Here is a 107440-nt window from a genome sequence, read left to right as displayed (position 1 = left end):
GGATGGCGTTCCTGCCTTCCCTGCTGGCCAAGGCGCCTACAGGTAACGCAGTTACTGCTGTAGTTGCGGCTACCGTGGAAGTTCCATCGGGAGCGCAAATGCTCATTCCGCTACGTTACCGAAAACCGCTTCAAATGGGAAGGGGTGCGAAAGGCGTGCTGTTATCCCCATCGAATTCCGTATCGAAATCTTTTTCTTTGGCGGCGGCACAAACGATTGTGCGCCTGGGTCAGGCACCTTTCATGCAAGTCTTGAATGGGGGACCTGATCGCGTTGTTGTTCCGGAGGGATCGGTGCTGGCTCACGCCACTACCGATTTCGCCTCTTGTGAGAAACCGCCGCGCGTGCGGATGCCTGCTCATGGATCTTCGCATGATCGTTCACAAGAACGCTGGATCGCGGATTTATGCGGAGAGAATTCGTCCTTGTCTAATGAACAGAGGAACGCCTTGCGTTCGCTGTTGCTGCAGTACGCTGATGTGTTCAGCAGGAATGATTTGGACCTCGGACGCACATCGCTTTTGTCGCACCATATTGAAACCGGTGCATCGCCACCTGTCTGTATGCACCCTCACCGCATGAGCCCCGCGGAAAGGGAACACGTGCGTGGGGCGGTAGATGAATTACTGGCGGCGGATATTATCTCGCCATCCAATAGCCCTTGGGGCGCGCCTGTCATCTTGGTTAAGAAGAAAGATGGTAGTACGAGGTTTTGCGTTGATTTCCGCCGGTTGAATAAAATCTCGGTGGCAGACGCATACCCCTTACCGAGGATGGATGACTCATTGGATGCGTTATCGGGTGCTAAATTCTTTTCCACCCTTGACCTGTCCTCGGGCTTTTGGCAGCTTCCCCTCGATGACGAGTCAAAACCCAAAACGGCATTCCGCACACCGCAAGGCCTCTTTGAATTTAATCGGCTGCCGATGGGCCTGAACGCGGCCCCGGCCACGTTTCAGCGGCTAATGGAACTGGTGTTGGCGGGACTACAGTGGGAAACGTGCCTCATATATCTGGACGATATAATTGTCTTTAGCCGCACGTTCGAGGAACATCTCCAAAGACTTGAGACAGTTTTTCAAAGAATGCGTGCGGCTGACCTTAAGTTTAAACCGAGGAAGTGCCACCTCTTGCAACACTCCGTCCGTTACCTGGGTCATATTGTCAGCTCGGACGGTGTATCTACTGACCCTCTGAAAACAAAGTGTGTACGTGAGTGGCCCACACCCACTTCAGTGGGTGATGTTCGGCGGTTTATTGGATTCGCTTCCTATTATCGCCGCTTCGTTAAGAACTTTGCGACGTTGGCAAAACCATTACACAAAGGTTTAAATGGGGGGCGGAGGAAGAAAATTCCTTTAAGGCACTTCGGGAACACCTCGCCACGGCACCTACGTTAGATTACCCTGATTTTTCACAGCCATTCATCCTTGATACGGATGCTAGTGATATCGGCATAGGGGCCGTTTTGTCGCAGCGCAAAGACGGGGTTGAGAGGGTGGTGGCGTATGGCAGCAGGGTTCTGTCCCCTGCGGAAACGCGATATTGCGTGACAAGGCGGGAACTTTTGGCAATTGTTCATTTTGTTCGATTGTACCGACCGTACCTGTATGGACGGAAATTCTTAGTCCGCACTGATCATGCGGCTTTGCAATATTCCCTCAAATTAGATCAGCCGTCAGGCCAATTGGCCCGGTGGTTGGAATCGTTACAGGAATTCTCCTTCGATATAACGTACCGAAAGGGAGCCCGTCATGCGAATGCTGATGCGCTCTCAAGGCTGCCGCCCGCTCCTCCTTGCACTTGCCTGACGGGCACGCACCGCTGCGCCGTACCGCCCACGTCGCCCTGCCCGGTTATGGGGGCGATAGCGAATGAGGACGACGCAGGGGCGAAAGCGAAAGAGAAGGACCAGCAGGTGTCGGTGGACACCGATGACACCTTACGGTTGCCGCACGCGGTCTGGTTGCGCGAGCAGGAGGCCGACGCCTCGCTGTCTCCACTACGTAAATTGGTTGGGAAACAGAAATCGCGATTGGGAGGCTGGAAGTGGCAGATGTTTCGGGGTAAGTCGGGATTGCTAATGTGCACCGACGGGGTGTCTGACCGACCACGCTTGGTGGTGCCTACTTCGCTTCGCTACGACCTGCTCCGTGCTCTGCACGCTGACAAATTGATGCACCTCAGTGTCCAAAAGACTGTGGCCGCGATGCAAAAGGATTTTTTCTGGGCCGGTATGACGGCGGACATCAATGATTTTGTCCGCTCGTGCCATGACTGTGCGAAAAGGAAACCGCCTTGGAACCACTATGTACCACCGTTGCGTTCCATTGAAGTGTCCCGTATTAACGAATTAGTGGCTCTCGACATTCTGGGGCCGTTTCCCCCGTCGGCTAGGGGCAATAAATACCTTCTGGTCGGGGTGGAATATTTTTCTCGATGGCCGATGGCCTGGCCTCTGCCCGACCAAACGGCGGCGTCCATCACCGACGCTTTCTTGAACGGGTATGTCATGGACAAGGGGGCACCTGAAAGGCTGCTCACAGATCAAGGCCGGAATTTCTCCTCTAAATTGCTTAGGGAAGTTTGTGACGCGCTGGGTACAAAGAAAGTTCGCACTTCCCCATACCATCCACAAACAGATGGTATGGTGGAACGATTCAACCGTACCCTTTCCGCTATGCTTTGTCACACGGTCAGTGAAAAGCAAACCGATTGGGACTTGCACATACCAGGCGTCTTGGCGGCATACCGCATGGTTCCGCACACGTCCACGGGATACTCACCGTTTTTTTTAATGTATGGCCGTGAAAATGTTCCACCCATCGATGTGCAACAACCGTCCCGCTCCCTGCCTGACCACGTGCGTGACTCGCTTGAACGAGTAACGGCGGCGCGAGAGGCCGCCCGGTGTGCGACGGGCCGTGCTCAGGCAAGGAACGAACGGTACGCGCGTCGATCGCACACTCGCATGCCTTGGTCGGTGGGAGACCTGGCGTGGCTCCACTGCCCCCAAGTACCGGCGGGCACGTCCCCTAAACTGCACAGGCCATGGCGGGGGCCTGTGACGCTCGTAGATATTCGGAACTCGCAAAGTATCCGTGTTCAATACGGCAAACGTCGGTGGTACGTTCATTCCTCGCGACTTAAACCCTATGTTGATGCGCGCGTCGGTCCTTCATCCCCAATAGCTGACCTGCCGGGTTCTGCTGGGCCGACTACGCCGTGTGATACGCCCGTTGATCCCAGGGGGGATTGTGTTGTGCCTCCTGCAGATGAACAGGTTCTGAGGGCTGAGGAAGCCCCCGCTGCCCCCCCTCCAACGGGGCCCGCCCTGGACGCGACCGAGCACCAACAACCGACTTCTTCTTTGAGCCTGCCACCTCCTGTCCATCCGGAGGCAAAGCGACCTTGCGCTGGGAGCGGAGAGGGTCCCGCGTCGCGTACGCGGTCGAGATCTCTTCCGTTTCGTTAACGTCTGATCGTTTTGCTAATTCCCTGTCGTTACCGCGCTGCAGGGGCGCCCTAATGTATGTTGTGATTTTTTTTTATTATTATGGGTGACTGTTGAATGTTGTTAGGCGCGGAAACGCTGGTTCACCCTCAAATTGTTAAATGCACCTTGGTGCCCTAATAAGATTTTGCGGAATTGGTTCTTCACCCCTTTTCCAGCCGAGACGGCTAAATTTTTTTTCACCGGGGGGGGGGGGGGGGGGGTGATGTAATAACAGCCACAGAGGGTTCACGTGGGGATTGGCTTGCCGGTCCTGCTTGTAGCCAATAAGGGTTGAGATAGGGACCATGGCCCATGCGTCATCATGACAGGCCATCAGGGGGATGGGCTTAGCCATTCGGGGCCCCAGCTAATGGGGAGCCGGATGAGGGGCGTGGTCCCGGGATTGACAGGGAACCATCGAGAATGGTCGGAGCTGTCCATGGATGATTGGCTGGGGGAACCACGTGACGAAGGTGTTAAGAGCGAGGGGAGGAGAACGATCGTGAGCAGACTGGAGCAGGAGGAGAGCAGGGTCACGCGCGGACGGGGCCGGGGGTTGCCACGTGCGCGGCGGGGACTTAGTGGGTGGTCTGTCCTCTCTCCGTTGTCTGCTAGCAACGGAGAGTGAGTGAGCAAGGTGTATCGTGAAGTGAAAATAAAAAGGACCGATTCCGAAGCCGTCTCCTGAAGGATTATTACACATGGAAGATTTTGAAACAAAAGCAATAACTTCAAGCACACTAAAACCCTCTGCTTGGTATAGATATGTGGATGACACATTGGTGGTCTGGCCACACAGCAAAGATACACTTAACGAATATCTAAATCATCTCAACTCACAAAACCCATCCATCCAGTTCACCATGGAAGTGGAAGCTGACAGATCTCTACCATTTATGGATATTCTACTCAGACAGGGTGGAAATGGTAAAATAACACACGGCGTCTATCGAAAGAAAATGCACACTGACGCCTGTCTGAATGCACATCAACGCCTCTATATAAGGAACGAAACAGGTGGACTTCTCCACAAATCTAGCTGTCACCTGATGAAGCTAGTTGTAATTCCTGACGAATTGGCATGTTTTGTTTATGTGACAACCCTTACTAGTTGGCTGTATCGGGTGGTGGCGGGTTTAATGACACATTTATATATTTACGCGATCAAACCCAAAAAACTCTATTATGGCTTAATTCACAAAGCACTCTTTCAGCAATTGGCTAAAATATTTGACCAATAAACTTCAGCTTAAAATCCTTCTAGGACTTTGAGATCCTCACACACACACACGTGCAATCATGCCCCACTATCAGCCATGATTCTTGGCAAAAAAAACTTTTCAGAGCATAGGCTCTGTTATCCTTGGTTAAGTTCAAGGATATACATCACACAGCAAATTATTCTATACACATTTAACCACAGGTAAACTTTGCAGATAATATTATTAATCTTGTCTTATGTAGATTTATATAGCACCTTAGTCCAATGCACTTTACAATAATAATACAAACTGTACATCAGATGATAGTGGTTAAAATAAAGAGCGGAGTTATTAAAATGGGCGGTGTAGTTATGGTGACAGGAGGTCAAGTGGGAATGGTTAAGGAGGGGTTGGGGTCGTGATAGGGGTTGGGTAGTGATAGGGTTGGGGTTAGGGTATTGTTGGGGTAGTGACTAGGGGTCGGGGTAGTAATAGGGTTGGGGTTAGAATAGTGTTGGGGTAGTGACAGGGGTCGGGGTAGTGATAGGGTTGGACTAGTGATAGGGATTGGGTAGTGACAGGGGTCGGGGTAGTGATAGGGTTGAGCTAGTGATAGGGATTGGGTAGTGACAGGGGTTGGGGTAGTGATAGGGGTTGGGGAAGTAATAGGGATTGGGGAAGCGATAGGGGTTGGGGTAGTGATAGGGGTAGTGATAGGGGTTAGGTAGTGATAGGGTTTAGGGTAGTGATGGGTTGGGGTTAGGGTAGTGATGGGGGAGGGGTAGTGACAGGGGTAGGGGTAGTGGTTGGGGTCATGATAGGGGTAGTGATAGGGGTTGGGTAGTGATAGGGGTAATGGTGGTGGTAGGGGTTGGGGTAGTGAGTAGCAGTAGCTATAGGGTGGGCTAGGGGAGAAGAGATGGGGGTTGTTTTAAGGGAAGAATGGAAGCAGGAGCTTGATGTTGTAATGAAGATTGTTGCTCTGTCTGCTGCAATAGGAGTTGGTTCAGTGAAGGGAAGCGAGACGGGAGAAGAAGCAAGAGAGCGAGACTGGGCGCAGGGTAGAGGGAGGCACAGAGAGGGAAGGTCGAGACTTAGGAGCGTCAAGGTCGGATGGGACAGAGTAGCGAGAGGATGAGAGGTGGGGCAAAACCACAGCGGGTTTTATGGACCCATAGTGAGAAATGTAAACAGACAGCTATCATAGACAGTGAGCCAGCGGAGTTGGAAAAGTAGAGCAGTAGTGTAGGAATTATGGTTAAAGATGATCTGTGCATAGCATCCCGCCGAAACATCAACACAGTTAGGATAGGTTTTACCTTACTCACATACATATAAACATGTATAGCAGACTCTCGATTATCCGCGTGCGGTTTATCCCTTAAGCTCAAAAGAATAATCTAATAACTGTTATATATTATGCTTGGAAATGTGTATTACAAGTCACGTGCTTAAACCTAACAAATGTTTCTCCGGTTAATCCAAAATCCACGTGATTGCCTCTACAGTACAGTAGTTGCATATTTTTACAACAGTGGGTGGAGTTTGATTGATGTTGATTGGCATGGCTCTGCTGTCCACTTAGTGGGCCGAGTCTTCTGCTGGGCGGGAGCAGGCAAGTGTATCACTGAGCACGTGCATCAATCAGTCGATCGTTAGTATTCGTTCTCAAATGAAAGAGCAACAATCAAATCGGTAGTTGTGCTTTATTTTGAGTGACTTATCCGGTCATTTATTTTTGTGAGTTTTAATTTACAAAACTGTGCGACTTAAACATAATGTATTAGTGTTTTTGTAGCAGAGATCCATGGAAAATTTATATTTTTGGATTATCCGCAATTTTGAATTATCTGCGGCTGCCCTCCCCATCATTAGCGCAGATAATCGAGTCTACTGTACTCGTCCACAAACACGCAGGTGGATAATACATTTGTGAGGAGAGTAGCAATTTCTACCTGACTGTGACTTTCTTCCAAAGTTGTGCTGAAGTGAAAATATGGGCCCATTGTTTACAGACTAACGATGCAGAAAGTCTGTCTTCCAATGAGAGGAAGATGAAAATGTAGAGTAGGATATCACTCGGGAGCTCCATGCTTTGCTACCTGCAATGCACAACAAACATGGTTGCAAAATGTTAGAACTTGTTGAGGCAAAGAAACGCATTTTCACGAAAGTGCATTCTCTTTAAAGGGGCCATGCACATTTCACAACCTACACGCAACAATGCGGGACGAGGTGCACACACACACACAGCGTGTTCGTGGGTCTCTGTGCGCCCATGGGTGACTGTGGGTGTCTGTTCATCAGTGGGTCTCTGTGTGAGTTAGTGGGTCTCTGTGCGAGTTAGTGGGTCTTTGTGGGAGTCAGTGGGTCTCTGTGGGCGTCAGTGGGTCTCTATGTTAGTCATTGGGTCTGTGTTATTCAGGAGGTCTCTGTGTTAGTCAGTGGGTTTCTGTGTGAGTCAGTGGGTCTCTGTGTTAGTTAGTGGGTCTCTGTAAGTGGGTTTCTGTGTTACTCAGTGGGTCTCTGTCTTAGTCAGTGGGTCTCTGTGGGAGTCATCAGTGGGTCTATGTGTTACAACAGGGGGTCTCTGTGTGAGTTAGTGGGTCTCTGTGCGAGTCAGTGGGTCTCTGCGAGCCCGTGGGTATGCTAATCAGTGGGTCTTTGTGGGAGTCAGTGGGTCTCTGTGATTGTCAGTGGGTCTCTGTGCGAGTCAGTGGGTCTCTGTGTTACTCAGTGGGTCTCTGTGTTACTCAGTGGGTCTCTGTGTTAGTAGGTATTTGTGTTTGTCAGTGGGTATCTGTCTTAGTCGGTGGGTCTCTGTGTGAGTCAGTAGGTCTCTGTGTTAGTTAGTGGGTTTCTGTGTTAGTCGGTGGGTCTCTGTGTGAGTCAGTGGGTCTCTATGAGTCTGTGGGTCTCTGAGTTAGTGGGTTTATGTGCGAGTCAGTGGGTCTCTATGAGCACGTGGGTATCTGTGTTAGTCAGTGGGTCTGTGTGAGTCAGTGGGTCTCTCTGTCAGTGGGTGTCTGTGTTACTCAGTGGGTCTCTGTTAGTGGGTCTCTGTGTTTGTAAGTGGGTCTCTATGTTAGTCAGTGGGTCTCTGTGCGAGTTAGTGGGTCTCTGTGCGAGTCAGTGGGTTTCTGTGCGAGTCAGTGGGTCTGTGTGTTAGTCAGTGGGTCTCTGTGCGAGTCAGTGGATCTCTGTGTTAGTCAGTGGGTCTCTGTGTTAGTCCGCGGGTCTCTGTGTTAGTCCGCGGGTCTCTGTGTTAGTCAGTGGGTCTCTGACTCTCCGTGTTACTCAGTGGGTCTCTGTCTTAGTCAGTGGGTCTCTGTGTTATTCAGGAGGTCTCTGTCTTAGGCAGTGGGTCTCTGTGTTATTCAGGTCTCTGTGTTTGTCAGTGGGTCTCTGTGTTAGTAATTGGGTCTCTGTGTTAGTAATTGGGTCTCTCTGTGAGTCAGTGGGTCTCTGTTAGTAATTGGGTCTCTCTGTCAGTGGGTGTCTGTGTTACTCAGTGGGTCTCTGTTAGTGAGTCTCTGTGTTTGTAAGTGGGTCTCTATGTTAGTCAGTGGGTCTCTGTGCGAGTCAGTGGGTCTCTGTGTTTGTCAGTGGGTCTCTGTGTAAGTGGGTCTCTGTGTTTGTCAGTGGGTCTCTGACTCTCTGTTACTCAGTGGGTCTCTGTCTTAGTCAGTGGGTCTCTGTGTTATTCAGGTCTCTGTGTTTGTCAATGGGTCTCTGTGTTAGTAATTGGGTCTCTGTATTAGTAATTGGGTCTCTCTCTGAGTCAGTGGGTCTCTGTGTTAGTAATTGGGTCTCTATGTTAGTAGTTGGGTATCTCTGTGAGTCAGTGGGTCTCTCTGTCAGTGGGTGTCTGTGTTACTCAGTGGGTCTCTGTTAGTGGGTCTCTGTGTTTGTAAGTGGGTCTCTATGTTAGTCAGTGGGTCTCTGTGCGAGTCAGTGGGTCTCTGTGCGAGTCAGTGGGTCTGTGTTTGTCAGTGGTTTCTGTGTTAGTCCGCGGGTCTCTTTGTTAGTCCGCGGGTCTCTGTGTGAGTTAGTGGGTCTCTGTGCGAGTCAGTGGGTCTCTGTGTTATTCAGGTCTGTGTTTGTCAGTGGGTTTCTGTGTTAGTAATTGGGTCTCTGTGTTAGTAATTGGGTCTCTCTGTGAGTCAGTGGGTCTCTGTGTGAGTCAGTGGGTCTGTGTTTGTCACTGGGTCTCTGACTGTGTTACTCAGTGGGTATCTGCCTTAGTCAGTGGGTCTCTGTGTTATTCAGGAGGTCTCTGTCTTAGGCAGTGCGTGTCTGTGTTATTCAGGTCTCTGTGTTTGTCAGTGGATCTCTGTGTTAGTAATTGGGTCTGTGTTTGTCAGTGGGTCTCTGCGAGTCTTGGGTCTTTATATCTCATCGGATTCCTACGGTATAAACATTCTGATTCTCTGCACTGAACTATCGACAACTCCAGAGTGCTGCTGTTGGACCAGTGCATAGCGGCAGCAGCTCCTGGGGGTGCTTTTACCGGTCAGAAAGCCACCAAAATGTGACGTCCGTGTTAGTCTCGAAAGCTCCCCGCGTGAAAACTCGCCTCGCTCCGGCCTTCAACCTGCAGCTTCTGTTCATACCCTGGCGCATCTGGCGGCATCTATGCGTGACACGCGCGAACTTTACAAATGTTTAATGATTAACGTCTTTGTTGCGTATTGTCTTACCGGTAAAGCACACCACAAAAAAACGATTTAAATAAGAACTAAACGTACAGTCACTGCAATCATAAACCTCTGAACTGGCACCATCCGCCGAGCCCGCCCCTCGGTGACGTCACTTCCGACACGCCCCCGCACCCTCTTCCGGTCTCTTTGCAAGCATCGCCCCGTGGAGCGATGGTGCGTCGCTGCGAGGCTCCCGCCGGTCCCTCGCTCTCTCCTCGTGATCCGCGTCCATCCCGCGAGTCCGCGCGCCGGGCGGCAGCCGGCTGGGGCGAGAAGGCGGCAGGATGGGGTTGCGGGTGCGTGGGGAGGCCGATGGCGAGCCAGGCGAGTTCGACGCGCGCGCGCGATGATTTCTCCCCCTCGTCGGCGTGGTGTCGATGGGTTCGGCCATTGAGACCTAAACCCTGTCAGCGTAGACGTTCTCTGCTGAGGTTTCAAATGGATCTTAACTAAAGATGAACGTGTTTAACACCCGATATAATTGGTTAATCATGTTTGGTTACTAAGTTATATTTTTGCTGGTTTCTCTGTCCGCGTGGTCGCGTGAATTTTTCCTCCGGGCCCTCCGCTTCCCCCCCCCCTCTACATTCACAATCACGCGTTTAAGAGTATTTGGCTCCTGATATAAACCTCCGTCTGATAATAAGCCACTTTCGTCGAGCTTGTCGTTTGTGATAGCCAGGTCGCTTCCGATAAAAGAGTTGCATGGTTCAGTGGGGCCTTATCTGGTAAGATTTTAAAAAATTGTTTTAAGTGTCAATCAGAAGCAATACGACTTGGTGATGTAACCCACCGTTACCAGAACCCACCCAACGCTATTAGCAGCTGTTAAGGTGATGTACGTCTGTTTCGTGTTGGTCATTGCAGGAATTAGCCGCTTTGTGCCACCACGTGTCACCCAGTTCCCACGTTTGAAAGACAGCTCGAGTGAAAGTAAATTAATTGTTTTCTTTTTAACTTATTTGCTGTCACATTCTTACTCGAAAAATATATAATGATTATACGCTAAATTACCTCTTAATATGTGAACAGACAGGTTCTGTGTGCGGTGCTGTTGAAGTATTGCATCACTGGTTTGTGCTTTACTGGCAAACTACACAGATTAGGGCTGTAAGAAAGCCTGAGACACTCATTTTTTTTAAGTTGGTGATCTTACCCTGGGGCTCGGCTTTGAATGCATTTCTAGGCCACTGCGTCCCTTTAGTGGGTGTCACCCGCAGTCTGCTGGACATCCCCATTTCATCATCACCTCGTCTCCATGCACTTTGTGTCCTCTGCTATCGCAGATGTGTTACTGTTTTTAATCTGTTGGTGCACCGTTTTGGCTCTTGTTACAGCGAGATGATTGGCTGTGAAGCACAATGGGTCGTGATTACCAATCTCATGCCTTTCTGAGATCACTTTGCTGAAAATCAGAGGCTGTTTCTGAACCCATTACAAATTCTCCTTTTGTTAACGTTGCTTTTATAATACCGGTGTGCTGTACTCGTGACGAATTGGCATGTTCTGTTATGTGACAACCCTTACTAGTCGGGTGGTGGCAGGTTTAACGCATTTACGTGATCTAACCCAAAAACAACTATTATGATATTGGTCGCGAAAGCCTGCTACGTGTTAATCTGTCGTTGCTTTTGTGGCGTGTTGCCATGCAGTGTTGCTATTTACAGGCCTGCTTTGCTGAAGTTGTGAGATCACTGGGTGATGCTGGTTGTCATGTTGACTCAATACTTACAGGTCCTGATGGTTGCCTGCTGCTTCTGATGCGAAGTCTGTAGAGCTGGGTGGACGGGACTGGGTCGAGGTTCGTCTTCATCCAGTAAGTGGCATTCACCACACCGTCAAAGCTGCAAACCTGTGGTAGCGATTGTGCATGTTTAGACCCAGGGAACAGCAGGCAAAAACTCTTTGGCTAATGCGGCTCTGCTCCGAGGCTGGGTCCCTCAGTCATTGTCTGCGTAGAACTTGGTTCTGAGAGGGTGGATAGGAAATGAGGCCTCTTTCATTAATTGCAGTTGCAGAAGTCGGCGATTGTGTAGCATCGCTGTCAATGTGGGGGAGCGGTTGCGCAGTGGTTAGCGTGCTTCACTCCAAACCTAGCGTCCCGAGTTCAATTTCCGCTCATGGCCACCAACACCCGTTACGATTATCTGAACTGGTCCTGGGCTTCCTGTAGGTCGACTCGGCCTCAATTGAGACTTAAACTATTTATCAGGTAAGGCACACTGAGCTATCTTGCTCTTTCTTAGAAGTGACCTGGCCACAAATTATGGCACAATAGTGGCTTATCACGTTGACATTTCTAGCAGTCAAATATTCTTAAGCACACGTTTCTAAATATGAAGGGAAAAACTGGAGACACCGGAGAAAAATCCACATGACCGCACGGAGGACATGCAAACTCCAAATATACAACAGTCGGGGTCGGGATCGAACCCACTATCTCCTCTATACAAGGCGGGGTAGTTAACATCTCCTAGTCACCATGGTGCCCATAGCAATAGCGATAGAAGAGGGTTAAGGAAGCAACTGACCGCTTTTGAGGGAGTGACTTATATTTTACTAAATGCAACATTTTAAAGATATTGGCACCTGGATAACAGTAACCATTACAAGGCACAACTTGTTACTTGATGTGCAGTGGGTTATGATTACCAATCTCATGCCTTTCTGAGAACACTTTGCTGAAAATCAGAGGCTGTTTCTGAACCCATTATAATTCTGATTATGCTAATGTCTTTGTTCATGTGGCATTGTTCCAGGCTGTGTTGCTCATTACAGCCCTGCTCTGCTGGAGTTGTGAGACCACTGGGTGATGCTGTTTGTCATGTTGACTCAACACTTCCAGGTCCTGATGGTTGGCAGCTGTTTATGACGCTACATCTACAGAGCTGTGTGGACGAGACTGGGTCGAGGTTCGTCTTCATCCAGTAAGTTGCATTCACCGCACGCTCAAGGCTGCAAACCTGTGGTAGCGATTGTGCACATTTAGACCCAAAGAATAGCAGGCAACAACTCTTCGGAACGTCTGAATTCGACTTGGCTCTGTGAGGCTGGGTTCCTCAATAATTGTCTGTGCGGAACTTGGTTCCAAGAGGGGGTGAATAGAAATTGAGTCCTCTTGTCATTGGCAGCAGTTGCAGAAGTAGGTGATTGTGTGGCATCGCTGTCAATGTGGGTGAGTGGTGGCGCAGCAGTTAGCACACTGCCCTAAGAACCCAGCTATCCGAGTACAATTCCTGCTCAAGGCCACCAATACCGGTGAAAAATATTTGTACCGGTTCTGGGCTTCCTGTAGGTTGACTCGGCCTAAATTGAGAATTAAACTCTAAACTATTTTAATTTTATCAGGTAAGGCACGCTGAGCTATCTCGCTCTTTCTCAGAAGCGACCTGGCCACAAATGAAAGCTCAATAGTGGCTTATCACGTTGACATTTCTAGCAGTCAAATATTCTTAAACGCACGTTTCTAAATATGAAGGGAAAAACTGGAGACCCCGGAGAAAAATCCACATGACCATGCAGAGGACATGCAAACTCCAAATTTACAACAGTCAGGGTCGGGATGGAACACACTACCTCATGTTTTCAAGGCGGGGCAGTTAACATCTCCTAGCCACCATGGTGCCCATCGCAATAGCCATAGAAGAGAGGTAAAGAAACGACTGCCCGCTATTGAGGGAGTGACATAGAAGTTACTAAATGCAACATTTTAAAGATATTGGGACCTGGATACAGTAACCATCACAAGGCACAACTTGTTACCTGATGTGCAGTGGGTTATGATTACCAATCTCATGCCTTTCTGAGATCACTTTGCTGAAAATCAGAGGCTGTTTCTGAACCCATTATAAGTTCTGATTATGCTAACGTCGTTGTTCACGTGGCATGTGCCAGGCAGTGTTGCTCATTGCAACCTTGCTGTGCTGGAGTTGTGATATCACTGGGTGATGCTGTTTGTCATGTTGACTCAACACTTCCAGGTCCTAATGGCTGGCAGCTGCTTCTGATGCTAAATCTACTGAGCTGCGTGGAAGGGACTGGGTCGAGGTTCATCTTCAGTAAGTGGCGTTCACCACACGCTCAAAGCTGCAAACCTGTGGTCGCGATTGTGCACATTTAGACCCAGGGAACACCAGCCAACAACTCTGGCTCGTCTGAATGCGACTTGGCTCTGAGGCTGGCTTCCTCAATCATTGTTTTTAACTTGGTTCCAAGAGGGTGAATAGGAAATGAGGCCTCTTTCATTGGCGGCAGTTGCAGAAGTAGGTGATGGTGTGGCATCGCTGTCAATGTGGGTGAGCGGTGGCGCATCGGTTAGCACGCCGCCCTAAGAACCCAGCAAGCTACATGAGTACAATGCTCATGGCCATCAACACCAGTGACGATTATCTGAACCGGGCTTGGGCCTCTGCTTTGTCGTCTTGGCCTCAGTTGAGTACCTTGTACAGTGTGTAAACATTGCCCCTCGGGAGACAAAGGTGGCCTGGCATGGTGCTGGCCACCCACCTTCTCACATGTCGGCTCTCATAGGTGCTCGCTCACAGCACTTTTCCCAACGGTCTCTTGAGGCTATATGGGAAGTCTGTCTAAATACAACGTTTTGAAGATATTTCCAACCGAATACATTCTTTTTGTAAACAGGGTTGATGAGCACACTTGCTGAGAACAGTCCCAAAATCTAAAATGGCAAGTGACTGACAACGGCAGCATCAGAGTTTAAATCGGAGGTGCACTTCCGATTAGCACGGTTGGCTACGTGTAGTTTCAAAGAAGTTCAACATACATTGTAATCGATACTGGTCACCATCTTGAAGTGAGCAAGGTTTTACGCTCTTGGGTAAGTAGACGGGAGTGTATTCCAAAGTCAAGCGGAGCGAGGGAAGCAGTAGAAAAAGGCATTGTGGTGGTTGGTCTCAATATGATGAGACAATGCAGCCTGGTTGACAGTGCTCAACATCGGTAGAAGTAATAAACGCGTGAAGTTAACGGACGACTAACCATGGCAGTAGCGATAGAACAGTGATAAGGAAGCAACTGACTTGCTAGTCAGTGAGTGGCTTAGAAGTTACGAAATGCAACATTTTTTATCGTGGCCAGGCACTCGTTTCCTGAAGCACAGTGGGTTATGATTACCAATCTCATGCCTTTCTGAGATCACTTTGCTGAAAATCAGAGGCTGTTTCTGAACCCATTACCAGTCTGATTCTGCTAACGTCGCTGTTCATGTGGCATGGTGCCATGCAGTGTTGCTCATTACAGCCCTGCTCTGCTGCAGTTGTGATATCACTGGGTGACGCTGGTTGTCATGTTGACTCAACACTTCCAGGTCCTAAAGGTTGCCAGCTTCTCCTGACGCTAAATGTGCAGAGCTGTGTGGACGGGACTGGGTCGAGGTTCGTCTTCGTTCAGTAAGTGGCATTCCCCACATGCTCAAAGCTGTAAACCTGTGGTAGCGATTGTGCACATTGAGACCCAGGAAACAACTCTGTGGTCTGTTGTTTGAATGAGACTTGGCTGTGAGGCTGTGTTCCTCAATGATTGTCCTTGCTGAACTTGGTTCCGAGAGGGTGGATAGGAAATGAGGCCTCTTTCAATGGCGACAGTTCCAGAAGGAGGCGATTGTGTGGCATCGCTGTCAATGTGGGTGAGCGGTGGCGCAGCATTTAGCATGCCGCTCTAAGAACCCAGCTACCCGAGTACACTCAAGGCCACCAATGCCGGTGAAGATTATTTGTACCGGTTCTGGGCTTCCTGTAGGTCGAATCGGCCTCAATTGAGAATTAAACTCTAAACTATTTACATTTTATCAGGTAAGGCACACTGAGCTATAATAGCTCTTTCTTAGAAACGACCTGGCCACAAGTGGCTTATCACGTTGAAATTTCTAGCAGTCAAATACTCTGTAAACGCACGTTTCTAAATGTGAAGGGACAAACTGGAGACTCCGGAGAAAAATCTATATCACCGCACAGAGGACATACAAACTCCAAATATACAACAGTCGGGGTCGGGATCGAACCCACTATCTCCTGTATACAAGGCGGGGTAGTTAACATCTAGCCACCATGGTGCCCATAGCAATAGCGATAGAAGAGAGTTAAGGAAGCGACTGACCGCTGGTGAGGGAGTGACTTAGAAGTTACTAAATGCAACATTTTAAAGATATTGGCACCTGGATACAGTAACCATCACAAGGCACAACTTGTTACCTGATGTGCAGTGGGTTATGATTACCAATCTCATGCCTTTCTGAGAACACTTTGCTGAAAATCAGAGGCTGTTTCTGAACCCATTATAATTCTGATTATGCGAATGTCTTTGTTCATGTGGCATTGTTCCAGGCTGTGTTGCTCATTACAGCCCTGCTCTGCTGGAGTTGTGAGACTACTGGGTGATGCTGTTTGTCATGTTGACTCAACACTTCCAGGTCCTGATGGTTGGCAGCTGTTTATGACGCTACATCTACAGAGCTGTGTGAAAGACACTGGGTCGAGGTTCGTCTTCATCCAGTAAGTGGCATTCACCGCACGCTCAAGGCTGCAAACCTGTGGTAGCGATTGTGCACATTTAGACCCAAATAATAGCAGGCAACAACTCTTCGGCACGTCTGAATTCGACTTGGCTCTGTGAGGCTGGGTTCTTCAATAATTGTCTGTGCTGAACTTGGTTCCAAGAGGGGGTGAATAGAAATTGAGTCCTCTGTCATTGGCAGCAGTTGCAGAAGTAGGCGATTGTGTGGCATCGCTGTCAATGTGGGTGAGTGGTGGCGCAGCAGTTAGCACACTGCCCTAAGAACCCAGCTATCCGAGTACAATTCCTGCTCAAGGCCACCAATACCGGTGAAAAATATTTGTACCGGTTCTGGGCTTCCTGTAGGTTGACTCGACCTAAATTGAGAATTAAACTCTAAACTATTTTAATTTTATCAGGTAAGGCACGCTGAGCTATCTCGCTCTTTCTCAGAAGCGACCTGGCCACAAATGAAAGCTCAATAGTGGCTTATCACGTGGACATTTCTATCAGTCAAATATTCTTAAACGCACGTTTCTAAATATGAAGGGAAAAACTGGAGACCCCGGAGAAAAATCCACATGACCATGCAGAGGACATGCAAACTCCAAATTTACAACAGTCAGGGTCGGGATGGAACACACTACCTCATGTTTTCAAGGCGGGGCAGTTAACATCTCCTAGCCACCATGGTGCCCATCGCAATAGCCATAGAAGAGAGGTAAGGAAACGACTGCCCGCTATTGAGGGAGTGACATAGAAGTTACTAAATGCAACATTTTAAAGATATTGGGACCTGGATACAGTAACCATCACAAGGCACAACTTGTTACCTGATGTGCAGTGGGTTATGATTACCAATCTCATGCCTTTCTGAGATCACTTTGCTGAAAATCAGAGGCTGTTTCTGAACCCATTATAAGTTCTGATTATGCTAACGTCGTTGTTCACGTGGCATGTGCCAGGCAGTGTTGCTCATTGCAACCCTGCTCTGCTGAAGTTGTGATATCACTGGGTGATGCTGTTTGTCATGTTGACTCAACACTTCCAGGTCCTAATAGCTGGCAGCTGCTTCTGATGCTAAATCTACTGAGCTGCGTGGAAGGGACTGGGTCGAGGTTCATCTTCAGTAAGTGGCGTTCACCACACGCTCAAAGCTGCAAACCTGTGGTCGCGATTGTGCGCATTTAGACCCAGGGAACACCAGCCAACAACTCTGGCTCGTCTGAATGCGACTTGGCTCTGAGGCTGGCTTCCTCGATCATTGTTTTTAACTTTGTTCCAAGAGGGTGAATAGGAAGTGAGGCCTCTTTCATTGGCGGCAGTTGCAGAAGTAGGTGATGGTGTGGCATCGCTGTCAATGTGGGTGAGCGGTGGCGCATCGGTTAGCACGCCGCCCTAAGAACCCAGCGAGCGACATGAGTACAATGCTCATGGCCATCAACACCAGTGACGATTATCTGAACCGGTCTTGGGCCTCTGCATTGTCGTCTTGGCCTCAGTTGAGTGCCTTGTACAGTGTGTAAACATTGCCCCTCGGGAGACAAAGGTGGCCTGGCATGGTGCTGGCCACCCACCTTCTCACATGTCGGCTCTCATAGGTGCTCGCTCACAGCACTTTTCCCAACGGTCTCTTGAGGCTATATGGGAAGTCTGTCTAAAAACAACGTTTTGAAGATATTTCCAACCGAATACATTCTTTTTGTAAGCAGGGTTGATGAGCACACTTGCTGAGAACAGTCCCAAAATCTAAAATGTCAAGTGACTGACAACGGCAGCATCAGAGTTTAAATCGGAGGTGCACTTCCGATTAGCACGGTTGGCTACGTACAGTTTCAAAGAAGTTCAACATACATTGTAATCGATACTGGTCACCAGCTTGAAGTGAGCAAGGTTTTACGCTCTTGGGAAAGGAGACAGGAGTGTATTCCAAAGTCAGGCCGTGCGAGGGAAGCAGTAGAAAAAGGCATTGTGGTTGATGGTCTCAATATGATGAGACAACGCAGCCTGGTTGACAGTGCTCAACATGGGTAGAAGTAATAAACGCGTGAAGTTCACGGACCACTAACCATGGCAGTAGCGATAGAAGAGTGATAAGGAAGCAACTGACTTGCTAGTCAGTGAGTGGCTTAAAAGTTACGAAATGCAACATATTTTTATCGTGGCCAGGCAGTCGTTTCCTGAAGCACAGTGGGTTATGATTAACAATCTCATGCCTTTCTGAGATCACTTTGCTGAAAATCAGAGGCTGTTTCTGAACCCATTACCAGTTCCGATTATGCTAACGTTGCTGTTCTTGTGGCATGGTGCCATGCAGTGTTGCTCATGACTGCTCTGCTGGAGTTGTGATATCACTGGGTGACGATGGTTGTCATGTTGACTCAACACTTCCAGGTCCTGGAGGTTGCCAGCTTCTCCTGACGCTAAATCTGCAGAGCTGCGTGGACGGGCCTGGGTTGAGGTTCGTCTTCATCCAGTAAGTGGCATTCCCCACACGCTCAAAGCTGCAAACCTGTGGTAGCGATTGTGCACATTTAGACCCAAAGAATAGCAGGCAACAACTCTTCGGCACGTTGTCTGAATTCGACTTGGCTCTGTGAGGCTGGGTTCCTCAATAATTGTCCGTGTTGAACTTGGTTCCAAGAGGGGGTGAATAGGAATTGAGTCTTCTATCATTGGCAGCAGTTGCAGAAGGAGGTGATTGTGTGGCATCGCTGTCAATGTGGGTGAGCGGTGGCGCAGCAGTTATCACGCCGCCATAAGAACCCAGCTACCCGAGTACAATTCCTGCTCACGGCCACCAATACCGGTGAAGATTATTTGTACGGATTCTGGGCTTCCTGTAGGTTGACTCGACCTAAATTGAGAATTACACTCTAAACTATTTTAATTTTATCAGGTAAGGCACGCTGAGCTATCTCGCTCTTTCTTAGAAGCGACCTGGCCACAAATGATAGCTCAATAGTGGCTTATCACGTGGACATTTCTATCAGTCAAATATTCTTAAACACAACTTGTTACCTGATGCGCAGTGGGTTATGATTACCAATCTCATGCCTTTCTGAGATCACTTTGCTGAAAATCAGAGGCTGTTTCTGAACCCATTGTAATTCTGATTATGCTAATGTCGTTGTTCATGTGGCATTGTCCCAGGCAGTGTTGCTCATTACAGCCCTGCTCTGCTGGAGTTGTGAGATCACTGGGTGATGCTGTTTGTCATGTTGACTCAACACTTCCAGGTCCTGATGGTTGGCAGCTGTTTATGACACTACATCTGCAGAGCTGCGTGGACGGGACTGGGTCGAGGTTCGTCTTTGTCCAGTAAGTGGCATTCACCACACCTCAAAGCTGCAAACAAGGCTGTATCTTTTCACGTTATTGGTGTATTAATGAGACTTAACTCTGATTGTTGTGTGGGTAGGTCATGGTTTTACAGTATTTGAATTAAAGCTTCTTTCTTTCGTGATGGATGAACTGCAGTTACATGCAGACTGCACTGAGAACTCGGACCACAAATGTCACCATCAGTCTCTTGATCTTATTCATATCAAGGAGGGTTTTAGGGATAGTATTTTGTGACTCACTTTACAGCCCTTTCATGAAATTCAAGCCATTTTCTGCTTTTATTGCTGCATCACCATCAGACCTTGTTATCTTTGGTGATAATGGTTCTCAAGGTCCGTAGATGCAGCATTCTCTTAATATGGCAGTTGTCTTTTTGCAGACACCAAAACTTTGCTTGTCACGTTTGATTTGACCAGTCACAACATGTATTGAGGTACAGTTCGACGATTGTTCCTCTGTGGCTCAACAATTCGCTTGCGATGATTCTGTCATGGAAGAACACATGCACCATCTGCTCTCCAAAGTGGTGTTTCCTGCTTCCATTGAAGAAGCAGTGAGGTTTAGTTCGAACTGTTTTAATTTTCATCTGGGTTGCTGGGCTCCTGTCCTATGATTATATGCATTTGCTGTTCACATTATGACCCACAATGATTCAGCGCTTTGGATGAGGACAGGAGTTTCAGAAGGGTATGTCACAAGCAAATATAACAAGTGCAGGAAGCTTGGAGATTGAGCTTGGTGGGTACTTGAAGCATAGCAACAGTGTTCTGTCGGCAGGGAAGTCCATCAGTAAAGGGGACTTTACGTGTGCCGGGTAGCTTACGAGTAGCGGTATATAAGCTGCATTTGATGGTAATGCCTAGCTGGGATTGTTTTGTTGTGAATTTACACTTTTGCAGTTTAGAAATGCAGCACTAAAAAGTTTAAGCACAGTTTATCCAGTTTGGTGCTATACTGAGATTCGCCATGTGCCTGCATGCCACACTTGTGTATTCCACACAGAGTCTTGCGACCAAGGAAGAGGCAAGACACGTGAAGGAAGAATGCATGGGAAAGAACATGGAGGAGAAAAATGTCAATGTTGAACTGTTCAGGTTAAAAGCAAATGTCATGTTACGTACAGTAAATCCTTGTTTAATGCGTGTTCATACTACGCATTTTCGTTATAACGCAGTTCACAAAAAAAAACTAAACTGCTTGCAAGCATTCAATTAGGTTGAAAACAAAGGAAAACAATGTTCTTCCAAAAAAACTACTTGCTGGATTGAAAAGAACTTCACAAAAAAATACATTGTCAACGGATTAATTTTCACTTTGAATCAGATGTTTTCAAACACCACCATTCGCTTCTTCCCCTGCACACATCAACCCTAAAAATGTTCGTGAAAATCATCTTCCCTCCCATTTTTGTCCCATATCTGAACTGGATGTACTGGATAAGCTCGTATCAAGACATCCATGGGAGAAAAATTTACCAACATTTGCACTTGTGGCTTATCTATAAACCCCTTGCACTTTTTCAGCCTCTTACCGAAGGTACAGGTCCACTAGTGGAAATCGTCCTTATTTGTCCAGTATGTAAAAATGGCTCCAATGAAAACCCTAATGATTATAGAACGATATCTATTTTACCAGTTACCAAAATATTGGAATAAATATTTAAATCGGTCTGGTTTTCGAGAGGATTACTGCACCACCATAGCCAATTAAGGATGTATGCAATGTTCTCTTCAGTGATCTGGATAAAGGCCACTACTGTGTACTATTTCTTGTAAAAAGTCTTTGATACTGTTGACCATGATATTCTACTCGCAAAACTTGGTAATTACAATTCCTGAAATAAACTGGTTTAAAAGTTACCTTTGAGACCATTCTCAAAAGGTACAAAGTGATAACATCTCGTCAAATATTAAAATAATTAAGGGTGTTAGACAAGTTCTGTGCTAGGTCCAATTCTGTTATCCTTATTGAAAACATTGGACTAAATTAAAGTCACTCAATTAAATATCTGTGCAAATTACACGCATGCTCGTATCAGGTAAATCACCAAACAGTCAAACAATCTCCAACATGATTTTGACTTAATTCTATATCAATCATCACAAAAATCGCTTCTAATTCAGTTTTTTGCAGTTGTCCTTCCCTCGCACCTCAGATTATCACTTAGCTTTGGTGTGTACAAAAAAATGCAACATTCAAAGAAATTAAATACCACAAGTATTGATAAATCTTAAGCAAAATAAAGTTAATATCAATGACAATTAGACTTGAAATGCGATTACAATTACGAAACTGATAAAAGTAAATAATTACATCGAAATCAAATCATACAATGGGAAAAGCCAATGAATACAAATTGGCTTTCCAATCGTTACAGGAAAAGCCTGTAAATTGGTGAGTTTTAAGACGTAATTTAAAAGTGAAACTCAATCCCTAATGGACCGAGAAAAGGGATTCCATAATTGCAGAGCCTGGTTGCAGAAGGCTCTTGCTCGTAGAACAGTCTGTAGAACGATTAGTAGACCAGAATTAGCAGATCTTAGTTTTCAAAGTGGCAGATAAATAAGATTGAGGAGCTAACCTATAGAAGGCGATTAAATACCAGAACTATTCTGTACTTTACAGGAAACCATATGGTCATGATTTACGTCTTGTTAAAACCCGGCCAGCTGAGTTTTGAATATATTGTAATTAATTTAAAACACTTCTAGAAACGCTGGCAAGCAGGGCATTACAAGAATCCAACAAATAAAGGCATGCACCAGCCTTTCGGCATCCGGAAGGGATGGCATAGGTCTTAGAGTTATGTCGCGTAAATGAAAAAAACTTTTGGTAATATTACATGGGCCTCAGTGAAACTGGCGTCTTAGGATAACCCCCAAGTTTCTGGCCTTAGGACAACCGGATTTAAATGCCCTCTGTAGGCATACTAAAACCATCCAATTCAAGCACTTGATGTGGAGAGTCCAACAATCTGTTGCATTACAGTTTAAGAAAGCTTAGGTGCATCCACAACGTCAAGATAACATGACAGTATTGTAAAATTTGGTATCAGTCTTAAATGTGACACAAACACCACGATGGACAATCCCTAGATCAAGACAGCACAACCCTGTTAGAACCTTAAACCATACACAGCCCCAATAAAATACCTGCCACACCAACAAGTGGATACATTGAAAAAAAATAGATGTCATCCTCTCGTTAACCTGGAACATGAGTCAGAGTGCCTGGAAAAGATTATTGGAAGAAATCTCAATACCATCCACAGACTTAGATTCCTTTTAACACCGTCCCTGCAGAACTCAAGACTTGAAACTCAACCGTCTTGCATTGTTCACAAAATGACCCTGGCTTTCACTGCAAAATTTAAGAGGGTAAATTACGTGTTATGGAACTGCAAGAATATAAACGTTATAACCAGTATAAAACCTGTATTATTTCACTTGGTCAAACAGTTAAAAGTACAAGGCAAACTGTCACTTCTAGAGATCCAACAGTTAAATCTATTGAATTGATGTAAACACCAAATTATAATTTGGTGTTTACATATGAATTTTCATTACCAATTGACGTTATTGATCTACTCTTTGTTTTAATAAGTGTGAAGTCCAAGCCATCAAACAGGACATGAACTTTCCATCCATGCACATTCTGGTGGTGTCACTGCAATTTACGCCACGTCCTCTACCGCCTCCGACTGGTTGAAGGATTGGGGTTAGGGTTGCGTTTTGGGTAAGGTTTAGTGGTTAGGAATAGGGTTATGGTTTATTAGGGTTACTTTGAAGGAGTTAGGGTTTAGAGTTGGGGATTAGGGCTATATGGTTGAGGTGGCTAACGGATATGTGCACAATTCACGTGATGCCCTCTTGTGGACATGCACAATATCACAAGTGTAGTAACGCATGTCGGAGGCAGTCATACTGGAGGCACCTCTGCATTCTTTACTCACAATGGGGACTACGCACCCTACGTGGGGTGCACACTATTATATATAACATGTACACAGCCGTCTATTGTCGGCGGCATTAGGAATCGAAACAGTTGGCAGGCTGTCTAGCTCGTGACGCCCAGTGATGGTGAAGACGGCGGTGCCGACGGTGGTGACGAACCAACAGCACGGCGAGGGGATCCACCTGCAGCAGCAGCCCCGAGCTCTCGCTCTGGGCCCCCTCTCATGCTCCAGGCGTGGCCTTGATCTGCCCCCCTACTGGAACCTACTCGCAGGTCCCTGGGGCTTCCAGATAGCCCCCTGCATGAGCTTTGCCGAGATGTTTTATCCTTCATAAATACCGTACTGTCGTCTCGACGTGTGCACTGTCGTACCTTGTAGTTGCACTTTGTAGACAGCAGCCAGCGCTATTGCACTAGACAAGGAACAAAATAGCCGAGCAGGTGGGAAAGAGACCTTGACACCGGTAGTATAAGAGGACGCCACCGTCTCGTTGGCTAAAAAACAACATGGACATCCACTAAATAACCGAACCAACATGGATGCCCTCTAAATTAAACCTTTTCCATTGTAGCACCAACGTTTTGGAACAACGTTGTTTTCTCATTTAGCACCGTAAAGCTTCTTTCAAAACATTCTCAAGCAGATTATTAGTGCTGGACACAACCACAAATGTTATTGGTAACTTTTAATTGTAATGTGCAATTTTATTAAGAGACTGTTGCCTTGATTTGGTCTTGGACTGTTTTTCTGTAGTTTTTCTGCCGTGACCAAGCTTGGGAATTGGTGTACTTATGTAATTTCAACTTACATACTGTATGCTAGAATTAGACACATGGCTTGATACAAGAATAACTTTTCCATGAGTTGTCATCACCGTCAGACGTTGGAATTTACACATTCCATGGCGACCAATAGAGGTAAACGACTGCTATTATTGCTTGAAGAGTGACTTGAGTTTGCCTCAAGTCTTTCGGTAGCTATAGCCAATACAACAAAGTGTCTTCATGAAGCATCGAGATGCATCTCATCATTCTCATTGCCAATCAGCCCTTTGTCAATCCACTGTGATATGAAGGCGTCCCCGTACCATATCGGTCATGTTGGTTCTTTGACCGTACTCCATCACCACGCTGTTCATTTGTACATGAATACAATTTGTAACGCACACACATTGAACTTTGTAAGGACATGGAGGGGCCGGCGAGATAATAAAAAAGGAGAAATGTATTTAGATTCTGACAAAATGTTGATCTGACGGCAAAGTTCAACGTGAGAGAGGGATTGGAGGTGCGACAGAAAGCAATATTCACCTTGGTCAATGCTGCTTGGTGAAGGGAGGTGCACAGGACAGATTTATGTCACTCCCCATTGGTGCAACCCGTGGTCCAGAATCGAACTCCTGTTAACGGCTGGATTCACAGTGCAGTGCACTAACCGCTGTGTCGTCAGTCCTGCTCAATTGGCAGGTTTGGCCAAGCCCATTTATGAGTCTTTATGTGGGAGGAAAAAAGAGAAGTTGGATAAAATCTCACATTTGGTCTCGCATACTGATTCATAAACCAACTTGCTCGATTGCAATCGCCTGGCAAGCTTGCAGCCCAACGTGTTTGGGATTTTCACAAAATGCGTGGCTTCACCAACACTTGCCTGACTCTGCCCCACCCTCACTGATTTCAAGACCATCGGTGGCAAGACGTTATCTCCGTCGCCTGCTGTGTAGGAGGTGGTAGACCCCCACTGACGATGCCTGCTGTATATTTGTAGTTTGCATGCTTTCCTCGTGGTCACTTGATTTTATCCGTATCTGGTTTTTTTCCTCCCACATTTAGAAACATGCGTGTAGATTATTTGACTATTGCTCTACATTTCTACATGATAAGCCACTTTGTTGAGCTACCGTTTGTGACCAGGTAGCGTCTGAAGAAATAGCTAATAGCCTTTAAGCTGGAAAATAAAATAGTTTAGTTCTTATTTTTGCTCCACGCATTTCCTTTTTTAGGCCCCGCCTCTTCCCATTAAGCCACACACCTGACACACGACTCAGCTGCTCTGCCGTCGTGAAAGTGGTTTTAGGTGGGAAACTGGGGGGTGGAGTTGCTTCACGACGACCAACATCCCTTAGAGCAGTGATCTCACAATAAACGTTATGCGATATATTTTTTATTATAATTATTCTGTAGAAATGGTAATGTTCAGTGCATAAATTATATGTGTTCCATTAAAAAGTCTTCAAAACTATTTAATTTCCATACTTTGTGATTCTTCGTTTTCCCCGCTTTTTCTTCATTCCTCTGTTTTGGTATCGGTCGGATATGAAAAAAATAATACAATTACATACAAACATATATACGTGACATATATACATATTACTTCGTGTCTCTTCCATCACAAGAGCTGGGAATGTAGTGTCCGAGGAGTGTACCTCGATATATGTTTGAGCTGCATTCTTGAAAACTTCAACGCAAAGTGAAAGAGTGTATATCGAAACATAATATCCCATAATGTTCTATTATAGAACATAAGATGCCTTTCTAAGAATATTTTATTACCCTAAACCTAAGAATTTAACGCTTTTCAACACAACTAAGCTATTTTATGTGCAACTATGGAAAATAATAACTGGACAGGTCATTAAAACAAATCCTGTGCATGGTAATTTACTAACTGTGGTGCACGTTGTGTGACTGGTGGTGAGGGAGTGGCAGTAGGTGAGGTGACGAGTGGGAGGGGCAGTAGGTGAGGTGGTGAGGATGAGTACGTGGTGAGGGAGGGGCAGTAGGTGAGATGGTGAGTGGGAGGGTGAGGGTGAGGGAGGGGCAGTAGGGGGGGGAGGGCCAGTAGGTGAGATGGTGAGTGGGAGGGTGAGGGAGGGGCAGTAGGTGAGGTGGTGAGGGTGAGTGGGAGGGTGAGGGAGGGGCAGTAGGTGAGGTGGTGAGGGTGAGTGGGAGGCTGAGGGAGGGGAAGTAATTGAGGAGGTGAGTGGGAGGGTGTGGGAGGGGCAGTATTTGTGATGAGGGAGGGGCAGTAGGTGAGATGGTGAGAGGTGAGTGGGAGGGTGAGGGAGGGAGGGAGGGAGGGAGGGGCAGTAGGTGAGGTGGTGAGGGTGAGGGAGGGGCAGTAGGTGAGGTGGTGAGTGGGAGGGTGAGGGAGGGGCAGTAGGTGAGATGGTGAGGGTGAGTGGGAGGGTGAGGGAGGGGCAGTAGGTGAGTTGGTGAGGGTGAGTAAGATGGTGAGGGAGGGGCAGTAGGTGAGATGGTGAGGGTGAGTAGGATGGTGAGGAAGGGGCAGTAGGTGAGATGGTGAGGGTGAGTAGGATGGTGAGGGAGGGGCAGTAGGTGAGGTGGTCAGGGTTAGTGGGAGGGTGAGGGAGGGGTCGTATTAGCGTCTGCCCCCCACTCTCGGTGAGTATGTACAAGGCTTGTTTACAACAATCGGTGAGACTGTGAATCGCAGTGTCCAGGCACACAACCGTACCAAATGAACGCATGGGCAAACGACAATAACGTGTATTAACTTAGGTATTCACAATTTTTTTCCACTCAATGAAAAAAAACGTAATAACGAAATAAAGGAGACATTAACGGAAAAGTGTTAATTGCCGGTGAACATCGTAACAAATGGTGGCATGTCGAATGAACGTATATCAGGGTACACCTGTACGTACATCAATGGAGCAGGGCTAAAAATCGGGAATTCATCCATTAAAATGTTTTTTTGAGTGAAAGCTCTCACCCACTAAAGAGGGCGCAATACTTTACGTTATGAATTAAACGAAGGTAGTCCTACCTTTACAATCAAGACATGAAATATCAAAATGAGGGGACATACTCAAAGAAAAGCTAAAAGGAAAACATTGTCTTGCAGTTTCCTGAACTATTCGGTGCTCAGAGCCAATCTGAGGCCGGTGGACGATAGTTCCAGAGCTGAGGCGCCACACTCGAGAGGGCCCTGCTAACCGCCTCGTGTAGAATGAAATATTCCAGGTTGAGCTAGCAGGGCCTGGCCTGGGGAGCGCAGAGTACACCCACCAGACGTCTCGGGGGCCAGACCGGACTGCAGGTACTGAGGACCAAGGCCGTTTTGAGCTTTGTAAGTCATTACAGCGAACTTAAATTGCATGCGACAGCTGACCGGTAACCAGTGCAGATCACGAAGGATTGGTTTTACGTGCTCAAAACGGCTAACACGTCTCAGCATGCGGGTAGCCGCATTCTGTACCAGCTGCAGTTTCCGAGCCAGTCCACAATGGCAGCGCAGCATACAAAGCGTGTCAGTAATCCAGACGCATTGACACAAAGGCGTGAACCACTGTTTCGAGATCACTAGCTGATAAGAGGGATCCGGCAGCCCTCGGAGCGCTCTTAGGTGATAAAACCCCGCTTTGGCCACAGATGCAACCTCAGGGCGCATGGTCAAGCTACGATCGAACAGCACACCTCGGTTGTGCACCACTGTTACAGGGAGAGGGCGTACTCCATTAATTAATGAAGACTCAAGCTCCCCGTCTCATCCTCAGCCGACTCTGACCCTACAGTCTTGTCAGGATTCAGCCTTAGCCAGTTCTGCTGCATCCAGCAGCCGAGAGCTGCGTCTGGGTCACTTGCGAAGGAGACATATCTGGGTGTGATCGGCATACTGATGGCACTGCAAGTCGTGCCTCCAGATTGAAGGGCCAATTGGTGCTGTGAGGAGTGAGTAAACACCACTGCACCACTCTCGTACCTAAGATTCAACGTGGTGACAGTGAATACTGTGGAGAAGTGGGTCAGAGGGTAGTGGGTTCACGTATCCGTCTGTGTGGACCCTTGGGTGTTATCACCAAATCATTTTCTTGGTTCTTTCGGTAAAGTCACGTAGAAGGGAAGTAATAAAATAATAAAAATAAAACATAATAAAACAATTCTCACGACGTTTCGGCCACAACGCAAGCAGCCGTCCTCAGGCGAAGAATGAAACACCACCAAGCTTCATTCTTCGCCTGAGGACGGCTGCTTGCGTTGTGGCCGAAACGTCGTGAGAATTGTTTTATTATGTTTTATTTTTATTATTTTATTACTTCCCTTCTACGTGACTTTACCGAAAGAACCAAGAAGATGAATCCCTGCAGTCACGAAAGCTTTAAATCGAAACCAAATCATTTGTTATTTTTTTCTGTGGCTTACCTGGAGATACTAGCCAGTACCTTCCTAAAAAATAAGCTGGGGGCTCAATGTCAAAATGTGTTATTATTCTAACAATTATACTTTTTATATAATTTTAGTTGTACATTGTTCTTATCTGGAGTAAAGGTTCTTACCTGGAGCAAGGGTAGCTGCTTCAGCCATTCTAAAGGAACAAAAAAAATCAAACTTCCACTATGCAAGGCAGACTCAAATAGACGTTGTGATCGTTTGCTTCCATAAACATTCAACATTACGATTCTACAGTCATTGTGCACTCTAATCACTGATGTGTGATAATAATTTCAACTTAGAACGTGCACAGTATTCGCTCACTCTGGTAGAGAGGACACCTGAGACGTGACGACGAGAAACCACAGATGAGACCTTTGACTCTTAAAGGTACTCTTTCTTCTGTGGGTCGCCCAACTGTCGGCAGTGGCAGAACATGCATGCCAACAGGGACACTCAATTGATTTTGACAACGTGGAAGTGCTGTGTAAAACTAGTTACTACTGGCAAAGACTAATTAGAGAATCGATTGAAATTGAGAGAAACAGAAATAACTTTAATCGCTCAGACAGCTACAGGCTTAGTGCGGCCTGGAAGCGTATTATTAAATAAGATACATTACAATTCCTTATAAGGGAAACAAACATTAACTGATTACTAATGTAACATAATCACAATAAAACACATTCCAAATGATTACTAATCTACAACTCGCATCGTAACAATAGCCTGATTACTAATCTAGTATATAATTACAATCACTCCCCCCTTGAATCTTTGCACCTGATGAGTTAATGAGTTAATGATGACGTCACCCTGCTGCTGCTCTATATAAGAACGGGAGAAACAGCAGAGCCTCACCATTCTGGCGAATTGCCCGATGATGCTGGATGCAATTACCAGCGAAATGTCGTACTCAAATTGTAAATGTTGTGGCTTCAACACACCGGTGGGCTAAAGCAGTGAACTATTTGTCTTTTGTCAACGTGACACATTTTTACTGATTGGCCGTGTCGGGTGGTGGAGGGTTACGACACATTTATAAATAACGCGATCTAAACCCAAAAACGTTGATTATGAACAGTATCCCTCGATTTACGAACGTTCGGTTTACGAAAATTCACGTTAACGAAATCTAATTTCACACGCGGTGAGATCATCAAACGAGAAGCCACATAGGAGACTGTCGTCACGATGTCCCTGCAGTGGCAGCAGTAACGCCTCCACAGGGCCTCTCCAATCATTCCCACATGCAGCAGATCTTTCGGTGGGTTTCCCAGCAAGGTCAATCGTTTTTTGGGTTTCAATCAATGACTATTCACTCGTTTTAATATGGATGCACTTCATCGGTATTATGTCTGTACTGTGGAAAGCGATAGAGGTGTGTATGTTTAAGTTATGAGTAGAGTTGGAGTGACTGTCCGAAACAAATCCCTAATTTTTGGCATTCATGGGAAAAGCCAATCCGATTCACGAAATTTAGTTTGACACGAGTTTCTTTGAATAATGCATCCCTTTAGTAAATGGAGGGATCCCGTGTTCCAGAGCAAGGCCTCACTCTCGGGGTAGTCCACCAGGGGTGACCTTGACTGACACCTGTCATGACTGGGTGTCTGATTGAACTTTAGTTGTATGTATGTTGAACTTATTTCGCAACATACGTAGTCATCCGTGCTCATCGGTTGATTGCTTGCTTAAACTTAAGTTGAAACAAGATTTGACCACGACAAACATAGGAGTCAAGTTAAGTAAAATCGTTTAAAAAAGTGTTAAAACACTCACCTCTCCATTTCATGATCATTGCTTTGTTGAGTCTGTTTTTTGCATCTGTACCTGTTTAAAAGCAAGCATCAACATATATGAACACCAAGATAAGGGGACAGTGAATCCTTAATCTAAAGTTAGAAGGCTTGAATTGTTCTACTTGTGACTTCATGCAAAACCAGCTTGAATGTTTGTATTGGGATAAAGTCAAGTGGAAAATCAATAAATCAAACACTATTTAGTATAACGCCCTTCACAATAACATTTCCAAAGAGATTGACACATTAAAAACGTATACATCATTTAATCAATAAAACAATTACACAACGAAATAAAAGGGAAACTTAAAGAAAATATTATCAACCCACACCCCGAGCAAGTAAACAGGCCTCTAAACCGGCCATGCAATAGTGATGTCGAACTAACAGACAGAACAACCCACAGGGAGTTTAACACGTAGGCTTTCGTGACCAATATCATCCATAAGAGGTTTTTTTGGGGTTTGATCGCGTAAATATATGAATGTGTCGTTAAGACCCGCCACCACCCGACACAGCGAACTAGTAAGGGTTGTCACGTAAACAGAATATGCTAATTCGTCACTAGTACAGCACACCGGTGTGTTGGAGCCCAGCCACAACATTTACGACGTTTCGCCAGTAATTACAACTAGCTTCAGCAGGCGACAGCCAGATTTGTGGAGAAGTCTTACTGTTTCGTCTCATATAGAGGCGTAGATGTGGTGACCACGCAGCTGCGCTCTTGCACAATGTGGGGAGGGGGGATTACTGAGGCAGCGTACATTATGCATGTGCATTATGCGAGCCTTTTGAACTTGTCCTTCCTGTCTATTGTGGTTATTAAAATAGCCATACCAACGGTAATCCCTATTGAAGTACGCTGCCCTTTGTAGGAATGCATTTAAATTATGTATTATTTGATGATTCGCTTCCACGCAGCACTAAGGCGGTAGCTATCCGAACGGTTAACGTTATTTTGATTTATTTCAATTTCGATAAATTATCTAATTAGTCTTGCCCAGTAGTAGCTAGTTTTGCACAAAACTTCAACATTATCAAAATAAATTGAGTGTCCTTCTTGGCACGCGCGTTCTGCTACTGCTGACAGTTGTATTTGGGAGAATTTAATATTTATCTGATGTTCTTTTAGTCTCGTGCTGATCATTCGTCCTGTTTGTGCAACATAACATTTGCCACACGTGCAGTTAATCCTTTACACACCTTCTGTTGATAGCTTCGGTAATACATCTTTTGTACCAGATATAAATTTCTATATTTTATGTACCGTGCCAAATCTGACTCCGATGTTTTGTTTTTCCAAACATCTGGCTAGTTTATCAGTTACTCCCACAATGTACGGTATTTTTATCGTTTTAATTACTTGGGTAGTTTCAATGCTCTTGTTATTTTATTGTGTTTTGGTATTCAATGCCCTGTTGATTTGTGCATTAATTATAACCGTTCATTTGCAGCACTTCTTTAACATGTGGAATTTCACTTCTCAGACTGCCACCATCTGACACTTTCTTAGCTCGATGAATGAGCGTCTTGGTAAGAGCAGATTTCTGTGCGGGGTGATGGTGTGACTGCATTCAGATAGACGTCAGTATGCGTTCTATTTCAGGTAAACGCCGTGTGCTATTTTACCATTCCTACCCTGTCCAAGCAGAATATCCAGAAATGGTAGAGTTCTGTCAGCTTCACTTCCATGGTGAACTGGATGGATGGGTTTTGCGAGTTGAAATGATTTAGAAATCCGTTCAGTGTATATTTGCCGTGTGGCCAGACCACCAATGTGTCATCCACATATATAAACTAAGCAAATGGTTTGTGCTTGAAGCTATTGCTTTTGTTTCAAAATCTTCCACGTACAAATTCGCTATCGCAGGAGACAACGGAGAGCCCATTACTGCTCCTTCCTTTGGTTTATAGAAGTCACCTTTCCACAAGAAGTAAGTGTTCTTTAGACAGTGTTCAGCTAGTTTTGGGATATCTTTGGCTAAACCTTTGTTCGTTACCAATGTCGAGTAATTTAATTGACTCGTTGACCGGAACCCTCGTGAACAGAGGTCACATTAAAACTTACGAGAATATCATTAGGGTTAAGCTTAATATATTTAATTATATTTACGAGATGTTCAGAGTTTTTGATTAATTAAGAGGTCCTACTGATGCAGGGCTGTATTTATTTCGTTACGTATTGTGCTCATTTGTTACGTGGCAGAGCCTATTGTACTATGAGTCTTAATGGGACATCAGGTATGTTAATTTTTTGTAGCACATAAAGTCTTGGTGATTTTGATGCCCTTGGTTTGATCAGGCATTGCTCTTTCTTCGGAACGGATGCATTGGGAATGATTGCCGTTGTTTTACGTTCCAATGTGCTGGTTGGGTCTCGTTTATTTTTAAGGTAAATATTTTATTTTATAATCATTGTGCTCACGGGGCATCACAACAGTCAATCGACCCTATCAGCAGCAAGAATTTGGATATCTTTATTTGCTCTCAATTCTTTTAAGGCTTTTGCTTCACTGACGTTATTATTTGTTTTTGGCAATTTGCTGTTCTCAATAACTTTGGCAACCTCGTGCCGAGTCATCTCAGCTTGATTATGAGGGAGATGTCTAACTGCTGATTCCACTTCAGCAATGATCTCATCGACAGGGATTGTATGGTTATCAACATGACTAACATTGAATTATCCAGCAATATGGTTGCAGCCCTGTCTAAAGGTCTTAATTTTGCTGTTGCCCCACCTACAATTGTGATGCCGCCGCCACGAAGCCGTTCGGCAGGCGTCCCATCCCCGACCTCGCCACCACCAAGCAACGGAGCCAACCCCTCGTCCCCCTCACCTCACCTCACATGAACACACCCGCACGCATTCCCCCCCCCCCCCATAGAGCTGGAAGGGGAGGACACCTGATCGACCGGTTTTTATCCGAGAAACCCTTATCGGGATTAACTCTCACGGTTTCCGGCGATCAGGGAATTGGATGACCTCCCCCGACGCTACGTTGCACCGCGGCGCTGCGACCGGCCTTAATATGGTGTGGCCGCGGCGAAGGGCATTCGGCCACCACGGTTGAAACGCATCCCCCACACCCCCCCCCCCCCACGCGTCGACGAGGCCAGCAGGGGAAGGACGGGCCAGCATGAGTAGCAGAACCGCAGGGGCTCTTGCGCATAGTCACGGAAGGTTAGGATGGTTGCGCTTGAGCGCGCAGGCACAATTGTTGGGGTGGGTAAATGATTGAGCTGAAGGTATGAATAATCGGGAGGGCGGACGCACGCGGGGAGCCGTGCACAAATTCCCACGGCGCACCTTTGTAATAGACGCCGCCGCATAATCTGCAATAACAAAGGCATGCGTGAGAAAGGAATTAACTTGCGGCACATCCGATTAGCATATCGAAGGCGCACGGTACGTGGGAAGGGGGTAGGGGCCCGAGTCTGGGAAATAGGATAAAAAGGAGCGTAGCAAGGTAGGGACTCGATCTCTCTTCACTTCTCTTCAAGAGGCACGCGTTCAAGTCGGCTCCCAGCTCTGCCCTCCGGACGTCCGTGTGACGTGCCCGGACAGCATAGAGGAAAAGCCACAGGACGCCGAATACTTCGACCCGTGAGTAGCAAGGTGACAGGGTATCGTAAGCCGATAAATAGGGAATAGGTCCAGGGGAAGTAGGATAGGCCAGCCTCGTCGACTCACTGATTTAACATCAATTCGCAGGTAGCATATAATAAATCATTAATAGCGAAGCGTGGCCTCGTGTGATCTTGTTGAGCAGTGTGTCGCGTGTGGAGCTGTGTACACAGCGGCTCGTCACGTGGGAGCGCTGCGTAGAGCGGCGCACGAGTGGGTATCGCGTGTGCGCAGGTGTGTGCGCTCGTAGCGTGGTGAAAGGGTTCGGTGCGCCCACAGGTACCAGCTCCGTCTATCACCGCAGGGACTTGCGCAGTGTGAGGGCAGCGTCATTTGCCCTCCGACCCCTGACCCCCGTTTAATAGCGCATGATTCATAGAGAGACAACGCAGCGTTTACAGGTGAACGAGAGCGTGCGGCGAGTGATGCCTCTCACACGAGCTCGGGGAGGGATGGACAAGGAAGGGGAGCCGTCGGGCGATGAGCCCAGCGACGGCAGCAGCTGCTCGCAGAGTAGCGAGGGGTCGACGAACAGCAGAGCCCCTGCCATAGGCACGGAGCAGGGAGGGACTTCGGGGACCAGGGGCCCCAACAATATGGTGTCAGAAGTCGTACGAACCCTCACGTCTTCAAGGGAAGGTAGCGCGCTACTCCACGCAAAGGTAAGGCATGTGTTCACCGGCCAGGGGACCCCTACATGGAAAGCGTTTTCCCGCAATATCATAGGGGCTAAAGAGCTGAATGGCTGGTCGGACGCGCAGGCGTTACGACATCTTACGTTGAACCTGGACGGGCGGGCAGCCGACTTTGTAGAGGCACTACCCGAAAGCGCGCAAACCCAACTAGAGGAACTAATGCGTAGATTAGATCTGCGTTCCGGCACGCGCAACGCGATACAGGCAAAGACGGCCTTAGAGGCGCGCCGACGCCAACCCGGCGAGGACTTCCGAGACTACGCCGAGGACGTGCGATCACTAACTCGGATCGCCCGTCCAGAGTTCGCGAAGGAGGTCATTGACGCGCTAGCTGCAGACAAGTTACTCGGGTACCTAGCTCGCACCGCGTGGTGGCAGCCCAAAAGGGGTAGCGCAGGCCTCCCCTTCGATACCCTAGTCGAGCAAGCACTTGAGTGTGAGGAGCTCTCCAGCGAACGCGCGCAGCTCCGAGGGTCGGGACAGGAGTGCACCGTGGCGAGCCTGATCCCTGACGAGGAGGAGGATGAGGAGGAGGCCACCAGCTCAAAAAGGAGACGGACAAGAGAGTCCCAGAGACCCCGCGAGACAACCCCCGGGTGGGTAGCTGGGTTACAGACCGGCATGGGAGATATTGCTGGCCAGGTAAACCAAATGGACGGTAAGATAACCCACGTAGGTGAGAGGGTAACCCAAGTACGCGAGGAAGCGAATAAAAATGTGAAGACCATCCAGTCTGAAATGGGTGAACTACACTCCACAGTAGGGGGGCTGGCCGGGAAGGTATCCCAATTAGAGTCCGAGTTAGAACAACTGCGTACAGGGAGAGGGAGCGGGCAGGGGACCCACTACGGAGCCGCCACCCCTCCCCGGACGTGTTATGTGTGCGATCGGCGAGGGCATATCAGGAGGGACTGTCCTCAGGTCGCCCGAGCTAGACAAGAGCTAAGGTCAAACACTAAGGCCCCCCCTAGAGAGGGGTGAAATCGACGTTGCCCCGACACGAACAAGCTGTAGTAATAATGGCGAGCGAGTGATCTCCACACAGGTTCCAGCAACAACGCCCACGGAAATGGTGACTCCTGGCGACTGGCTACGGGAGCTGGTGGCGGGGATCACGGGGGCCACGTCGCTGGTGGAAGGGGAGGTAAACGGAGTGCGTACCCGAATCCTGCTGGACACGGGGGCGGTGGCCTCGCTCGTGAGCGCAGCGCACTGCAGCGCGATCGGGGTCGACGTGCGTCACCTGCAGGCACCGGACCGCGCGCTGCACACGGCGAGCGGAGCCGGAATGGGGTTGCTGGGGAGAGCCACCCTAGAGGTCCGCATAGGCAGTCAGGTGTGCACCCAGGAGTTCTACGTGTCGAGTGCGTTGTGTCACGAGTGTATCGCAGGTACCGACCTCTTAGAAAAGCTGGGACTCAACGTGCAACCCCGCCAGCGATGCGCCACCATGGAGAGCAACGGCGAGCGGATTCCGTTCCTGGGACGAGAACCGACGCGCCCCCGCTTCGCACCTGTGGCCGCTATCCTGGCGACGGCAGTCACCATCGGGCCGCTCACCGAGATGGTGGTGCCGGTGGCAACATCCCCCACCGACCCCGCGCTCCGACCCTCAGGGGAGGTAATGCTAACTCCTCACCCGGAGTTGGCAAAACGGTATGGGGTCGTGGGATCCGCCACGTTGGTAAACGCAGATGGGGACCGATTGTTTATGCGGATGTTTAACCCGCACAATACCCCAGCGATACTGCGACGGCGCACTCCGATCGCCACTGTACACCCCCTGCACGCACGCCACTCTGACGAATCGGTGTTTGCACTCTGGGCTGAGGACCCCGGTCGTCCTGAGGGGGACCAGGACCTGGCCTGGCGAGTCGGCCCGACTCCCCGAGCCGAGGTCGTCCCCCTACTCGACGCGTTACATGTACCATGGGCGGATCTACCTAAGGGAGAGGCTGATCGGCTGCGCGAGTTACTGCGGGAGTATGCCGACGTATTCAGTGAACACGACTCGGACGTGGGTCGGACCGACCTTGTTAAGCACTAAATTGACACCGGTGCAGCCCGACCCATCAAACTCCATGCGTACCGAGTGGGCGCACCCGAACGCGCCCAAATCAGAGGCAGTTGGGGACATGCTTCGCGATAACATAATTCAGCCCTCGGCGAGCCTCTGGTCAGCCCCAGTGGTACTAGTAACGAAAAAGGATGGGTCAACCCGGTTCTGCGTCGATTACCGTAAACTGAACGCAGTCACGCTCGACGATGCCTTCCCCATACCCCGCATCGACGACACCTTCGACAGTCTCGCCGGAGCGCGATATTTTTCCACCCTTGATCTCGCGTCCGGGTACTGGCAGGTGGAGATGGCGGAGGAGGATCGGCCAAAAACCGCATTCACCACCCCGATGGGGCTATTCGAGTTTCGAGTACTCCCGTTCGGCCTCACCAATGCGCCCGCGACGTTCCAGCGGCTGATGGAGTTGGTGATGCGGGGCTTGCAATGGGAACAGTGCCTGATTTACTTGGACGATGTGATAGTGTTCAGTAGATCTTTGTCTGAGCATTGGTCCAGGTTACGAGAGGTATTCCAGCGACTGCGAGCGGCTCATCTCAAGCTCAAGCCACGTAAGTGTTACATCGCACAACGCGAGGTGGGGTACCTCGGGCACCGCGTCAGCGAGGCAGGCGTGCACACCGATCCAGAGAAGGTGCGCGCCGTAGTGGAGTGGCCACGGCCAAGGAATCTGACGGAGATCAGATCATTTTTGGGGCTCGCCACATATTATCGTCGATTTGTAAAGGGATTCAGCGAGATTGCACGCCCCCTCACCCAACTCACTTCCCCTAAGCACCCCTATCAGTGGACGGGGGCCTGCCAGACGGCCTTCACCACTCTCAAAGACCACCTCACCCACGCCCCCACCCTAGCTTTCCCCGATTTTACCACCAATTTTATTTTGGACACCGACGCCTGCAGCAGCGGGCTGGGCGCGGTGTTGTCACAGGTACAGGATGGGACGGAACGAGTCATCGCGTACGCCAGCCGGACCTTGAGTGGGGCCGAGCTGAACTATTGCGTGACCCGCCAAGAGATGTACGCCGTGATTTTCGCATGCAAACAGTTCCGGCCGTATTTGTACGGCAGGAGATGTCGCGTACGCACTGACCATTATGCTCTGCAGTTCCTTCTTACATTCAAGGAGCCGCGGGGGCAGATGGCCCGGTGGTTGGCGCAGTTGCAGGAGTACAACCTGCAAATCGAGTATCGGGCTGGCCGGATGCATGCAAACGCGGACGCCTTGTCAAGGCGACCCATGGTGTACGCCGAGACAAGGGCGGAGGAGGCCTGCCCGTGTTTCACGGGGGGACGCTGCCGGCAGGCAACGGACCCCCGAGCGGCCGCGGCCACTGACCCACCCCCAGCGAGAGAGAGTGCAGTGTGCGCCACAGAGACCCTGACAGGTGGCACCGAGGATCCCGTCGACCGCCCGGCAAGCGCGGGACCCGCGGCTCGGGACCCGATCGGACGGATCCAGGAGGACGTCGGCTGCACCTTCCCGGGCCTGAACGACAAGCAGCTGAGACAGACCCAGCAGCGAGATCCCGATCTGGCGGCAGTGGAGGCGGCACTGCGGGAGGAAAAGAGCGCCCTACCAGGACCCTGGAGCGGTTTGTATGCCCGGTTGTGTGTGCAGAACGGAGTGGTACGGGAGTTAACCGAGGCCAGCCAGCCGGGGTGCATCTGTGTTCCTGCCCAGGTGCGACCCCAGCTGCTACGGCTGGTGCATGACCACCCACTCGGGGGCCACGATGGGGAACGACGCACGCGAGAGACCCTGCGTCGCCAGTATCTCTGGCCCAAATTGGCACAAGACGTGGCGTCCTGGGTACAGGGCTGCCGCGCCTGTCAGCAGTGCGGGCCGAAACCGGCACGATACCAGGTACCCCTAAGGCCGTTCCGCGTCAGCCGCACGAATCAGCTGGTCGGGATCGATCTACAGGGGCCATTCCCGCGATCCCATCGAGGCAACCGGTATATCCTAGTCGCAGTAGAGTATTTCACCCGCTACCCCGTGGCAGTGGCCATCCCTGATAAAACGGCCTTGGTGGTGGCCCGGGCATTCGTGGAACATTACGTACTTAAGCACGGGATCCCAGAATGAGTCCTCACCGACCAGGGTAGCGAGTTCGAGGCCGAGCTGTTCCAGGCACTGTGCCGAGAATTCGGAATCCAGAAGGACCGAACCACAGCGTACCACCCCCAAGCGAACGGTATGGTAGAACGCATGAATCAGACCCTAGCGGGGAAACTCAAACGTATGGCGGCCGCAAACCAACGGGATTGGGACGAACACCTCCCCTACGCCCTTTTCGCCTACGCCACCACCGTACACACGTCGACGGGACAAACCCCGTTTTTAATGATGTTCGGCCGTGAGTCTCGTTTACCCACAGATTTGCTATTCGGCGTCCCTTCCCCCCAGCCGGAGGAGGGAAGCCACCCCGTGGAACACCTGTTGGAGACCCTGCGAGAAGCCCGAGGCCGAGCATACCCGCAAGGGGAAGCCGCGCATCGGCGGCAGGAACAGGGCACCCGACCCCGCATGGAACCCCCCTTATTCCTGACAGGCGCTAAGGTGTGGCTACACACTCCTCGCGTCGGGGCCGGGCAGGTGGAGAAACTGACGACCTACTGGCGGGGACCCTGGACCGTGGTGCGGCAGATCTCCCCCTGGACGGTACTAATTTATGGCGGGGAGAGGGGTCGAGAGACGGTGGTCAACGTCCGCCGCTTAAAACCGTGGAAAGCGGCCCCGGCGAGAGAGAACCCCGTCACCAGAAGGCCCCGAAATCCCGGAGTACCCGCACCCCTCGTGTTGGGGGGCCTCGCACACTACATGGGCCCCGCCGGGCCCCCGAGACGCCCCGACCCAGTCCGGAGACGGCGCGGACGACCGGCCCTAAACCCTTCCGCTGCTGAGTTTGTGCCCCAGCCCACAGGTGCCGGAGGACGGGGAGAGCCGCTGGAGTGGAGGAGGAGGCCGCCGCAGGAGCTACAGAGGACGGAACCACCTGCCCCGAGGCCAGCCACCAGGTCCGGACGGATCCCCCGGACCCCGCCACGTTTCCTTGTGGGCGCGGCCCAAGCGAGGTGCTCCAGTCAACCCGGGACGGGGACTGGCACCTCGGGGGGCTATGTGATGCCGCCGCCACGAAGCCGTTCGGCAGGCGTCCCATCCCCGACCTCGTCACCACCAAGCAACGGAGCCAACCCCTCGTCCCCTCACCTCACCTCACATGAACACACCCGCACGCATTCCCCCCCCCCCCCCATAGAGCTGGAAGGGGAGGACACCTGATCGACCGGTTTTTATCCGAGAAACCCTTATCGGGATTAACTCTCACGGTTTCCGGCGATCAGGGAATTGGATGACCTCCCCCGACGCTACGTTGCACCGCGGCGCTGCGACCGGCCTTAATATGGTGTGGCCGCGGCGAAGGGCATTCGGCCATCACGGTTGAAACGCATCCCCCACACACCCCCCCCCCCCCCCCACGCGTCGACGAGGCCAGCAGGGGAAGGACGGGACAGCATGAGTAGCAGGACCGCAGGGGCTCTTGCGCATAGTCACGGAAGGTTAGGATGGTTGCGCTTGAGCGCGCAGGCACAATTGTTGGGGTGGGTAAATGATTGAGCTGAAGGTATGAATAATCGGGAGGGCGGACGCACGCGGGGAGCCGTGCACAAATTCCCACGGCGCACCTTTGTAATAGACGCCGCCGCATAATCTGCAATAACAAAGGCATGCGTGAGAAAGGAATTAACTTGCGGCACATCCGATTAGCATATCGAAGGCGCACGGTACGTGGGAAGGGGGTAGGGGCTCGAGTCCGGGAAATAGGATAAAAAGGAGCGTAGCAAGGTAGGGACTCGATCTCTCTTCACTTCTCTTCAAGAGGAACGCGTTCAAGTCGGCTCCCAGCTCTGCCCTCCGGACGTCCGTGTGACGTGCCCGGACGGCATAGAGGAAAAGCCACAGGACGCCGAATACTTCGACCCGTGAGTAGCAAGGTGACAGGGTATCGTAAGCCGATAAATAGGGAATAGGTCCAGGGGAAGTAGGATAGGCCAGCCTCGTCGACTCACTGATTTAACATCAATTCGCAGGTAGCATATAATAAATCATTAATAGCGAAGCGTGGCCTCGTGTGATCTTGTTGAGCAGTGTGTCGCGTGTGGAGCTGTGTACACAGCGGCTCGTCACGTGGGAGCGCTGCGTAGAGCGGCGCACGAGTGGGTATCGCGTGTGCGCAGGTGTGTGCGCTCGTAGTGTGGTGAAAGGGTTCGGTGTGCCCACAGGTACCAGCTCCGTCTATCACCGCAGGGACTCGCGCAGTGTGAGGGCAGCGTCATTCGCCCTCCGACCCCTGACCCCCGTTTAATAGCGCGTGATTCATGGAGAGACAACGCAGCGTTTACAGGTGAACGAGAGCGTGCGGCGAGCGATGCCTCTCACACGAGCTCGGGGAGGGATGGACAAGGGAGGGGAGCCGTTGGGCGATGAGCCCAGCGACGGCAGCAGCTGCTCGCAGAGTAGCGAGGGGTCGACGAACAGCAGAGCCCCTGCCATAGGCACGGAGCACGGAGGGACTTCGGGGACCAGCGGCCCCAACACAATCCCTGTAATGCAACTCTGAGTTGCATTACGTTTCTAAGTTTGCTAAGTTTGATATATTTTTTCTCTCTATCACCTTGTTTCCTTTGTAAATTTTACCCCCACCCTCCTGTCCGTTACGGCAGTCCCTCCCCCTCCCCCCCTCGGATTAGCCGAGGTATTCTAGCTCTGCGATCTTACATTTACTTGCAAATTCCATCCCTAGCCCCGTCCACTTACCCTTGGGTTGTACCCACCACAAACGTATATAACCTTTGGTTGCAGTAGTTCTCTCGCTACATTTCCTCCTGCCTCAGCAGTCTGCCTGCTGTATTGTTCCACCTGAAGACGATTGCTTGTGTTGTGATCGAAACAATGTGATCTATTAGTTATTTTTCTATCTACGTGACTTTACTGAAAGAACCAAAGAGTACACATATATACATACCCACCCGTGGGTTAGGCCACCTTCAGGTACATACACGCATAGAGCCACACACCTAAAGCCACAGTTGCACCGGCGCCTCCGACTTAACAAAGCGGGGTGTGGGGAATTAACTCCGGGGTGAGGTCGGGGGTGTGGAGTGGTTGCCCAGCCGAGGTGTGGGGTCACGAGTGTGTGGCACACGCCAGTGCACTGGGAAAAAGAGGTGGAGTACCTCTCAGGGGGGCTACGCTCGGGGCGAGTGCGGCTCGGGGCTGCTCCTCCAGCTTCCGCCCCCACGCTTCGCTCTGGGACTCGGATTCGGAGTCAGCCGAGCTTTCTGGGGCCAAGAAGCAGGTGGAGGGGTGGAGCTACCCCTTGGGCGAGTCACTGCCAGTTGGCCTCCGGCCACAAAGCTGGCCGCCCCTGCCCGCTCAGGGGAAGGGCTGTCCTCCCAGGGAGGAGAGGACACCGAGGGAGAGAGCAAGACTGGCCGAGGGCGGTACCGTTGGGCTCGCGGCCCGGCCAGGCGCCATGGCAGAGAGTCGAGTGATCCGGGCAGTGATTCTCACGAAGATCACGCACGAGGGACTGCCTCAGGTGGGGGCCACCCTGGGCCGGCCCTCGCTGCACCAGCAAAGCCTCTGGTGGCGCCCCCCCCCTGCCCCCCGCCGGCCCCCCCCAGCCGCCCCCCGCCGGCCCCCCCCAGCCCCCCCCAGCCCCCCGCCGCCCCACCCTGCTCGCGTAGACCTCTAATCGCGTGACAGAGCATTGTTAATTATAATCAGTGCACGATTATCCGGCCTGTAACATTATCCCGCGGTCCCCGGGCCGATCCGGCGAAACCGGCAAAACCGCTCCAAAGGCTGTAACCAGTCCGGCGATCGGCACCGTGCGCCTGACAAAGTAGCTACGCTTGATTTCAGTGTTAAATATTATATACAGTACATTATACACTACATACAACTTAAATAATGAAAATACTGCACGTACATACATCACCCCATGCAGAGTCTTCGAGCTTAGATTGGTAAGTACGGTACATACAGTCAGTGTCATAACGTGTTTTTGTGCAACAAAAATTGGAAGCATTGATAAACACATAAATCCGACGAAATAGTGAATTTGCATGTAAAAATGTAATAAACACTAAAGTCACATGGAAAGAAAAAAAAATCTGTTTTATTTTCACTTACCTCGAGTCCTGGCTCGCCAGAAGGGGCGATGTGCATCACGCGGAGGATCGCTCCGCCGAACAAAATAGTTCCGCGGTTCGATTCATAAGTACGACCGAACGATTGCAAGTGACCATGGTTAAAAATTATAACGTGTTATGAAGGTTCATTTAAGTCCGACATTCGTATCACGGGGACTGTCTGTAGAGCCCAGGAATGTGACCATCTCTCAGATGAAGAGGAGCAAGTTCAAGATGCCACACCTCAAGAAGTCGAATCTCTCCCTTCAAAGTGTGAACAGAAGGAAGCTCCTCGACCGGGAGCTTCCTTCATGGGCATCATCAAAGCAGTGCAACCGACTGCTCGGATAAACAAGAAACTTTTTTTTATTTTACGAGGTAAGACGCACTGAGCTATATAACTCTTTTTCAGAAGTTACCTGGATATCACAAATTATAGCTCAAAGAAGCGGCTTATCGTGTGGGATAGCAGCAGTCAAATACTCTCAATGCGTGATGTTGATTCTAAATGTGAAGGGAAGAACCGGAGGACCAGGATAAAAATCCACGCAACAACGCTGACATCTTTCCTTAATAAGGAATGAGTAATCTGACAGAAAATCCTGTAAATGTTTTCCTCTTCATGTTTACAGTGAACATCCTCAGTAGTTTTACAGTAGTTCACGATATTGATCCCCTGCAAGCAATCAACACGTACATGCATTCATAACCGTGTGTGTCTGGCAGGCAGCCGTGTTGTGCAATTTCAAAGGGATAACGATGATTACCTGAGGCGCACGGTAACCAAAGCGACCACAATGACCACAACGACCAGGATCACTGACACTGCGACGATCACGAGTATGTTATTGACCGAGGTCGGTGGTGGTTCTGTCCAGCTGGACAATGCGGTATTGCTTGAGGTTGCTGTGGGAAGAGCTGCAGTCCCCTCTGAGACAACACAAGCACACGCCCACAGAGACGATTTTTATTTTATTTTGCCAGATAAAGTCTACTGAGCTATGTAGCTCTCTTTTAGAAGCGGCCTGGCCACAAATGACAGCTCAACTGAGTGGCTTATCACGTGCAAATTACAGACGCATAGAGATCCATAGAGATACATAGCGTCCCATAGACTAAACTTAACTGTTTTTTTTTATAGATAAAGCCCACTGAGCTATGTAGCTCTTTTTCAGAAGCGCCCTGACCACGAATGATGTGTTGGGGCAGTGATGGATATGCGTGCCAGTAACCCAGCACTGTGGAGGTGAGGGTTGGTGAATCACATCAAACATGTTTTCGAAATTCTATTCCCGTGGTCGTTGAGGAGGAACCGCAACTTGGCTGTGCCGGCAGAAGGTAGCGCATCAAATGCGGACTCCACCTGTTCTGTTTTGTACGAGAATGGAGCGTTTTTCCTCCTCATTGCAGAATGCAGAGCAGAGCTCCTGAGTGGCAGCTCCGTTTGGCTCTTTAAACTCGCCGATCATGTGATGAAAATCAGCAGCCCCACGTGCTTTGTCAAAGGCCACTTGTGTTTGTGGTGGCCGTGAGTGGAAGCCAGTGCATTAACCAGCGTGAAGTATGGCTAATCAGCCAGCAGAGGACATATCAAGTTCAACATCGTGTGGCTGCTGCTGCCTTCCCGCTCGAGTCTGTGGGTCTGACTTGCGCCTCCGAGTCGTATTTGGAAGGCAGATTATGACAAAGAGTGTACTTGTAATGATGTTCAACGTGTCTCTGTCCGGAATGGAAGTGATGCACCTGAGGTTCTGGTCTTGTAAACACACCACTCATTGTTCTGGTTACCAGGACGGTCTTTTACCATTTAACAGTAAGCCTGCATACACTATTTATTTGAACGGCATGCTTAAGCCCATAAAGTATAAACTTGTATGGAGATATATAAACAAAACATAAAAAGCGTGATGTAATTGTACCACCTGCATACTCTACCTGGTTAGCGATTATGTTTACAAAGCCAAGGTGAAAGAAACTCGTGTGTTGAAATCTATAATAAATCTAGACTTTGGTCAATCAACAGGTCACGTGTGCCGGAATAAAATGTGGGGTAATTTATAACTATTCTGAAGACGTCTGATCGGCGTGGAAGAGTAGGCCAAATATATTTTCCAGTTGGGCTACCCGGAGTTTCCTCAAGCGCATACATGTACGTATGTCGAACTTCTTTAGCACCATAAGTAGCCAACTCTGCTAATTAATTGGAGGTGCGGACCCTTTCGCAAGCAATGCCGTGAGCAAAATATAGCAGGGCTGTTCCTAGGGTACGACCAATCGTTTTAAATTCCATGTCCAACTTACCTGGGCGATTCGACACCCAAAGTTGCAGTGAGCTTTGACCTTCGTCATACATGGGCAGCAGTAGCACATCGCACTTGTACGAGCCGGCATCCGACGTTTCGACGCTGGCCATTGTGATGGACGCCTTGCAGCTCTCAGTGCTGCCCTGCCACTCGGCCCTTGGGTTGTAGCGTCGAATCGAGCCGTCGTTCACCAGCACCTGAGGCAGCGCGAGAATTGGTGTTTGTCATGAGCATTGCACGGCCCTTATCCACTGCTGGATGCGGTGGCATTGCCCACGGTTTAACTCGTCACACGTTACATGTGCCGATCGACCAACTGTGGTTAACCGTCAACCCTGGTTACCTACATCGTGGTAAATAAAGAACAAACATTTTTTGAAATGTAAACAATGTCAAGGTGGTTTCTCTTCGTCTCAATCCTTGCTTTTTGTGAGTGGCGTCACCAGGACCCGAGACCACATAGAGGAATACTACACACCACTTGTCTCCTTGTGAATTCGTATGGAGAGGGTTGATCAGTACATGTGTGTGTTTATATCTGTGTGGGTGTGTTCATGTCGATGTTATGGGGAGCGGTAATATCGCGGTCAGCGCGCTGCGCTACGAACCTGGTGACTCGAGTTTGATTCCCGCTCACGGCCAACACCGGTGACGATTATTTGAACCAGTCCTGGGCCTCCCGTAGGTCGACTCAGCCTCAAATGACGACCTCGCGTGGTGTGCAAACATCGCCACTCGGGAGACAAAGGCGGTCGGGCGTGGTGTGGCCACCCACCCCCTCGTGTACCGTTCTGCCTTTGATAGGTGCTACTCTCTGGCAGCATTTTCCCCAACAGTATGCTAAGTCTATACGGGGGATCTTTGTCATGTCGATGTTGGCGAGTGAGCCAGCATTGTGTCTCATTGAGAATCTGAAATGTTGCTGATGAGAAATTGAGGCAATCAGCGGTGTTGTAAATTCACGCAAGTTTTACTCTCTGCTTTTAAGTAACGGTAAGGGGAAGAGTCCGACAATTGTGTACGTTTGCACCCAAATGGGTAACACAATAAAAAAAAATACATACCGTTCCACACTTGCATGTTTATTGGCACTGTGACACTATTGTAATTCTACAACTTCATGGAGAGTTCTCACAACCCAGCTATTCGCACTCTTCCTTTCCAGCATTCACTGAACTCTTTGTATCTGCTCTTCAAGTCATTTAACTGCCTTTACTGCCTTTCAACTCCCTTAACTGTTTAATTTCCTTAACATATCGCCGATGTAGCGAGATTCCATCTCCCTCACCTGTTATACAGGTCATGGGTCCAATATTAACCCTTACGCCTGTATCGTCGTGTGGATTTTTCTATGGATTCTCCGGTTTTTCCTTCCTTTGTACACGTGGCGAAATCTTCATAACAAGGATTGTGTTTCACTTCCTTTCAGAATCAGAATATTTATACTGGAAGAATCCAATGAGCTATGAAGCTTTTTTTCATAATGCTAGGTAGACCGTGGTGGTTATGGGGGTAGAGGGGGGATTATAAAATATCCCAATGTTGCAACTGCCGCACCAGAATATTGAGTTGAACACGATGATGATAAGCCACTACATTGAGCTCTCATTACATGTGGCGAGGTCGCTTCTGAAAAAGAGCTAATAGCTCAGTGGCCTTTACCTGGTAAAATTAAAGAGTTTAGTTTAGACTTTGGGTCTCTATGCATCTCTATGGGTCTCTATGCATCTGTAATTTCCACGTGATAAGCCACTTCGTTGAGCAATCACTACATGTGGCCAAGTCGTGTCTCAAAATTGGCTATATAGCTCCGTGTGTTTTACGTGATAAAATAAAAGTTTTAATAGTTTAGTGTGATAAGCCTTGCTCCACCGCGCTATTCTGATTAACAATGTGGGTGAAATTGATTGATCTCACCTTCTCACTCCGTGATCCAGAGTCTCTCGACCATTCTACCACGGTGTCTGTCACACCGACCGTGTTGCAAGTATACTGGCAGCTCAGGAATGCGGTCTCGCCAGACTGGACGGCGACTTTGCTTGGGGTCTGGACAACTAATGCCTGTACACTCAGTAACACTTAATGCAGCATCAAAGACGCTCTCACACACATACACACGCACAGGAGCACAAACCACACACAATGAGCAACAGGTTGAACTCACACCGTTTGTACACCTGCAATAACGTAGACTAGCAGGAACTTGCTCAACGTCAGCGGTAAAATAGTTGGCGAATATCTACGTTGTATCATCACTCCCTCTCCTAGACCTCACCAATGTCGTGTGACGTCATAACCCGCCCCCTCTCACCATCACCGCGTCTCGTGACATCACCCCCTCTCCTCACCAGCGCACCTCAAACTAGCGTGACGTCATCACCCTTCTGCTCTAACTCACCAGTGTCGCGTGAGATCACCCCCCCCCCTTCCTCACAGCCTTACTCCAACCTTGCGTGATGTCGGTACAGGGGGTCCCCGATATACGTCACCCTGATATACGTTGTTTCATTATAAGTCGCAACTTTCCGGTAACCTAATCCCGACGGATATCAGGGACCCCCTGGACTCGTTTTCCCAACAGCCCAGTGTCTCCGAGGTCATCAGCCACTACTATATTGACCCCTCCCCCCACCACCTCACCAGCATGGCCTACCCCCCTCTCCTCACTCGGCCAAACTTTTTTTCCCCCCTGGTTACAGACAGACAGGCAAACAAGCGTATTGTCACGTAGATAGCCGAGCATGGGATTGCATACAGTGTACACGGGAGACCGAGGATGTGCAGTGAAGGACAGGCGGTCCACAAAGCTTCGAATCTGGTGCAAGGCAGAGGGAGGTGGAAAGGTCTCGTTTCATCTTATCTTGTTTTGGTTCCTAAATAAAAAAAACAAGTATCTATGACTTTGTGCAATGCATGTGTTTACATGTATATTCAATGTGTTATGTCATTTACACGGGGCTTAGCCCATTGTGTCTGCAATTATATATGGAATAGTAATTCTGTAATTATCTCACTTAAATACAGCACAGGCTCGGTTATCCGGCATACATGGGGAACGGAGGGTGCCGGTTAATAAAATGTGCCGGTTATCTGAGAATAGTTATACTTAGGGTTCACCACATTTTCCTAATACGTGAAATTTGTTTTTCAAAAAATAAACTAAGCCTACATTGTAACTATGATGAAATAAATAATGTTTTACAAAGGTACTCACGTGTCAATTATAGAGCATTCTAAGTGGATTGTGGAGAAGCAGATTGGAGTACAGTTTATAAAGTTACACTACAGGACAAGGACATCGCACAAGGACAGCACACGGACATCGAGTCTTCCGCTAGCATCGCCACCACTCAGCAGCGTCCTGAAGCTTCCACAAATAACCAATCTTTCGGAGCAGCTCACAGCAAGATGCCGGCGTGGCTCTTTGGATTTTTTTCCCGATACGTGAAGGAAGATTCTGTTATCACCGTCTATAGAGCATTTCGGATTCATAAAGTGCCGGATAACAGGGCTTTAGAATTGTACCACCTGTGTCTCGGCACAAGTAACAGAAAAATATAAAACTCACAAGGAAAAAAAACCCGAGAAAACTACAACACCCAAACGAACAATGTTGCACCTGAGACCAGTTTTCATGATCTGTAGATTTTCAAGAATGAATAAGCGCCGAACCCAGAAATGGAGGAAGCGAAAAAAAGATGCAGAATGACCGGTTTTTCAACAGCAGCCCAGCCTGATCGAGTATGATGCTGGATGTAATTACCAGCGAAACGTCACGGTACTCAAGTTGTCAATGTTGTCGGTTTACTCTCCAACACACCGGTGGTATTGAACTAGTAACGAATTGGTACGTTTTTGTTTACGTGACATACCTTACTGATTGGCTGTTGTGTGGTGGTGGGTTCCCGACACATTTATACTTTTGCGATCTAACCCATAAATACCTTTATTATGAATAAAATTGGAAGCGAAAGCCTGCGTGTCAAACTAAACTTGGTTTGTTAATGTTATATACATTTTCTTCGAACTGATTGGCCTATACTAGAGACGGCCTCCTTTATAGCCTTGTCTCACCACCGGTATTAGACCACAGAACAACGCCAAATTGTGATCAGCACAAAGGCATTACAAATATCGAAACATTCACAGGTTTAGAAATGACATCAAATAAGACTATGAACCACCAAATTATATGCATGGTCTTAATAAAAAAAAGACGAGATAATAATGAGTGCACTACAATCTTGCTTTGAACAATGACAGGCGAAAACAAATGTGGCTTACAACAAAATGAATAGAGGATTCTCTTCATGGCCATGCACCCGAACGTTCTTGTCAAACCAGGCCTGGTTTGAGTTGCCATTGGAGAGGCACGTGACTGTCACGTGCCTCTCCAATGGCAACTCACCACTGTTTGCTTTGGTCGGGAGTGGACTCGAGTTCAGTTCGCTGGCATTGTAGTTCTGAGCGTAAAGCACTTTTCCAATGCTCTCCACGTTAAACCTGCAGACCTACAAACACACAAGAAGCTGTAAGTACAGGCAGGCCTCGACTTACGAACGCCAAATTTATGAACCAGCATCATGTTGCTTTATTTTATGTTTAATTTACTATACAGCATGTATCACCCTATTACATGCAAAAGTACAATAATTATTATTTGTGAGTTTAACAACGCTTCCCTTTTTCGTTTAGCCGTAATAACACATTCTATAACACTGACCAAATGAGCATTTAAATACAGTACATTGTGGTGTTCCTAATTACGAGCCTCGGGAACCTAAACCCAATCGTAAGTCGGGGACTGTCCTAGGAGCACAGCGTAATTTTGTTTACTTTGTGTGAACGATACGCACCGTATACTCAAACAACGAGTAATAAACAATTTGTTTAACTAGAATTTCCGCGGTCTACGGCCACCTTATTCTCGCTCCTGCGGAGGCCTTCTCAGCGCTTCGTGCCTCGCCCGTCACCCCCACTGATGTCCTCTTCTCCCACCACCCCCAAATGTGTCCAGATACTAATGGGTGTGTAGGCATTCATGTTTACAAAACACATTTTTTTTTCGGGGCGGGGAGGTCAACTTTTTACCCCAAATCTGAGGTTGGGGAGGTCCACACTATAACTTTTTGATTCAGGCCTTCTAAAAGGCTCTTTTAATTTAGTTGACGGACAAACGGAACGCCGGCCTTTTATAATGGATAACCTAAAACAATGCAGATTACTGTTCGAGATTTGAAGCTTGATACAGTAAATCTGGCTGTGACGGTCCCACCTGATGACGGAGACTTGTGTTGCCTCCGAAACGTCGTGATTTATTATTTTTATTTATTTTATTACTTTTATTTTAAACTACGTGACTTTACCGAAAAAACCTAAGAGTACAGATTACTGTTGTGTAAAATCATTGATGCAAATCGCTTCTCACAATCGCTGGAACTCATCAATGGCTCTGCGTTAGTGAACGTGCGTAAACAGCTATTATCGGCTGCTGCTGCTGCATAGCTACGTGATGGTCAACAGAGACGCCACTGTTGTACTGTACTATGTAAGCTTCGTCTACGCTCCCCACGTTCACCGATTTCCACTGACCAGGGTGGATAAGTTTGGATTATTAATAACAAAAAACACATTTGAAAGGTGGCGCATTTCATTCGCAGAGCCCAATGCGCCGCGTGTGTATGGAATGCAGGACATGAACAGAACCTGCAAAGTGAAACGGCCATAATAGCTGTACACGTACACATGCATGCAAAGATCAACGATCACCCGCATAGTCTTAACAGACTGTTGGGGCAAGTGCTGTTAGCGAGTAGCAGCACCTATGAAGGCCGGCACGGCACACGAGGGGGTGGGTGACCAGGACCATGCCCAGCCCACTTTGTCTCCCTAGTGGCGATGTTTACGTCACACCGCGCCAAATACTTATTTGAGGCTGAGTCGACCTACGCCACACTGCAGGTCCCAACACTTCTTAGCTACAATTTGGAAATCCCTCCTCGTGCCGTCTCTTACCCCAAGTTCCTATAACAATGAAAATGTAAATTTCGATTTAAAGCTTTCGTGACTGCAGGGATTCATCTTCTTTGTTCTTTCGGTAAAGTCACGTAGAAGGGAAATAATAAAATAATAAAAATAAAACATAATAAAATACAATTCTCACGACGTTTCGGCCACAATGCAAGCAGCCGTCATCAGGTGAAGAACAGGTCTGTCGGAATGACTTTTTATTATTTTATTATTTCCCTTCTACGTGACTTTACCGAAAGAACCAAGAAGAATAAAAATGCAACCTATCTATATAAGACCAAAATAAATGTCTTGTCTGTTATAACTTTTAAAGTGCTGTTTGTTGCTAGCGGCTTGGCGTTTTGGGCATTAGGGAAACGAAGCTCAGATCTCGTCATGAGTAACAAAACAACGATACAAAGACCCTCCGTATCGCTTTAAAACGACTGTTGGGGCTGTTCGCGAGCAGCACGTATGAAAGCCGGCAAGGCACACGAGAGGGTGGGTGGCCAGCACCACGCCCGACCGCCCCATTGGCGATGTTTAAAACGCCAGTTACTCATTTGAGGCTGTCGACTAGGGGAGGCCCAAGACCGGTTACGATAATCGTTACCGGTGTAGGTTGTCAGAAGGAACTAAACTCGGTTCGAGCGCAGGGCACTAACAGCGGCACTACCGCTCCCCACATACACACACACAACACGGTCAACACACGAGAAAAAAGTTCAACATAAACACGAATAACGATGATTAAAAAACTAAGCATCATTTTATCTTACCTTTCTTTCTCAGACATGGGAATTCCACTGGTACGTGGTAGGCGTGGCCTGTCGGAGCTGTGCACATTCCGATTGGCTTACCGTGAAAACTGAGATTGATGGAGCAGCCTATGACACCTCCACACGTACCTTGCCCGTGACCTCACTGTGACCTGCCCATGTACAACACAGGTATTCCACGATTTACAATATGGGACGCGTTCTGAAAAATAAAAGTCGCGTCAAAGAACATTTCGTAAATGGAAAATGGATTTTCCCACTATTGTTATCCTAAATGTAGCCGGTGTTAGCTGCGATGAACCACACGTATAATTGTGCACTCTGCCGCTTGCTCCAGGTGCGCTTTATACTGGTAGGAACCTCCTGGTTACACCGGCCCACAGGGGATTATTGTGTCCGTCGTGCAGGGAGGGGCTGGCGAGGGGAGTGAGGGGCTGGTTGGGGAGGGGAGGGAGGGGCTGGGTGGGGGGTGGAAGGGGTGGGGCTGGGTGGGGAGGGGCTGGTCACCCCGTGGTGCCCTTATAAAACTCAACGTTTAACCTACTCACGCCGGCTTGTGCCCACCCTCACAGTCGGGCATATTTGCGGAATACACCACGCCGCCATTGACTCTGGCCATTGACCGAGCAACCCAACGTTCCTACCAGCTCCCTCCGCAGGAATGTGTTTATTATAAGAGAAGGCAATGGTGATCGAGGATTGAACCCCGACCCACCACGTGCACAGCAGAGTGCGAGGCACTCCGCCCCCATCCCCAATGTAGATTTGGGCTGCCCTCCGCAGTGAGAGATTGAGCTGCAGTGTAACGTGGAGGGTGTCTGTTCCGCTATTGCAGCCGACCTGTCCCCTCCCCTCCTCGCGAGGATTCACAACGTTTGGAGGGGGGACAAGGCGGACCGGCTTCACTCGGTGCCGTGACTCGGGAATTTGTTTTGTTTGAAATCCATTCTCACTGGGCTGCCGAGGGTTCGCGGCGTGTGCATTGGTGCGTGATTGAACACATGCACATTTTTTCTACGATTGTGTGTGTCCAATGGCAGATACCTGTGGCACATGTAGGGTTCGCAGATGTGCAACAGCCCGGCATCTGGGACTCAGGTTCTGTGGGTCGGTCTAAGGACACAGGCAAGGGCGTAGCGATGGCCTGCCAGTTTGGCAACTCACAGGGTGCGTGTGTGCTGGTCGACCCTGGCAATTTAATGGATGGCCACTATTAGATGTGTTAAGCATTTTGCCCGGTGTTTCCTCCTACTTCCTTGTTTTAAATTTGTTGTATAATTCTGTTGAATTACATTTTTACTTCATTTCCCGCATTTTTATTTTCAATATTTATTTCCCTGTCACCTCACTCGTAGGATGGGTAATTTTGATGAGCCAACTAGGTTCGGCAGGCTCTGGAAGAAGAGTGACCAAATTATGTGGGGTGTATAAGGTACCACACTTGACTAAGGGGACACCAGGGGCTGTTCACCCTCGAGGTTCTCCGAACTCGTGAAGTGAGTAGCTATCAATCTGCAATTGATGGTGTGTATTTTGTGCAAAACTAGTTATTACTGGCCAATATTAATTAGATAATCTACCAAAATTGAGAGATATACAAATATTTTTAACCGTTCGGACAGCTACAGTGCTGCTTGGAAGCGAATCATCAAATAATACATTGTTTAAATGCATGTGTAGTGATTTGTAGCATCACTACTGTGTCCACACGCACAAGTGTGACGTCACTATATGGGGGAGCGTCACTACCACGCGGGTCTACACACACACACATGACGTCATCCCGGCTGGAGGCGGAATGACGTCAGGGCCGGTTCTGGACTCGGGAGGCCACGGGGGTGGTGTGAGGTCGTGGCACTCTCTGCGATCCCGGCTGGACACGTGACCGGATCCCAGTGGGGGCCGGGGGCCCAGGGGGCCCCTCGGGGGGCACGTGGACAGCAGGGGGGCTTCGAGAGGGTTCTCGAAGAGCACAGAAGGGTGGTCACCACATCTACGCCTCTATATAAGGAACGAAACAGGTAGACCTCTCCACAAATCTGGCTGTCGCCTGATGAAGCTAGTTGTAATTACTGGTGAAACGTTGGACTCAGATTGTAAATGTTGTGGCTTGGCTCTCCAATACACCGGTGTGCTGTACCAGTGACGAATTGGCATTTTCTGTTTACGTGCCAACCCTTACTATTTGGCCGTGTCAGGTGGTGGCGGGTTTAACGACATATTTATATATTTATGCGATCTAAAAAAAAAACCTTTATTATGGATTATATTGGCCGTGAAAGCCTACGTGTTAAACTTACTTGACTTATTTGATTACGCCATCTCTGCTGTTCTCTTTAATCGACATCTTATTTCGTCTGCACACTCTTCTGGATTCATCTAAATGAAATTTTAATTACGAAATGTGATATACTGAATGTAATTTACTCTTTCTGAGAGTAATTTATGACGAACCTGTAAATAAAAAAGTACAATTATAAATCACCTTTATCGTAGCGTTATAAGAGCCGTTTGAGTTACCTTTCTATCAAGAAGAAAGTAAACGAAATGTTTCGATAAAAATTGGTTTTCCAAACTTTACATTTTCCTCACCTGTGCGAGTGAATAATAAAATATAAACACTCGGTTCTCCACTTATGTTTGTTGCAAATGTGCAATTGTTATAGGAATGATTTAATTATTATAAGTATCGACTTACTGAATTCTGTATTGAGGTCAATAAAAAAAGTATTTAGAAACCGGAAAGACAGGTCGGTGTTCACTAATTTTCACAAATTATCGCTAATTTTCGGAAAAAATTAGGTTGCTTTTACCAACATAAATTTGCACTAAGGTGCAATAACTTACTGGATTCTGAATTGATGTTAATTTGAAAAAAGTTACTATCATCAAAGTTTAACTGCACTAAGTTCAAATGAAAAGTGATTCTGCATCTTTATTTACATTTTTATTCCGTGTACAAAAATAAAAATAAACAATTGTCAGACAAATTAACTGAATAGATGATTTGTTATTATTCTGTAATGGCGTGCAAAACGAAAAGACAAAAACACGGGTGCAATTGGCTTTTATCAAAGCGGCGCTGGTATACTTTTGATTATTCTTGTAATCACAAACTATGCATGGAAATCCACGTAGCCTACCCAGCGTTAGGCACAGATCAAAGCTATATGTATAATGTATTTCGGACAGTCATTCAAACTCTACTCCTCACCTAAAATACTCACCTAAATCACTTTTCACAATACAAAATAATCATAAAGAACATAAACATTAAAACGATTGAATAACAATTAATTTGAAACAAAAGCGAGCCTCATTTTCACTACCTACAACCATGCTAATCAGTTATATCACTTTCACGAGAAGGCCAATAACATGACGAGGTTTATCTTAATTAGAACACAATATTTTCAGAGGTCACTGACAACAGCCCCACCTAGTGGCAATGTCACGAGCTGCCACAGGTCAAATTCAATCTGCATATTATTTTATTTCCAGAATTATACAACAAATTTAAAACAAGGAAGTAGGAGGAAACACCGGGCAAAATGCTTAACACATCTAATAGTGGCCATCCATTAAATTGTCAGGGTCGCCCAGCACACAGGCACCCTGTGAGTTACCAAACTGACAGGCCATCGCTACGCCCTTGCCAGTGTCCTTAGACCCACCCACAGAACCTGAGTCCCAGATGCCGGGCTGTTGCACATCTGCGAACCCTACAGGTGCCACAAGTATCTCCCATTGGACACACAATCGTATAAAAAATGTGCATGTGTTCAATCACGCACCAATGCACGCGCCGCGAGCCCTCGGCAGCCCAGTGAGAATGGCTTTCAAACAAAACAAAATTCCGAGTCACGGCACCGAGTGAAGCCGGTCGTGAATCCTCGCGAGGAGGGGAGGGGACAGGTCGGCTGCAATAGCGGAACAGACACCCTCCACGTTACACTGCAGTGCAATCTCTCACTGCGGAGGTCAGCCCAAATCTACATTGGGGACGGGGGCGGAGTGTCTCGCACTCTGCTGTGCACGTGATGGGTCGGTGTTTAATCCTCGATCACCATTGCCTTCTATTATAATAAAGCGCACCTGGAGCAAGCGGAAGAGTGCTCAACTATATGTGTGGTTCATCACAGCTAACATTGGCTACATTTAGGATTACAATACTGAAAAATCCATTTTCGATTGACGAAATGTTCTTTTATGCGAGTTTTTTTTTTCAGAACGCGTCCAATATTGTAAATCGTGACATACCTGCGTGGTGCATGGGCACGTCGCAGTGAGGTCACGGGCAAGGTACGCGTATGGAGATGTCATAGGCTGCTCCCTCGGTGTCATAGGCTGCTCCCTCGATCTCAGTTTTCACGGTAAGCCAATCGGAATGTGCACAGCTCCGACATGCCACGCCTACCACGTACCAGTTGAATTCCCATGTTTGAGAAAGCAAGGTAAGATACAATAATGCTTAGTTTTTTTACTAATCGTTATTCGTGGTTATATTCTTTGGTTCTTTCGGTAAAGTCACGTAGATAGAAAAATAATAACATGAAATAAAGAGAATACAAATAAAAGAAAAAAGAATAAAGAACTTAAAAAACACTAATGTAGACTGTCGCCTGGTTTTTAATCGGAGTGAGTGTACTGGCAATCTATAATGTAGACTGTAGCCTGGTTATTAAGTTTTCTTGAGTGTAGTCTATAATGTCGACTAGCAATGATTATTAAGCTGGGTGAGCGTACTGGCAGTCTTTAATGTAGACTGTAGCCTGGTTTGTAAGCTGGTGAGCGTATTGGCAGTCTATGATGTAGACTGTAGCAATGGTTCTAAACCTGAATTAGCGTACTGTCAGTTTATAATGACGACTTATTATGGTTCTTTCAGTAAAAAAAATTGTTTATTACGCGTTGTTAGAGTATGCAGTGCGTATCGTTCACACAAAGTAAAAAAAATGACGCTGTGCTCTTAGGGTAGTCCGCGACTCAGGACCGGGTTTTGGTTCCCGAGGCTCGTTCATAAGTTGGAACACCACAATGTACTGTATTTAAATGCTAATTCGGTAAATGTTATAGAATGTGTTACGGATAAACAAAAGAGGTAAGCATTGTTAAATTCATGAATAATGATTATTGTACGTTTGCATGTAATCGGGTGATAAATGATGTATAATATGTTAAACATAAAATAAAGCATGTTCATAAACCGGGCGTTCGTAAGTCGAGGCCTGCCTGTACTTACAGCTTCTTGTGTTTGTAGGTCTGCAGGTTTCGAGTGGGGAGCATTGGAAAAGTAGTTTACGCTCAGAACTACAATGCCAGCGAACTAAACTCGAGTCCACTCCCGACCAAAGCAAACAGTGGCGAGCCTGGTTTTATAAGAACGTTCTGCTGCATGGTCATGAAGAGAATCCTGTATTCATTGCATTGTAAGCCAAATTTGCTTTCACCTGTCATTGTTCAAAGCATGATTGGAATGTGTGTAGTGCACTCATTAATATCTCGTCTTTTTTTTTGAGACCATGAAATCAAATTTGGTGGTTCATATTCCTACTTGATGGCATTTCTAAAGCTGTGAATGTTTCGATATTTGCAATGCCTTTGTGCTGATACCTTTTAGCGTTGTTCTCTGGTCTAATACCGGTGGTGAGACAAGGCCATGAAGCAGGCTGTCTCTAGTGTAAGCCAATCAGTTCCAAAGACAATGTATATAACATTATTAACATTGCAAGTTTGGTATGACACGTAGGCTTTCACTTCCAATATTATTCATAATAAAGTTTTTTTGGGTTAGGTCGCAAAAGTATAAATGTGTTGTGAACCCACCATCACCCAATCAGTAAGGTTTGTCACGTAAACAAAAACGTACCAATTCGTTGCTAGTTCAATACCACCGGTGTGTTGGAGAGTAAACCGACAACATTGACAACTTGAGTCCCGTAACGTTTCGCTGGTAATTACATCCAGCATCTCGATCAGGCTGGGCTGCTGTTGAAAAACCGGTCGTTCTGCATCTTTTTTTCTCTTCCTCCATTTCTGGGTTCAGCGCTTATTCATTCTTGAAAATCTACAGATCATGAAAACTGGTCTCAGGTGCAACATTTTTCGTTTGGGTTTTGTAGTTTTCTCGGTTTTTTTTTTCCTCGTGAGTTTTATATGTTTCTGTTCCTTGTCTTGAGACACAGGTGGTGCAATTCTAAAGCCCTGTTATCCGGCACTTTATCAATACGGAATGCTCTATTTACCGGCATCTGTCATATAGACGGCGATAACAGAATCTTCCTTCACGTATCAGGGAAAAAAATCCCAAGAGCCACGCCGGCATCTTGCTGTGAGCTGCTCCGAAAGATTGGTTGTTTGTGGAAGCTTCAGGACGCTGCTGAGTGGTGGCGGTGCTAGCGGAAGACTCGATGTCCGTGTGCTGTCCTTGTGCGATGTCCTTGTCCTGTAGTGTAACTTTATAAACTGTACTCCAATCTGCTTCTCCACAATCCACTTAGAATGCTCTATAACTGACTGGTGAGTACCTTTGTAAAACAGATTATTATTTATTTCATCATAGTTACAATGTAGGCTTAGTTTCTTTCATGTATTTGGAAAATGTGGTGAACCCTAAGTACAACTACTCTCAGATAACCGGCACATTTGATTAACCGGCACCCTCCGTTCCCCATGTATGCCGGATAACCGAGCTTGTACTGTATTTAAGTGAGATAATTACAGAATTACTATTCCATATATAACGGAATATTCATTCACGTATCCGTGAAAAAAATCCCAATAGCCACGCTGGCATCTTGCTGTGAGCTTCTATAAATTGGAATCGTCAGGATGCTGCCGAGTGGTAGCGGCGCTATCGGAAGAATCGATGTCCTTGTGCTGTAGCGTTACTCTGTATTCTGTACTCTAATCTGGTTCTCTACAGTCAACTTAGAATGATTGTTATATATTCTTACATCATAGTTAAAACGTAGGTTTAGTTACTTTCTTGAAGAAAAGTTTCATGTACTTGGAAAATGTGGTGAACCATATAACCAGTCTCAGATAACCGGCGTATTTGATTAACCGGCACTGTATTCCCCATGGATGCCGGCTTTTACTGTATTTAAGTGAGATTTTTATGGAATTACTATGCCATATATATACAATGTATATGACATAACACATTGAATGTACACGTAAACACTTCACCCCAGTGGCGGCTCCTGCAAAATCTCTCAGGGGGGGCAAATGTCTGGATGTGTGTGAGAGCGTCTTTGATGCTGCATTAAGTGCTACTGAGTGTACAGGCATTAGTTGTCCAGACCCCAAGCAAAGTCACCGTTCAGTCTGGCGAGACCGCGTTCCTCAGCTGCCATTATACTTGCAACACGGTCGGTGTGACAGACACCGTGGTACGATGGTGGAGAGACTCTGGATCCGTGAGTAAGAAGGTGAGATCGATTGATTGTGCATCAGGATGGCACGTTGGAGCAAGGCTTATGACACTAAACTATTACAACTATTTGTTTTCTATTTATGAGGTAAGGCCCACTTTATTAGTTGCTCTTTTTCAGAATCGACCTGGCGATCACAAATGATAGCTCATCGAAGTGGCTTATCACCATGTGGAAATGCATAGTAGCAAGCCAAATACTCTAAACGCATGTAATTTATAAATGTAGAGGGAAAAAGTGGACGGCACGGAGATAATTGTGTGCGACCACAGGAGAACAATGTCAAAATATACGAATAACCCAATCGGTAAAGGATATCCATTGTAATGTATATGCATACATTAACTCCACCCCCCCTCTGGCCTTCGCACGCTGATTGGCTCACAAGTGACGACATCACATTTCGGAGGATTTATCCACAAATCTGGCTGTCGCTTGATGATGCTAGTTGTAATTACTGGCAAAACGTCATGCTCGAATTGTAAATGTTGTGAGTTTAATCTCCAATACACCGGTGTGCTGTACTAGTGTAGTGGGTTCCACGGAGACCCACACTAGGACTTGGAGGCAACACGTTTATTACAACACCTTGACAGGGTGACTACATAAATGTACAGAATAACGACGTAAGTGGTAACTAACTTCCACGAGTGACTGAACCACAACGGGCAACTACATAACCGGGTCAGGTCAGTAACGTACTGCCTGACCCACGATGGCGAACGTGACGACCGAAGATCGAGGAGACGTAGCACGGCAGGTTGATTGCAGATGACAGCCTGGATCTGCTCTCGGGACGTCCCTTTTATGCCTCAGAGTGTGGCCTGGCTCCGCCCTCGGCCACGCCCCCTTCTAGATCCTGCTAGAAGGTTCCGGACCCAGTATCACGTGTCCCTCACGCCACCCCTTGGCCCCCCTCGCTACCCTGTCTCAGTCACGTGCCCTCTGGGGTTCACCCAGACTGTCATGACCTGAAGTACCCTCTCTCTGACCGTCACCAGAACCATGGCATACACCCCTGGTGCAAGAGAGAGGCTCTAACATACACAGTACCACTCTTCTCCAGTAGCTGCGCTAGACGCCGTAGTGACTCAATATACATCACTACACTAGTAACGAATTGGCATGTTTTTTTAAGATGAAAAACCTTCCTAATTAGCTGTGTCGGTTGGCGGCGGGTTTAGCGACGCATTTATCATTTTTTTTTTATCTAACCAAAAAACATCTATTATGAATTTCAAAAAACACATGCGACAGGGTTAAGATCGAACCCACGACCTACTGTATACCAGGCGAGGGAGATAACATCTCGCCCGCCACCACGGCAAGATGTTAAGGCAGTTCAAGTCAGTTAAGGGAGTTAAGTGACTTGAAGAGCAGATGCAAAGGGGGAGAATGGCAGAGTTGTCAATGCTGGAGAGGAAGAGAGAGAAAGCAGCTGGGTTGTGAGAACTCTCCATGAACTTGTAGAATAACAATAGAAGTGTCACAGTGACAGGAGACACTACCTACCGATTGTTCCAAGTGTGGAACCGTATATATATTTCTAAATTGTGTTACCCATTTGGGTTCAAACGTACACAATTGTCGGACTCTTCCCCTTACCGCTTCTTAAAATCAGAGAGTAAAACTCGCGCAACTTTATAACACCGCTGATCACATCAACTTCTCGCCAGCGACATTTCAGATTCTCAACGAGACACTAAATTCTGACTCAGTCGCTAACATCGACGCGACAGAGATCACCCGTAAAGTCTTAGCATAATGTTGGGGCAAGTGCTGTAGCGAGTAACACCTATCAAGGCTGAACAGTACACGAGGGGGTCGGTGGCCAGTGCCACGCTCGACCGCCTTTGTCTGCCGAGTGGCGATGTAAACACCACACGAGGTACTAATTTGAGGCTGAGTCTACCTAGGGGAGGTCCAGGACCAATTGACATAATCGTAACTGGCGTTGGCCGTGAGCGGGATTCGAACTCGGGTCACCGGGTTCGTAGTGCAGCACACTAAGCGCTACGCGACCACTCCGCATAACATCGACATGAACACACCCACACAGATATCTATCTACACACAAACATACTGATCAACCCTCCACATACGAAATCAGGAGACAAGTGGTGTGGTATTCCATTATCCGGTTGGCTATGTACCATCTTAAAGTTCAACATACATTCCTGTGTGGTCTCGGGTCCTAGTGACCCCACTCACAAATAGCAACGATTTAGATGATGCAAACATTGTGAATGTTTAAATTTTTTAATATTTAATTATTTTCAACAAATCTCAAGTGTTAGTTGTAAAGTAGTGGACAATAAAAGCAACCTTCATGTCGACGATACTCTCATCATGTCACAGACCCGGAAATTTCAATCCCAGCCATTTTAACCCCAGTGAGGAGATGCGGGGTAGCATCAGGATACCAGCCAAACGCAACTGAATCGGTGGTGATGCCCCGATCTCCCAACTTTCCCAAACCCCAAGAGGATTTTTACCCTTTAAGTCGTGCCCAACTCATGTCAAATACCTGGGTGTGATGATTCCTTCCTCTTTAACGTTGCTTTACTGGACAACCGCCCCCTCCCCTACTCCAAAAGACTGTTACCTCACTGCTGCAAACCTTTAATATCACTGCTAGGAAGGCTACCCTGGCGAATTGAAAAGACCATGAACCCCCCTCATGGAAGCAGTGGCATAACACGTCAATCGCCCTCGCTGAAACAGAACATTCAAGCGACCTCGGTGGGGGGGGGGTAGACATTTGTAACGATGTGTGACGAGGGGGGGGGGGTTGAGAAATGTGACGTCACATCCAAATGCTCAACTTTAAATAAATATAGTATTGTTATAACAACACGAATTTTGATTAATTTTCATTATTAACTATTTGATTATTTAAATTAACTAAGGTCACCTTTTATTTATTCCATGAAGGAGCATTTTGCTACTCCATGGGAGAATGGAGAAGCATTCATTTTTGAATATTTTTTAAATTATTGTTATTAAACATTTTTATTCTAATGATTCTACCAGGGCTTTTCATTCTGTGGAATAAATATATGATTGTTATAATTGTACTCTCCATTTTGCTTCGTTCTACTACAAAGTTCAAGTTTTTTTTATAGTTATAATTACTTTTAATATTTTATAATTATAAGATAATTTCAATTTAATATTCTGAACATCGGCATTTTTAGTTAGACGTTGCATATTTTCAAGTGAATTTTATGCTAAATTTAAGCTTTCCAACGCCTTTTTAATACGTGTTTTCTCCTACAATATCAGAGTGCAGCGCCACATTAAATACGCACTACAATGACAATAGTTGAAAGCGATTTGAAGCATGTTTTATTTTAAAAATGGAAACATGGTTTTGGGGGCGGCAGAGCTTTGTAACGTCATATTTGATGGGGGGATCTGTCTTTTTGTGATGCTGTGTGAAGAGGGGCGGGGGTCAAAAATCGTAAAAAATCGCGTGACGTCATTTATGGACGGCCCCTAAGGGCAGGGAGCGAGAGTTCGAAGCCAGATAGTCCCCGTTCCTGCTGAGCCTCGCGTGAGGTGCACATAGAGAGAGGTCCGGAGGAGGATGCGGGCGTGTTAATCACTTCCTTGCGGGACTTGTACTGACGTTAAACTCACCTGACGCGTGTAGCTTATTTTGTTGTGGTGGATTTTGTTACGTCTGCTCCCCTCCCCCACTCCTTTTCCCTTTATTTTGTTCCTCTTCCCCTTGCCTTCCACCCCCCATATAAAAACTCTCCACTTCCCGCTCGCGGTCCCTGTGTGAGCGGAGCAGAAAGCATCTCCCCCTCCCAGACCTCAGGAGCACTGAGTTTGGGCTGCGGTCCGCAACATTTTTGTACCCCCAACACTTTGTAACGGTTCGTGCCTTGTACCGAGCTTTTGTCAAATGATATTTTACTAAATGTGTTCTCCATTTACCACTATGCAAGTAACCAGGGTTAACAGTTAACCACAGTTGGTCGATCGGTACACATCACGTGGGCACTGCCACCGCATCCAGCAGTGGATAAGGGCCGTGCAATTCGCGTGACGAACACCGATTCTCGCGCTGCCTCAGGTGCTGGGGAACGACGGCTCGATTCGGCGCTACAACCCAAGGGCCGAGTGGCAGGGCAGCACTGAGAGCTGCAAGGCGTCCATCACAATAGCCAGCGTCGAAACGTCGGATGCCGGCTCGTACAAGTGCGATGTGCTACTGCTGCCCATGTATGACGAAGGTCAAAGCTCGCTGCAACTTTGGGTGTCGAATCGCCCAGGTAAGTTGGACATGGAATTTAAAACGATTGGCCGTACCCTAGGGACAGCCCTGCTATATCTTGCTCACGGCATTGCTTGCAAAAGGGTCCGCACCTCCAATTAGCAGAGTTGGCTACGTACGGTGCGAAAGAAGTTCTACATACGTATATGTATGCGCTTGAGGAAACTCTGGGTAGCCCAACTGGAAAGTTGATTTGGCCTACTCTTCCACGCCGATCAGACATCTTCAGAATAATTATGAATTACCCCACATTTTATCCCACCACATGTGACATGGTGATTGACCAAAATCTAGATGATGTATTACAGATTTAAACACACTACTTTACTTTGACTTTGTAAACATAATCGCTAACCAGAGTATGCAGGTGGTACAATTACATCACGCTTTTTATGTTTTATTGATATATCTCCATAAAAGTTTATACTATATGGACTTAAGGATGCCGTCCAGATAAATAGTGTATGTAGGCTTACTGTTAAACGGTAAAAGACTGTTCTTGTAACCAGAACAATGAGTGGTGTGTTTACAAGACCAGAACCCCAGGTGCATCACTTCCATTCCAGACAGAGACACGTTGAACATCATGACAAGTACACTCTTTGTCATAATCTGCCTTCCAAATACGACTCGGAGGGGCAAGTCAGACCCACAGACTCGAGCGAGAAGGCAGCAGCAGCCACACGATGTGTGCGTGTATATTGAACATGATATTTTCTCTGTTGGCTGATTAGCCATACTTCACGCTGATGAATGCACTGGCTTTCACTCACGGCCACCACTGACACCAGTGGCCTTTGACAAAGCACGTGAGGCTGCTGCTTTTCATCACGAGATCGCCGAGTTAAAACAACCACACGGAGCTGCCACTCAGCAGCTTTGCTCTGCATCCCCCTCGCCACTCAGCGTCAAACACTACCTGTGCTATGTGCATGGCCTTCAGGATGAGCTCGTGGAAATATTTTGAACTTCTTTCGCACCACCGTACGTAGCCACACATGCCAATAATCTCCGAGGTACGGGGGAAGGACAATAACACTAAACACAACAAGACCCGTACCCATATGTGTATGTATGTTGAACTTCATTTGCACCACCGAACATGACCAACTGTACTAATCTCTGAGGTGCGGGGAAGGACAACAAACGTAAACACAAAAAGCAGTTCTAAAATAATTTGTATTTGGTATTTGCAGTAAAAATGCCATACACTAGAACAAGGTTGTTTGTCAAAAATGTGCACGATTGCGAAATGTAAAACAATTCGCACATTGATTTTACATTTAGACTTAATTCATTGAGTTGAATTGTGAATCGAATCAAATATCTAATCCAATTGTATATTTGTACAGCCCCTTCACTCAAGGCCCTCGCTTACAACGCACACCCATACTGTCTGGTAGGCTCCGTTGAGGGTCATTGGGGCACCGTGGTGGCGAGATGTTATCTATCTCCCTTGCCACTCCATGTGTGGTCAGGGCTCTTCTGAAAAAGAGCTACATAGCTCAGTGGGCTTTACCTATTAAAAAAAAAAAGTTAAGTTTAGTCTATGGGACGCTATGGATCTCTATGCGTCTGTAATTTGCACGTGATAAGCCACTCAGTTGAGCTGTCATTTGTGGCCAGGCCGCTTCTGAAAGAGAGCTACATAGCTCAGTAGACTTTACCTGGCAAAATAACATAAAACATAGTTTCAATGTGGGCGTGTGTGTTTGTGTTGTCTCAGAGGGGACTGCAGCTCTTCCCACAGCAACCTCAAGCAATACTACATTGTCCAGCTGGACAGAAGCACCACCAACCTCGGTCAAAAACATACTCGTGATCGTCCCTGCGTCAGTGATCCTGGTCGTTGTGGTCATTGTGGTCGCTTTGGTTACCATGCGCCTCAGGTAATCATCGTTTTCCATTTACAATTGCACAACACGGCTGCCTGCCAGACACACGTAGTTATCAATGCATGTACGTGTTGAGTGCTTGCAGGGGAACAATATCGTGAACTACTGTAAAATTACTGAGGATGTTCACTGTAAACACGAAGAGAAAAAAATCTCAGGATTTTCTTTTTTACAGATGTAATATTACAGTTTAAGTCAGTCAGATTACCCTTTCCTTATTAAGGAATTATTTCGGCGTTCAATCTTGATTTGAAGCTTTCGTGACTGCAGGAATTCATACTCTTGGGTTCTTTCGGTAAAGTAACTTAGATAGAAAAATAAGTAATAAATCATAATAGATCACGACGTTTCAATCGTAACAACAAGCAATCGTCTTCAGGTGAGAAAGAGAAACAAGCCGCTGCATTATATAGATCCGAGGGGGGAACTATATAATGCCCCGTCACAGCGGCTTGTTTCTCTTTCTCACCTGAAGACGATTGCTTGTTGTTGCGATCAAAACGTCGTGATCTATTATTGATTTTCTAAGTGACTTTACCGAAAGAACCAAAGATATAGGGGTTGTTGCGTGGATTTTTATCCTGGTCCTCTGGTTTTTACCTCCACATTTAGAATCAACATCACGCATTTAGAGTATTTGACTGTTGCTATCCCACACGATAAGCCGCTTCTTTGAGCTATCATTTGTGATAGCCAGGTAACTTCTGAAAAAAAAGCTAAAAAGCTCAGTGGGTCTTACCTGGTAAAATTATTTAACAAAAATAGTTTATCCCAGCAGTCGGTTGCGCTGCTTTGATGATGTCGACGATGATACCATTTGGTCGAGGAGCTTCCTTCTGTTCACACTGTGAAGGGAGAGATCCAACTTCTTCAGGTGTGCCATCTGGAACTTGCTCCTCTTCATCTGAGAGATGGTCACATTCCTGGGCTCTACAGACAGTCCCCGATATACGAATGTCGGACTTAAACGAACCTCCATAATCATCCTCACTTGCAAACGTTCGGTCTTACTTACGAATCGAACCGCGGAACTATTTTGTTCGGCGGAGCGATTCTCCGTGTGATGCACATCGCCCCTTCTGGCAAGTGAGCCAGGACTCGAGGTAAGTGAAAATAAAACTGATTTTTTTTCCTTTCCACGTGACTTTATTTACGATAGTGTTTATTACATTTTTACATACAAATCCACACTATTTCTTCGGATTTATGAGTTTATCAATGCTTCCTATTTTTGTTGAACCATAACACGTTATGACACTGACCACATGTACCGTACTTAGCTCGAAGACTCTGCATGGGGTGATGTATATACGTGCAGTATTTTCATTATTTAAGTTGTTTGTAGTGTATAATGTACTGTATATAATATTTTACACGGAAATCAAGCGTAGCTACTTTGTCAGCACACGGTACCGAACATCGGACTGGTTACAGCCTTTAGAGCGGCTTTGTCGGTTTCGCCGGATTGGCCCAGGAACGTGGGATAATGTTACAAGCCGGATAATCACGCACTGATTATTATTAACAATGCTCTGTCACGCGATGCGAGGTCTACGCGAGCAGGGTGGGGGGACTGGGGGGGCGGCGCCACCAGAGGCTTTGCCGGTGCAGCGAGGGCTGGCCGGGGGTGGCCCCACCACAGGCAGTCCCTCGTGCGCGATCTTCGTGAGACTCACTGCCCGATCACTCGACTCTGCCATGGCGCCTGGCCGGGCCACGGGCCCGACGGCCAGTCTCGCTCTCTCCCTCGGTGTCCTCTTCTTCCTGGGAGGACAGCCATTCTCCTGATTGGGCAGGGGCGGCTACCTTGGTGGCTGGAGGCCGACTGGCAGTGACTCGCTCTCTCGCCCAAGGGGTACGCCAACCCCTCAGACTTTCGTCCACCTGCTTATAAGCCCCAGATGGCTCGGCTAACTCCACATCCGAGTCCGGAATTAAGCGTGGGGGGCAGGGGCAGGAGGAGTAGCCTCGAGCCGCACTCGCCCCGAGTGCAGTCCCCCTGATGGGTACTACTCCTCACTCTCCGAGTGCACTGGCATGCGCCACACACTCGTGATCCCACACCTCGGCTGGGCAACCAGTCTGAACCCCCCGACCTCACCCCGGGGTAAATTCCCCACACACTGCTTTGTTGAGTCGGAGGTGCCAGTGCAACGGTCGCTATAGGTGTGTTCCTCTATGCCTGTATGTATCTATAGGTGGCCTAACCCGCAGGGGGTATGTATATTTACGTATCTCTCCACATGGGCGGTGTGAAGCTCCTTGTGCTCACGGCTAATATACACTTTTTCTGCCTTTTCGCGTGCTCTGGCGGTGCAGGGCGTAGGTATATCGGATCGGACCTGGTACGGTCCACTAGAGGAGAAACTGCTTTATGCATGATATAAATTACTCGGCGTTGGCCCCTCTGTGCGTGCAGTGCACAACGCCTAAACTTGGCTCCTCGCCCCACATACACACCATCCAATATCCCTCCACCCGAGGTAATATGGCTTTCCCACGGCTCAGGGATACGGCTCCTCAGAGTAGGGATCCTGTACATGCCTTGCTGGCGGCAGGGAGGTTCTTCCAAACTGAGGGCCTCCCAGTCGGGCCGAGTCCTCTCATAGATTTACAGTGAGGGAAAAAAAGTATTTGATCTCCTGCTGATTTTGTGCGTTTGCCCACTGACAAAGAAATTATCAGTCTATAATTTTAATGGTAGGTTTATTTGAACAGTGAGAGACAGAATAACAACAAAAATCCAGAAAAACGCATGTCAAAAATGTTATAAATTGATTTGCATTTTAATGAGGGAAATAAGTATTTGACCCCCTCTCAATCAGAAAGATTTCTGGCTCCCAGGTGAGAGTTCCCGTGGAACTCTACACCTTCATGTTCATCCACACACAACCACTCTCCAGCTCACTTACCGCCAGACTGCCCACCCCTGCCCCTGGTTTATGTCCACTCTGGGCCCTAGCTCCCTAATTTGCTACCGATAAGGGGAGCGGTTAGACGGGATTCGGGATTCGCCAGCGCCAATCACGTGACCCCGACTTTCCCGTTTCACCCCTTTCCACCTCCCTCACACGCCTGCTGTCAATCAACATTGTAATTACTCCCAGCGAGAAGCGGAAGTTCCCACGGGCTTTGGCGCGGCCATTTCCGTACTTCTCCTGGGGACCGCCACGTATTCGATCACATTGAACCTTGTACAGTGTGATCGATAGCAACTGAGAGTGTTGCGCTTATGTGCCTATGTTAATAAGTGATTATGTTAATATTCTATAGCTGCACCCCACTGGGGTGTCTGCCCTGCCGACATCGGCAAGTAATGTGCTGGGTTCAGTGTCTGCCTCCACAGAGCACCCGTAGGTGCAATTCCTCAGCCCCTGCAGACTCTCGCGCCTCCAAGACACTGGAGCCATACTCCTGTAGTAGTCGTATTGAAGGGGTGCCCGGGGCACCCGCCTGCTTCGCGTCAGCGCCCTTGGCCCTGCCAGTGCCTGTCTCTGTGGAACAAACTCAGGCACGTGGGTTAAGGGTCACCGGCCCCATGAGGGCTCGAAAGGCAAATGGTTGCTAGGGCTGGGCCATATCTTCCTCTGCCCTGGCTTCGACGCGGAGTTGCCACCGCCACAGCTGACGCACGTTCGCTACATTTCCCTCGGGGGGGGGGCGTCCACTCCCTTGACCTCTAATGTCCAGCGCGAGACCTTACGCTGCACCTGCAGTGGCCCGGTCCAAGCGCGGATGAACTTGGCACACTGGCCCAGCTTGGAGCCAGTTGCTGTGGTCCTGCCGCTGGTGTGCCATCTCGCCCTCCTGCCAAGCACGCGCGAACCTCTCTAATGGAGTCAATGTGCCGGTGTAAGGGGTGCTCCACCCTGGGTGACTGCAGCGCCTCGTAGACACCATGGTACTGTATGTCTGGAACCACATCTTTTACAGACGGGACCAGATCACGGATTTTATGTACTGTGTTGAATCGGACCTGGATCTTGTGTTTATTCAGGATTTTGGAGATCTTTTTTGTGACCCCCCGCAATGTAGGGTAAGGTGATGGTTTTGAATGGCTCCTCAACAGGATCCTTCTTGATGGTTGGAGTGATGGCTTTGCGGATTGTGTAGTTGGAGTAACCATTAGCCTTAAGAGCTTGGCGTACATGTTTGAGTTCACTGGCAATGTGTTCCTGGTTGGAGATGCATTGGGCTCTATGGTGTAGAGTCTTGATGAGGGAATTCTTCTGGGATGGATGGTGGAGCTTTAAATCGAAAAGTGGCTTATGTATAAATGTATAGCAATAATCAAATAATTTACACGCATGTTTCTAAATACGGGAGGAAAAAAAACGGAGGACACGGATAAAGTCCACGTGACCACAAGGAAAACACACAAATGACAAACATACAGCAGGCATCGTCAGAGTGGGGGTCAAACCCAGCACCTCCTACACACCAGACGTCGGAGATAACGTCTCGCCGTCTAGCCACCGATGGTCTTTAAATCAGTGAAGGATGGGGCACAGTAAGCAGGCGGGGACTAAAGAATAAGTCACGGGGCCTGAACAACGTCCCTGTATATTGCAGGTAATATAAAGCATAGAATCAAATACGTGCAAGCAGGCTGCTAACCATGAGCACCGCGGATGTGGCAACAGACCGATTACTCGATTACCCATGCAATTTATAACGCGCACAAAGTCAATGCGTGATGGCACGAGTACGGCATACTTGTGTAGAGGAGGAGTGGGAGGAAGTGAGGTCATCGGCAGGAAAGAGTGGGATGACGTCATAGGGGGACGTCATGTTATCCAGAGGGGGAGGGTACTTAAGGGGGATCCCGGGCAGAGGGGCGGGGTCGTTGTGGGGAGCCGAGAGGAGCGGAGGACGCGCCGCTCGGCACTGGGACCCCCGTCTGGGCTCGACCAGTCGGGGGCTTAGGGGAGAATATGCCGAGGAGTGAAGTGGGTACCGGGACGGTCCACGGGAAGTACCAAGTGTAGAAGCACCTTCCTCTGGTGTGATCTGGTGGTCCTGTACGTGAGTTGTAGTAGTTAATAAACCGGCAGTAGCCCTCGTCTCCGTGTGAGTTTACAACGCAACACTTGTTAATGACCCGGCTGGCGATGATAGGAAGCCAGTCGAGGGAGGTGAGGAATGTAGACGAGGCTTACAGTGGCCGCGGATGATGTGGGCGAGGTTGCCTTGCGACCTTTGGAGTTTGAGTATATTTGATGTTGAGCAAATCAAGGACGGAGTTGCAACAGTTGGATGGAGACCCAACTGTACGCGCAGCCAAGGGTATTGTTGGTGGTGATTGGATTTGAGTGACAGAATGGCCCTGTGGTGGTAACAATGGCAAAGGTGTAGCCCTAAAATTACCTGCCCATGCCACTGCCTTCACTATAGGGTACTTGCTCTGCTCTTCCGTAATATCAATTTCGTCATCGTCAACAGTCTATAAAAGAGCATAATAGCTCAGCAGATTTTTACAGGATAAATATTCTGAGTGACAGCAGCAAAATAATCAGTAACAAAAACATAAGCAACAGGGCATAATAAGTTCACGCTTGTGATCGAGTGCTGTAGAGGAAAGTGTTGGTGGAGACACGTATTTTGTGAAAATCCCAAAAACGTTGGGCTGCAAGTGTGATGCCGCCGCCACGAAGCCGTTCGGCAGGCGCCCCATCCCCGACCTCGCCACCACCAAGCAACAGAGCCAACCCCTTGTCCCCCTCACCTCACCTCACATGAACCTACCCGCACGCATTCCCCCCCATAGAGCTGGAAGGGGAGGACACCTGATCGACCGGTTTTTATCCGAGAAACCCTTATCGGGATTAACTCTCACGGTTTCCGGCGATCAGGGAATTGGATGACCTCCCCCGACGCTACGTTGCACCGCGGCGCTGCAACCGGCCTTAATATGGTGTGGCCGCGGCGAAGGGCATTCGGCCACCACGGTTGAAACGCATCCCCCACACACACCCCCCCCCCCCTACGCGTCGACGAGGCCAGCAGGGGAAGGACGGGACAGCATGAGTAGCAGGACCGCAGGGGCTCTTGCGCATAGTCACGGAAGGTTGGGATAGTTGCGCTTGAGCGCGCAGGCACAATTGTTGGGGAGGGTAAATGATTGAGCTGAAGGTATGAATAGATCGGGAGAGGGGAGGCGCGCGGGGAGCCCGGGCACAGATTCCCACGGCGAGCCTTTGTGACGGACGCCGCCGCATGAACTGCAATAATGGGGGGGCCTGCGTGAGAAAGGGATTGATTGGAATTTGTGCCGCGCAGGTCGCTCATTGATTAGCATCACAAAAGCGCCGTGGAGGTGCCGCGGAGCCGCCGTGCTCGTGCAAGGGGGGCGCGAGCCATTGTTTAGAGTTTACGCCGCGCGGACAGAGGATTAATTAGCACATGCGCCGCTCATGAGCGGAGAGCCTTCGGGAGTACGGGACAGAGGATAAAAGGGATCGCAGCAAGGTAGAGAGACTGACTTCTCTTCAAGAGGCACGCGTGCAAGTCGGCTCCCAGCTCTGCCCTCCGGACGTCCGCGCGACGTGCCCCGACGGCATAGAGGAAAAGCCACAGGACGCCGAATACTTCGACCCGTGAGTAGCAAGGTGACAGGGTATCGTAAGCCGATAAATAGGGAATAGGTCCAGGGGAAGTAGGATAGGCCAGCCTCGTCGACTCATACTGACATAACATTAATTACCAGGTAGCAGATAATAAATCATTAATACGAAGCGTGGTCTCGCGTGATCTCGTTGAGAGGTGTGAACGTGTGTGGTACTGTGTACACAGTGGTTCGCCACGTGAGTGAGCGCTGCGCGGAGCTGCGTGCGTGAGTGCGCGTACGTTCGCTACGTGTCGGATACGGGTGCGCATTGGTCACGCGGTTATTCGACGTGGAGGCGAGTGCCGCACAGGGCTATAGACGGGCACACGCTCGCAGTGTGCGAGAGCTGTACGTAGCGGTGTAAAGAGGGGGAGTGTGCCGTCTGATTGATGATGCTGTGCGCACGTATGCTCGCAGCGTGGGAGCGTGGCGCGAGGCTGTAACAGTAGGGGCGTCGTGTTCGAATGCCGGCGAAACCGTAGCGGGTAAATAGGGAGGTGGGGTAACGTAAACGGAATAGGGGATGCAGGCGGGAGGGACGCCGAGGGCCAACGGCCCCCACACAAGCTTACCAGGTGATTGCAATAGAGCAAGTTGATTTATGAATCGGTATGTGAGACCCAAATGTGAGATTTTCTCCAACTTCTCTTTTTTCCTCCTACATAAAGACTCATAAATGGGCTTGGCCAAACATGCCAATTGAGCAGGACTGACTACACAGCGGTTAGTGCACTGCACTGTGTACCCAGCCGTTAACATGAGTTCGATTCTGGACCACGGGTTGCACCAATGGGGAGTGACATATTAATCTGTCCTGTGCGCCTCCAGTCCCTCTCTCGTTAAACCTGGCCATCAGATGAACCTTTTGTCAGAATGTAAATACATTTCTCCTTTTTTATTCTCTCGCCGGCCCCTCAATGTCCTTACAAAGTTCAATGTGTGTGTGCGTTACAAATTGTATTCATGAACAAATGAACAGCGTGGTGATGGAGTACGGTCAAAGAACGAACATGACCGATATGGCACGGGAACGCCTTGATATCACAGTAGATTGACAAAGGGCTGATTGGCAATGAGAATGATGAGATGCATCTCGATGCTTCATGAAGACACTTTGTGTTGTATTGGCTATAGCTACCCAAAGTCTAGAGGCAAACTGAAGTCGATCTTCAAACAAATAATAGCAGTCGTTTGCCTCTTTTGGTGGCCATGGAATATGTTAATTCCACATTCCAACGTCTCAAGGTGATGACAACTCATGGAAAAGTTATTCTTGTATCAAGCCAGCTGCATGAGAGGTGGACATGGTGACAACACTGTGTGTCTAACTCTAGCATACAGAAACTCATAGACTCACAGAGAGACTCGTTAACTCATATAACCTCATAGTTACCTCGAGATCCAGGAACTCAAATAGATACGAATAGACTTGCAATTCTCAAGCGTGGTCAAGGCAGAAAAACAACAGAAAAACAGCCCAAGACCAAATCAAGACAACACAGTACCTAAATATAATTGCACATTGCAATTTAAAGTTACCAGAACATCTGTGGTTATGTCCAGCACTAATCTTCTGCTTGAGAATGTTTTGAAGAAAGCTTTACGATGCTAATGGAGGTAAACAACGTTGTTCCAAAACGTTGGTGCTGCAATGGAATAGGCTTAATTTATAGGGCATCCATGTTGGTTCGGTTATTTACGGATGTCCATGTTGATAATGTTTTTTAGCCAATGAGGCGGTGGCGTCCTCATCCTACCAGGTCCCCTTCCCACCTGCTCGGCTATTTTGTTCCTTGTCTAGTGCAATAGCGCTGGCTGCTGTCTACAAAGTGCAACTACAAGGTATGGCAGTACACACGTCGAGAGACGACGGTACGGTATATACGAGGGATAAAATATCTTGGCAAAACTCATGCAGGGGGCTATCTGGAAGCCCCGGGGACCTGTTAGTAGGTTCCAGTTGGGGGGGTATGGTGAGGGCGGATCAAGGCCACGCTGGGAGCATAAGAGCGAGAGTGGATCCCCTCGCCGTGCTGCTGTTCGTCACCACCATCGCCGCCGTCTTCACCATCACTGGGGCATCGCTAGCTAGACCGCCTGCCAACTGTTTCGCTAGATAGTGCCGCCGACAATAGACGGTTGTGTGTGCACCCACGTAGGGTGCCTCCAAGTATTAGTCTCCGATATGCGTCACTACACATGTAATGTAGTTGTGCATTTGTCCACAAGACTGCATCACGTGAATTGTGCACATATATCCTTGAGCCCTGACCCTAATATGTAATTAACAATTAGCCACCTCAACCATATAGCCCTAATCCCTAACTCTAAACCCTAACTCCCTAAAAGTAATCTTAACTAATAAACCCTAACCCTATTCCTAACCACTAAACCTTACCCAAAACAAAACCCTAACCCCAATCCTTTCAACCAATCGGAGGCGGTAGCGGATTTGGTGTGGATTGCAGTGACACCACCAGAATGTGCATGGATGGAAAATTAATGTCTTATGGCTTGGACTTGAACACACGTATTAAAGCCAATGGGTAAATCAATAACGTCAAAGGGTAATGATAATTCATATGTAAAAATCAAATTATAATTTGATGTTTACATATTAATTCAGTAGATTTAACTGTTGGATTCCTGGAAGTGACCAAGTGAAATAATACAGGTTTTGATGATACTAGTGAAAAAGTTTATATTCTTGCAGTTTCATAAAACGTAATTTACCCTCTTCAAAATCTTCTGCAGATATTTTGCAGTGATACCTAGGGTCATTTTGTGAATGTAAGACTGTTGAGTTTAAAGTCTTCCTTGTGAGTTCTGCTTGGATGGTGTTTAGAAGAATCTAAGAGTCAGTGGATGGTATTGAGATTTCTTCCAATATTCTTCTCCAGGCACTTGACTCGTGTTCCAGAAAGTTCACTTGAGGATGACATCTATTTTTTCGATTTATCCACTTGTTGGTATGGCAGTTTGTTTATTGGGGCTCTGTTTTGTTTAAGGTGCTAAGTGTTACCATATTCTCAAGGTTCTAACAGGATTGTGCTGTCTTGTTCTAGGGATTGTCTATTGTGGTGTTTTTGTCGGATTGTCACTTTAGTAATTTAAGACAGACTGTTTCAAAATGTTGATCTCCTGCTAATTTTGTACGTTTGCCCACTGACAAAGAAATGATCAGTCTATAATTTTAATGGTAGGTTCATTTGAACAGTGAGAGAAAGAATAACAACAACAAAATCCAGAAAAACGCATGTCAAAAATGTTATAAATTGATTTGCATTTTAATGAGGGAAATAAGTATTTGACCCCTCTGCAAAACATGACTTAGTACTTGGTGGCAAAACGCTTGTTGGCAATCACAGAGGTCAGACGTTTCTTGTAGTTGGCCACCAGGTTTGCACAAATCTCAGGAGGGATTTTGTCCCACTCCTCTTTGCAGATCCTCTCCAAGTCATTAAGGTTTCGAGGCTGACGTTTGGCAACTCGAACCTTCAGCTTCCTCCACAGATTTTCTATGGGAATAAGGTCTGGAGACTGGCTAGGCCACTCCAGGACCTTAATGTGCTTCTTCTTGAGCCACTCCTTTGTTGCCTTGGCCGTGTGTTTTTTGGTCATTGACATGCTGGAATACCCATCCACGACCCATTTTCAATGCCCTGGCTGGGGGAAGGAGGTTCTCACCCAAGATTTGACGGTACACGGCCCCGTCCATCGTCCCTTTGATGCGGTTAAGTTGTCCTGTCCTCTTAGCAGATAAACACCCCCAAAGCATAATGTTTCCGCCTCCATGTTTGATGGTGGGGATGGTGTTCTTGGGGTCATAGGCAGCATTCCTCCTCCAAACACGGCGAGTTGAGTTGATGCCAAAGAGCTCCAATTTGGTCTCATCTGACCACAACACTTTCACCCAGTTGTCCTCTGAATCATTCAGATGTTCATTGGCAAACTTCAGACGGGCATGTATATGTGCTTTTTTGAGCAGGGGGACCTTGCGGGCGCTGCAGGATTGCAGTTTTTCACGGCGTAGTGTGTTACCAACTGTTTTCTTGGTGACTATGGTCCCAGCTGCCTTGAGATCATTGGCAAGATCCTCCTGTGTAGTTCTGGGCTGATTCCTCACCGTTCCCATGATCATTGCAACTCCACGAGGTGAGATCTTGCATGGAGTCCCAGGCCGAGGGAGATTGACAGTTATTTTGTGTTTCTTCCATTTGCGAATAATCGCACCAACTGTTGTCACCTTCTCACCAAGCTGCTTGGCGATGGTCTTGTAGCCCATTCCAGCCTTGTGTAGGTCTACAATCTTGTCCCTGACATCCTTGGAGAGCTCTTTGGTCTTGGCCATGGTGAAGAGTTTGGAATCTGATTGATTGATTGCTTCTGTGAACAGGTGTCTTTTATACAGGTGTAGGGGTTATTACGGGGAGAAGGGCGGACAGAAAACACAAGGGTGTCTGCATCCACACACGGGTGTCTACATCCACGTCCGCATCCGTTAACCACTGGGGGGCCATGGGGGCTCTGTGATCCCCCATAACCCCGCCCCTCGGAGGGAATCCCTATAAAAGGTGGTGAGCCAGAGAGCTCGGGGCCAGTGTGGAAGAAGCTTACCAGTGAAGTCTGAAGACCGGCAGAATAGGCCCTGGGACTCCCCTGTCTCGCTGCCCTTGTCAGGGCCGAGCTGGGCAAGCCAGCGGCGCGGGCCCAAGAGCTTCCGGACCTCTGCTCTTGTAAGAGCAAGGCCAGCTTAGCTGGGTGCTGGGATCCGTGCTTACCAGGGCTGGATCAGACAGCCTCCTGTAGCACTATTAGAGGAGGACTGGGAACAGGACAGGGGAATTAGTGCTAGGGGTGGTTTCCCATCTAGTACGTGTAAAGGGGCCGTTACCCCTTCAAGTATTGTACTGTCCTTGAGTTTAATAAAAGAGTGTGCCTCGACTCCGTCGTCAGTCTCTCTGGAACTCACTACACAGGTAACGAGCTGAGATTAGGAGCACTCCCTTTAAGAGTGTGCTCCTAATCTCAGCTCGTTACCTGTATAAAAGACACCTGGGAGCCAGACATCTTTCTGATTGAGAGGGGGTCAAATACTTATTTCCCTCATTAAAATGCAAATCAATTTATACCATTTTTGACATGCGTTTTTTTGGATTTTGTTGTTGTTATTCTGTCTCTCACTGTTCAAATAAACCTACCATTAAGATTATAGACTGATCATTTCTTTGTCAGTGGGCAAACGTACAAAATCAGCAGGGGATCAAATACTTTTTTCCCTCACTGTATCTGGATTGCTTCATGAACGAATCTTTGCTGATAGCCAGTGAGTTTGCAGAGTGCCTTCGTCTTGGAAAAATCAATTTCGCGTGTGCCCATAGCATTAACACAATGATCAGCCACGGCCAAGGTATTGGTCCTACCGTGTTTCAGATCTGCCTTATGTTCACGAACACGGTCCAAGACATGTCGCTTAGTTTCCCCAATGTAACTGCAGCCGCCTACACAGCTTAGTTTGTAGGTGCCGGAGTATTGCATGTCAGGGATCACATCCTTCACAGAAGGCATCAGATCACGAATTGTATGTACTGTGTTGAATCGAACCTGGGTCTTGTGTTTGCTTATGATTTTGGAAATCTTTTTGGTGACCCCTGCTATGTATGGTAAGGTGATGGTTTTGATTGGGTGCTCAGATGGTTCTTTCCCAACGGTTGGGGTGATAGCTTTATGGATTGTGTAGTCTGAATATCCATTTATCTTGAGGGCCTGGTGTACGTGTTCCAGTTCACTGGCTAGGTGGTGATGGTTGGAAATACATCGAGCTCTATGGTGTAGAGTTTTGATGAGGGAATTTTTCTGGGATGGATGGTAGTGGGAGTCAGGTTTTAGGTAGACATCCATTTGGGTGGCTTTCCCATTGAGCCATCTGGTCTCTTTTCGATTAAAACATCCAAGAATGGCAACTTGCCATCCTTTTCCACCTCCATGGTGAATTTGATGGCTGGGTGTATGGAATTGATGTGGTTGAGAAATTGGTTCAGAGCTGGTAGGCCATGTGGCCAGATGACGAACGTGTCATCTACGTACCTCTTCCACAAGGACGGACGTAAAGTGGATGCCTGGATGGCATCTGTCTCAACATTTTCCATGAAAACATTGGCTACAACTGGAAATAAGGCAGAACCCATTGGGGTACCTTCAACTTGTTTGTAGACTGTTTCATTCCAGGTGAAGTAAGTGTTGGTGTGGCAGTGTCTAACCAGGGCCGGTACATCAGCATTCATTCCTTGTTGGACCAAATTTTCAATGAATAACAGGTTAAATGTCTCACACTAACACAGCCGCCATTGCTCGTGTCCTCGTCGTGGAGGTAGCTCTCCGATCTTACATTTACATGCACATTTCTCAATTTCACATGACTAGCCCCGCCCACTTCGTTTATGACCCTTGGGCTATACCCATTTCAAACCTTTAAAACAGCCTGCCTCAGCAGCTTTCCCCCTCTTTTTTCTCCTGATGGCGATTGCTTGTGTTGCGATCGAAACGTCATGATATTTTCATAGTTTTTATTATTTTGTATTCACTTTACTTTCATTTTTATTATTTTATTGTTATATTTTTATTATCTACGTGACTTTACCGAAAGACCCAAATAACATAAACATTAAAACGATTGAATAATAATACATTTGAATCATGATTTGAAGCTTTCGTGACTGCAGGAATCCATACTCTTTGGTTCTTTCGGTAAAGTCACGTAGGTATAAAATAAAATAAATCTCGACGTCATCACAAGCAAGCTTGTGTTACGCCCGAAACGTCGTGATTTATTTTATTTTATGCCTACGTGACTTTACCGAAAGAACCAAAAAGTAATGAATTTGAAATTAACCTAGCCTCATTTTCACCACCTACAACCATGCTAATTAGTTATATCAATAAATGACGAGGTTTATCTTAATTAGAACACAATATTTTCAGAGGTCACTGACAACAGCCTCACCTAGTGGCAATGTCACGAGCCGCCACAAGTAAAATAAAATCTGCTTCTCTCATAGCCACCGTACCACGCTCGTGCCGGTAATGCGCGTGAGCGGTTTGCGCGTAGCGCTACGAACCCGGCGACCCGACACCAGTGACAATTAACTGAACCGGTCCTGGACCTCCCCTCGGTCGACTCATCCTCATATGAGTAGCTAGTGCGGTGTGAAGTAAACATTGCCACTAGGAGAGACAACGGCGGTAGGGCGTGGTGTTGGCCACCCACCCCTCTTCCTTTTTCCACAGTGCCAGCTTTCATAGGTGCTGCTCGCAAACAGCACTTGTCACAACAGTCTGTTGAATACTCTTTGGTTCTTTCGGTAAAGTCACGTAGGTGAAAAAATCAAAAATAAGAATAAAAATCAAAAATAGAAATAACAAAATTAAATCACGACGTTTTGGAAGCAACACAAGCTTCTGTCATCAGATGGGACAACCACAGTAAAGAGAGCTGTTTGTGATAAGCGATTATATAAGGTAAGAGGGGAGGAGAAGCCAGGGAGGAGAGATGCAGGGGGCGGGGGGTGTGGAGTAGGGGGGGTAAGAAAACTGTCGTGGTGCTGCAGCGCCGAAGCAATTAGGATATTACCATGTTAATAACATCCTTCTAGTGGAATGTGGGGTAGACACGGCTGGTGAGACAACCTGCCGGAGCTGGGCAATGAGCGGGCCTGGGGGGGGGAGCGTGCTGCAGAAACTGAGAATGCGGGTATGGAAGCAAGCTATAAAAAGCAATTAAGATTTCACCTGCTTTATAACATCCTTCCAATGATTGCTCAATTTGAATCCATCCTCTCAGTTGAAGTTATGTCTGTGTTTGTATATCTGGATGGCTTCATGAACAAACATTTGATAGTAGCCTGACGGTTTGCAGAGTACCTTGGTCTCGGGAAAAAGCAATATCATGAGAGCCCACAGCGTTGTAGCAGTGATCAGCAACTGCGGAAGAGCCAGTTCTACCATGTTTCAAATCCGCCTTTTGATCGCGACTGCGGTCCGATACATGTCGTTTCGTTTCCCCAATGTAACAATCACCACAAATGCAACTGAGTTTGTAGACTCCAGGGTATTGCATGTCAGGAACGGCATCTTTACGGATGGGATTAGATCACGGATCTTGTGTACTGTACTGAATCGGACCTGGATATTGTGTTTGTTTAAGATTTTGGAAATCTTTTTGTTAATGCCTGCTATGTATGGTAACGTTATGGTTTTGATCGATGTCTCATAGGGTTGTTTCTCTATGGTTGGAGAAACAGCTTTGCGGATAACATCGTCCGAATATCCATTCATCTTTAGGGCCTGGCGTACGTGTTCCAATTCACTGGCTAGGTGGTGTTGGTCAGATATGCAGTGGGCCCTATGGTGTAATGTTTTGATGAGGGAAGTCAGGTTTCAGATAGGAATCTGTGTGGGTGGCTTTCCTGTAGACAGAGTGCCCCAAACAGCCACCCGGTTTCTTCTCAAACAAAACATCCAGGAATGGTAGCTTACCATCCTTCTCCACTTCCATGGTGAATTTGATGGATGGGTGTATGGAGTTAATGTGGTCGAGAAATTGGTTCAAAACTGGCAAGCCATGTGGCCAAATGATGAAAGTGTCATCCACATATCTCTTCCACAGGGAAGGACGTAGGGTGGATGTCTGGATGGCGTTTGTTTCAAATTTCTCCATGAAAACATTGGCTATCACTGGTGACAAGGGGGAACCCATGGGGGTACCCTCATTGTGTTTGTAGAAAGTACCATTCCAGATGAAGTAAGTGTTGGTATGGTAGTGCCTAACCAGCGCAGGGATATCAGGGTTCAGTCCATGTTGGACTAAGTCTTCAATTATTGCTATGGTGTCAGGCACTGGAACCTTGGTGAATAGAGAAACCACATCAAAGCTGACGAGGAAATCATCAGGGGACAGTGAAATGTCCTTGATTAGAGAGACCAAGTGAGCTGAGTTAAGTACTGCTAAAGTAGTCTTGCCAGTGAAAGGAAGCAAGGTATCAGACAGAAAACGGGCTAGTTTGTAGGTAGGTGGACACGATGAGCCGCAGTGGGGTGCCTTCTTTATGGATCTTTGGAAGACCATAGAATCTGGGTGGTCTAGCAGCCGAAGGTTTTAGGGAGAGCCTTTTGACTGGTTCGATTAGATAAGTCGAACTGGTAATGATATTGTTGGTTTTTGTAGTTAGGCTGTTAGTTGGATCTTTATTGATTTTGGAGTAGCTACCATCATTGAGCAGGTCCTGGATTTTCTTGTTGTATGTGGTTTTATCCATGATGACAGTGGCATTGCTCTTGTCGGGCGAGAGGATGACTATTTCATCCCTCTTTTTCAAATTTGCGAGTTCAGAGCGCTCGTCTTTGCTGATGTTGCTAATGGGTTTCTTAGCATTTTTGAGGATAGTGGCAATTTCAGCTCTAACAACGTCTGTTTGGATGTGTTCCAAGCCTTTGAGGGCAACATCGACCTGGGAGATTATATCATCCACTGGGATATGTTTAGGGGTAACTGCGAAATACAGTCCTCTAGCTAGTACCGATTTTAGATTGTCAGAAATTTGGATGCTACACTGATTGATAACAATCTTGTTAACATCTAACTTTTTAATGTGTGGGTCTGGCTTCTTTTTTGACAGGTTGAATTTAGCGATCAAGTTAGCTTTACATTTGGTTGACAATGAATTAGCAGAGGAGACTGTCATGTTGTCAACACGGTCCCAATCCGAAAGGGACATTTTTTCTGTTAATATTAAGTGTGATTATAAGAGAATCTTGTCTAAATTATCGAGTTCAAATCGGAGCAATCTTGTTCTCTCTGAGATTAGTGATAGGCTACCCTTAAACAAAATCCGCTTCGCGTTCGGTGAAGTGACAGCAGCAGATGTGAGTGTGAATGCGATGGGTATTACCGTATTGTCGCGGCATCTCTTGAGGAAGGTTAGCGACTCGATTAGCTGTGATTTCTGTTGTCTACCGCACATTCCACTAGAAGGATGTTATTAACATGGTAATATCCTAATTACTTCCCCCTCTTACCTTATATAATCGCTTATCACAAACAGCTCTCCTTGCCCACTACAGTAATTTAGTTTCTTACTGTGGTTGTCCCACCTGATGACGGAAGCTGCGCATGAGACAAGGGGGAGATTGGCGGCAGGAGGATAAAGGGGGTGGGGCATAGAAAGATCTCACCCTTGTCGCACGCGCCGCCCCTCTCTCACCTGATGAGGGTTGCGTGTGTTGCGATCGCAACGTCGTGATCTATTAATTATTTATCTACCTACGTGGATTCCTGCAGTCACGAAAGCTTCAAATAATCTTTGTCAATGTTGCGCTCCCCTGTCCATGCTCCACTGCTGCTCCATTGTTTGCCGCATCAGAGGGCAGCTCTCAGTTCCATTCTAAAGCGGTGGGGTTCACCGCACAACAGACACTTCAATGGTGTTGGGTTGTGATTCGCACTACTATTGCTCATACCATCATCAATAAGAGGCGCCGCATTTCTATCTCGCTCCGGTTTTTTCCTCCACATTTAGAATCAGCATCAGTGGGCCTTATCTGGTAAAAGAAAATAATTGATATTTTTGTTGAGTTGTACACGCAAAAAAACTTTTCTCGCGTCGTTGTTGTACACAGATTGACCACGAGAGGGCGCCATTACCCCAGGAGCTGATTTGGTGGTGGTGGTTGGAGTGGTGGTGTAGCGGTTAGCGCGTTGTTCTACGAACCCGGCGACCCTACACCAGTGTTGATAATTATCTTAACTGGTCCTGGGCCTCCCCTAGGTCGAACATGGACACCCGGGTTCGATTTTGCTCACGGCCAACACCAGTGACGATTATCTGAACGCTAGGTCTACTCAGCTTCAAATTCAGTACTTGGTGCGGTGTATAGTAAACATCGCCTCGTGTGCTGTTCCGGCCTTCATATGTGCTCGCTAACATCACCTGCTCCTAAAGTGTGCTATATGGGGATTTTTGTGTTTGTTTGGTGGTGGTCTGTGCTGCCACGACTGCGGAGCAACTCCGCAAGTGCCGCGATACCCTCCTGGCCCCTGCACTAAAACACACACCCGCATGCAGCGCACCCACGTAGTGTCCTGGCAGGGGATTGCGAGGCAAATCGGGTTTTAATCCGAAGGGCCTCCAGAGGGAAAGTCCCACGGTTTCCCAGTGCCAGGAGATTGTCCGACCCTCACAGGGCAGGCTACATAGCAATGCCCCTAAAATTGGTTTATAATTGTATGGGTGCACAAAGAAAAAGTTCCCTGGGCTAATTGCAATGCCGCGACTCTAAGGCGCTCCTCCTCGCTACACCTATATAAGCTCCTAGCTTGATAATGTTCTCATTCTTCGCCTGAGGACGGCTGCTTGCGTTGTGGCCGAAACGTCGTGAGAATTGTTTTATTATGTTTTATTTTTATTATTTTATTACTTCCCTTCTACGTGACTTTACCGAAAGAACCAAGAAGATGAATCCCTGCAGTCACGAAAGCTTTAAATCGAAATTTGCAATGATGTACAACTCGGGTCGGGGGGGAGGAGAACGGAGGACGAAACCCTGAGCAAGAAGGGCGCAAGACAAAGGGACAATGGGTGGCTGCCGCCGCCCGCCGGTCACAGGGAGAGGGACGGTCGCGCGGGTAAGCGCATGATTGGCCGCGTGGTACAATGACACCCTGGGCCTTGAAGTGAGGGGATTAGGCCACAGTAGAGATGGTGGAAAGGGACGACGGTGCGGGTAAGCGCATTATTAGCTACGCTGTACAATGGCACCCCGGGCCTTTGAAGTTAAGGATATAAAAAGAGTAGCCCAGGACGATTTTGGTCAATTGTCTTCAACCTCCGGGCCATCAAGACCCACTCCCTGCCGTCCTGCCTCCTCGAGCCGCTCGCAGCATCCATGTGATGCCAGCGAGTGCTGCTACGAGGCAGTGATAGGTGAAGTTTTCGCTCGTCCTTCTCCCTCCGACTCTCACAGCATCTGTGCGACACCATGTACAGCTACGGGGTACATGGTAGGACGTTTAAGTGACTGGGTTCGTAGGCAGAGGTAGGCTAAGCTCTTCCTGCAAAATCTTCCCCCTCCAGGTAGAGTGTATTTTCACCGTTAATAAACTTAATTACAGAGTATCGGTGCAGTGTGATCTCTGTGTGTACGAGTAGAACCTCGGCGTGGTGTCTGCGATTTGTTGTGTGGTGCGACTGCGCGGGGAGACGGTGTGTGCGAGAGAGCGAGCGCAGGGCTGCAGCATCGGTAACCCCAGGCGGTGGTGAGCCAGCTAATTAGTGAGGGCACTGGCGCTGGGGGGCTGATCCCTCGATCGGCGGGGGCCCGGCCAGAGGTGGCCGACGAGGAGAAGGGGGGAGTGGAGGGGGTGGACGTCGCGCCCCGCCAGATCACAGGGATCGGGGAGGCGGGCGTCGGCCCTCACAGAATGGTGTCAGAGGTGGTACGACTCCCCACACCCCCAAGGGAGAGAGGCGCCCCACCCCAAGCGAAGTTAAGATACGTATTCACCGGACAAGGGATTCCGTCATGGAAATCGTTTGCCCGGAACCTCACATATGCTAAAGATATTAACGGCTGGACGGACGCGCAAGCGTTACAACAGCTGAATATGCATTTAGATGGGCAGGCAGCCGACTTTGTAGAAGCATCACCCGCAAGCACACAAGCGCATTGGGGAGAGGTAATGCCCCACCTCGGCCAACGCTTCTGTGTGTATGACCTTGAGGCAAAGGCAGCATTAAATGCGTGCCACTGCCAGCCCGGCGAGAACCTCCACAGCTACGCCGAGGACGTGCGCTCGCCGACGCTCGTGCGTGTTTACGCAGCAACAATAGCATTAACGGCGAGGCGCACGGGCAAATTCGCGCAGCCCTTTAGCACTAGCCTTAGTGTGCAGCAGATTAGGGCGTGTGTGCGAAATAGGCGCCTGTAGCGGCGCGCGTGGTTATGCGCGTGTGTGAAATACGCGCCTGCAGGGGTGCACGTGTGCATGCTACCGCATTCGCTTATGTGGTGGTGTACATGGGCGTGTGCGAGGTAACCCCGGGCGGTGGTGAGCCAGCTGATTAGTTATGTCCCTCAGAGAGGGCGCTGGCGTGGGGGTCCAATCACCCGATCGTCGGGGGCCTGGCGAGAGGCGGCCGACGAGGAGGGGGGAGTGGAGGGGGTGGACGTCGCGCCCCGCCCACTCACAGGGAGCGGGGAGGCAGGCGTCGGCCCCCACAGGTCCAATGATGAAAACTGACTTGCAAAATGTGCCCTCCAAAAACTCACCCACGTTGAGAGGGTTGATCGACGCGATAAAGAGAGGGCACCAGCTACAGAACACGACGTGTGCGTGTGTGTGCGTGCGAAGGGATGTGGATTTGAAGGCCTGGTGGGTCGTTTTAAAACGAATGCACCTGAAACTGGCGAAGGTTTGTGAGATTTTACCGATGATGTTCTATCAACGTGTACTATACATACTAGTGTATGGGGTGAGTACATACTATTGTATGGGGTGAGTACATACTAGTGTATGGGGTGAGTACATCCTAGTGTATGGGATGAGTACATACCAGTATACATACTCGTGTCAAATAATTAGTCGATCCAATTAGTCGAATGCCAATGAATTACGATTAACTCGGTATTTTTCATGTCTGATTTTTATATTCGTATGCCCATTTCTATATAAACGAGGAGCATTGGCTTATGGTGTCCATTTTCATCTTACACTTGATTCACTGAGTGCACACAAATCAGTGCTATTCTTACTTCCGAATGTCTATTAATATTGATTGTGAGTGCATACAAAACAATTTGCTGAGTGGTGGTTGGTTTACTCCCTCGCTCTCCATAACTTACATAGTCTTTATTTATATGCATTTGTTTCGAACAAAGGCCTTTGTCGATCTACTATTGGATGAAGGCCACCCCAAGCCATCACTAAATAGAAGCGGTCGGGCGTGGTGCCGGCCAACCACCCTCTCGTGTGCCGTGCCAGCCTTCATAGGTGCTGCTACGCGCTAAGAGCACTTTCCCCAACAGACTGTTACAGGCTATGGGGCTGATCGTTGATCTTTGCATGCATGTGTAGTGTGTTAATTTAAATATTGACTTAAAGCTTTCGTGACTGCAGGAATTCATATGTTTTCCTGCCTCAGCAGCTCTCCCGCTATATTTTTTCACCTGATGACGGTTGCTTGTGTTGCGATCAAAACATCGTGATATTTGTATTACTTTATATCTACGTGGCTTTAACGAAAGACCCAAAGAATACGTGTTAATTTAGGTGCACACTTGAACTTGGAGGCAATACGTTTATTTAACACAACAGGTAACTCTAACAGGATAACAACATAGGGCGGTGACCACCACGGATAACTTAATTAACACTCGGAGGGATAACGACATAGTCAGACCAGGACAGCTAACAGGCTGTCTGGTCCACGCGTGAAGACCGGAGACCGAGGATCGAGGAAGCGACTTTATTCCTAGAGTTGAACCACCGAGATCCCTCTCGGAACCCTGCTGATACCTGTTTCGGTGTGGCCAGGCTCTGCCCTGGGTCACGCACCATTACAGAACCCTCGTGGGGACTCTGGGTCCCCGTCGCGTGATCCTCTCACCCCCAATTGGGGGTCCCCCTGCCCCCCTCGTCCGGTCACGTGCCCTCTCGCGTTCACCTGCGACCTCTTTCTCTCAGTGACACCCGGGCTCCGCCCTGACAGTACCACTCCTCGCTCGGCACTGTCGCTACACCATGGTGACACCCTCGAGGCCATTTCACCATGTGTACGTGTACAGCTATTCTGACCGTTTAACTTTGCAGGTTCTGTTCATGCCATGCGTTCCATACACACGGCGCATTGAGCCCTACGGTTGCGCCACCTTACAAATGTAAATAATTCTTGTTATTAATCATCCAAACTTATCCACCCTAATCAGTGGGCATCAGTGAACGCGGGGAGCGTAGATGTTGAAGCGTGTATGGTACAGTACAACAGTGGCGTCTCTGTTGACCATCAGGTAGCCCAGCAGCAGCCTATAGCACCTGTTTACGCAACGTTCACTGACGCAGAGCCATTGTTGGCGCCGGCTCAACCGTCTGGCAGCCTTCTAGCGATTGTGAGAAGCAATTTACGTCATCGATTTACACAACAGTAATATTTGCATTGCTTTAGGTTATTAAACTAAATGTGTGGTTTGCTCGCTGTTCAGAGTATGCGGTGCGTATCGTTCACACAAAGTCAAACAAATAACCCTTAGCACAGATTCCGTCTCATCGGACAGTCCCCGACTTACGAACTGAGTTAAGTTTCGGAGACTCTAGATTTGAAGCTTTCGTGACTGCAAGGAATCATATTTTTAGGTTTTTTCAGTAAAGTCACGTAGGTAAAACATCAAAATTAATGCAAATAAAATAAAATAAAACAAAAATCACGACGTTTCGGAGGCAACACAAATCTCCGTCATCAGGTGGGACCGTCACAGCCAGATTAGCTGCATCAGCTTAGCTGCATCAGCTAATCTGGCTGTGACGGTCCCACCTGATGACGGAGACTTGTGTTGCCTCCGAAACGTCGTGATTTTTGTTTTATTTTATTTTATTTTCATTAATTTTGATGTTTTACCTACGTGACTTTACTGAAAAAACCTAAAAATATGATTTCGGTGACTCGTTTGTAAGTCGGAACACAACAATGTACTGTATTTAAATGCCCATACGGCCAGTGTTATAGAATGTGTTTCTGCTCAACAAAAGGAGGCATTGTTTAACTCGTAAATAATAATTATTGTACATTTCCATGTAATGGGGGTGATAACTACTGTATCGTAAATTAAACATTAAATAAAGCAACGTGAAGCTTGTTCATAAAAGTCGAGGCCTGCCCGGACTTACTGCTTCTTGTGTGTTTGTAGGTCTGCAGGTTTAGCGTGAGGAGCATTGGAAAAGTAGTTTACGCTCAGAACTACAATGCCAGCGAACTAAACTCGAGTCCACTCGCGACGAAGGCAAACAGTGGTGAGTTGTCATTGGAGAGGCACGTGACAGTCACGTCCCTCTCAAATGGAAACTCAAATCAGGTCTGGTTTGACAAGAAATTAACATTGGCGCGGCTTGATCATCGATGATTTGCAGCGTCAGAGGAAGCTTCCAGTGGATAGTCATGAAAGGAATCCTGTATTCATTGCACTGCAAGCAATGTTTGTTTTCACCTGTGGAGTGATGATACAGCGTATTATATTCGCCAACTATTTTACCACCGACGTTGAGCAAGTTCCTGCTAGTCTACGTTATTGCAGGTGTACAAACGGTGTGAGTTCAACCTGTTGCTCATCGTATGCCTGTGTGGTTTGTGCTCCTGTGCGTGTGTATGTATGTGAGAGCGTCTTTGATGCTGCATTAAGTGTTACTGAGTGTACAGGCATTAGTTGTACAGACCCCAAGGCAAGTCACTGTCCAGTCTGGCGAGACCGCATTCCTGAACTGCCAGTATATATGCAACACGGTCGATGTGACATACACCGTGGTACCATGTTTGAGAGATTCTGGATCAGTGTTTAGAAGGTGAGATCGATCGATTGTGCATCAGGATGGCACGTTGGAGCAAGGCTTATCACACTACACTATTACAACTATTTATTTTCTATTTTACGAGGTAAGGCCCACTTAGTTGCTCTTTTTCAGAAGCGACCTGGCGATCACAAATGATAGCTCAAAGAAGTGGCTTATCATCATGTAGAAATATATAGTTGCAGCACAATACTCTAGACGCTAAATGTGGAGGGGAAAAGCGGACGGCACAGAGAAAATGTTGTGCCACCACAGGAGAACAATGTCCAAATATATGAATAACCCAACCGGTACTGGATATCCATTATAATGCATATGCATACATTAACGCCATCCACCCCTCTGGTCTTCGCACCCTGATTGGCCCACAAGTGACGACATCACATTTAGGAGGATTTCTCCACAAATATGGCTGTCGCCTGATGATGCTAGTTGTAATTACTGGCAAAACGTCATGCTCGAATCGTAAATGTTGTGCGTTTAATCTCCAACACACCGGTGTGCTTTACTAGTAACGAATTGGCATGTTTTGTTAATATAAAATCTTATTAATTAGCTGTGTCGGTTGGCGGCGGGTTTAGCGACGCATTTATAATTTTTTTATCTAACCAAAAAACATCTATTATGAATTTCCAAATATACATGTGACAGGGTTAAGATCGAACCCATGACCTCCTGTGTACCAGGCAAGGGGGATGACATCTCGCCCGCCACCACGGCAAGATGTTAAGGCAATTAAAGTCAGTTAAGGGAGTTAGGTGACTTAAAGAGCAGATGCAAAGGGGCAGAATGGCAGTTAGAGTTGTCAATGCTGGAGAGGAAGAGAGAGAGAGCAGCTGGGTTGTGAGAACTCTCCATGAAGTAGACACGCTACCTACCGATCGTTTCACACACTAAGCGCTACACTACCGCTCCGCATAACATCGACATGAACACACCCACACATATCTATCTACACACAAACGTACTGATCAACCCTCCACATACAAAATCAGGAGACAAGTGGTGTGGTATTCGATTAGCCGGTTGGCTACGTACCATGTGAAAGAAGTTCAACATACATTTCTCCGTGTGGTCTCGGGTCCTAGTGATCCCACTCACAAATAGCAACGATTTTGATGAAGCGAACATTGTGAATATTTACATTTTAAAAATATTTTCTTATTTTCAACAAATCTCAAGTGTTAGTTGTGAAGTAGTGGAAAATAAAATCAACCTTCATGTCGACGATACTCTCATCATGTCACAGACCCGGAAATTTCAATCCCAGCCATTTTAACGCTAGTGAGGACATGCGGGGTAGCATCAGGATACAAGCCAAATGCCACTGAATCGATGGTGATGCCACGATCTCCCAACTTTCCAAAACACCCTGAGGATTTGTTGCCCTTTAAGTCGTGCCCAACTCACATCAAATACCTGGGTGTGATTATCCCATCCTCTTTACTGGACAATCGCCTCCGCCCCTACTCCAGGAGACTGTTACCTCACTGCAGCAAACCTTTAACATCACTGCTAGGAAGGCTATCTTGGCGAATAGAAAAGGCCATGAACCCCCCTCATGAAAGTAGTGGCATAACACGCCACTAGCCCTTGCTGAAACAACATTCAAGCCACAACGCTTAAGGGCAGGGAGAGCGAGAGTTCGAAGCCAGATAGTCCCCGTTTCTGCTGAGCCTAGCGTGAGGTGAGCAGGAGGAGGGTTGCAGGCGTGTTAATTACTTACATTTTGACTTAAACCCTTCGTGACTGTAGGAATTAATATTAACACGTAGGCTTTCGCAACCAATATCATCCATAATAGAGGTTTTTGGGTTAGATCGTGTAAATATATATATGTGTCGTTAAAACCCACCACCACCCGACACAGCCAACTAGTAAGGGTTGTCACATAAACAGAACATGCCAATTCGCTACTAGTACAGCACACCGGTGTGTTGGAGAGCCAAGCCACATCATTTACAAATTGAGTACAACGTTTCGCCAGTAATCACAACTAGCTCCATCAGGCGACATCCAGATTTGTGGAGAAGTCTACCTGCTTCGTTCCTTATATAGAGGTGTAGATGTGTTGACCACCCTTCTGCGCTCTTGCACAATGATGGGGGGTGGGGGCGGGATTACTTAGGCAACGTACATTATGCATGTGCACTATGCGAGCCCTTTGAACTTGTCCTTCCTGTCTATTGTGTTTATTAAAATAGCCCTACCAACGGTAATCCCTATTGAAGTACGTAGCCCTTTGTTGGCATGCATTAAATAATGTATTATTTGATGATTCGCTTTCATGCAGTACTAAGATGTTAGCTATCCGAACGTTAAAAGTTATTTTGATTTGTTTCAATTTCGATAAATTTTCTAATTAGTCTTGGCCAATAGTAGCTATTTTTGCACAAAACGTCAACATCAAAATTAATCAAGATTTGAAGTTATGTAGATGACACTTTCGTCATTTGGCCACATGGCCTGCCAGCATTGAACCAATTTCTGAACCACATTAATTCCATACACCCATCCATCAAATTCACCATGGAAGTGGAGAAGGATGGTAAGCTACCATTCCTGGATGTTTTGTTTGAGAAGAGACCTGATGGCTCGTTGGGACATTCTGTCTACAGGAAAGCCACCCACACAGATTCGTATCTGTAACCCGATTCCCACCACCATCCGGCACAGAAGAATTCCCTCATTAAAACACTACACCATAGGGCCCACTGCATTTCTGACCAACACCACCTAGCCAGTGAAATGGAACACGTACACCAGTCCCTCAAGATGAATGGGTACTCGGACCGTATTATCCGCAAAGCTGTTTCTCCAACCATGGAGAAACAACCCCTGAGACGCCGATCAAAACCATCACGTTACCATACATAGCAGGCGTTACCAAAAAGATTTCCAAAATCTTAAACAAACACAAGATCCAGGTCCGATTTAGTACAGTACACAAAATCCGTGATCTAATCCCATCTGTTCAGGATGTCATTCCTGACATGCAATATCCTGGAGTCTACAAACTAAGTTGCACCTGTGGTGGGTGTTACATTGGGGAAACGAAACGACATATCTCGGACCGTGTTCGCGAGCACAAGTCAGATCTGAAACACGGCAGAACTAATACCTCCACCGTGGCTGACCATTGCTATAACGCTGTGGGCTCCCATGATATTGTTTTCTCCGAGACCAAGGTACTCTGCAAGCCATCTGGCTACCATCAAAGATTTGTTCATGAAGCCATCCAGATATATAAACATAGACATAACTTCGACCGATAGGACGGATATAAATTGAGCAATCATTGGAAAGATGTTATTAACCAAGTAAAATGTAACGGTTCATAGTTGTTCCATTTTAATTACCGGGTACTAGTCTATTTACCGAGTTAATTGCATCCTCAGCGTTTAGCAGTGCGGCTATTTTGCTTTGGGCGCCATCATATATCTTGGCAGCAATCATGTTTCTCTTTTGCTCTCAGCGTTCCTGCAGCGCTTACCCTCCTCTCCCCATTCGCCCCCCACCCTCCCCTATCTAAATAATTAGAAATATGTTATTAACAGGGGCGGTTTCTTCATTAGGGCGATTGGGCGACGCACCACCAATGTCATTCAACCACAGAGTCACGCTAGCCGTCACTGTGCCTCTGGATATAGTCCAATCAGCGTCATGTCACGTTCTGTGGAGTACCGCCTCTTTTTGGGCGATTTCACTCCGGCTGAGAATCGCCCCGAGTGGCCCCATAGACTTACATTCAAAGATGTTTTTTTTCGAACGGGGGGCGCTCTAATGCATTCTCTATGGCTTCCGGGAGGGCTCGCACTAACGTGCTTACGTCATCATACGTAAGCACGTTTCATCCAACAATATAATTTGTCGCCACCTAGTGGAATCTTTAATAAAAGAAACTTGAGTGGATTGTATTAATAGTGAGTATAGAAACAAACAAGATGTATTGTAAGAGTCACTTTATTTTTCATTAATATTAAAGAAGTGAAGTTGCCTTTACATGCTTAAGCTGTTAATTTATCCATTGCATGGGTGGACCTTATCCTTATCAATCATCCAGACATTTGCCCCCACTGAGAGATTTTGCAGAAGCCGCCACTGGTTATTAACCAAGTAAAATTTAACTGTTCATAGTTCCATCTTATTTACCGGGTATTAGTCTATTTTACCGAGTTAATTGCATCCTCAGCGTTTAGCAGTGCGGCTATTTTGCTTTGGAAGCCATCTATCTTGGCAGTAAACATGTTGCCTCTTTGCTCTCAGCGTCTGTGCAGCGCTTGCAGCGCTCGCACTCCTCTCCCCATTCGCCCCCCACCCTCCCCCTCTCTGACTTATTTAACTGCCCTAATCCTGGTTTCTCTCCCACTTCAGTAAAAAATTCCTTGCTGTGGTTGTCACACCTGATGATGATTGCTTGTGTTGCAATCGAAACGTCGTTATTTATTTTATTTTATTTTTTCACCTACGTGACTTTACCGAAAGAACCAAAGAGTACGAGTTGTAGTTACTGGCGAAACGTCGTACTCAGTTTGTAAATGTTGTAGCTTGACTCTCCAACACACCGGTGTGCTGTACTAGTGACGAATTGGCATGTTCTGTTACGTGACAACCCTTACTAGTTGGCTGTTTCGGGTGGTGGCGGGTTTTAACGACACATTTATATATTTACGCGATCTAACCCAAAAACCTCTATTAAGGAATTCATATTCTTTGGTTGTTTTGGTAAAGTAACGTAGATAGAAAAAATATAAAAAAATCAAGTGAATAAAAATAAAATAATAAACAAACAAAAAAACACTAATGTAGACTGTAGCCTGGTTCTTAATCGGAGTGAGTGTACTGGCAGTCTATAATGTAGACTGTAGCCTGGTGCTTAATCGGAGTGAGTGTACTGGCAGTCTATAATGTAGACTGTAGCCTGGTGCTTAATCGGAGTGAGTGTACTGGCAGTCTATAATGTAGACTGTAGCAATGGTTATTAAGCTGGGTGAGTGTACTGGCAGTCTATTATGTAGACTGTAGCAATGGCTATTAAGCTGGGTGAGTGTACTGGCAGTCTATAATGTAGACTGTAGCCTGTTTTTAAGCTGGTGAGCGTATTGGCAGTCTATAGTGTAGACTGTAGCAATGGTTATTCAACTGAGTGAGCGTACTGGCAGTCTTTAATGTAGACTGTAGCAATGGTTATTAAGCTGGGTGAGTGTACTGTCAGTCTATAGTGTAGACTGTAGCAATGGTTATTCAACTGAGTGAGCGTACTGGCAGTCTATAATGTAGACATATTATTGGTTCTTTCGGTAATACAATTTAAATAAAAAAACAAAAACCATGAAGTTTCGATCACTACATACGCGATCGTCTCCTGAAACGTCGTAGTTTAGAACTTTCGCTCCCTGCCCTTAAGCTTTGCGGCTTGACGTTTCAATCAGTTCATAAGCAATCGTCTTCTTCACAAGCAATCGTCTTCAGGAGACGATCGCTTGTGTTGTGATCGAAAAGTCGTAGTTTTAGTGTTTTTTATTTTATTTTTATTTTATTACCGAAAGAACCAAGAATACGTCTACATTATAGACTTCCAGTACGCTCACTCAGATTAAGAACCAGGTTACAGTCTACATTATAGACTGCCAGTACGCTCACTCAGTTGAAAAACCATTGCTAGAGTCTACACTATAGACTGCCAATACGCTCATCAGCTTAAAACCAGGCTACAGGCTACATTATAGACTGCCAGTATGCTCACCGAGGTTAAGAACCAGGCTAAAGTCTACATTATAGACTGCCAGTACACTCACCGAGATTAAGAACGAGTCTACAGTCGACATTTTAGACTGCCAGTACGCTCACTCCGATTAAGAACCAGGCTATACAGTCTATATTAGTGTTTTTTTGTTTTTTATTACTTTATTTTTCTAATGTTTAATTCACTTAATTTACTATTATTATCATTATTTTTCTATCTACGTAACTTTACCAAAATAACCAAATAATGTGTTAATCACTTCTCTGCGGGACTTGTACTGACGTTAAACTCACCTGACGCGTGTAGCTTATTTTGTTGTGGTGGATTTTGTTACGTCTGCTCCCCTCCCCCACTCCTTTTCCTTTTATTTTGTTCCTGTTCCCCTTGCCTTCCATCCCCCATATAAAAACTCTCCGCTTCCCGCTCGTGGTCCCTGTGTGAGCGGAGCAGAGAGGATCTCCCCCTCCCAGAACCCAGGAGCACTGAGTTTGGGCTGCGGTCCGCAACATTTCTGTACCCCCAACACTTTGTTACGGTTCGTGCCTTTTACCGGGCTTTTGTCAAATTATATATTTTTAAATGTGTTCTTCATTTACCACTATGCAAGTGTAATGTAGTAACTCGGCGGGAGACGACTTCACGGGTAGCACACTTGTTTATTTCATCAAACTCTTCCACAAAGTTACTAACACCTATTCAGCTACGCGGGTGACCAACACCCACTCCGCTACTCGGCTATCCACTCGGGCGACTAACGCCACTTAGCCACTCGGGCGACCAACGCCCACTGAGTTACTCGGGTGACTAACACCCAATCCACTCATCTACTCTGGCGACTAACGCCACTGAGCTACTCGGGTGACTAACACCCAATCCGCTCATCTATTCTGGCGACTAACGCCACTGAGCTACTCGGGTGACTAACACCCCATCCGCTCATCTATCCTGGCGACTAACGCCACTGAGCTACTCGGGTGACTAACACCCAATCCGCTCATCTATTCTGGCGACTAACGCCACTAACTAAGTCTTCAACTCCGTCTTCGGTCTTCAGCTGGAACTCTGCCACGAGTGCTCTCGCGCGTCCCCCTTTATACCCCACCTGCGGACGTCGCTGCGAGCCCTCATCCTATTCGACCAATCCCTGGGCGCTGGCTACGATCCTGTTTTCCCACATCTCAGCGCCCCTCACCACCCACGCCGCGCCGCCTCGTCATCTGTCACTCCCGGCGCGCGTGTCCATACCACGCCCCCAACGCGTGCCCAACCCCGCACGCTGTGCCGCCACGTGAACCATCACAGTCACAGTCGGCGCACGTCAACACCGCCACTACATCACCCCCTACCACATAGCTCGCAGCCGACCCGGCTGCTATAAAAATATACAAACCCCCCCTCTCCCCTGTGTGCCCCGTAACACAACAACAACAACAAGAACAACACAACACAACGCGAACACTACCATCCGCAACCAACAACCAATGCCACCGCGACAACAGAACAATATATACAATCCGGCGAGTGACAATAACAATGTGTATGCAGAGAAAAAAATATTTTTTTTTTTTTTCAACTCGTGCAGCGTCCCATTCTTTCCGAGCGTCCCTAGAACGGGACATTACCCCGGCAGAGGGGAACACCGGGCGAGCTCGGTGTCGAAAAAAACGTCTTCATGAAAATTGTTTCACCCTAGCCCGAGTCCGCGTTGCCGGCCCGTCGTACGGCACCAGACGCGGTTGACCATCCGGTGGTGCCAGCAGTTCAGGAAGACAACGGCCAGGCATCGAGGACCCGCGCGTGCCGCGGGGTTCCGGTTGTTGTATCCTAACCCTTCTTCCAAACTTGATATTTTTATATATTATCATCATTGATATATAATGAATGAAAACACTAAAGCGCAGCAAACTGCAAAACACCAGGTGTTGTAGTAATGAACGGGAGGAGGGCTAAGATGGCAGAATTGCAACCTTGCTTCAGGGATAGATAAGGCCTGATAAACGGGAATGTCACCCGTGCAAGGGCAGAGACGGTGGGAGAGTCAGCCAGACAGTTAAAGCAAAAAGCCCAACCATCTATGACCTCAGCACATGGGCAAATAATTGGGCAATGAAAGGAGCAGAGGCGCCTTTGTCTGGATCACGGCCACAGAAGGCCGGGGGGGTCATCACTGATTGTGTGTTAGGGATTTCGAGCTAATTGGAACACGTGCACACAGGGAGGAGGAATACGCCTTGTTCTGCTGCAGCTGGAAAAGCCAAGATAAGCCCAGCTCAAGGTTGTGTATACAGGAGAGGGGGCTGATTAACAACCACTGCACGTCTGAACGTGAGGGGGCCTTGTCCTGAAAGTAATCACACTCCCAGAGCAGAAGGTTGGATGACCACAGTGAGACGAAAATAAGGGTGTTGCTCTCTATCTCTCAAGGCTGCAGGCTCAGCTGAACAGCGAGGCTGCGGGGGGGGTTACCAAAAGTTCGTGTTTGCCTAGTTAAGTCGAAAAGCTCAATTATTCTGTATTGCTATTAAAATAACGTTAAAGTCGGAGTTTAACAACAGGGTAGGCTAAAGTTATTGATACAACTCGACCCGAAGCATAACGGGATAAATCACCACCAGGTCGAAATAAAATACCTAATAAAAGAGCGATGTTAAATCCAGGGTCGGAGAGAAAGGGAGATCCCGGCCGTCTTTGTATCCCCGCAGCGCGGGATATGAGTGTGTACACGCTCGGGGAAACACCTCCACTTGAGTCAAGCACCACGATGGGAAATGACAGACCTTAGGTTACACATAGAATCATAACTGGGAAATGGTAAGGGACAAATGTTAAAACTTTTAATCATTTCTTCATGCGTCAGCGAGGGTCGGGGGGAGTGTGCCCCTCCCTCCAGGTGGTGCAACACGGACAAAGACGCCTATGAGACGATTTGTAACGTCTGTGTTTTGGTTCATGAAGAAGGCCAAACAAGGGATGAATCGCACCCAGACAGAGAGACGACCTCGAGGCAATTTGTAACACCTGATTGTTTGCTCGTGGATTTTATGGAGGGAATATGACCACGGGATATATCGTGGGTGATGCACACAAGGACACACGGACGTACGGACACACACATGAACACACCTACACACGGACAGATCCTGACACAGTAAATCAAAAGAAACCCCGCCTTGTGGGCAGGACCCAAAGGGATTTTTCGGCATAAAAGAAAGGACTCTGAGCATTGGAAACCAGTTGGACCAGGAGAGTCAACTCATCACGAGGGCGACCAACGGGTCGACTCATGAGCGAGCTCGACCGGAAGGGTCGGCTCGACTCATCAGCCGAGTTGGACCAGAGGAGTCAACTCATCACGAGGGTGACCAACGGGTCGACTCATGAGCGAGCTCGACCGGAAGGGTCGGCTCGACTCATCAGCCGAGTTCGACCAAGAGGGTCGAACTCACCAGCCGAGCTGCGACTAACGGGTCGGCTCGACTCTTCAGCTTCTGGGACTCAGCCGAGTTCAGCTGGCTCTCGGGGCTCGACTCAAGCAGCTCCCCGTCGCCTCTGCAGGCGGGCAAGACCCGCTTGACAGTTCAACCTGCCGCGTCAGAAGCCCCTGCTGGCAGCCAGGGTCGCGGTCTGGTGACGAGAGGACGACGGTGCGCTGCGAGCGAGCTGCGGGCGCCACCTACCGACCGGGTTCCGAACTACGACAGCGTATCAACAGGCATCCAACCAATTCCCCACGGCGACAGAGGAGCGACTAATACGTATGACGCGCACCGCCCCCTCACCACACGACCCCCAGGCATCTGTTTGACATAAAGAACCGACTCCGAACACTGACTATTGAAGACAACTCTTACCACTCAAACCCACTCGAACCCATAAGCCATCCGTGGCTGTGAAGAAAAACTCGAGACCGAGTGATGGCCATCCGTCATTTGTAAGAGTATTATCTTTAATATTTAGTGGACTGTACTCTTAATCGCATAAATTCCCAACAGATCCATCAATACGAATTGATTCTTGGCACCTCCTTCCGCCGAGCCACTCTGTTGTCAGATAACCTGCGATGTATCTGTTGAGATTGGTGCCTTTAAGAATAATAACTGTTTTGATTGTGTTTTATCGCCGTATAATCTTTCAAGCATCTTTCATTCATTAACGTTAAGGTTTTCTTAGCATAGTATTTGCATGTTTTAACGACTCTCTCTCTCACTAACAACCATCGCGTTACGCGGGATCCATGTGCCGTTGTCAAGTGAAATCAGACAATCATTGATGATACTGTATTGATGCCGTGTTGACGTTCCGGGATTGAGAGTTCGCATACTATATCATAGTCGAAGTTGAATTAGTAATAAATTGATTAATACAGAAGTGGTTGTGTGATTCTTTCCTGAAGTCTATGCATAAGATCTGCTTCTGCGTTGAGATCTGAACTTGGTGACCTTAATAAACACACTAACACATACTCAGTAAATGTTAAAGCGATAACGGGGCGAACCGGGGACCTAAATAAGCGAGAATGAGACGAACCTAGACAACGAGGCCGAGTTAATCTAAGTTAATCTTGTATACTTACACCACCCCTGCATAACTGCATACGATTAATTGCCTTATTCCGATCGATAACCCACCCTCGTCACCGAGGCGGGGTCTGGTTATCATAACGACTTGCATTATCATAATTACACCCACTCGCATAATTACTACAATTACCTCTCGAATTGGCATAATTAAATGTGCGTAATTACATGGATTAAAGTATTTCCGGATAATTACACCTTTGGCCAAATTTCGATTGATTATTATTATTTTCACTGAATATTCATAACCCACATATACAACATAATAATTTCACCCACGCACGCATACAACACATCAAAATTTTCACACCCAACATATACAACACGGTTCCCGACGGTCACTCGCCGTCAAGCCCGAGGCACCTGGGGGTGGGTCAGGTGGAGACACGTGAGGATCAGCCTGCGACACATCCCCCCCCAAGTCGACGGACACATCACACGCCCGGTCGTTACGGCACAGAACGGGGTCACACGGTGCCGCATAGGGTTTCAGTCGGGAGGGGTGCACGTACCAACGGCGTTTTTCCCATTTAATCTGTATACTCTGGGGTCGTGCAACCCGCACAATTTCCACCGGTCCCCTCCAAGGTCTCAACAATTTGGGGGACGTAGCCAACGGTGCGTGTGGACAATGCAGCCAGGCCTTATCGCCTGGTTTCCAATCGTGCGTATGCACCCTCCGCCCATGCAATCTCTCGTTCGCGATCTGCCGAGACCGCGAATTCAACCTCGCCGCCTCCCGCGCTTCAGCCAATTTGGCGATATTAAATTTGATGTGGTCTGCCAATTTTGATTTCGCACGTGGCTGTGAAATCCCCAGTTGGACGTCCATGGCCGGATCGGCCTCCCGCCCATACATGAGAAAAAATGGGGAAAACCCCGTCGCCGCATGAGGGGCCATTCGATAGGCCGCGAGTACCCCCCGGCACCTGTAAGTCCCAATCAACCTGATCGTCGCAGACCTGTTGGCACAGCATAGACGTAATCGTCCTGTTCAGACGCTCAACCATCCCGTCCGTCTGCGGGTGGTAGGGGGAAGTACGCACCTTCTTTGTACCCAACAGGTCGCACACCTCTCGCAACAAAACGCTCGAAAAATTCTTTCCTTGATCCGTCAGCAAGCGTTCGGGGGCGCCCTTGTCCAAAACATAACCCTGGACGAAGGCGTCCGCCACCGCTGCAGCCAACTGGTTGGCGAGTGGCCATGCCATGGGCCATCGGGTGAAGTATTCCACGCCAACCAGCAGGAACCTATTTCCCCTCGGTGTAGCAGGAAAGGGCCCCAAGATGTCCAACGCAACCAATTCGTTTGTGCGTGAAACCTGAATGGATTGCAGCGGTGGATTGGCTGCCAATGGTGGCGGTTTTCTTTTGGCACACCCTACGCATCCCTTAAGAATGTTCGCCACGTCGTTACCCATCCCCGGCCAATAATAGTCTCGCTGGATTAGGGCGAGCGTTTTGTGAAACCCCAGATGCATGAGCCGTTCATGAGCTGCCAGAACGACCCTACCCCGCATAGCAACAGGCACAACAAGCGCGTGACGCCGGGACATGTAGTCCCACTTCATCAAAAGGCCCTGTCTGCACACCCACGAACCGACCCGCGCATTCCCTACCTCGGGAGCGCCCACCTTTCGACGCAGCGTAAGTAGGGAGCTGTCGGACATTTGGAGACGGCCCCACTCAATGAGGGGCAAGGACAACAGCGAATCGCTCCCCGTGGGAGCGCCGACTCCCGGGGTGTCAGTGGCCGCGAGCGCAACTCCTGGGGTGTCAGCGACCGGGAGTCTGCACCGCGCCGAACCCAGCAAACATGCGCAGTCCGTGCGCGGTGGCAACCGCGACAAGGCGTCCGCATTTGAGTGTCGTAATCCCTTACGGTAAATCGTCGTGAATTGGTAGTCCTGAAGGACCTCCAACCATCGGGACAATTGGCCCGATGGCTGTGCCACGCGCATAGCGTATTGTAGAGCCGCATGGTCCGTACGGACCGTAAAATGACGTCCGTAAAGATACGGCCTGAATTGCTGTGTAAAAAACACAATCGCTAACAATTCACGGCGAGTCACGCAATAGCGTTGTTCGGCAGGGGAAAGAACTCTACTACCGTAGGCGACCACCCGTTCAACCCCCCCGACCACCTGAGAGAGCACCCCGCCGATACCCGTGTTGCTGGCATCCGTGTCAAGCAAAAATGGTTGTGTGAAATCGGGGTAACACAAGGGGGGAGCCTGCACCAAGGCATCACGAAGGGAGCAGAAGGCGGCCTCCTCTTCCGCCCCCCAGTGAAACCGCACACCCTTAGCCGTCAAAGCGTGCAGGGGCCTGGCTATGGTGGCAAACTGCTTGACAAAACGACGGTAATAGGAGGCGAACCCAATAAAACTGCGAACCTCCGTGACCGAGGTTGGTGTTGGCCATGAGCTGACGCATTGCGTCTTAGCAGGGTCTGTGGAGATCCCTGTGCGACTGACGATATGGCCCAAATATCTGACCGATTCCCGAAGCAGAAAACATTTAGCCGGTTTAAATTTAAGCTTAGCGGAACGCATCCTGAGGAACACCGCTCTCAGTCGCTGGAGGTGCTCTTCAAAAGTCCGACTGAAAACGATGATATCGTCGAGATAAATCAAACAGGTGTCCCACTGAAGGCCCGACAAAACCAATTCCATGAGTCTCTGGAACGTGGCGGGAGCGGAGTGTAAGCCCATGGGCAAACGATTGAATTCAAATAGGCCACCAGGTGTGCGGAATGCGGTTTTAGGTTTAGAATCGTTATCAAGTGGTAATTGCCAAAACCCGGAAAGCAGATCAAGTGTGGAAAAAAACTGTGCTCCCACCAAGGCATCCAGCGACTCATCCATCCTGGGGAGTGGATACGCATCCGCCATCGAGATTTTGTTTAAGCGGCGGAAATCCACACAAAACCGCAAGGACCCGTCCTGTTTCTTAACTAGGACAATAGGAGCATCCCACGGACTGGAAGAGGGCGAAATGATATCGGCCGCCAACATATCATTAACCGCTGATTGCACATGCTCCTTCTCGGCTGGGCTGAGCCGGAAGGGATTTTGTCGAATAGGGGCCGCGTCCCCTGTTTCTATGTGGTGGCGCAACAGGTCCGTGCAGCCGATATCGTACTTGTGTTTGCTGAACACGTCAGCGAACTCGAGAAGCAAACCCCTCAATGCTCCCAATTGCAATTCGGACAGGTTAGCTGAACCCGCACACAACGAGTCCAACCACTCCGTCCCCTCCTCACTCGGAGGACGCGGCTCGACAGTGAAATCGGCTTGAGCCACGAGCCGTTCCTCAACGGGTAGCGGCGCGGCGTGAGCCAGCACCGTTCCCTGCGCGATTACGGCCGGCCGCGACCCCGTATTCAAGACCATCACGAACGGTTCACCGTCCCCTCTCACCACGGTTTGAGCAACTGCCAAGTCGAGGCCCCTTTTGGCCCTGTTAGACGGCCCCAACAGCACTCCCTGTGCCTCCGCACCCACCCCGAGTGGTTTCCTCAGCCGAAGGGGTACCAACATTTGCGATCCCGGGGGCACCCTTACAGTCTGAGTTGCCAGCGCCTGCACCGTCGCACAAACCGTGCGTATTTTGGTAGGGCTCGTTAAGAACGCAACCCGCCGACCCGACGGAAGCTCAATGCAGGCCTGATCTATGAGAATTTTGATGGGCATTTTGGACAAAAAGTCCGTACCTAGCAAACAGGGAACGGCCAGCGATGATGATACAAAAATAGGGCCCGCCAATTTGATGTCACCAATGCAAATAGTCGCCCGAATCTGGCCGATGATCCCCAGGGATCCCCCATTCGCCGCATAAAATGGCACGTCCACAGGCAGAAGGGGTCTACTCTGTACGGGAAGAATGTTATAAATAAGGTCCGAAATGATAGTGGCCGACGCACCCGTGTCCACAAGCACCCGGACCTCAACCCCGTCAATAAACCCCGTTACTACGGACGACCCGGCCGAGGCGGCCACTATCCTGTGGGCCAATTCGGACCACTCGACCGCTTGTGGGCCGTGTACGGACCCCCCTCGCCGAAGTGAACCCCCGGCACCCAGCCGCGAACCCCCCACCCCCAAGCGGTGACCCGAACGTGCCGTGTATGTGGACCGGGTGTGTGAGGTGCCGCGACTTGCCGGGTTTTGTTGGGATGACTTGTGGCCCTGGTCGTCGTCCCGACGTGGACCCGTGGCGCGCTGACGCGGGGCCCGGCACCCAGCTGCGACGTGACCCCGTAGGCCGCAGTTGTAGCAGACGACGGGGGACGTCGTAGGTTTCGGTTGCTCCAGCTTGCGGGATGAACGTGTGGGCGAACGACCTCCCGTTCTCCACTCCCCCGGGCGCGATGCAGCAAAGAGCTGCTCCCGATCCGCAGCTGGCTGAGGCTCTGCGATCGTGGCGGCCGGCGCCGCGTTCCCCGCCAATTTGCAGACGACCGTCGGCTTGCGCTTGAGGACCTCATACGCGTGAATGCTCGTGGCGATCGCCAGGGAGCAGATATCCATTTCGTCCCCTACATTGATGGGGACCCCCAACTCGTGGGCCAACGCCAGCAGCTGCTCCGTCACCATGGCGTCCTTCCCCTCCTTATCCATGCGGGGAAAAGCTGCGTCCGCCAAGGCGAGCAGCGCCGTTCGATAGGCGAGCGTCGTTTCTCCAGCCACCTTTCGCCGATCGTAGAACTGGTGGCGACAGGTGGAGGGCGGCCCGAATACCTTCGCCATCAGGTGTAGTGCGGCCTGGAGCGTAGAGCGAGACGACCTTGCAGCAGATGTGAAGGCTGCAAGCGCGTCGTCGTCGAGCATCGCTGGCAACGCACGCAGGGCAGTGTTGTCGGACCACCCCGACATTTCCTGATGAGCGAGGAACCTTCGTTGGAAGGCTCCCCAGTCGCCCCCATCCGCCTTGAACGCCGATAGCGCGGGCAATCTTTGCTGTAGGACCCGATCGTCGTCGACGTCGGAGAGATTTTCCCGCGCTCCGCTGTAGTTGTGTAAAATGTCGGCTCGGTCGTCAGGCGCAAAATGGAGAGCTCCGGCGCGCGCCGATGACGTGGGCTGCGCTGAGCGGAGGTCTCCGGCCACGTGGTATCCAAGTTTCCCGCCAAATGATGGCGGCCCCTCCAAAACGGCGGGAACTTCTAGACTTTTGGCGCGAAGCGCCTTTTGGCGGGATCCCGCCAGCCTCGCTCCTTCCTCCAACCCCGCAGCCGTTTTCTCGCCCCCTGGAACGGAGATCTCCGCCAAGATTGCAGCGGCGGCGAGCAGCAACTCCGCCAACCGGGAGTGTGCGTCCTGCAGGCTGGTGTCGGAGGCGAGCGGAGCGTCGGCCATCTCTGCGATGGGCGGCATCGGCGGCAACTCCTCGTCCTCTCCTCCCGCGGTTGGTGTCCCCGGTACGCCGTCGTCTTCCCGACCTCGCTCGTGGGTACGGGTAGTCTTCCTCCTGTCCATTCTTCTTGAAGACAAGTTTACTTCTGACGCCAGTTGTAATGTAGTAACTCGGCGGGAGACGACTTCACGGGTAGCACACTTGTTTATTTCATCAAACTCTTCCACAGGTGACTAACACCTATTCAGCTACGCGGGTGACCAACACCCACTCCGCTACTCGGCTATCCACTTGGGCGACTAACGCCACTTAGCCACTCGGGCGACCAACGCCCACTGAGTTACTCGGGTGACTAACACCCAATCCACTCATCTACTCTGGCGACTAACGCCACTGAGCTACTCGGGTGACTAACACCCAATCCGCTCATCTATTCTGGCGACTAACGCCACTGAGCTACTCGGGTGACTAACACCCCATCCGCTCATCTATCCTGGCGACTAACGCCACTGAGCTACTCGGGTGACTAACACCCAATCCGCTCATCTATTCTGGCGACTAACGCCACTAACTAAGTCTTCATCTCCGTCTTCGGTCTTCAGCTGGAACTCTGCCACGAGTGCTCTCGCGCGTCCCCCTTTATACCCCACCTGCGGACGTCGCTGCGAGCCCTCATCCTATTCGACCAATCCCTGGGCGCTGGCTACGATCCTGTTTTCCCACATCTCAGCGCCCCTCACCACCCACGCCGCGCCGCCCCGTCATCTGTCACTCCCGGCGCGCGTGTCCATACCACGCCCCCAACGCGTGCCCAACCCCGCACGCTGTGCCGCCACGTGAACCATCACAGTCACAGTCGGCGCACGTCAACACCGCCACTACACAAGTAACGAGGGTTAATGGTTAACCACAGTTGATTGATCGGTACACATCACCTGGGCACTTCCATCGCATCCAGCAGTGGATAAGGGCCGTGCAATTCGCGTGACGAACACCGATTCTCGCGCTGCCTCAGGTGCTGGGGAATGACGCCTCGATTCGGCGCTACAACCCAAGGGCCGAGTGGCAGGGCAGCACTGAGAGCTGCAAGGCGTCCATCACAATGGCCAGCGTCAAAAACGTCGGATGCCGGCTCGTACAAGTGCGATGTGCTACTGCTGCCCATGTATGACGGTGGTCAAAGCTCGCCACTTTGGGTGTCGAATCGCCCAGGTAAGTTGGACATGGAACTTTAAACGATTGGCCGTACCCTAGGGACAGCCCTGCTATAACTTGCTCACGGCATTGCTCTCGAAAACGTCCAGCACTTCCCATTAGCAGGGTTGGCTGTGTACGGTGCGAAAGAAGTTCAACATACATACGCTTGAGGTACATTTTGGCTTGCGCACCTGGAAGAATAGTGAGGAATTAACCCACATTTTATCCGACCACATGTGACATGGTGATTGACCAAAATCTAGATGATGTATTACAGATTTACTTTAACTTTGTAAACATAACCACTCAGCAGGTAGAGTATACAGGTGGCACAATCACACCACGCTTTTTATTTTTTATTGACATATCTCCATAAAAGTGTATACCTTTTGGACGTAAGGATCCAGTTCAGCTAAATAGTGTATGTAGGCTTACTGTTAAACATTAAACGACCGTCCTGGTAACCAGCAGAGTTAGTGGTGTGTTTACAAGACCCGGACCTCAGGTGTATCACTTCGATTTCGGACAGAGACACGATGAACATCATGACAACTACACTCTTTGTCATAATCTGCCTTCCAAATACGACTCAGGGGCACGAGGAAGACCCAGAGACACAAGCGGGAAGGCTGCGGCAGCAGCCATGTGATGTCTGCATGTGTGTTGAACATCGTTCGCACCGTACGTATCCAACTGTGCTAATTGGAGGTGCGGGGCAAGAACAAACTTCAACGCAAAAAGCAGTTTCCCTATGGAGCCGGCACTACCAACAATTTCCCGACCTCTGCGATCCTCTACATATGAAGATGTTGTCGGCCAATTATTGAGTATTCACATGTTTGAGGAAACTAGAGCGCTTGGAGAAACCCCACGCATGTGTGCAAGGAAGAGGAAAAACGCTCCATTCCTGTACAAAAGAGAACAGGTGGAGTCTACATTTGCTCACAGCCAGGTTGCCGCTCCTCCTCAACGCCCACAGGAATGAAATTTGGCGAAATTTGTATGCAATTTACGAATATCCACCACTGCCCGGACTGAAAGCAGTGGAGACGCGAAAGTGGCCGTCTATGTAGCTCGTGATGTCATTCCCTCCCGAGTCGGACGGACTCTGAAAGGCGCTCACTTACAACGCACGCCCCTATGGTCTGCTAGGCTACGTTGAGGGTCATTGGGGCACCGTGGTGGCGAGATGTTATCTATCTCCATTGCATCCTATTGCATCCTATGTTGTTTAGGTCCTGACCTAGATGCCTGCCATATATATGTTTGGAATTTTTTTTCTCTCTCTCCCCGTAGTGGCGTGGATTTTTCTCAGAGTCCTCCGTTTTTTCCTTCCACATATTTATAATCAACATCACCACGCGTTCAGAGGATTTGGCTGCTGCTATAAATTTCTGATTCATAAGCCACTCCATTGAGCTATCATTTGTGGTCCGGGCACATCCGTGTGACGCCAGCGAGTACCGGTACGAGGCAGTGATCGGCAAAGTTTTGTTTTCGTCCTCTTCCCTCCGACTCTCACAGCGTCCGTGCGATTCCATGAGTACAGCTGTGAGGTACGTGGTAGGGCGTTTGAGTAACTGGGGACTTAGGCAGCAGTAGGCTAGGCCCCCGGGTAGTGCGGGGTTTGCGCCGAGAATAAAAGTTAGCACAGAGCATAGGTGTGGTGTCTGTGATTTCTGTGTTGAGCGACTGCGTGGGGGAATGCGCGGCGGGAGTGAACGTGGGGCCGTGGCGTGCGCGCGCGTCAAGAGGTAATCGCTCGCAGGTGCAAGTGCGTTCGTGACCCCTATGTTAGTGATAGCTGCGGTGTGCATGGGTGTGTGGTCTATCTCAATGTGGCTACGAGCCAGCAGCACA

General features: G+C 48.4%; 2 protein-coding genes and 1 long non-coding RNA gene across 7 annotated transcripts; 2 read left to right on the top strand and 1 right to left on the bottom strand.

The window, feature by feature from the left end:
• Positions 1-9513: 9513 nt before the first annotated feature.
• Positions 9514-21148, top strand: LOC144733843 (uncharacterized). Of its 4 annotated transcripts, none has more exons than XR_013588434.1 (10): positions 9514-9572; positions 11133-11214; positions 12244-12325; positions 13379-13456; positions 14725-14806; positions 15826-15907; positions 16960-17037; positions 18303-18384; positions 19148-19229; positions 20256-21148. It is a non-coding gene; the product is annotated as an uncharacterized LOC144733843 (long non-coding RNA). The 4 variants fall into 4 exon arrangements; XR_013588432.1 differs by having other exon boundaries at positions 9536-9694; XR_013588433.1 differs by having other exon boundaries at positions 9536-9722.
• A 3266-nt stretch (positions 21149-24414) lies between these two features.
• On the bottom strand, positions 24415-50025 carry LOC144733842 (uncharacterized). The gene is made up of 9 exons (XM_078615846.1): positions 50003-50025; positions 49491-49593; positions 47000-47160; positions 45081-45279; positions 43547-43709; positions 30162-30212; positions 28704-28796; positions 28505-28533; positions 24415-25499 (listed from the first exon to the last, which is right to left on the bottom strand). Exons 4-9 carry the CDS (start codon positions 45190-45192, stop codon positions 25492-25494), a joined length of 456 nt encoding a protein of 151 aa, XP_078471972.1. The 5' UTR covers positions 45193-45279; positions 47000-47160; positions 49491-49593; positions 50003-50025; the 3' UTR covers positions 24415-25491.
• Positions 50026-57099: 7074 nt separating this feature from the next.
• LOC144733839 (uncharacterized) lies at positions 57100-107235 on the top strand. Of its 2 annotated transcripts, XM_078615844.1 has the most exons (6): positions 57100-57299; positions 59143-59303; positions 63391-63589; positions 65318-65480; positions 105399-105595; positions 106174-107235. In XM_078615844.1, the coding sequence occupies exons 1-6, from the start codon at positions 57266-57268 to the stop codon at positions 106227-106229; spliced, it is 810 nt and encodes a 269-aa protein (XP_078471970.1). In that variant the 5' UTR covers positions 57100-57265; the 3' UTR covers positions 106230-107235. The 2 variants fall into 2 exon arrangements, 1 of the variants encoding a protein (XP_078471970.1); XR_013588431.1 differs by lacking the exons at positions 105399-105595; positions 106174-107235 and adding an exon at positions 82768-84261 and having other exon boundaries at positions 57101-57299.
• Positions 107236-107440: the final 205 nt, after the last annotated feature.

The sequence above is a fragment of the Lampetra planeri genome, chromosome 48 (genome assembly GCF_965212315.1).
Source record: "Lampetra planeri chromosome 48, kcLamPlan1.2.h2, whole genome shotgun sequence".
Classification (NCBI taxonomy): Eukaryota; Metazoa; Chordata; class Hyperoartia; order Petromyzontiformes; family Petromyzontidae; genus Lampetra; species Lampetra planeri.
Note: the sequence above shows the minus strand (reverse complement) of the source record. Positions and strands in the feature narration are given on the sequence as shown.

Excerpts from the sequence above, each read along its gene's own strand:
- LOC144733842 (XM_078615846.1), bottom strand. The coding sequence starts at position 45,192 with ATGGCCAGCGTCGAAACGTCGGATGCCGGCTCGTACAAGTGCGATGTG. Across the intron at positions 28,797-30,161 it reads AATGATCATGAAATGGAGAG|TTGGGCGACCCACAGAAGAA; the intron begins GTGAGTGTTTTA and ends CACTGCCGACAG. Across the intron at positions 28,534-28,703 it reads CAGGTGTCCTCTCTACCAGA|AATGGCTGAAGCAGCTACCC; the intron begins GTGAGCGAATAC and ends TTGTTCCTTTAG.
- LOC144733839 (XM_078615844.1), top strand. The coding sequence starts at position 57,266 with ATGGTCATGAAGAGAATCCTGTATTCATTGCATT. Across the intron at positions 57,300-59,142 it reads AATCCTGTATTCATTGCATT|TGCTACTGAGTGTACAGGCA; the intron begins GTAAGCCAAATT and ends TGCTGCATTAAG. Across the intron at positions 105,596-106,173 it reads TTGGGTGTCGAATCGCCCAG|GGGCACGAGGAAGACCCAGA; the intron begins GTAAGTTGGACA and ends AATACGACTCAG.